This window comes from Mustela nigripes, chromosome 2 (assembly GCF_022355385.1).
Source record: "Mustela nigripes isolate SB6536 chromosome 2, MUSNIG.SB6536, whole genome shotgun sequence".
Classification (NCBI taxonomy): Eukaryota; Metazoa; Chordata; class Mammalia; order Carnivora; family Mustelidae; genus Mustela; species Mustela nigripes.
The window spans coordinates 129,373,145-129,517,323 of record NC_081558.1 but is presented as its reverse complement, the minus strand read 5'-3'; the positions used below and the strand labels follow the sequence as shown (position 1 = coordinate 129,517,323).

General features: G+C 35.0%; 1 protein-coding gene and 1 non-coding gene across 2 annotated transcripts; both read right to left on the bottom strand.

The window, feature by feature from the left end:
* Positions 1–40,059: 40,059 nt before the first annotated feature.
* BCHE (butyrylcholinesterase) lies at positions 40,060–98,929 on the bottom strand. Its single transcript, XM_059388066.1, has 4 exons — positions 98,826–98,929; positions 90,881–92,405; positions 47,708–47,874; positions 40,060–40,959 (listed from the first exon to the last, which is right to left on the bottom strand). Exons 1-4 carry the CDS (start codon positions 98,872–98,874, stop codon positions 40,835–40,837), a joined length of 1,866 nt encoding a protein of 621 aa, XP_059244049.1. The 5' UTR covers positions 98,875–98,929; the 3' UTR covers positions 40,060–40,834.
* Positions 98,930–109,673: 10,744 nt separating this feature from the next.
* Positions 109,674–109,818, bottom strand: LOC132012740 (small nucleolar RNA SNORA67). Its single transcript, XR_009402722.1, has one exon. It is a non-coding gene; the product is annotated as a small nucleolar RNA SNORA67 (small nucleolar RNA).
* Positions 109,819–144,179: the final 34,361 nt, after the last annotated feature.

The following is a 144,179-nucleotide window of genomic DNA, read 5'->3' as shown; positions in this document are numbered from 1 at the left end:
TTATTTTGGGGGGTTGATTTGAGCATTTTTTGATTTACATATTTGATTGACTGATATATTTGAACTTTTTCTTGCATATTTTACCAGTCCTTTTAATTAAAGACTCAAGCAGTATCACTATTTCTTTTTTATTTTTTTAAAAGATGTTATTTATTTATTTGACACAGAGAGGGAGAGTACAAGCAGGGGGATGAGCAAAGGGAGAGGGAGAAGCAGGCTCCCTAGCGGGCAGGGAGCCAGACGTGGGACTTGATCCCAGGATCCTGGGATCGTGACCAGAGCCAAAGGCAGTCGCCCAACCAACTGAGCCACCCAGGGGCCCTCACTATTTCTTTTCTGAAAATTTTAATTAATTAAAAATTATACTGCTATGCTGAAAATAAATAAATTTAATTATAAAAAAATTATATACATTGTAGTCAAGGTTTCTTTACTTCTCCATATCTCACAACCTTATCAAGACCTGTCAAGAGTCAACTGCCACAAGATGCTTGCTAATTGTGGGAATAATTCAGCTTCTCAGTCCCACAATGCCTCATTCTGTTTTACTTCTATCTCCCATGTCTCTGGACAGTTTTATGATGACCTTCCTAACTACTGATCCTATATACCACCCACCAATGTGGGCATAAATGAAGGCTTAGCGTTTAGTCTTTCTTTTCTTCAAACTTTTGTTTTCCTTCAAATCTTTTCTTAGCATACAACTTTCACTCAAATGTTCATCATTCACTGAAATACCCAATTGCCTTTCCTTTATGTTTACTTCATTTTAACACTTTTATTTCTTGAAATATGACCCAATTCAGTAACTACAACAAAATAATGAATTATCCCTTCATATAGCAGCAGTCTTATGCTGGTCAGTGGGATACCCCAATGAACAGAATACAATATCTGAACTTTGGAGATCACAGAAACTTTGATAACAGAGGAGCAAAATAATGTATTGACTATTCAGAAGTTTAAGTACTATAAGTAATGCGAGAGAACAGAGAAGTTCTTAACTCTGTTTCATAATGTCAGAGACCCTCCTGGATGAAGTAATATGTAAATTAAATTTAAAATTGGAATAAGAAATTCCCAGATGGAAAAGGGAGTAGAATTAAGAAAAGCATATACCGTAGTGGCTTTATTAGCCAACCTTCATTTAACTAGCTGGATTAACTGTCTCTCTCTGAGCATCATGTCACAGCCCCGAGTGGTGGAGCCTGTCTGTGTCCTCTCCTCCCATCCGTTGGGTTGTTTGCTTACCACATGCTCCATTTATTCTTAAAATTGGTATGTCAGAGGGGCACCTGGGTGGCTCAGTGGGTTAAGCCGCTGCCTTCGGCTCAGGTCATGATCTCAGGGTCCTGGGATCAAGTCCCGCATTGGGCTCTCTGCTCATCAGGGAGCCTGCTTCCCTCTCTCTCACTCTCTGCCTGCCTCTCTGTCTACTTGTGATCTCTGTCAAATAAATAAATAAAATCTTTAAAAAATTTGGTATGTCAGATAATTTTTATTATAGTTGTATAATTAATGAAATATTACATACACAGATAAAGCAGAACAAAATGAAAGGCATTTATGTACAACCTTCTTTAAATATTTAGGAAAGGATGAAGGTGAGTCTCTGAATACATTGCTATCAATTTAGTATTGATAAAAATGGTAAAAGATATGGTGAAAATTTAAAGTTCTGTCTCTACACAGAATCCATTTCCTCGTCTCTTCCAGCTTCCAGAGACCGCCCACATTTCTTGGTTTGTTTCCCCTTCAATCTTTAAAACCAGCAATGGCCATGGAGCCTCTCTCACAGTGCATTGGTCTCATTCAGCTTTCCCCATATATCCCTTTCACTGACTGTCAGTCTCTTGGCTTCCTCTTTCACTTATGATTTCCCTTGAAATTACATTGTGCCACCCAGATAATCCAGCATAATCTCTCCATCTCTTCACTTAAGCACATCCACAAGACCCTTTTCACCACGTGAGGTAGCATATTCACAAGTGTCAGGGATTGGGATGTGAACTCCATTGCGAGATTACTCTTCTGTGTACCACGAGATATAATAAGCATTTGGTGCTGTGGGGTCTGTTGCAGCAGAACAGTGACCACTAATTCCATATTGACCATCATCAATTTCCACACTAAATGGAATATAGTCTCAGATACCCTCCTTTAGGAGAAGGAAATAAAAAATGTGAAATATCTTCCTCTAGGAGAAGGAAGAAGAAAATGTGAAAAACAGCTATTTGATACACACAACAAATATGTTTCTTTTTCATGGTCTTAAAGTTCTATCAGTGTGTTCATGTGAATTATGGAAGTTTTAGAAAAAGTAGTCCAGGATCCATTCTTGAATCAGAGGCAAAAACTGCATTGAGTATTAAGAGAGGAATTGGAATTTGGTAAAGAATAGGAAATGAGGGCGCTTGGGTGGCTCAGTGGGTTAAAGCCTCTGCTTTCGGCTCAGGTCATGGTCTCAGGGTCCTGGGATCGAGCCCCGCATCGGGCTTTCTGCTCAGCAGGGAGCCTGCTTCCTCCTCTCTCTCTCTCTGCCTGCCTCTCTGCCTACTTGTGATCTGTCAAATAAATAAAATCTTTAAAAAAAAAAGAATAGGAAATGAATGTATATTGGAAAAACAGCAAGTATAATGCAGAGATTCACATACATAAGGAACCTCTGCCAAAACAAAGGTAATGCATATTAGGAAGAGAAGAAATATAAAATTGAGAAAGTAGGCAGAATTCAAGTCATGAAAGAGGTTGTGTTGTATAGTGAGAAGTTTTACTTTGTCACATGAACCAAGTGAAAACTATTGGCACTTTAGAATGATTGCTCCAAATCCTATCTGAAGGAAAACTCTAAAATTTCAACTTGAATACTCGGGAATATTACAGGGTCAAGAAGCAGAATAGAGATGATTATATTGATACTTCAAACTTATTACTGCTAAATATTATATTTTCCTTCAAAAACATACACACACATATATATGATGATAACACCTTTCTATGTCTTCCTTTTAAAAACCTGTAAAACGTTTCCATTTCACTTTCGTCACCGTAATATTAATCCAGATTCTAAAGACCCAAATTATCTCTCTATTTAGATGCTTTCCACTAGAATTCATTCTGATAAAAACCAGGTTCTACTGCCTCCCTGCCCAAAAACATGATTAAATAATTACCTTATAATTTGAAAGTAATACTGAGGTCATAATTTTGAGGTCAAATATATTCATGGATACCCCCCTGTCCACCTTTTTATTTACTTACATGTTTGGATAAATCTTCAGTTTCAGAAGAAACAGACCCCTCCCAATAAACCAAATTCACTATATTCCTACTTTTATGACTTTCCTTATTGTCAAACTTTACTTCATGTATTAATTTATTCATCTAGTCAACAAAATAGCAGTATCTAATGGATAACACTTTACTCTTTGCTACAGACACTGATATATGATAAAACATAATACTATATGTATGATATAGTATCAATATACTATGATATACATAAAAACTTATGTATATCAAACTATATATATATATATATATATATATATATATATATATATTCTCTAGTGACAAGCTCCTCAGCAAAGGAGGTAGAGAGATACCTACATGTCTTTTAATCTCTTATATATATATATATATATATATATATATATATATATATTTCAAATGGTAAAGTGTAAGGCATATTAACTGTTAAATGAAAGTGACTTGTAGAGAGAAAGTATAAAAAAAAGCTTCAACCAAAGGAGCAAGTTACTGAGGTTATAATATACTGTAGATTCTGGAGGATAGATGAAGAAAGAAGAAATTAAATTTTGGATAGAATAAAGGACTTTTCTACCACAGATATCCATCAATCATTAATATGCAAATATTTATTAAGGATTTTCTATTCTCAAGGCTCAAATATATGACACTCTTTCTGTTCTTGTGGAAATTACAGCTCTTTATTAGATGAGGCAGATGTTAATAAAATCATAAACATGTAACATTGCAATTACAAAAGAGTAAGATCTATGAAGATAAAGCACACAGTACCATGAGAGGGTAAAGACCTATTATTGGAGACCAGAGAAGGATTCCCTGAAGAAATTAAACTGTGATATGAAGGAATAATAACAAATAAACACATAGAGGAGGGGAAAGTGCATCTCTGACAGAGAAAGAGACATGTAAAAGGCTCGGAGTGAAGGTTGAAGTTCCGTTAAGACCAGTGTGATAGAACATAGAACTAAAAATAATATAACACTATGAGGGTTTATTCAATCTTTTTATTAAAAAATTGAAGCTTTTTGAGTAAGCATTTTAACTTGAATAGACTTGCTTTGTGAACCAATTGCCTTAGTAGAAATGGGCAAGAGTGGAGGCAGAGTGACAAGTTAATGGAATTGCATTGCAGTAACCCTGATAGGAGATGATAGTACCTTGTTTTGAGGAGGACAATGTGGAGATTAAGCAAAAAGGATGGGTTCTGGAGATCTGTAGGAGAGAAGATCACTGGAATTGCCAATTGATATAGAGAATGAGAGAAAGTCGAAGTATAAATAATGATTTCTAGTTTTCTGTCTTGAGAAAGTGAATATATGCTAATACTATTCTGAGTTGAGTACCACTAAAGAAAATCAGGTTTTCGGGGGAAGGATAAGGAGTTACTATTCATTTAAAGATGAAAATTGATTTCCTCTGAATTAAGAAGATTTTATGATTCCTGGGATGAGATGGTGGGAGTACTCAAGTCTGAGGCAACAGGAGATTCGTAGTGGCTTGGAATAGGGGATGTGAAGTGCCTATTTTTCCACTTCCAAATGGACTTTACACTAAAACATGGTGGAAAGATTTCACTCAAATGTGGATTTACGCAGCGATAAACATGGAGGCATAGGACTTTTTCTATCTTTTGGTTCAACAGTATGGATTTGGAAATGTAAGCAGATTATGAATCGTTGAAACAGCTAAACAAATTTGGAAATTTTGGTCCAAATGTAAAATGCTAGATTTGAACTTCCACATTGCCATTAAGGTAATCTTTTTTTTTATAGTTTATTTTTATTATTATTTTTTTTTTATAATTTTTTATTTTTTATAAACATATATTTTTATCCCCAGGGGTACAGGTCTGTGAATCACCAGGTTTACACACTTCACAGCACTCACCAAAGCACATACCCTCCCCAATGTCCACAATCCTACCCCCTTCTCCCAAACCCCCTCCCCCTAGCAACCCTCAGTTTGTTTTGTGAGATTAAGAGTCACTTATGGTTTGTCTCCCTCCCAATCCCATCTTGTTTCATTTATTCTTCTCCTACCCACATAAGCCCCCATGTTGCATCACCACTTCCTCATATCAGGGAGATCATATGATAGTTGTCTTTCTCTGCTTGACTTATTTCGCTAAGCATGATACACTCTAGTTCCATCCACGTTGTTGTAAATGGCAAGATTTCATTTCTTTTGATGGCTGCATAGTATTCCATTGTGTATATATACCAGATCTTCTTGATCCATTCATCTGTTGAAGGACATCTAGGTTCTTTCCATAGTTTGGCTATTGTGGACATTGCTGCTATAAACATTCGGGTGCACGTGCCCCTTTGGATCACTACGTTTGTATCTTTAGGGTAAATACCCAATAGTGCAATTGCTGGGTCATAGGGCAGTTCTATTTTCAACATTTTGAGGAACCTCCATGCTGTTTTCCAGAGTGGCTGCACCAGCTTGCATTCCCACCAACAGTGTAGGAGGGTTCCCCTTTCTCTGCATCCTCGCCAGCATCTATCCAGATGGCCAACAGACACATGAAAAAGTGCTCCATATCACTCGGCATCAGGGAAATACAAATCAAAACCACAATGAGATATCACCTCACACCAGTCAGAATGGCCATTAAGGTAATCTTAAGGTTTGATTGTTGGCTGTAGATTGAAGTGACCTGTACCTATTTACTGATATTGTCTCTGTCTTTTTCCAGTTGTGCGACATTAGTTAAGTCACTTGAATCCTTGGCAATTGTATTTCCTATTGATCAGATGGGGTTAATAACAACAGCCCTTTCACAGGCTAGCTTGTGTTTTAAATTAATTAATAAGTAAAATGGTTAGCAAATATAAAAAATGTGGTGAATTCCCCACAGATGCTGTTTTTATTATTTATAATACATGGATCTCTTTTTTATCTCTGTATTTACTCTCTGATATATCTTGAATTCAGAAAACTATGATTCCTGGCACTTAGCAGAAGAAAATAATACAACCAACTTTAATACATATTTCTTTTGTAAATCTTTCTCTGAGGGATAAGAGAATAGTAATACTGTACTTGTCAACAAATTAGTAGCAGTTTCTCAGTTGGACTGGAATTCTAATGACTACAAATAACAAAATTATTGTTTACCTGTTAGAAGCACTTCTTTTGTATTTTTCCATATATATCCATTATGGTCTCATGATTCTGCTAGTTTCCTCTTATTATTTTAATTACAATTATTATTACAAATTTGTTGTCACTTGACATTTTCAGTATCAAAAATTTCTTTTAAAAGCAAGTCACAGACTGGAATTAAGTAGCCTCTCCTCACAGAAACATGATCTTCTGTAAATAAAAGAAATACCACAGCTGAACTACTTACGACTTCTAAATTACCTGCTTCATGTATACTTATATAATCATTATAAGATACTTGTAAGCTAGGCAGTAAGCTGAGGAAACCATGGCTGGAGACAAAAGGCATATATTTGGTATTCTGTGGCTACTAAGTCGTGGGCACAGCATTCAAATCCATGTGTCTCTCTGGTTTTACATATGATTTTATCGTTACTAGATTTGTCTTTATCTCAAGAAGAAATTGAGCTATCTGTAATGGAGGCTGGGAAAAATTTAAATAAGAGAAAATTTATTTCATTTTACAAATTATCTTCTAGTAGCATTCAGGTATCATCAAACGTTTTTTAGGAAAATAAAATGCTCTATGTTGGAAATACATGACATATACATCCATAGACTCCCTAATAAATGCAGCAGAAATTAGGGAAGTTGCAAATGATGTTTTTAGAAGTGAACTAGTGACAGATCAGATTCCTGAAGACTAGAAAGTGGCTGTCATAACACACTTATCGGAAAGGCATTACGTGATGACAAGTACAGGAACAGAAAATTGGTTAGTTTAACATAAATTATAGGGGCACCCATGTCAGAAAACCAAGTACAGAGAATAAATGGTCACAAAGACATGCCCCACTCAAAATAAAAAGTAAAATTGCTTCTGTATTGCTTCAATAATTTATTTTGGTTATTCATTTTTAAACACAGCTTTCAGTCATTTTTGAGACAGACACGGACATTTATGTTTATACTAGTTTCCTACCTAAAACCATGCATTTGTTTCCAATTCATAAAATGTGGTAATGATATCAGTGTAATCTTAAAATTAATATATTAGAATGACTTTGTGCTTGTTCTTCTCATAAATATATTTGACCATCCACTTATCTAACAAGGAAATGCTAGAGGTATAAATTAATTATGGCTATCCATCCAACTATCCCAAACTCAATGGCTTAACATAAAAATTACTTATTCTCATGCCTTTGTGGATTCTCAGAGTTAGTAGATATAGATTATGCTTTGCTCTAAACTGTGGACCTGGTTAAGCTAAGCTCAACTGGGCCACAGGGTACCCAAGTATTGGTCAATATTATTCTGGGTGTCTGTAAGGATGTTTTCAGATAAGATTAATGTTTGAATTGACTGGGTAAAGTAGACAGTCTTCTCTAATATGAGTGGTTTTTATCCAATCAGCTGGAAGTCTGAACAAAAAGCTCTCTGTTAGGTCAAAAGAAACTCCTCTCCTTGACTACCTTGAGAATATACTTGGGGACTCTCTTCTCAAGAAAACACACATTTTCTTAACGTCTAAACTCGGAACTGGCTCTCTGCTACTTTCATCTGGATCCTATTAGCCAGGCTAATCACATGTCTAAGCTTGAAATCAGCAGGGGAGAAAAGAATACCGTGTTCATTATGTGGTCATGGCAAGGTGCTAGCGCACTTCTGCAAACTCTAAGCCAAGGGTGGCTGCTGGCCCAGTGAGACAGAAGAAATGACCTGAAGTTAGCAATCAAGACTTAGGTTTATTGGAAGAACTTCCATACAATCAGTCCAGGAGCGGCAGACCAGACAAAGCATCTGCTGCTCTGGTCTATCTGCAGCAAACCTTTATAGTGTAGCATCTAGTCTAGTAACTCTCTGTCGCCTTTTCCCTCCTTGCACGACAGGTGTTCCAAGGAGATCAAGGCCTGCCATCTGGACTTTATTCATTACAAAGGAGATGCTCTGGGTTGGCGACCCCCAAAGTCCCTGACCTTGAACACAGAACAACATGTTTCTCTATATATCCTGCTTGATGGAAATATAGAGGGAAGACAGGATCTGTATATTCTCAATATAGTGATTAACTAGGATGTTCAGGGTGTGTTTGCACAAACCAGCCATCCAGCACATCTTCTGTACAAGGGTGAAGATTGGGGGCCATTTATTCATTATACCTCAGTAGAGGTCATGTGAGGCTCCTCAGGAGCTTCGATTTAAGATCTTTTTGTTGGTTACTTTACTAATGAAGATAATAAAACTGATCACCTGTGGAGTACATTTTCTTTACATAAAATTTAAGGATCAGACATACAATTTAGGAAATTACACTGTAAATGTCATTTCTCTCCAGGATTAGAAGCCACTGTAGAAATTGCCCTGATAAAAACATAACTGTAAAATTAATAGATATTAGCTGCTTTTGAGGATTAGAATTACTTACATTTGGTTTTGGTTTTAGTAGACACGGTAATTAGACCTAGAAAATTAAATTTTGCACTGACTTTTACTCACTTCAAAACTTCAAAATGCTCCAATATGAAAGATAAAGATGAGAGAGAGAGAAAACGAGAGGGTGATTTTTTTTTGAAAACTATAGCTTATATTCTCAAAAGGAACATAAATATTGCATATGAAAACAAAGATCATAATATTACAATAAATCACAATAAAAAAAGAACCTGTAGAGAATAAGAAAGAGATCTTAGGAGTTAAAGTATTATGGAGAAATATAAAATTCAAGGTAACATAGGGAAAATAATTTGAGCAAAGTTTCTGGAAAGTAGAGCAGTGACAAAAAAGAGATGTAAAGTAGAAAGTTAGAAAAATTAAAGCATTGACCCAGAATGTCCAATATCCAATTTACAGAAGGTAGGAACATAGAAAACAGAAAAGAAGTCATTGTTTAATGAATTATAAGACTATTGTCTTTCTTCTCTCCCAAATCCCCAGCCTAAAGAATGGGAATTTTATCAAACTTTTAAAATAGTAACGTCTGATGCTATTTAAAATGATTCACAATGTAGAAAATGAAAGAAATATATTTTGAATATATTTATTTAAAAAAACCCACATATGGGGCGCTTGGGTGGCTCAGTGGTTTAAAACCTCTGCCTTCAGCTCAGGTCATGATACCAGGGTCCTGGGATTGAGCCCCACATCTAGCTCTCCGCTCAGTGGGGACCCTGCTTTTCCCCCACCCGCCTGCTTCTCTGCCTGCTTGTCATCTCTGACAAATAAACAAATAAAATCTTAAAAAAAAAAAAACACATATACCTAACCCTAACTGAAAAGAAAAACAAAAAAAGGAAACCATTGATTTACAATTGGCATAATTATTATGAACTAATTAGGCTGAATGTGTGGAAGAATAGAATGTTAAAAGGCTCCGAGGTGAACAGAAGAATGTACTATCGTGTACTTTAAATAAGAACAGTGTTCATGTAGCAAAGACAATAAAGGTAGATAATCGATATGAAAGAAAAGTAAAAAGGAAAAGTACACAGAGGTTGGAAAAGGTCAAGTCGTCTGGGCTTATTGAGGAGGTAGTTGACATTAAGTACAGAAAGATGGCATTGGAGATTTTGAGCAACAGGAAGAAGTGGACAGCTGTGTCTAATTATGAAATATGTTTGATTATGATGATTTCCTCAATTTGCAATCTTAGAGAACACTTTTGGTGTCCAATCATGGGACACAGAGAAAACATGTACTTGCTCATGAATTTGATAATGAATCATGAGATTTGTGTTATATGTAGATCCAACAGGTGATGATCTAAGTTAGATAATGTACAGACAACTAGAAACTCCTTACCTAAAGTACATTACTTCATTTATTTATCAATATCTATAAGGTATGTAACAGGACACGCATTTAATGATTAGCTTCCTATTCCTCTGGTCCTCTATCCCAGTGTGGCTTAGCAGAGACAATACATTGTTCTCAACTTATACAAAAGAGCAAAAAGACTATTAAAAAAGCCTTTAGACTATTTTTTCATGGTCACTTTTTAAAGTAAGTTTTTCAAACCCTTCTTTTAAAGATCTGATCTTATTTTCCAGGCTTATCCTCTGCCCTTTTATCCCTTATACAACAAGGTCTCTACCTACTGAGATACTGGTTTTTCTTTTTTTTTTTTTTTTTTAAGATTTTACTTATTTATTTGAGAGAGAAAGTGTGTGAGAGAGAATGAGCATGAGAAGTGGGAGAGTCAGAGGGAGAAGCAGACTCCCTGCCCAGAAGGGAGCCTTATATGGGACTCGATCTCGGGACTCCAGGATCTTGACCTGAGCTGAAGGCAGTTGCTTAACCAACCTAGTCACCCAGGTGTCCCCTGGTTTTTCTCTTTTACTAGAATTGCATGCCAATTATTCTTTATATACTGTTAATTGTCTGTAGTCAGAGGTGATAACATTTTTATCCTATGATTATTTTTGAAATGTATACCCAGCATATTTTTTGTCAGATACTATGCAATATACCAGGGACAAAAAGATATTAAAATATAGTTTTGTCTTGATTCTAGTAGTTCTGATCTATAGCACATGCTAAGTATACATTTCTTGACTGTCTGTTACTATGCACCAAATGAATAGTTTTTGAATGAATTTTAATTTGTTTGCTTTTTAATACTTAAAGTTTAATTTTAAGTAGATAAAAGTTTTTCCCAGACAAAAATTTATTAGATATCTTTCTTACCAAAAAATATCACTATCTATAATAATAGAATTTAGTGCCCATTACCTTCACCCCTAGTGTCATACTAACACTAAGTTACAGTACATGGCAAAAGAGACTTTGCAGATGTAATGAAGGTTACTAATCAGTTGACTTTAAGATAAAAAGATGGTCTTGGATTATCTAGGTAGGCACAGTACAATCACATGAGACCTTCAAAGCAGAAAAGGAAGTCAGAGGGATGCAGATAAAGGATAAATCAGGGAAATTTGAAGCATAGAAGGCTTCCATCTGCTGTTGCTGGCTTGAATATGGAGGGGACCATGTGGAAAGCATAAGGAAATGAAGTCTGCCAATAGCTAGTCATCTTGGAAAAGGACCCGAAGCCCTAGATTGAATTGCAGACCTGCTGACACTCTAATTTCAGCCTCGTGATATACTGAGCAGAGAACCCACCTATGCTATGCTTGACTTTTGGCCTACGAACACTGTCAAGTAACAAATGAATGTAGTCATAAGCCGCTATATTTCTAATTTGTTGTGCAGTGATAGAACTCTAACACAATGTTCATTACTATTGTGGTTTTAGTTACTAAAACTACACTTCAACGTTAAGAAATTTACCAACATAGAAAAATGATACATTTAATTAAATAAATTTAACTGTATGCTTAATTTAAAGAATTATAATAATGACACTGTATTTATGATTAGTGGAAACATAATATAATGGCGGTATGCAATTTGAATCAGTTTCTAAAGAGGTTTTGTGGTGCAATAGAGAAAGCATGGGAACAGCAACCAAAGCAGCTGACTTCAAGCCCAATGCTAGCCATGTGACAGCGAGCAAATCTGTTCTGTTGTTTCCTTTGCATGCTATGCTTCTCTTATTTCGAAGGGGTGTCATACTGGCTCTTATCTCCTCTCAAAGGGCTGTGGAATTCTAATGAGATAACAGGTATAAATGCACTTTATAAACTATAAAACATAATGTAAATATGACACAATTATTATTAGATTGCTCCTAAATGAAATATTAATGTTTATATTTTCTCAGTTAATTCTGAATAGTTTCCATAATTCCACAGTAATTAGGTTTCATAAGTGATGTAGCTTCCTCAAAAAGGAAAATAATGGATTGATGGATGTGTAGGTGGTTAGGTAGTTAAAGAGCTATGTATTCAAATTTTTAAAAACATGGTTGTTCTAAGGAAGATTTAAAATGTATTTAGAAAATCCCTTTTTCCAAATAAATGTTTTTTGAGGGTTGATATCATTGCTCAATTCATTAAATACCACTGTGCAATTTATATACTTTTTAAAAGCAAAGTTGCTCGAGCAGCAAATTCAAAGTGACAAGACTCCTTATATCGTATATGTGGCATTATTAATTTTGCTGCATCTCCAGAAGATGCTAAAAATAGTATGTCATTAAATTATCGATGTACACAGAGTTCTCTAAGGTCTAGGTATTCACAAGTAAAAGATGAAGGTATTAAAAAGCTCATTAATATAGATAATAGTGTGAGCAAAACAGATACTGTCTTAGGCAGTACAATTATTGGTCAATAACTCCTTTATCTGTTGTCTGTTATCATCTCTTTATTTTTACTTCACTTCACTTCACTTCTTATCTTTGATCTGGTAATTCTTGTTTTACACCTTGGGCCCTCTTGTTATTTTCTGGCAAGCAAACTGACCTAGTAAAGAGTCAACATATCAATCTACAGATAAGAGTTTTTGCTAAATCTTTATTAATACTGAATATGGAAGGTTCAAGATGATTTGTTTTTTTCTTTTTCAGGGATTGTCAAGATCTGACTGTGATGTGCATTGGTATGCTTTTCTATATTCTGGTTGGACTTATTGAACTTTTATCTGTGGGTTCATAGTTTTCATCAAAGTAGGATATTCCTTGGCCATTATGCCTTCAAACATTTTTTCTTCCCCTTTCAAACCACATGCTCTTTGTGCTTCATTTTGTTACCATGTCTTCAAGCACACTGATCTATTCTTTTGTGGTATCTAACCTGCTGTTAATACCATCCACTCTATGGTTTGTTTGAAATATTGCTTTATACCTCTAAAAGTTCTGTGGTCTTAATTTTTTTTTTACAAGTTTTTGTCCCATTGCTATTTTCTAATCCATTCCTTATTATATTTGTATTATTGTTTAGAGTCTTAGGTATTTGGGGCATATATATTGCAGCTATTTTAAGATACTGGTCTGGTAATTCCGTTATTTCTGTATCCCTTTCATTTGATTCATTTTTCTACTGCTAATAGATCATATTTTTGCATACCCAATAATTTTGTACTGGACCTGGACCCTATACCTTTTACGTTGTTGTGTGATACATTTTGTCTTATTTCACTCAAGAGGTTTGGACTTTCATGTGGCATACAGTTACTCATCGTCACTTTGATCCTTTGAGGGCAGCGATTATGCATGACGAGGGTGGGTTCAAAGAAGTAATCTACAGCTAATATAGCTCAACTTCTAAAGTGATACCCATATGTAAACTATTCCCAGGGCCCCATAAATTGACATGTATTTCTACTTCTGACATTGTTTTGAACTCAAGGATTTGTTTATATTGGTGTTACTCTGCCCTCACGGAATTTCACTCTTTTCACTCACAGATGGATAATAAGATAAATATTTCAGGAGGCCTCTCTGAGCTGTTGACTCCTCTACAGTATTCTTCCCAGCACAGTTGAGCCTTCTTCGCCTCCTTTAACTCTGACTTCTGGCTCTTCATCTTACTGAGTTTGCTTGGCTTTCTTTGGTTTCTCTTTCCCTGGATGACAGCCCGGAAACTGCTTTCAGAAAATAACCTCCTTTAATCATCATGTTGGTTTATTTGTTTCCTTTCTCTCAGGGATGACAGTCCTTTGTTGGCTGTTGTCTAATGTATGAAACCTGTTGTTGTTATATATATATGTATAGATATACCCAGGGTCATTCTCAAGGCAGTGCATTATTGGTAGAAGTGGAAATGTCCTTGAAGCTACAGGAAAAAAAAAAAAATCCTATCTCTTTTCACTGAAAGTGTCCAGAAATAATGATATATCATAGACATAAGGATATCTGGTACCTAGGTCTTTATTTTAAAATACGATTAATCATCAAAATGAACCAGAATTTTGATTTTATTTTAAATATAGGACAAAGTGGGGCGCCTGGGTGGCTCAGTGGGTTAAGCCTCTGCCTTTGGCTCAGGTCATGGTCACAATGTCCTGGGATTGAGCCTGCTTTCCCCTCTTTCTCTGCCTGCCTCTCTGCCTTCTTGTGATCTCTCTTTCTCTGTCAAATGAATAAATAAAATATTTTTTTTTAAAATATGGGACAAAGAAAGTAAAAGTATGACCCTGGAAATTCTTGTTACATGAGAAGTAACAAAATTGCTACAGAACTGGCAAAGGTATGTCAAATTTGTATAGAAGCCTCGACAGCTCATATGGACATTTGGTGAACACTTCAGGAGTTCTAATGAAGCACAGATGGGCCAATGTTTTAGGAGAAAGGGTCTTCCTAAAAATAAAGAGCTAAGTTATAGGAATAATAGAATAAATACAGATACATCCCAACAAAAACCAAAATAATTCTTTCACAGTATAGATGATCCACCAACAATTTAACTGTCATGTAGAAAAATTGAACACTCTTAAGGAAGATAACAAAATCAAGATTCTCTACAACTTTTCATTTATAGTGTTTTATGTATAATTAAAACTTAATAGACATGTGAAGAAGCAGGAAAATGTGATCCATAATCAAAAGAAAAAACAAGTGAAGTAAAAGAATATTCAGATAGTGGATTTGTTGGATTTGGCAGACAAGGACTTCAAAATAACTATAGACATATGTCAAATAATTTACAGCAAATGATTAATAGAATGGTGAAGAGATAGGGGATTTCAGAGAAATCGGAAATCTCTTTAAAGCATACATAAAAGTTCAGAACCAGAAGGGTGTAACACTTTTAATAAAATTATTGGATGGGACTGATGGCAGATAGAGCACTGCAGAGAAAAGAATCATTATATGTGAAGACCAGCAAATAGAAACTAATCTGAAACATAAATTATCTAATATGAAACACAGACAGAAAAAAGGTTGAAAGAAATAAGCAGAGCCACAATGACCTATGGTATAATAACAGGCAGTCTAAAATATATACAATTGGTATCCTAGAAGGAGGAGGGAAAGTGGTGGTGGGGGTTAGTGCCATCCACAAAAGACTGTTTAAAACATCAACTCAAACAGCCAAGAAGAATGAAAACCCCAAGGTGGATAAATACAGTGAAAACCATCCCAGATCACAACATAGCCCAACTACTTAATCTAAGATATAAAGAAATATCTTAAAAGCAACCAGCTTAAAAAAAAAAAAAAGAAAAAAGAAAAAGAAAAGAAAAGAGAGAGCAACATGTACAATGGAGACACAATGAACAGGACAATTAATTTATCAGCAGGAATAATGAAGGACGGAAGGCAATAAAATGACATATTGAAAGTGCTTTAAAAAAAACACACTTTTACCTAAAATTTTACAGATAAGGAAAGTATCCTTTAAAAAGGAAGGTAAAGTAAAGACATGTTCAGATGAACAAAACTCAAGAGAATAGTTTGCTAACTGAGCATCACTGTAACAACCACTGTGGGAAGTAAATCAGCCTGAGGAGGACTGAGTGGAAATAATTCTTGGATTATATGTAAAGAAGTATGATATTAATTCAAGGTGGATGAAATGTTAAGGAAGCAAATTGTACTTCTTAAAATAAGCACCATGAAACTAATTAAAAGAATTAATAATAAAATTCCATATAGGAGATAAAATGGAACACCAAAAACAGTGATTTTAAAGGATAGCAGCAGGGGGTTGGAAACTGGAGATTTGGGGGATCCCAGCTCAGTGCTTTGCTTTTTTAAGGTGAACTGGATTCTTCCAACCTCACAGCAGAAAATAGGTGAATAGGAAGAAATAGGTGGCTTTTTACAATAATTGAGGAAGAAGATGAAAATTGGAATGCTGGGCAGGTAGGACTTAGAAAAAGTGCAAGAGCAACTGTGAAATGATAGGGTTGAAGAATAGGATTATTACTTTTTTTTCATTTTCCAGAAAATGGCTTTGTAGCATATAAAGATAGAAACCTCTGTGTAAACAGAATATTCAAGATCAGCTACGTTAGGCAATTATGTCTTAGCTACATTGCAGAAATTGAACTTCCTAAGAGGGGGTACTTTCATTGCAATTCAGGACTTTTAAAAGCAATTCTAAATGGGATATTAAATGCAACTCTAAATGGGATGTCTCCTTTGGAGACACTAACCTGGGATGCCAAATTTCACTCAAAGGTCCTTTTTTGTATTAGACGTGGTTGAGCTTCCCAAAGGCATTATTCACCTCAGTTTCTCAGGGATCAGGTAAGAGCCTGGAAAATTAATAAGAAACTGAGCTACAATTTATTTCTCTGAAAAACTTTTAATAAAGGTGTCCACCCAGGCCCTCACCCAAACTTTGACTTAAGGGGATGGGAGCAACTGTCGCATGACCTTCCACATTTGGCAAGTTCTTTGTGAAACTGGAAGGAACCTCAAGGCCCTTATCCAGAAGATAGCTAACGAGAGCTTTTCCACTAAAAGCTTGATGGGTCACTTTTCAGGAGATGGAAATATTGGGACCCAGAAACCTTCCACAGATTGGTGCTGGGGCTGGTTCAGTCCACAGGCTGCCTCTCCTGGGGGTTCACCTACCTGAATCCCCAGTCCAGAGGAGCCCCATGTTCTGTATCCGGGACCTCCCATCCCTATCTAGGTGCTTTCATCACAGGTAAACCTGGTTCATTCCAAACCTTTAATCTGCTCAGGCTTCTCTTTCTCAGGATTATGTTGCAGGAAAGCAAGAAATGCTGGCTTGTGAAGTCTGCCCCCTCACACACTCGCATTTAATGTCCACAGGATGGCTATATCTCAGGGATTCCCAGGACATGGCATTTAGTGGTCCTTTTCCTTGACGAATTTTGCAAATGACACTGAGCTGAACTTTCAAAATGAAAAGTAACAAAGTGATTTCCTAAAAAATAAGAAGAAAATTAAAAGAAGTCTGTAGGAATAATGGGACAAAGAACACATGATGAAAAATAGAAGACAAATAGCCAGAAAACAAATATATCAATATTTATGTTAAATATATGTGGACCAAATGTTCCAATGAAGAGTCAGAGATTGTCAAACTAGACAAATAAGCAAGACTCATGTATATGCAGTTTCCAAGAAATTAATTTTAAACACAGGAAAATTGAAAGTAAACATAACAGAAAAGATATGCTATGTGAACACAGAACATAAAACAGCTGGTGTGACTATATTAATATCAGATAAAGGAGACTTATGGACATGGGGTATTATCAGGAATAAGAAATCTTCATAATGGTAAAAGGGTCAATTTAACAAGAGGATTTAAAATATTAAACTCGTATGTACCTGCTAACAGATCTCCACAAAATATGAGGTACTAACTGTCCGGACAAAAGGGAAAGCTAGAAAAATTCATCATTATTGTTTGACATGTTGCATGATCTTATTTACATACAGTTTGAGCACATGAAATACTAAACTAATCAGAGAAAACTATCAATAAAGTTTGCTTTTCGTGGGGGTTTGACTGTAAAGAGCAAGAGGCATTTTCTCAGGATGATAAAAATACTTATTTTCTTGATTGGGATGGTAGTTTTACAGAAGAACACATTTGTTAAACTCCTCTAGCTATATGCTTAAATCTGTGTACTTTATTGTTTTTAAATTCTACCTCAACAAGACCTCAAAACAATGCCTGGTATTCTACCTAATGTCCTTTTGCCACTCACCACATTTAATGTTGGATATTCTATATATTTATATGTATTATTTTCCCTATTAGAATTAGAGTCGTGCCTGAGTTATTTGTTGACTTTTGCAATTTTGCAATACTTTGCCCAATTTAGATAATGAGTCAGTATCGATAGAACAAATAAAAATGAACTATAGATATCAAATCCAACATTTTCCGTAGGATTAACTTGATTGTGTGTTGTCGAGAAGGGGCTGACAAAGAACTCCCCATAGGCTACATTTGGGTCACCACTTGTTTTGTATGGTCCACAAGCTGAGAATGGTATGTACATGGTAAATGATAGGGAAAACATAAAAAGAAGAAAATTTGTGTGATGAGCAAAAAATTACATAAAAATCAAACATTAGAAACCATAAAGTTTTATTATAACACAGCAAAGTAAAAGGATGAGAAAAGATACATCATGCATGGTAAAGCTGATAGGGTTTTCCTAGTATCTGAGAAAGTAGGCTTCACAGTGAGGGTTTTTGCCAGATATGAACAAGTAGAATTCAAAAAGGTAAAAACTAAAAGTATTGCAGGCACTGCTGAGCAAGAGCCGAAGAGTCTGGAGGACAGTGAGCCTGCAGACTCTCCATAGCAAAACCTGTTGTAGAGCAATTGCAATAACAAATATTTCTTAATCATGAGCCATGCAAATAATCAGCTGTTTCACAAGATACAAAGTAACAGATGGGGTCATGCAACAGATTTAGTAAGAGGAGTATAAATGATTATGTCGGCTATAGGAGTAGATACAATTTGGAGGCTGTGAGATAAGGAGATAACTGGTTTCTGCCTACACAGTTTCAGCAGCTTTGCAAAGACGAGATTTATAAATACTTTATAAATTAAAGAAATTAACTACAGCATCACTAAACTGAAAGTACCACCTACACCACTAGCACAGTTTTCTATTAATAGTGAGTGAAGCATTAGCTGCCAAGGCCTTGGAATAAATTATTATGGAATTAGACCTTGCAGAGATGAGTTATTGCCTCTCATATGCACATTACTTGTAGCAAGAAAATACCATATTTGGAGTCAACCTCTTGTAGAGTCCAAAAGCTACACAGAGTTACAATGACATAAGAGCTAAGACTTACAACCTTATTAATGTTTTATAGAATGAGGTGGAGAAGATAAAATGGATAATAATTTAAATGAAGATGAGATGGGGCTTCAAGACTTTTTGGTCCTTTTCTGGTCTCTCAGCTCGCTCTTTCTTTCTTTCTTTCTTTCTTTCTTTCTTTCTTCTTAAATTAACATATAATGTATTATTTGCTTCAGGGCTGCAGGTCTGTGAATCATTAGTGTTACACAATTCAGAGCACTCACCATAGCATGTACCCTCCCCAAAGGCCATAACCCCACCACCCTATCCCTACCTCCCCACCCCTCAGTAACTCTCAGTTTGTTTTGTGAGATTAAAAGTCTCTTAGGGTTTGTCTTCCTCCATGGTCCCATCTTCTTTCATTATTTTCCTCCCAATCCCCCATGACTCCCCGCCCTGCCTCTCAAATTTCTCATAGCAGAGAGATCATATGATAATTGTCTTTCTCTGATTGACTTACTTCTGATTAGCACAATACCCTCTAGTTCCACCCATATCATTACAAATGGCAAGATTTCAGTTTAGGGATGGCTGTATAGTATTCTATTGTGTGTGTGTGTGTGTGTGTGTGTGTGTGTGTGTGTGTGTACCATATCGTCTTTATCCATTCATCTATGATGGGCATCTAGATTCTTTCCATGGTTTGGCTACTGTGGACATTGTTGCTATAAACATTTGGGTGCATGTGCCCCTTCAGATCAGTACATTTGTATCTTTAGGGCAAATACCCAGTAGTGTGATTTCAGCTATTTCTAAGTACAAGGAGGCATTCCTTGTTCTAAGAAAAACTAATTATTCTATGGCACTACTCATTAAGGAGAGAAAAAATTCAGTATTCATAACATGGAATATTACAGTTAGAAAATGCTGAGGCCCACGTTTAATTGTGGTACATCTCTGCAACATGGGTGAAAAGTTTCAGATCAGGATCATCAGCCTGTAATTAACATAATGATTATAACTCTTACTCCAAATAAAAAACCTGATGAGAATTGCTTATCAAAAAGGAGAATGTTTCAGTGGGATGGAATATCAGGGTAATTCACTGTTCATAAGAGCCTCATGTGGCCAAGCCTAATGAAAGAAACTGGAACCACCAAATGATCACTGTTAGGGCTCTCTCTCAGTTTTCATTTTGGGCTGTTTCCTTGTTCACTTGTGCTACTGATCAACCTTCTCTTATAGCTGAAAATGGCTGCCATTAGCTCTTAAGTTTAGAATCTTCTTTTGAAGAGGGGTGCCATAATGTAATGTCTAATTTCTTGCTAAGGAACTTTTTGGCGCCGCTGGTGTTAGTAAGATACCACTCCTAGTCTGAGAACAGCAAGTCCTGTGGCCTTATGACTGCATTCAGAGAAAGTGGCCTTTGTCTAGTCTGACCAGTACTCACTAGTCAAACCAGAAAATATAGTAATAAGGCAGAAATAAACAATGTATCATTTGTCTAAAGAATGGTCTCACCCTTAAAACAAAGATGCTTTCCCTGCCCTGGTTAAGACTTTATAGAATTGTTGAGGAGAAAAATGAAATTATGTATGTTAGTAACATTTGCAATTTGGGAGCCATCAATCCTATGAGCTTCTTTACTATATTTAAAGAATTGCTTTCTTTGTGGCTCTTGTTGGAAACTAAGCTTCTACACACACTATAGAAGTTAAATGTGCTGGATTCTCATATCCCGAGTCTCCTTAACATCTCAGGCATGAACATGGGATCCACGTGAGCTACACAGGGGCATTCACCAGGGGCTGCATATGGTGTGATGTATAGTATTGGTATGAACATATGGTTGCCATGAGGAGGATTTTGTGTTGGCCCATGGCAGAACACGGGCAGGGTTTGATGATCCTACTTGTTACTTTGACTCATGTTTCCTTTAGTTTCAAAGCCTGGCTCTTCCAGCCTGCTAGTACTTTTTTCTCTGCTCTTAATTGAAATATATAAAAGCAATAGATTTTCAATAAATTTCTTTTCTACTTAAACGCAAAAGATCTAGATCTACCTGAGTTGCTTTCTCTTGCTTGCAACTTACAACTCTCATCAATCGGGAAAGTACTCATAAAATACATCTCATTAATGCTGAATGTTTGATTTCCATGTTATTGAGAAAGTAGTTACAAGAAGATGAGCTTACCATGAGTCCATGTCCTTTTAAAATTGACATCTAGAAGTACTTTTCAGATTTCATTGAAAAGGCACTAAGGATTTATGCATTTAATCATAAATCAGTTTTACCTCAAAAACAACAAGAACAAAAAAGCACTAAAACCAAATACTGAACTCTAATTACTGATATACATGTTGAAGTTTTTGTAGGAATATACTGATTCCATAACTTTGAAATGCATCAAGAAATTAGATGAATCAATGGTCATGGGAGTGTGTATATGAATATGGATGAATAGATATGTGATAAAGCAAATATAGTCCAATGCTAATTTCAACACTGACATCATGTATATATATATGAATTTTTACCGTGAAATTCTTTCAACTTTTCTGTATTTTTAAAGTTTTCCTAATAAAATGTTTGAAAAAATAAATAGTGAATTGACACCTCATAATATAAAAAATTCATTCTTAGTTAATATTTCTATGCATTTGAGAATCTAGGAGAATCTCTATTCCTACTATTTCCATGATAGTATTTTACATTTCTTTAAACTCACTTACCTTTGAAGTTTCTAAGTTCAATGTTTAGCAGGCTTACTGTTTATAATGGTTCATCTTAATTATTCCTTTCAAGTTTTTTACCTCCACAATGAATAATTATGTGTTTGAGTAATACATATGAACAAAATCTGAAAACGTAAATTGTCTGTGTACATTCTTCTAGAATTTGCTTTAATAAATGCCCTTTAAAAAGTTGGAGACACTAAAGCAAATATATGGGAAGCATGTATTATCTTTGTCATTTAATAGATCTGGCCAGAAACCCAGCTGCTTAAAATCCAAATTTATCATTTCCCACCTGTACCTTATCATGACAAATATTTGTTCTTATCCTTCAGATTTCTCATTGACCTATTCCATGGGTATTTTATGTTATATTGATTTTTTCAGCTAGTACAATATTGTACATGTATTTCATAATACAATATTATTGGATTGTACTATCTCAATAGCTTAGGGACTGAGAAGTTTATCAAGTACAGCCTAATAGGTACCACCGTGAATGCCACAAAAACAGCATAAAAGAAATAAAACCCATTTTAAGAAATATTAATAAACAGATCATTTTGTCAAATGCTCAGGATAGGTAACTTCTCTGAGCCTTACTTCTTGAACCCTAACAGCTGTAAAAGAAGTCATATAACATGCTTGCACACCTCATCTAGTACACGTCAGGAGCTCAGTAAGCGTAAGCAATCATTTCTATCAGTATATTACTTTTGATTTGTATACTGTCAGCATATTGATAAGAGTAAAATATACAAAATTCATTTATACTCAAAAGAAGTTTCAACATTTTCCCACAAATATTTTTCACATTATAGACATTTTTGTTATGCTATTTTCATGGATAATGCCATCCTATCATTAACTTAGACAAGTTCTGATACTGCAAAGTCTACCTTTTCTGAGTTTTGGTAAGTGAAATTTTTTTATTTAAGAATCTAAGATAATGAACCTCACCTGGTGTTTTATAGTCTTTGGTAAGACATCATTCTTTTACTGCTATTCTGGACTAGTGACTCTGGTATTCCATTTGTGTGTAATGAGTCATTACAGAGAGAAAAGACTTTGTTCCTAAAATTATGTAATTTTTTTTTCCTTTTTGAATTAAGGGTCTTTCCCATTTGTCATGTAATAGCCATTACTAATCTGTTCAAATCATTTATAAAGTTCTCACTTTCCATCAGTGCTTGCTATATTTTTTCATTCACAAAGAACAAACGGTATATTAATTTTGCTGCCTTCCTTATCTAATGGAATTTCTCTTCCAACCCACCTTATGTGAGTCAACTGACATGTGGCAAGTACTAGTCTCACAGATGGACCAGTAATGACAATGACACAATTGCTGCATTTTGTAACACAGGTGCTTGGATTGGCTTTGCCTGCTGGCCAGCAATTCACAAATTTTTGGCAGACCCCCACAGTTGTAAAAAGCAGCAAAGAGAGAGCACATACTCATTCGGCTGGCTCTCATCCTTCTCTGCAGTGGGCCCTATAGTTGAGCCAGACTCACGGCTATCATTGCTTCTTCATCTCTGAATCACTGTCAGATTCTTAACCCCTCCCTGCAACTTGCAAAGAAACCATTTTGATTTAATTGCAAATGTACAAATTAAGTAGTGAAATAATGTTTTCCTTCAGGCAATCTTTGCTACCAAAAAAAAGTAGAAACTATGACCCTTGAAGACAGTATATTTTCTTCCCAATCCAAAATGAAACATTTTTACGACAAACTTAAAAAATACACTTAAAAACAGATTTTCTTTAATAAAAGCCATGTATTTGCTATTAATTTTCAAGTTTAACCTTTGAGTTTCCAATCATACCTTTGACCTTCAAACTTGAAGATGTATCTAGAGAGAGTGACTATTTATGTGTTTGTGGGTGAGTATGAAAATAGTGTTCACTGTGAGCCATTTTTCAGCATGAGTGCATATGAAAATTTGTCTTTAGTGAGAATATATGCACTGGGCTGGTTTCCAGGAATCTTAATATGACTTGGAGATAGACTCACCCTTGAGGAACTCATGGTGGAGTTGATGAGAACATCAGTGTGACACCTTTCGCTAGAAAGTATGAATAAAGTGAAGTAATATTGCTGGGGGAGAGGCAGTTGGGCCTGAATGGGTCAAGGAAAGTAATAGAAAGAGACTGACGTACACTTAGGGCTTATAGGGTATGCAGCACTTCCTTAGGAACGTTTTCAGATGTAGGTAGTTCGAACAAAGGGAAATGGAGGAGCAGATTTGTTTTGGAAAATGGATTTCGGGTATGTTGGAAATAACTAAAGATGTAGTTGGACAGAGAGTCTTAGATCAGGCATGATCTAGTGGTTTATCCTAAGGAGTATGGGGTTTACTTAAACACAGGCCATGCAAATTATAAGCATGTCCAGAATAGAACAGTTGAATTACACATTCTGTAATAAACTTGTTCCATTTCCTGAGCTGCCCCATCTCACTGCACCATGGTACATTGAGTGAATCTAGCCAAAATCTTAGTCATTCTGAAGTCTTTCTATTCCTTCACACCCTATGTATCAGAATATTAAAAAGTTTTGATTTCACTTTCAAAGCATATTCCATCTTCTTATCTGAACCTTCACCCTTATTTTTCACTTTTAAGCCACAGTCATTTCCTTTTGGGACTATTATAATAGCCTCCATATTGATTTTCCTGCTTCTGTATGCTCTACCTTTCCTGGAAATCTATTTGTCACACAACAGAATGATCTTTTAAAATCTGAATCAGATCATATCATTCTTCTTATTACTCCCCTAATAGCTCCCCATGATAGAATTTAAAATAAAATGCAAAGTCCTTGGGGTGCCTGGGTGGCTCAGTGGGTTAAAGCCTCTGCCTTCGGCTCAGGTCATGATCCCAGGGTCCTGGGATCGAGCCCCACATCAGGCTCTCTGCTCAGCAGGGAGCCTGCTTCCTCTTCTCTCTCTCTCTCTGCCTGCCTCTCTGCCTACTTGTGATCTCTGTCTGTCAAATAAATAAATAAAATCTTGAAAAAAAAAATAAAATGCAAAGTCCTAATGCTCTTAGGAAACCCTACATGGTTCAATTTGATCTCCTGTGACTCGTGCTCTCTTTTTAAAACTCACTCTCTTTTCATTAAACACAATAAGCTTATTTTTGCCTTGGGGTTTTAGCACTAGCCTAGAATGTTCTATCTCAGGTATCTCTCAGCTATTTTCATTTCAGATTTAGGTATCACTGACTCAGGGGACCATTTTGACCATGCAACCCAAGTCAAGCTCCAGATGTTCCTTATTAGTGCTCTTCTATGTAAAACCTTCTGAGTGTTTGGAAATGAGAATAAAGAAACTGCAACAGGATGTAAAACAATGTACTTTTTTCTTTATCAAGAAAGTTGTGTAACAAAAAAATGTCAATTAGATTTTTTAGACTAATTCCACATTCACACATAAAAGTTACCCCTCCTTTATATTTTGTGTGTAAGAGTATTACTTGCTTTGGTTTAGCAAATACAGCCAGTATGGTAGAAATTCTAAGAAGAAGTAGTTTTATCTTGATCAGAAAACAGACCCCATGGGGGTATGCCTGGGTGGCTCAGGCCACCCAGGTTGGTTAAGGAATGGACACTTAATTTAATCGCAGGTCATGATTTCAGTCTTGTAAGATCAAATTCTGTGCTGGATGTGAAGCCTGCTTAAGATTCTCTACTTCTGCTCTCTCTCTTTCTTTAAAAAAAAAAAAAAAGGTGATGGGCTGAAAGAGAACCTCTCTGGGCATGTATTCTGACTTTTTCCCTTTGCTACCCTCTTATTTCTTATCAGCAGAAAACAGGAGGAAGGGAGTGCATATGCATAATGCGAGTATCAAAGAAGTTCTGTCTTATGATACCAAAATGTTGGTGCTACTTTTTCTTTTTCTTGTGAGAGAAACAGGAAACTGCATGGGGCTGACAGGTCTTCCCAACCATTTTTATCTATTCTAACAGCAGAGGATATAGATACATTCTGATATTGATTGAAGGAAATTGTAAGTGCCCATTTAAACATTGCATTATGGAAATTAAAAACTATAAATTGTATTTTTATTTAAGAAGTTTATTGGCTTTTTTTTTTTTTTTTTTTTTCCTGTAAAAGAATCAATACCTTGGTTGAGATTCTAGTGTTCTGTGCCACAGATCATGCAAGAGTCATTCTGGCATGGAAATGTTAAAGGTAGTTGTTACTGAGTATTCGTAGATATTGAGAAACTTTAGTAAATCTCTTGCCAAATGTGGATTTTTTTTTTTTAAGACCCTATTTATTTATTTAACAGAGAGAGACACAGCGAGAGAGGAAATACAAGCAGGGGTAGTAGGAGAGGGAGAAGCAGGCTTCCTGCCAAGCAGTGAGCCCAGTGTGGGCCTCAGTCCCAGGACCCTGGGATCATGACTTCAGCGGAAGGCAGACACTTAACAACTGAGCCACCCAGGTGCCTCCAAATGTAGAATTTTGAATAACACTACTTTCAAGGGTCCTCCAGGATTAGTCTGCAGCAAAACAACGCTCTAAGTAGTTGAAGGCATTAACAGATCGGATGGGATTATTTAACATCTTCTGTTATATTGCTGAACAATGCCTGCCAAAAGCAACAGTATGGGTATTTAATTGTGGTTGCATTTTCTTCCATGACAATAATTAAACGACAGGTTAGGCTATCTTTTTAAAAGTACATGTTATTATTTTCTTTGAGTAGATAATATATGCACATGCTGCAAGGTATAAAAGGCATTCAAAGATAGAACATACAAACTAATTCTCAGTCCCACATTTTTATCACAGCCAGCTAGTTCCTTCCTCAGAGGCATTAACTGTAACTTTGCCTAGATGTGTTTCCAGAGACAACCTAATGTACATACAGGCAGACATCCCATGCATATTGGCCTTGATTTCTTTCAATTAAAAAAATCTTGGAGGGGCACGGTGTGGCTCAGTCATTTGGGTGTTTGCCTTTGGTTTGGGTAGTGATTCAGGTATCCTGGGATTGAGCCCTGCTTTGGGCTCCCTTCTCAACGGGGAGTCTGCTTCTCTTTCTCCCTCTGCCCCTCGCCCTACTTGTGCTCTCTCTCTCTCAAAAAAACAAATAAAATCCTAAAAAAAAAAAAATGGATATTTTTCCATATTCACAAATAAAAAGTTACACCTCTGAATGCTTCTTGGTATTCCACCTTATGGATAAACCAAATTAGCTTTGATACTTTCTTGTTATTGGGTATTTAATTTTTGTTCTTATCCACCTAATAAGAAATTTTTTTTTTAAGCCTTGTAGAATTCCTAGCACATGTGTACCATTCTTCTTCTTCTCCTGAGAAATACTGTCCTTTCTTAGTTTACACACAAAGGTTGTATTTAACAAACTACTTCTTGAATTACATTAATTTTCCTTTTTCTTCTACTTCAGCTCTCAAGCTTAGCAAGATGATTGTGTTAAATTTCCTTTATAATTTTTTCCTACCAACCTTTTTTTTTTAATAAAACTCTTATTTACTTTTATTTCACTTACTTTTCAATCCCATCATGTTTTCTTTGTGTCTCAGCTGGGATAATTCTTTTCTGTGTTGCTTCTAATATGGGCTTTATACCTGAGATTTTATTTTTTCCTCTTCTTTCCTGTGTTTTGCTAACTTATATGCTATCTTTCTCTATTATCTACACATCTGTCCTGGATTCTTGTATTGCTGCTTTGAACTATAGATCATGTCATTTTTTGATTCATTATTAAGATTTTTTTTAAATTTAACAGCAATATACTTGATCACAATTTTTATCTGCTCCATGAAATCATTTTATTCCCTAGTGGGTTTTGGTTTTTGTTGTTGTTGTTGTTTTTGTTCGCTTTCCCACTTTCTTCCCTCTTATTCTAACATTTTTCTGTAAATGCTGTGCTGATTTCTTCAGTGAGTTCAGTTCTGGGACCAACAATTTACAGAAATTTTATCTGAGGCAGGAGTTCTTCTTAGGACATTATATTAGAGCAACATTTCCTTAATCATTGAAATAAATTACTATATTCCAAATAAATTTTGATATTTAATGATGACATTTAAAATCTCTTGGCTTAATTGGCCTCCCATGTTCATCTTGGCTTTTATCAACAAATATTTTCATAAAATACTGAAAAGAAGCAGCATAGGATGAATTTAATATGTTTGGCCAACAAGAGTTGATTTATTCTAACTCTAGGTTAGCAGCACCAAACTTCTTGACTCTTAATTGAAAAAGACACCTCAATGAAAAATACTGGGGAGTCTTTAAATGCTACTGAACACATAAGCATATTATGTCTTGTATTCTGAGAGCTATGGAGCCTATCACAAAGAAATAAAATCATTAGTAGAGGTGCTACTCAAACTGAAAATTGCAGCGTTGTGATTCAGTAAAAATAATTTTATATTCTTATCTGATGGTGTTGATATTCATTTTTAATAGAACAATTAATAAATATTTTTATCACCAGCTGATCACTATGTGCACATTATTGAACTTTTCTCAAGCGAAATGTCTCCTTGAGATTGTGATGAAAGGTTTTGACACACTCATCTCCCTGTAGTTTTTGAGGATATATCTTTTCTCTTCTTTTTCCAGCATAGGAAATTCTGCACTGGTGTCACACAGAATTCCAACATAAACCATTACACTTTCAGGATTTTAAAAATCTTTACCACTCTAGGTCAGCACCATTTGGATTCTATCATTTAAACTAATCATGTTTCAAATACTGAAAACTGAACCAGGCAAAGAATTAACAGACCTCTGAAGGAAAATCTTGGCAGATCCCAAGCCATGGAAGGCTAAAATAATGCAAACAAAACAAACAAGTAAAATGAAAAATAAATTGGAATGGGAGATTACTAAAGCAATTTTCTGTCTATCACACCTATTTTGGAGAATAAACTCTCTGGAATCCAGATAAATATCTTTTTTGCAGTAGGGCTCTCCACTGGAATTTCTTGGGCCCTATCAGATGTCAGATTTCCATACTGGTAAGTTAAAGTTATCTTAAATATAATATGACTCTTCTTCCTTTGTCTGTGTCTGAAGGGTTAAACCAGGAATACCTATCTATTTCTGACAAACTTTATCTCAGCATTTATATCACATAATATTGTGTTGGCATAAACTTACGGAAAAATAATTCATCTAAAGATGTCTACATCTAAAAATAACCTGCTTTTGAAATCCTGTTAGTAAGGAAATCAATTTTAGAATATTTATGAATATAAAAAAATCTGTTTTTAAAAGACTAAAGGGATTTTTTTTGCATTTATTAAATTATAACAATAAATCATGAAAAAATAAAAACTATGTGGGATGCAAAACAAAAGTTATAAAATTTAATGAAAATAATGGTGGTAATAAAAATAATGGATTACCTACAGAACTTAAATCTGGGAGAAGGAACAAACACTGGATGAAAATGTCCTGAATCAGAGTTTATTTCTGAGGAGAGGAATCAAGAAAAATGAACATGAGTCCACAGTGGGACAGATCAGATAATCAGATTCATGTATAACATACTATGGAGGAGAGGCCAGAGTGCACAGAGTACAACTCACAAGGACATGTATCGGATAAAGACAGATTTCAACTAGCAGATTGAAATGCCTTTGAAAACCTAGGGGAAATTACGTTAGATAAATAGTATTTAGATATACCGTGGTGAAATTTTATGTGTATGTATTTGTTTCCTATGGCTGCTGTAGCCTCTTAACACTGATCCGATGGTTTAAACAATGGAAATGTATTCCTTTGTAGTTCAAGAAATAGAAAATTTGAGATCAGTTTGACTGTGTTGAAACCAAGGTGACAGCAAGGCCACCTTCCTTCCATAAGCTCCAGTAAAGAACTCATTCTTTGTCTCTTCTAGCTTCTGGTGAGTCTTGGCATTTTTTGGTTTATGGCTAAATCACTCCAGTCTCTCTTCTCTGTGGCCACACTGCCTTCTCCTCTTTTTCTTTCTTTTCTTTTCTTTTCTTTTCTTTTTTTTTTTTAAGATTTTATTTATTTATTAGAGGGAGAGAGAGAGCATGCAGAGAGAGCGTGAGAGGGAAAAGCAGACTCCCTACTGAGTAGAGAGCCTGAGATCATGACCTGAGCTGAAGGCAGAGGATTGACTGAACCACCCAGGTGCCCCCCTTCTCCTTCTTTGTGTCAACTTCCCTCTACCTCTTTCTTACAAGGATACATGTGATTGCATTTAGTGCCCTCCTGGATTGCCCATTCTCTCTCCCCCTCCAGATCTTCAACTTAATTATTTTTGCAAAATTCCTTCATGCAATATAAGGCAACATTTATAAATTCCAGGGGTTAGGAAGGGATGTATTTTGGGGGGATATTACTCAGCCTGTGATTTATATGTATGTATGCATGCATATATAAATTTTGCAAGCATCCAAGCACAAGATACAGATTATATGCATGGAAACAAAATTCTAATTGTCCTTAGAGTATTATTCTGTAAAGAATGCTATGTAACCCTGGGGATAAAAATATATGTTTATAAAAAAAAATTTAAAAAGTATTTAAAAAAAATTAATAAAACCTGGAACAGAAAAAAAAAAAAAAAGAATGCTATGGAGTTGAGAAAAAAAAAATTTTGAATAATCCTATTACAAATTCAACCAAATATTCATTTATTTGCAAAGGCAACCAAAAGATTTTCTCAGTTATAGAAAGTCTCGGTTTAGTTTTCTTGAAGAACATTTTTGTTGAATTACAGATGGATGGGAGATGACTCAAGGTTAGAAAGTTAAAAAGAGCGAAGTTTTTTATAAAAGTCTGGCAGTAAGCACTATAGCTCAACAGAGACATAAACATCAAATTATAGTCTCCATGCTGGAGTGCTGCTCGCTCGGGCTAGATTTACACTCCATCTCTGGGTAGCCTCCTTCAGCACTGTGACTTTGCATACCATCTGCATGGTGGAGACCACCTGATTTGTATTTTGAATCTAGGCACCTTCCCTCAAGTCTCCTCTCACTTAACAATGTTTTCTCTCTTTCTTAGATACCTGATAGGCAGCTGAAAGTTAACATACCCTGAACCAAACTCTTTTTCCTCTGTTTAGATCTGCTGAGCCTATAGCTTTCCTTGTCTCAGAATATGAAATCCATTTAACTATTTAGCCAGAAAATCTTGTATTTGTTGCTTATTCCTCCCTGTCTTCCGGCAAATCCTTTTGGCTATTGCCTAACACTCTAAGAACCATGGCACCTCTCATTCCTCTACAGTTTGGACCTAGCTGGAGCTATTCTCCTCTCGTGCCTTGAGTAGATCAACAGTCCGGTCTGCACCCACTCTTGCCTTCTCATAGTCTAGCCTCCAAGGAACCAGAATGATCTTCTAAATGAAAGTATGATCATGACTATGTTATGTATCTGCTCAGAGCTCTGCAATGGTTTCCAATCCGCCCCTCTCATTACCTGGCTTATCTCCTACCACCCTCTCATTTCCTCCAGCAGCTTAGGCTTCCTGGCTGCTGTCTCAACACAGAATTTAGGAGGAAGTACACCCAGAACCTTGTCATTATCCCCTCTGAATTGTTCTTCACCCCATACTTGCGTGGCTGTGTGTCTCACCTCCTTCAGGGTTGCCTCACACATCCTCTGTTGTCCTGGCCCCACCATCAATTACTATTTCCTTACCCAGCTGTAATTTATTCCTGGTTCTAACATTATGCAGTTGCTATTTATTTATTGCTTCACCATGTATTTCACACCACTTAATGTGGGCTTCATGAAAGCATAGGGTTTTTCTGTTTTGATCATTGCTTTATCCCCCAGGCCTGAAAGTATATCTGACAGGTAATAATAATAGCTGTCAATAGTTTTGAATAAACACACTAAATGAATAAATAGTGAGTAAAAATGTATCCTGATATATCCTGAGGCAACTTTAAAAAATATGTGTGTCATGTAATCATATATATGTTTTTTATATATGTAATATATAAATATTCATGAATATGTGCATATGAAGTTATACCAGAAGAGAAAAAGATTATCTTTGGTCAGTATGATTATAGCTTTTCTTTTTTACTCTTTCATATGTTCTAAGATTTTTTTTCAATAACATATATTTTTAAAATTAGGACTTATACGATTAATATTTTTTTACAGATGAATAAGATAGAAAAAGAGAGGATAATTAATTGAGATATGGATATGCAATCATTAAACTGTTTTTAAGATGAAAATACCTGCCTTTTTATATGGCAAAGTCCTCCTCTGAAGCTACCTTTAAAATTTGTTCAGTAGGAGTACTTTAAAGGGGAAAATATCCCAAAACATTCCTCCATGGAATTTCCTTACTTGAATCCAAGCCAGACTCACTTAAATTGGCGATGATGATGGTAATACGTTGCATGAGGACATTAATATGTAATAATTAAAACTTTGTTCTTTCAAGAGATAGTGTAAAAGGGTTAAAAGATGATTAAAAGACATCAGAGAAAAAGAATATTTTTCAAGTAATGAAAAATGTATATAGAATAGTGGAATTTCATATAGCAGTACCAACCAATGATCAAGAAGCTTAAGTGTTCTGGAATTTGATGCATTCCTTGGTAGCCTTCAATCTACTCTAACATAAATAAATTTTTGTCTCTGCAACTGACTGCAATACCAGGTAAACACAGAGAAGACATGGTAGCCATTCTCTGCCTTTGAAAGCTCCAGAAATCTTGAAGAAGGAATGGTGTCCTATTTAAATTCTAACTTAATATTTTGCACATGACTTCAAAGGGACAACTCCAAGGGAGATTATTAAAATTTTATCTTTCATGGTTATGTGAAAATGTTAATTCACTTAACCAAAGAGAATATTATACACACATTTGGTTTAAAATTGAAATGCCACAGCAGATGTTAGCATTTGAGTTTTTCACTCACTTATTACCTTGCACAAAGATAGTAACTTCAAAATTAGCATATCACAATGTTGTAAAACAAAGATAACACATTTCAGCTAAAGAAAACCAAGGAAATATCTTTAAGAACAGTGGGAGAAGAAGACTCCTTTTGGACTAAAAATGTTGTTCTGTACCTGGGACTAAAGGCTCATTTCTGTTGATGGTGAAAAACAAAAGCTACATCAAATTTTGTTCCTCTCAAAACTCGTATCTTTCTAGCAACATTTAAAAAAAATAATAATATGAGATTACAATACAAAATTACATGTAGTACCTTTAAAGGAGTCCTTGCAAGGGAAGATTCCTGAAGTTTATGTTATATTAGCTTCATGATATGTCTTTCTCTATGAAAATGTTGTTTGTTATCTGTTCCTAAAAGCCTGAGTGTAATGGAAATTTGCATTACAGATGTGAATGTAATCCTTTATATCACAAGTGACTTCTAGACCACAGCACAAAGATCTTTAGTTATTCTTTTACTTTCATGAAGGAAAAAAAAAAAAAAGAGGAAAGGAGAGAAGGAAAAAAAAAGGAAAAGAAAGAAATCCTATATGCAAAATAGGAGAATCCATTTCTTCATGGCCATCCTAAGAGAAAAACAGTATGACCATGAACACTTAAATTTGACATAAAAGGAAAGAAAAATAACAGAAAATTAAGAAATATGCCCAAAACTTGACATTAACACAGGAATGCAAATTATTATCTGTGTAAAGTCTAGAGGAGAAAATCACCGAAAAGTAGGTGTTCAACACCTCATGAAATCAAGTTATGCTACCCTCTTCATTAGGTTGTCAGGGGTATCAGTCTTTCTGAAGGATATCAGCTATAAGAAAATATTTGTGTTTTCCTGATGTGGTCATAAAAAATTGGTAGAAATGGGAGTGTGCCCTAGGCACTTAAAAAAAAAAAAAAGTATTGGATTTTGGTTTAGACTATTAAAGAAAAAAAAAAAAGTACTGGACAATATATAGCAGGCAAGCAAGACCTTATTCAAGACTACTGCAGGGGCGCCTGGGTGGCTCAGAGGGTTAAGCCTCTGCCTTCGGCTTAGGTCATGATCGCAGGGTCCTGGGATCGAGTCCCACATCGGGCTTTCTGCTCGGCAGGGAGCCTGCTTCCTCCTCTCTCTCTCTCTGCCTGCCTCTCTGCCTGCTTGTGATCTCTGTCTGTCAAATAAATAAATAAAATCTTAAAAAAAAAAAAAAAGACTACTGCAATAGTGGAGAAAGACTGAACTCTTGAAACAAAAGGAAAAGGATTGTTAAGTGCTGAGGTGAGCTGGCAGAAAAGTACAGGGGAACCTTTGGGGAGGGTGGACCCATGGAAGGCATTGAGTACACTGAATTATTCTTGAGTTTGCAATTGTTTTTATCTGTTGTTGGGGCATCTGTGTTTGGCACTTGGCTCTCACTGAAGTTGGAGAGACTGGGAAATGGAGGCACTATGTCTTCTACTGCTTAATTTTAAAGTACTAATTTCCCGGTCCTTCAAAAAGGCATTTCCTAAGAAGCAAAACTGGCAAGAGGCAGGGCAATTTGCATTATTTCAAAAGGGCAGAGGATGAACTTACAACTGCAAGATTTTTCATGTAAATGCTCTAAGAAATAGGAGGTCAGAGGCCTGCAGTCAGGAAGAAATCTGTCTAGAGTTTAGTCAAGGCGAGGGGAACATTAAGTACATCTTGCTCCAAACTGTGACTTTGAATTTATATTTCAAGTTAGATGAGATATAGGGGTCATATTCCTCTGGTCACCACTACCCACATTTGCTAAAATTAGGAGTGGTGATTTTAGATGGGGATGATATACCGATGATGATAGATAGATAGATGATAGAGATCATTTTCTTGGCATATTTATTTTTAAGTATTTTAGAATGCTTAACATTATTAAATATATTTTCATAGTTTATTCTCCAGAGATATTGTTAATAAGTTTTTTTCTTCTTCTTCTTCTCCCTAACCCGTTAAAGGAAATCAAAACAATTAGAATGGGAGGTCTCACTTCAGAAAAACAAGGTAATACAGTAATTGCCTCCAGCAAAAAGCTTCTGCTGATTCTTCTGAGATGAAAAACAACTCTTAGTACTCACCTGCTTAGTTTAATAATCATTAAGTAATTAATCCTGACAACATTTCTTTATGAGTCTGGCAAGAATGAAAACTTACTTGCATTTTTGAGAGTTCAGAAGACCATCAAAACATTCTTACATGAAAAGTACACTAGAAAATGAAAATCAAAGTTTTGATTCCTTATCTTGAATCTAAATTACTGTCATTAGTTATTGTTAAATGAGCCATTTTGGGTTTACCTCAGTGCAAACAATTATGTTCTATAATAACCATTATTATACACACCACCATAAAATATTATACGTATTGCATTTACTCATGTTATTTTTCAAACATAGCTCTCCCCACATTCTACATTTTTTTTTGGTAAAAATGATGTCTGGTACAGAGGAAGAAATGCATCCCAAATGTTTTCCATAAATTCAGTAATCTCTGTTACAGTTCCTTGTTTAGAGAAAAACTATTCATTTCTCAGATATCAGTAATAGGTACATTTCTTTGTCACATAAAATTGCAAGTTTTACAGTTATCTGTTTCTCAGTACTAAAAGAATATGAATATCTTCCCTGTTCTTTAGATTAACCGTCTGGAATGGGCCATTGGTTCCTAGCTATTGCTGTATATTGCGACTGGTCAGGAATCATTACTAGGGACACCTGGCTGGTATAGTCCATCGGAAGTCCAACTCCTGGTTTTAGCTCAGATCTTGATCTCAGGGTCATGAGATTGAGCATCGCATGGGGCTCTATACTCCGCTCAGTCTGCTTGGGTTTCTCTCTCCCTCTCCTTCTTACCCTTGCCATGTGTGCTCTCTCTCCCTCTCTAAAATAAATGAGTAAATCTTGAAAGAAGGAAGGAAGGAAGGAAAGAAGGAAAGAAAGAGAGAGAGAAAGAGAGAGAGGGAAAGGGAACGAATCTGTGGGGGGAAAAAAAGAGAAAAGAAAAGAAAAAGAAATACTGGTGCCTAGCTCCCACCCTCATATTGTGATTTGATTGGTATTGGGTGGGACATGGATACCATGGATATTGGGATTTTTTTTTAATAACTTCTGAGGTGAATCTAATACGTAATGGAATTTAGGAATTATTGACCTAGGACCCATGATTTTTCTTTTTCTCTAGAGAAAGCATTGTCTTTAAATCTGTCAAGACAAACAGTGCTACCATAGAAAAATAAATCAGTGTATTTCAACCCAATAAAATCAGGATCACCTGAAAAACTAAAAAATATTGATGTCTAGACTCTACTCTCACATTCTAGTCCACCTGGTCTGGTGTGTGCAGGCCATAGTTATTGCCAGGGTTTCTAATGTGTAGCTGAGGATGAAGGTTGAAAATCACTGAATTAAGTACCCTATATATCAGTATAAACTTATTTAATAAATTCTATCTATCTGTCTATCTATCCATCTATCTATCTGCAATTTTTTTCCTCATGATCTCTTCTGCCTTAAAACTCTCAAGTACTCAGACAGATTATTTGGATAGAGTCAGTTCGAGGTGAAGGCTTTCTCCTTCTCCTGCTGCTCCTTCTCTCGTCATCCATTTTTCTTTTTTCATGCTTCCTCAGGTCTCCCTCGAGATTCTCACTTCCATTTTGCTCCTGTGTAATGGAACTTAACTGTGCTGTATCTTCTCATTTATTCACTCAGTCAACCAGCACCAGATAGAGTATGGCGGCATTGTGCATACAGTTCCTAGCTGGGAATCCACACACAGATGAATCTCATAATTATCAAGACATTGGCAGTTAATTGCCTTGGAAATTCAGATTTTTTTCACCTTTCAGGATAATCATAAAGGATGAAACTAAGCTATGAAAATGAGCTATGCCTAGAGAAAAAACAGACTTTTTGGTGAAATGAATGAATTTTGTGTTGTGTATGTATGGCTACCTGTGTTATAATTCACCTCTAAATTCACTATGCCACTTCTTAATGACTTATTGTCTCATCAACTGGTAACGCTAATAGTGAGATTTTAGACCAATCATAACACAGACAAGGTAAGCTGAACTCATGGAAGCTAGGGCCTGAGGAAGGAATTTGCATCTTTCTTTTCCTTTCTCTCTTTCTCACTCTCTTTCTTTTTTTCCCTCTCTCCTTCTTTCCTTCCTTCCTCCCTTCCTTCCTCCTTTCCTTCCTTCACTTTCTTTTCAGAAAAATTGAACTTTTAGATGTTCTTCACATTTGGATATAGTATTAGACTTCTAGCTTGACTATATAAAGCTTTTAACTTTTCTGTCCCCTATAACCTGTAATGCCTTTTCTGCATTTAGACTGACTACATACCTCACTCAGTAGTTGGTCTATTATGTGTCTTTTCAATCAATTTATAAGTAGAACATTTTCTAGTTACGGCAGCTTTTGTCAATGACATGGCAAGGTGACTGTTGTTTTATCAAAATTGGGCTTAATACAATCTATATTATGTTATATGATTTAATAATAGCTTAATAATTATATATTAATACCTAATAGTCTATATTTATGAAATATAGATTATATTTCACTTCAGCGTCTCATGCATGATTAGATGACCATCATATGGCCATCATGTACTTTCCTTTTCTAATACTGATCTCCCATGACTTGCCATGAGTGGGGTTACACCCCAGTAAACCAGTTCTAAGTTGAAAATACTATAGGTCAAAAATGCATTTAATTAAAGCATTTAATTTACTGAACTTCATAGTCTAGCCTAGCCTATCTGAAATGTGCTCAGAACACTTACATTAGCTTACAGTTGGGTATAATTGTCAAACAGAAAGTCCACTTTATAATAAAGTATTGAATGTCTCATGTAATTTATTGAATACGGTACTGACAGTGAAAGAATGGCTGTAAGGGTACACAATAGCTGAAAATGGGTAGGTTGTTTATCTTCATGATTGCAGAGCAGATTGGGAGCTGTGGGTCACTGTCACTGTCCAACATCATGAGAGCATCATACCACATAGCACTAGCCTGGGAAAAGATCAATATTTAAAACCTGAGGTATAGTTTCTACTAAATTCCTATTGCTTTCACACTATTGTGAAGTCAAAAAAATCCTAAATTGAACCATTGTAAGTCAGGGATTGTCTATACTCCAAGTCCCTGTTATTCCCCTGTCTGGGCCTATTTAATGAATTCTTCAATGTGAACATCTGCTGGACATGAATAGAGTAGTCCTGTATGTATAAGTGTATGTATTTATGCATGTACCTGAGTGTGTATATTTTCAAATCTGGTGTTTACTTTATTCTTCAATAATCTGAAGTTTCCACCAAGATTGAATTGATAAACCATACTGTGGGTTTACTCTGACATTAAGTACATTTAGTTAATATATATATATATATATACATATATATATATATATATATATATCTTATTTTCCTTACCATCCTAATTTTAAAACGAACTCTTTGTAAAGAAAACACCTTTGTTGCCATCAGTAAGGTTACAGACAAAACAGGAAATTTTACTAGCTGTTGAGTTTGTCATCCTTCTTCAGCAATGTCAGAGAGGCTCCATTTATTTGAATATTCTGCTAAACATGACACAGCTGTAATTATGTTAAGATTCATCCATGAAATTTAAATTCTGATTGGCCAGAAATTACTTACCTTGCCTTCATGCTGATAATATTTAGCAGCTAATTTATTTGAAAAATAAAACAAGTTATAATGGTATTTTTTTTGGAGGTATGACTTGTTACCTTAATCCTTCTGCATAGTACATGGATACCAAACCGCAAAGGATAATCGATTTTCAATGAACCCCATAATGCAAAGTTTTATGGAGAGTGCCACAGTGAAAGAAATAATGCTTTCACTTAATAATTGGTCAAGCTAAGTGTTGTGATACTGGTTGGACTAATTCCATTTGTTCTATTGCAACCTTAGACATAATTTTCCCTCATACTTTCAATAGATGTCCCTTAAATTTTTACCAGAATTAGGTGATGGCCTCCGTGGCTTTGTGTATGTATGCTAATATCTCCCTATACTCTGCTTTCTGGGAAGGGTTTTATGCCATTTTAGGTTTTAGTGCTTCTGTACTGCTAGTATCTCAGACAACCAAAAGTTCTTTCATCTATGAGCCTGCTGAAAGGCAAATCTCCAAGTGTTTCAAGATACTTATTTCCATCACTTTATGCACAGATTTTTCCCTTGGCTTGGGGTCTCTGAATTAAAATCCTGCACTGAAACTGCCTTTTAAATGGAAATCATAGTAATAGAATCTGTATAGACTCTGTTATACAGTGTTTCCTTGAAAAGACTTAACCTATCTTCATGCAGTTGTGCTGGACACAGTGGATTCAAAATAATTTACTTACAGAACAAACGCAGAAGGGTTTATGTGCTGGCTGACAGTTCTCATTGCATTTGGATATAAGCTTCAGAGGACGTCAAGTGTTGTCACAGTAAAATTCAAGAACAAACCAACTGGTTGTCCAAGGTGGGACAAAGTGATCCATGGGATCTTTTCCAAAGACTAAAACTTGTCATTTAAAGCAGGTTACAGGTGTTCTATAAACATAATTATGTTTTCTTAATTGTTGGTCTCATCAAATGTCTTTAAAGGGTCTTTAATGCTGTTGAAGAGGCATCATCCTGTTGTTTTATGTTTCAGAGGGTTCTACATCAAACAGAGGCTCAAATGATTCGGGAAAACATAATGGATCCTGGAAGAATGGTACTGAGACAAAGATGGTGGTATAGAATGGAATGTCTGCTCATTTGCCTATCATTTTTTTTGTCTGTTTTTGTTTGTTCTTCCGTTCATCATAGGCTGAGGGAAGAACTCTAAACCAAAGATTTCCATTTACACAGCACTGAAGTGACTTGATTTGTATAATAAATTCTCTCTCTAATCAGCCAAAGCTGATAAAATGGCCTGAAACTTTGAGTGAGCACGACAGACCATCCTGGATCTAACTATGAACATCCTTATGACCAATGAACAATGGGACATGCTTTAACCAATGGTGTACAGACCTATATATTAAATACTTTGTCCTATCTTTAGTGCTGGATTTCAGTACTTAATTAACATAATCAACATTCACTGCCCTTTTCTGAAACTTAAAATCTCTGACTTCTTCCTGTTAATGAACTACCTGTTTAATTTATTCAACGGATATGTTTGATTGCCATGCCTATTAGTAAATACAGCTTTGTAATTTTTTTTAAATTATAAAAATAGTATCATTTGTCTGAAGAAAGTATAAAATTTCTTTCCTGGAATTAAATAATTTTTCTATTAAAATCCTAATATTTATTTGTCCAAGGCAAGAATTCCCCACCCCAGATCATATATGAGTTCTGACTTAGACTTCTGCTCATCTGCATGTTTTATTTTTCAGTTTCAGGAAGAATAATTTACAGATGTACACCTTTGGGAGAGACTTTGGGAGTGGGGAGGTGAGGGAGGGCCAGAGTTGAAAGAATGAAGAATAGAATAGAATTTGAGGACTCAGAGCATACATATTTTAAAGAATAAAAACAGAAATAATTATATTCATTTATGTTTCGTCTCTTGGGAACAACATTTTGTTTTAGTCATTAGGTGTTTCAAAGTGACCAAGTCTTTTACTTTAAGGTTCTCTCTTGCCTTCAAATAAAAAAAAAAAAAGGGGAACCAATTATTTTCTATGCTTGTTTCAATATCCCATGTTGACATAAAGTTCATAAATTCTTAAGGGAAATAGTATTATAAATTATTCTCCAATGTTTCAAGACGTAGCGCCTTTTAAAAAGATATCTTTTTATGAGTGGTAATGAAAATCCACAAAATACACAACTAAAAGTAGAATACAGGTATTTTCAAGGAAAAAAAATCTATAAAGTTACTCAGGAAAGAGAGTTTGAAGCTGTAAATCATTTTAATATGCATATAATTAAGTCAAACTTTATATTGTAAAATTTAATTAAACATGTTCTAGCCATTTGGGTTTTGAAATGCTAGGTACAATACTAAGTGGAAGATGAGAAGAATCGATATTATCCTTCTGGCATTTTTGTTTCAGTTATATAATAGCTTTCTTACTAGGTATGTAAGAGAGCTACTGATATTTTTACCTTGATCTACAGGAAAACGAACATTCTATAAAGGGTAAATCTATTAATTAGAGACCTGCACAGCTTTCTTTCTTGCTAGTATAATCGTTAAATTGATTTTTCCAGTCCATCATGTAATTGTTCCAGCGATAGAATCCTGCTCTCCATTCTCGTTCTGCTTCATCAATGTTTCCTGTAAAACATGGAATAAGTTGTATTAATCTAAATTTTAATCTGTTTACATTAATTGAAAATAATTTTGATTATAGATGCCATTTTCTCCAAGTACATTGCACAATAATTTTTAATATTTCATTATTTATTATCAGCTTCTTTCACTACCTAGAAACTTTAAATAAAATTTTACACATTATATGAAAATGCAAGTTATATGTATGTATAAATTGCATATAGCATAAAAATATGAAAATGAATTGATGTATCACATCTAATTACATTATATAACATATCTTTACTTTCATTTCTAAGAAGATATATAGATATTATTATCTTGAACTCCAGCACATAACAGAAATCTCATTAAATGCATCTCATTTACATATGTAATTATATAGCAGACTTATTTATGATGAAAATATTTATATATATTTATTAATGCCTAAGGGGTAACTCTGTAACTGACACTGCATGTAGATTTTACTCTCACTCTGTATCATATATTTTAATTCCAAACAATGCATAGTCATTAAAAGCAGTTTATGGAAGCTAGTACATGAAAGCAGTTTATTAATTGCTTTGCTAATTAGAAAGATGACTAAGACAATCTCTGCTTTCCAGTAGTTTGCAAAGTGTATGCATGTGTCAGAATAGGGGAGTGTTTATCCCAGAAATATGTGAAGCAGTTAACCAAAAATGGTCTGCGTACTAAATCTATTCGTATTTTACACATTTGTAGTTCTCTTACTTCTTAAACTTTTAGGATGCTGTGCTCTAGTCACTGAATTAAAAAACAAGATCTTATGGAATTTCAGCTATTCTGAAAATGAAGACTTGACAATTTTTAAATATATTCTTTACAGATAGGCATTTTTAAAATTAATTACAACTCTGTAAGATATTAATTTGGAGAAGACAGTTCATGTGATCTCACTACATTATACATGAAAATGTGTCTTTATTTATACTAGTAATGATGGAGCACATTAGTGATTTATTTTTATATATATGAAAATCAAAATATTTAAAACATTTATACAGCTATTAAAATGTCCTCTGTAATTTAGGATATATGTAAGTTTGAAGTGTTCATACTGCTTGGACTTTGGATAACTTTTGGGAATATATACAAAAATGTCCCATTTACAGAATGGCTTTTAGAAGATCAATGATTGTAATTATTTTGTAAATAATAGAGCTTTTCTAAAAAACATTAGATGTGGAAGACATTAAATATCACATCAAATGATCTACTCATTTAGTATTTTTATAATTAAATGCTTTTTTAAATGTTATGCCAAATAAGGCTCTAAAGTTCAGAAAGAACAAACTTTTGGTATAACAAATAAGTGATAATAATCTACCACTTACTCCATGAATTTTAATACTCAGAGTAAAGGTCTTAGATTCGATTTTCTTTTCTTGTGCATAGAATACCAAATTCATTGACTCATGTAAATGTAAATATATTTCCTTGTGTATCATAATCTAACACTATACAGTTTAATGACTTGAAATACTTTGTTTTTTAGTGTACAAATGCTTTGTAGACCTGAGTACTTTATTTAATAATAATGAACATTGTTTGAGACAATAAAACATGAAACATTTGATTATTTTCTAATACAATTCAGACTGAATACACCACAGTGAAAAGATAATAAAAATTTTGAGTCCCATGACATAAATCAAAACCAAACTTAGGTTTTTTCCTTCCCCCTACTTCTCTTCTCCAAATTGGAACACTAAAGTGACTATAGATTTATTATCTGTGAGACGTACATCTATTTGTTTTGTAGTTAACAAGGTACTACACTGTGAAAGAAGGGACATTATATAGTCTATGGAGGCACATGGGTTAAATTCCAAACTGATCACTTACTATATTAGTGACATAGAAAAAAATTCATAACTTTTGAAACTAGGTTTCCAATGGTAAATGAAGTAGGTGATCACTATTTTGCAGTGATACTATGAAGGATAAATTGGCTGGTATGTACATTATGAAATCGAGTTTATACACCTATTGGGAGCTCCACTAATGAATTTATTGCCCTCTTGCAAAAATTTATTCTTAACTTTGCTCCTTATTGAATCCATCTACAGCTAGATCAATACCAGTAGTTCATAAACATACTGGCACAACTTTTTCAGGACTTTTGTGATCCTTGATTTGTCCATATTGTTGGCTTATTTGGAAACAAGAAAAAGTCAAGCTTTCTTCCCAACAGAAAGAATAATACTAATTAGGCTACTTTTTGTCTTGTCAATGAAAAAAGAGTGAGAGCAGTATTTCACCAGAATAGAGTCTATGTAATCAAGTTTGAGACACAGAAAGAATACAGGAGAGGTGAGTCAACTCAAAATTATTCATGGAGGAAAAATTAGAAGAAAAAATTAATTGGATTTTGAATTGTGCTAATCATTATAATAAAAAATAATTCAAGTACTCTGAGATTTCACTGAAAATCTCTTTTGCTCCCATTACTTGCTTATTTCCCCATGTTACCCAATTAATAAAGTTACCGAGGAATACTAATTCTTGATGTTGCTGATCAGAAACGCATTAGTTGTCCTGTTATGATCCTGAGTGTGGGATGAGAGTGAACCATGACTGCTACTGCGGAATGAACTGCTCTAAACTCAGGCGAGGTTTGGTGAACACTTCGCATACAGGCATACCCATTCCATGGCACTTCACTGTATTGTGCTTTGCAAATACTGCATTTTTTTCAAAGATTTTATTTATTTACTTGACAGACAGAGATCACAAGCAGGCAGAGAGGCAGGCAGAGAGAGAGGAAGGGAAGTAGACTCCCCACTGAGCAGAAAGCCCGATGAGGAGTGGGGCTCGATTCCAGGACCCTGGGGTCATGACCTGAGCCGAAGGCAGAGGCTTAACCCACTGAGCCACCCAGGCATCCCAAATACTGCGTTTTTAATAAATTGAAAGTTGGTGGCCACCCTGCATCAAGTAGATCCTATTCACACAATTTTTTGACAGCGTTTGCTTACGTCATGTCTCTGTGTCACATTTTGGTAATTCTTGCAATATTTCAATCTTTTCATTGTTATCATATTTGAATTGCTGCAACCTCATAATAAAACTTTAAAGGATGAGGAGTTGCTTCCATTGGATGAACAAAGAAAGTGGTTTCTTGAGGTGGAATCTACTCCTTGTGAAGATGCTATGAAGACTGTTGATTTGACAACAGAGAATTTATAATATTATATAAATTCTGTTGATAACATGGCAGTGGGCTTTAAAAGGATTGACCCTAGTTTTGAAGAAGTTCTACTGTAGGTCAAATGCTATGAAACAGTGAAACAGTATCACAGGCTACAGCAAAAATCATTCGTGAAAGGAAGGGTCACTCAATGTGCAAACTTCGTTATTGTCTTATTTGAAGAAATTGCCACAGCCACCTTAGCCTTCAGCAACCATTAGCCCTGATCAGTAGGAGCCATGAACATCCAGGCAAGACCCTCCACCAATAAAAATATTATGACTCAACGAAAGCTCAGATGATGGTTAGCATTTTAGCAATAAAATATCTTTAAATTAAGTGTGTTCCTTATTTTTTTTTTTAGGCATAATACAGCTACATACATATTGAACTACAGCATCATGTAAATATAACTTTTTTTTTTTTTTTTTTTTTTTTTTTAGTGAAACATAGTAAATAAACCTTTTGTATAGATTGGGCAAGTAAAAAATTTTTGACTCACTATGTTGCAATATTTGCTTTATTGTGGTGGTCTGTAACCAAGCTGCAATATCTTTGATGTATGCTTGTTTTTAAAATGAAACAAATGAAAAACCACTGGATCTAATATTTTTCTGTACTGGGAGGAGTTGGAGGTCAAAGTGGTTTTTTCCTTTAAGTTAATTTATTCTTTCACTTTTATTGAGAAATACTGATATCTTATTGGTATTGAATGGGTCATTTCTCTATTTCTTTTTCAAACAATTGTGAAATATTGTGCAGTTACATTTTCTAGTGAAAATTTTGAATTTGATAACATTTAAAACAAATATTGCACATTTTATTTCTTGCCGGTGCACACCCTAATATCACAGGCATATGCTGAAGTATAGTCTGAACTTTAAGTGCTAGAATTCCTGTGTTTAAAGAAGTCTTAAGGATCATTTTATTTGAGAACATTTATTGCTTAAATGTAAACTACTTCTCAAGTGGTTCTTATAAATCTCATTGGGTTTCCATCTTGAGTGAGGTAAACATTCCCACCTTTAAGAAACCCAGTCAATAGTTTTCCTCTGAAATTTTCCTTTACACATAGAACTGCTTTTTAAAAAAAATGTAACATTTCCATAGGAACTTCAGCAGAGATCATGTGAATAACCCCAATTCTCAAAATATTCAATACTGAAATGTGTGAGGTTTTACACCTTGAAATACACAGAATATGCTAAGAACACGTGTTCTTTTTTTTTTTTTTTTAAGATTTTATTTATTTATTTGACAGAGAGAGATCACAAGTAGGCAGAGAGGCAGGCAGAGAGAGAGGAGGAAGCAGGTTCCCTGCTGAGCAGAGAGCCCAATGTGGGACTCGATCCCAGGACCCTGAGATCATGACCTGAGCTGAAGGCAGCAGCTTAACCCACTGAGCCACCCAGGTGCCCCAGAACATGTGTTCTTAATCTTTTTAATCACCCTACATTATTCATTTGTAAAATCTAAAAAAAAAAAAAAAAAACTTCAAACTCGTTCTGTTTATTTATTATTATTATTTTTTGTAATAAAGATTTTATTTATTTATTTGTGAGAGACAGAGAGAGAAAGACAGAGGCAGAGGGTGAGGCAGACTCCCCACTGAGCTGGGATCCTGATGCAGGACTTGATCCCAGGACCCTAGGGTCATGGCCTGAGCCTATGATAGGCACTTAAACCATCTGAGCCATTCAAGTGCCCAAACTGTTCTGTTTAAATGTAAAACATTTTTTTTTATTATTAATGAGGATGTGTTGATGTTACAACAATTTTATCATGCATTTACTGTACAGTTTTAAAATATATTTAATATAACCTTTTTGGGGTGAGTTATCTGAAAAAATGCTGAAGGCTAAAATTATGTTTTTAAGGTACTTTGGAACAATCCCAGAGCACAGTACTAATCCAGAGCAAGGCCTACTATTTCCATACAGCTCAGCATTGCTCAAAGTAGAAAGGAGTTCGGCACTGCCTAGAAGGAGTGGCAGCTAGCCAAAAACTTGGGAGCTTGTTTGTTCAACCCGCTTTATGTTGGCTGAGTATTTAGAGATAGGGATTTTGAAGTATATCTTCAAAAATTGCTGATACTTAAATTTTAATCTATCCGCTAATAAATTGCAACAGACCACAGCAGCTTGAACCAGAAAAAGTAGTTTGGCTTGTAATAAATTGGTCATTTAAAATCCTCCCCACCCCTTTTCATTGCCCCTCAGTTATGACCTTCTCATTTAAAAATATTTTAAGTAAAGATTAAAAACATGTATTCTGGGTTATGTTAAATGGTACCTCTTTTGGTCTCTTGGCAGATGAAGCAGGTTACCTCATTGTTATGCACACCCAGAGAACACAAGGACAGCACTGTAGCTTTGCCAAGGGATGCAGAAACCCATCTCTGGATATATATTATGTCACAGAACATTTGGTAATACACAGAGCACTGGTATATCAGAAACATCTCCCAAACAGATGGAGTACATAATTATAATTTTGGTGAGTAATGTCTGATAATTAAAAAGCATATTAAACAATCAAATACAGCTCTGAGATACCCGTGTTTGCCTGAAACTAACCCCCAACCTCTCTAAACAGGAAACTACAGCATTTACTCTATTGTAATATCTAACATGGCCCCCAAATTACAGAGTATTATGATGAACAGAGTGGTAAAGTCTAAGGAAACCGGGCAGCAATATATCTGATGGCTGAAAGTCAATTACTTTTACTTGCAAAGTCAAGGCCTGAGGAGTCACATGGGTTAGAAACAGCTGGGCATTTTAAAACTGGCAAGTGAATGAGATATGTATGTCATTTTCCTCACAGTGGAGGTGATCACTCAAGCTGATCCTTCAAGTTAATTTAAATATTTTCTTACTAATGAATTTTGAAATAACACTATAATCGGAACCAATTTTCCTAGATTTCCTTATATAAGCTTACGGAATCCCTTCCTTAAGATTAGTTAACTAAATTAGTTTATTGTATTGTATAATATATGTGTGTATTCATGATAAATATCTCAAAGCTCAGAATATTTAGAAATATTTGGATTGTGTTTTTAAATATTTAAATTCTGGAGGTTTTTTTTTTCCCTCCCTTAGAAATCAAGAGTTCTATTTCTCAATAAATTTGTTTTTACCTCTCTTGGAGTATAAATTAAATTCATTCTATATTTTTAATTATATTTTTAATTCTATACATTGCTTACTTTTTGTTTATTTATTCATTTTTAATTAATTCATTCCACAAAGATGAGCTGAATAGAAAGTAGTGCCCTATTTTAGTTGCACTACTAGGTTTTATGTTCCTTTAGGGGAAAATCTCTACCTCAGTTTTCTTTATTTTACTACTAAAGTGCTGGTCCTATAGTAAGCCCTTAAAAATATCTAAACTTGCTAGAAGAAAGTTGTGAAAGAATCAAGTAGTTGTAAATTCACAGATTAACACCGTCACTGTGCCTTGGATACTCTACCTTTTCTCCCTTTTACATAATTAACAGCCAATTATTTGACGAAATACTAAAAAAACACACACCTGTCATTTCCAAGACTTTGGGAAAATATAGTGTCCAGAATCGGCATTGTTGAGCACGTAGTTTAGTGTATATCCTTGGTGACTCTATATTTAAGGTTAAATATTTCTGGTCAGTGTTTTTGAAGGCAGGCCATCTTGTGCTATTGTTCTGGGTTCCATCGGGATTTCTAAAAAATTAAAGAGAGATATTATAGTTCTACTGAAATCATTGTTAGAGAGAAAGAATATTGTTCTCAAAAACCAACAACAGCTTTAAAAAAGTCAGAAAGAAATGTGGATTTGTTTTGATGATGTAAAGTAAAAATGAACTGGGTAGAATGTTTTCAGCAACTTGAAGCACTAAATTACAAGTGTAAGACTTAAAATTTAAAAAGAATAACTTTTACATGCATTTCTGCTTAACAAACAGGGAGAAAAAAATATTTTCTATTTCAAGAATGCTAATGTTTTCTTCACACTTAAACATGCTTGAAGGGGCAGTGTTCCTTTTGTCTCCTTTTCTTCCTTTACCTCAGACCCTATCTTTTCTACTAATGTCTTGCTTCCATGTCATTCTATTTGCCCTTGTCATTACTGCCTGAGTTAGTGACTGATTACATGTCCTATTATGCAAGTAACTTCATTACTATAGGAAACTCCCTTCCATCTCACTTTTAAGTTGATCTTATATTCTTATAGATCTGCTCACTGATGAAAATGCTTCAATAATTCCCCAGTGGGTTCAGATAAACTTAACACACATGGTGCCATTCATATTTTCAAGCTTACTCTCAGATAGTCTTTGTGAGAGTCAACCAAAAGGAATTAGGGACAGTTTCTTAGAAATTCCCTCCTCTCTTTCACTCCCTTGACTTTTTGCCCCAGCTATCAAGCTTGGGATTCCTTCATTTCCCAAGGGCATGGGCTAGGTCAATTCAGATTTTCTTTCTCATGTTCTCTTTTTGTGCCGATATTCCCCATATCTTTTATTGTGATTTTTACATCAAAAACACTTGATTCTATTTTTTTTTAGAAATGTGTAGTTTGGGGTTTGTTTATAACTCTGTAACACTCAATAATATGGTGTTACCTAAGTCACACAAACACAAACTCAAAGAGTAAACATTTTGCAAGTGGCTCCAAGTAGTTAGTCATTGCCAATTCTACTGATTTACCTTTAATATATTTTTATGTTGTGATTATGAGCTAAACACTGCTCTAAGATCTAGAAATAGAAATAAACATGGGAAACATAGTTTTTCCCCTGAAAATTTACAAGGAAGAACCGTTCATGAAATCAAAGAACCAATATATGGTAGCCTAAAGCAAACATAAACAAAGGGACACAAATTGTCAGAAGAGGGAATAATCACTAAATTTGAAAAGAAATTACCTGAAGGAAAGAGCTTTAAGCTGAAGTGAGGAGAGTAAATAAGGAACTGAACAAGAAAGAGACGTTGGGAAAGCTAGAGAAAGGGAAGAGAATTACATCGTTCCAATTAATGAGTGTTCATCTTAGGTCAAAAGACAATGAAAAAACAAGTTTTCTTCGAATATAGGATAGAGGAGATCCTGTTAGAGTTACAGCTTTAGGATTTTAGTGTTATCACATTAAGATCTGACAGCCTAGGAAAATGATTTAGACTGTAACTGTAGGCTTTTACTATACTTGAGAGATTTTTGACTAAATGGCTTATTTTGAACATGACATTTTAGAAATACTGACCTGAAGGTGTTCCAGAATAACCAAGAAACTTAAAAAAACTTAAAAACTACTTTTTTACTTCTATCATAAACAGAAGACTGAAGTGATAAGGATAAGTAATTCATTCCTCTCTCTCTTAGATTTATTCTACCTTAAGTAAAAACATGTAAGAAAAACTCCAGTTGAACTTTTCTAAAAGTTCAGCACACAAATTCCTTCTTTATTCAAATATCTTTGTAGATTGGTAACAGAAAGTTGGTAGTAGTGATAGCAGATATAAGATTTCTTTTGGCCACAAGTCTGTAAACCCAGTAGATTTGGAAGGAGAAATAGGCATTCATTGAGCACGGTTATCTAGAACAAATTTTGCCATCAAGAACTTGTATCATATAAGAACCACAAATTCATATTTCATCATAGAAGCACACATGAATTCAGGAGCTTTGGAGATAAATAGCTTCTTGATGGACTAGTTGATTTTATGTAGGAATTAGATGATTAAAAAAGAATTATTAATAACCATGTTATTCAAGCTAAACCAATATCATAAGAGGATTGAAACCTCCTGCTTTAGGGTATTATTTGAGAGAGGTCATGAAGAAAATTTCTCCGGATCACAGATGGTACTCTTGTCTAGGTGAATTATGTAGTCTTTTCCCTTTCCTTTAAAGCTTTAGAAACTAACAAGTACAGCTGCTGGAGGCTGGATATTAAACCAGGAGAACCAATGGTCTGATTTGGTACAGCAATTCTTATGTTCCTAAATTGCCCACTTTCCTTCTAATTCCACTCTAATTAACTTATGGCACCATTTTAACTGCTCATTCTTTCCTGGCTTCTGCAAATGGTGACTTGAACAAAGCTGACTCGTACTCGAGTTCAAGAGCAAACCACTACTGGCACTGCCCCTGTTCATTTGACAAACTTTGTTCTATAAAGTATCTCATGACATTCCAAAATGCAATTCAGAGATAATAAAATTCCTTTGCGTATAGATGCAGATATCGTTTTCAAAAAGTGATTGAAATAGCTATTAAAGTGATGGAACATTTTACTGTAATTTGAAGAAATCTTCAAAGACTTTAAAACTTAACAAGAGATATAATTCTCTTTCTATCTGTATCAATTAAAGACTGTGAAATACAACACATTTTCCAGATACACAATTCTGAAACACTATATAATTTTAATCTCAAAATTATAAGGTATATTTAAACATCTTGGCTCTGTTATTTATCAAAAGTATTTCCTGTTCTTGTCACAAAATAAAGAGTTTGAAGTGGTAATACCTAAAATTTTCCATGAAATAGAAAAATGTCTGCTCTATATTTACTATGAAATTTTTGTTCTACTTTGTGGTATACAAAAGTGGTCTAAAGATCATCCATTATACTTTTTCTCTTATGTAAGTTTGAAAAGTTTTGTTAGCTTATTTAACCAAAAGACAGAATATTTTCCTAACATCTCTATTTCAGGAAATTACCTGCTTGAAATTGATATTTGAGCTTAGATTTGATATCTTATTTTATGAACAGATTAATAAAAAAGACATTAATTGACTCAGGATGCCTTTTATGAAGTAGTATACATTCAGCTCCATGCATCAAGTATTCTTGGGATTATAAACCCCAGGATTCCCATCAATCCTAACATAGGAATAAGATTTTTTTTGTTAGGAATTCAGAGACACTGATATCTAAGAAGGTATATAATGATTATATTTCAGTGTACTTTACAATCTAATAAAATAAAGCCATAATTTGTAGTTGTAAATTGAAAAGCCAGATAAATATTCTACCATCCTGAGAGGGCTAAGGGAATACAGATTATATTGGATAATTTCTTAAATATACAAATATTCATATATTCCTATTCTATGTCAGGTCACACTTAAATAAAATTATATTTTAATTTAAGGAGTAGAGGGGCTGTAAGGGAATCTGAATTTGTCAAAACAAAATTCATCTATTCATTCAACAAATATTGAGTGCATACTATGTCAGGCTTATTTAAGTCACAGAAAACCAACGAAGATAAAAATAGGAATTCTTGCCTGTTGCAGTTTTCTTTCTTTGAAGAAGATAGATTATAAATAAGACAAATAAGGAAAATATATAATATGTTAGTAAGAGTTGCTAGAGATGGGACAGTGGTTAAGGAGTGTGTAATCATGAATTTCATTGGCCTTTGACCATAAATCTTCGGAATTTTGCACTGTACCTAATTGTTTATGCTAACAAGATGACTCATGGTGGGCACCTGGTGGCTTTTACTAAAGGTATGATTCAGGGTGAGCCTGCTCACACTGATAATCTCAGGGAAGGAACGGCCATACCAGAAAGACCAGCCATGCGATTAGAAGGGTGGGACTTTGAGTCAGGTGATATCAACGTGGCCTCCTGAAGCGGGGGAGGCTGAAGATTGAGTTCAATAACAATGGCTAATAAATTAATTGATTATGTAATAACACTAAAATAACACTCTAGACCTCAAGCTCAGGTGAGCTTCCCTAGGCTAGCAATACTCCATGTACACATTGCCACAATTAATGCCCTGAAGGTAACGCATCTCTGAGGTTACAGAAGCTTTACCTTTGGAATACTGTGAGTACCAGATCTTGTTTAAGTATCTCTTCTTTGGATGGGTTCTTTTTTTTTTTTTTTCTTTTTTAAGATTTTATTTATTAATTTTTGTGAGAGGGACTGAGAGAAAGAGAGAGAGAGAGTACAAGTATGGAGAGGGCATTAGGGAGAAGCTGTTTCCCTGATGAGGAAGGAGCCTGATGTGGGACTCAATCCCAGAACCCTGGGATCACAACTTGAGCCAAAGGCAGATGTTTAACCAACTGAGCCACCCAGGTGCCTAGACCGGTTCTTTTTTTTCTTTTTAAATTTTATTTTTTCGGTGTTCCAAGATTCATTGTTTATGCACCTAATTGGGTGCTTCCTCGTTAATACGCACCACCAGGCTCACCCAACCCCCACTCCCTCCCCTCCAAAATCCTCAGTTTGTTTCTCAGAGTCCACAGTCTCTCATGGTTATAAAATATCCTTTCATTATACCAGAATTCCAGTTGTATTTATAGAACCCTCCTGAGTTCTGTGAATCATTCTAGGGCATGATTAAATCTGAGAAAGTCCTTAGAGATCTCCAATTTATAGCCAGCTAGTCTGAAGTGAGGTGGCCCTGGTAACCTTGAATCTGAAACTGGTATCAGAAATCTTGAGCCAACATCAGGGCACCTGGGTGGCTCAGTCAGTTTAGCATCCAACTCTTGGTTTTGGCTCAGGTTATGATCTCAGGGTTCTGAGATCAAGCTCCACATTGGGCTCTACACTTAGTGTGGAGTCTGCTTGTCTCTCTTCCTCTGCTCCTCCTCCTGCTCTCTCTCTCTTTCCCACTTTCTCTCTCTCTCATGAATAAATAAAATCTTAAAAAAAAAAAAAAAAAAAAACGGGAATCTTGAGCCAACTTTGAAGTCTGAAAGCCTGAGCGCTTAACCTTGATTTTGGTTACCTCTGGGTAGGGAAACTCTGCAATATTTGAATGGAAAAAACAAACAAACAAACAAACAAAAAACTTTTAAGTGGAGACTTGAAAAAGGAGAGTAATGAGCTAAACAGTGTTTTGGAGGAAGAGCATTTCAACAGAAGGAATAGACAGCAAAGTCTACAAGACAGAAGTGCATCTGGAGTTTTCCATGAAAAGTGAGTGAAAGAGTGTGGCTAAAGTGGAGCTAGTCAGGAAGGGGATAGTCTCAGGCAAGGTTGGAGCAATGAGAGATGCCACATTATTTAGTGACCTGTAGGTCACTGTATGATTTTTATGTCTACTCTCAGTAAGAGAAGAAATAATTGGAGGGTTTGCACAAAGAAAGGATAAGATCTCACTTAATATTTTTCAAAAGATCATCTGGCTGGAATTCTGGGAATAGTCTACAGATACTATGGGAATAATTTAAGTGAGAGATGATGGTTGTTTCAACCAGGGAGGTAGTGGTAGAAATTGAAAGAAATGGTCAGATCTTGAATGTATTTTGAAGGTAGGCAGTGCCCTAGCAATTATCCAATGGAGTAGAAATAGAGAGAAGGCAAGGATGACACTAAGGATTCTGGCCTGAGAAATTGGAAGGATGAATGGAGTTGCCATTACTGAGATAGAAACTGCTGCAAGAGCATGTTTGAAGCAAAATATGTAGAATTCAGTTCTTCACATATGAAATTTGAGATCCAAATACAGATTGGAAGTAGACACTTGGAATTTAGTAGTTAACCATTATTTTCTTGAGGGAATCTCTGCCTTCCAAATGGATTCATAAGCTTTCTAATGCAATATTCCACAGGAATACCAAAATTGTGACTCAATTTCCAAATTTCAATACAGAAATGATATTTAAAAATACACACATTGCAATAAATTAATTCATAGGATACACAGCACCTGTACCTTCCCAGATTGTAGCTCTTTGTTCGATGCTTATCCTACGATCTTTTCAGACAGGTCTGCCTTGATGACTCCATTAAAATAGCCAGTCTTGATTTCCTTGTATTTATATATATTTTTAAGTTTTCATTTAAATTCCAATTAGTTAATATTAATTTCAAGAATACAATATAGTGATTCAAAACTTGCATTCATCATCTGGTGCTCATCCTAGCAAGTGTACTCCTTAATCCCCATCATCTATTTTACTCATCCCCCCATCCATCTTACCTCTCTCTGGTAGCCAGCAGTTTGTTCTCTAGAGTTAAGAGTCTATTTCTTGGTTTGCCACCCTCTCTCTCTCTTTTCCCCTCTTTGTTTATAAGTTTGTTTCTTAAATCCCACATATGAATGAAATCATGTGGTATTTGCCTTGCTCTGTCTGACTTATTTTACTTAGCATAATAATTTCTAGCTCCATCCATGTTGCTGTCAATGGTGAGATTTAATTATTTTTTATGCCTGAGTAATATTAAAAATTGACTTTAACCATAAATTTTTCTCTTTCCTCATTATTGAAGGCTATGACTTGAAAGATTACGTGCTCCCCAATAAGGTGATGGTATTAGGAGTCGGAAACTTTGGGAGACACTTCAGCCATAAGGGCAGGCCATCATGAATGAGATTGGTGCCTTTATCAAAGAGGCTTTAAAGGGAACCTTTGTCCCATCTAGCATGTGAAGACACAGTGAGAAGGAGCTATCAATTAGGAAGAGGGTCCTCACCAGAAGCTGATCATGCTATAGTTCACAGAATTGTGAGCAATGAATTTCTGTTGTTTATAAAGTACCACATCTGTAGTATTTTTTTTATAGCAGCCAGAACAAACTAAGAGAAAGCATAAGCTCCATGCAAACCATCATCTGGTAGCTTTGTTTACAACCTGAAATTGTGCCCGACTTATAGTATTTAGGCAAGAAATAGGAGTAGAAAAATTAAAAAAAAAAACATTACAAATGATAGTTCAAGTTATCTAATTTTCCTTTAACTATAGTAAATATTCACATTTAAAAACTACCACCGCATGGAGAATTATATTTCAAAGATGACCTTTTCTCCAATTTTGGTAAAATTAGTATTTGGAGCCAAATAAAATGAAATTCTTCTTCAAATAAATTTTTAATAAATCTGTAAGAGACTGTGGGATAGTTTTAACCTGTACCTTACATGTAAATTATTTTTTACCATAATAGTTTAGCATTTAAATAAAATAATAGAAAAGACAGCATAAGCTTATGCTTAGAAGACTGACATTTAAAAAGGGAGATGTGCAGATCTACTATTCTTAGAAGAAAATTAGTAACCAATTGAGCAAAATTGAGCAAAAAATAAAATTAAAAGGAGATACTTATTTAGTATCATGATTAGTAGGAATAACAGCAGTGAAAATTTCACAAGTTGCTTCTATTATTTTGACATATTTATATAAAGAAGAGACAAAGCAGTTTTCAAATAGTAAACAAATTTTCTCTATATTTAAAGATGATGATGAACATGAATTCATAATAGAATCTGTCTCAGAAAAATATGAAGACACTGGTAAAGTAGTGATGCTAGTAAATAGCAAAGAATAAATAAAATACTGTTTCTCTGAAGATCATGGTCGCTGCTTCATTTCGTATACAGGAAACTACTTAGGATAAACATGGACTTCAAATACATTTTGAAGTAGTTTTGGATTCCCTCTAGAAGAATTTTCTGTGACTAATATATTTATAAATTTGACTAAGTACCATCGCTGGTTTCATTTAATCAAGTGCGTAAAATCTGTTCAATCTTTAAAACCTACCCAAAGATAACTTTCTTAAATTAAATTAATTAATTGTACATTTATTCTTAATTATATGACCAATGAAATGGCCACTGAATTCTATTCAAGCAACTTAGTTATTAATTCATGAATGCATTCCTAATAATACAATCATACTGGCTCTATTTTAACCTATAAGACTATATCTTAGGTTGATTGATTGGTTTTATAAAATGGGAAGAAATCAGAGAGGGAGACAAACCATGAAAGACTCTGGATTCCGGGAAACAAACTAAAGGTTACGGGGGGGGGGTGGGAGGGAGGGAGGTAACTGGGTGATGGGTATTATGGAGGGCACATGTTGTGGTGAGCACTGGGTGTTTTATGCAACTAATGAATTGTTGAACAATACATCAAAAACTAATGATGTACAATATGCTGGTTAACTGAACATAAAAAAAATAAACAAAAGGAAAATATCTATAGTAAAATGCCATAAATACTACAGTAGAAAACAAAACTTATACTGAAGTTTATGGATTCCTAGAAACTTCTAAGATGAATCTTTAAAGACAAATGGAATCATTTAAATAATTTTCCTTTGCAGATATATACATATACATATACACACACAATCATGCTTATTTCTGTGTATCTGAATCCCAACATATGTGTGTGTGTGTGTGTGTGTGTGTGTGTGTGTGTGTGTGTGTGTATTCTGCAACTTGAATATTAGGGGTACCAAAACAATTGAACAAATATCACTCACATACAAATTAATTTATATCATCCTATTGAAACTCACTATACAAGTGCCAAATTGTATATGTGATAACTATATTTTGAGCTTTAGAGCAAATCACATTTTACTCACTTTTGCATATTCAGCATCTATCATAAGCCTGCACAGAAAGTATATGCTCAATAAATGCTTGCTAAAACAACTAAATGAACAGCCTTCAGAATTTTGGAAACACTTTGGATTAATTCAGTATCAGTTACAGAATACTAATTTTCACAGTGTTAGAAGAGAGGAATTAACTTTATTCTTCTGTGTTAAGATGACAAAAAGGTCTTATAAATAATACTCTTCTCAGATTGAAAACTTGAAAACTTATTGATTCTTCAAGTGCCTAATGTAATAATACATTTGATGTCAAAGTCCTACATCAGCTGAGGGGGAGTTACAATATGCATGAGTTTCTCCTAAGCCTTGTTCACAGACTGAAATTCAACTCTTTCCCAAGGGCCATTTAGCCCCTCATCTGGCCTCACTGTAGTTTTTTAGAAAGGTGTTTATGATTGTATTGTTTTCCCTCTGTAGACAATAAGGGCAAAAATATTAGTTACTAAAACAATATGCAGCGTATAATAATGTAGTTGTGCATAGAGAGTTTTTTAAAGAGGATTATTTGCAATTTAAATTATATTTAATGCAAATATCTAAATCTGGTTCACTTTTGTTATTTGCTTCCTTCCATCTCCTGACATTTCTATTGTAAACCATGGAGATGAGAGAAGTAATTATTGAAGAACAATTCCCTAGATTCATTGCTTTGTTAAGTTTCTTCCTTACTTCAACAGGTTTGTTTTTCTAGGCAGGAATCTGGGTACCCAGAGGGGTACTGTATTAGTACACCACAGAAGTTGTTAGTAATTCAGAAATGTTCTAACAATGACTTCTTGCATCTCAATCTGTTGTGTGGGTAGAGTCCATGGTCAAGTTGGTTATTAATTTTTTATTATTTCATGATTCCTAAGTAGTGGATTGGGATATATTCTCAACCTCACAGAGAAATAAGAATTCAGAACTTTATGAGAGAAAGAGAGACCAGAAGAAAGGGAAGAGACAGGAAGGGAAGGGAAGAAAAGAGAAGAATCTTAAAGGAAATATGTAAACTGTAGGATCCTGCTACCCAATCTACTCAAAAGGCAAAAACATATCAATGTGCTCAACCTCCAATGGAAGAAGAAAGGGATAAAGATTTATTTTCACTCAGCATTAATAAAAAGGAACAGATTATATTTCGGTTAAATAAATACCATTAGGGAAATGAGGTATGCTTAGTTGCAGGTCATTTTCTAACTTTGAGAATAATTAGCAACTGTTGTAACTGAAGGTATGCAGAAGATGGGCTGAGCTTTCAGCACTGGCAATAAGCAAAGACCAGTTATGACCTAATATAGCTAGATATGTGCTATGAAAGTGGATGCCCAGCCAGTAGGAAAGAAACATCCAGTCTAAAGCATGATCCTAAAAAGTCAAGCTGCTGAATATTGCATGTAAAGGGAGACTTCTTCAGTGCTCCCTGGTATCAGGGACCTTGTCTAAACTTTTTTTTTTTTTTTTTTTTTAATAGCCCCTAATGAAGAACCTGGCACTGGTTATCAGTGCTGTTGAAATCAATCATATTTAAGAAAAAAGAGTAGGAGTACATAAAAAATGCCTCAAACATGTCTCAAACTCAAACATCTTTTTCCTTTTAATCCAAAATCCTCCACATTTTCACCTTTGCTGAAGTATAGTATTCTTTTCCTAAATTTATAAGTAGGAAGAAGATGCCCACTTTCAAACACATCTTCTGTTTTGTAAGAACTTTTACATTTCAATTAGTATTTCAAAGTGGCTATTAGACTTAACCCACTCTCTTAAATACTTCACCAAAATAGTTGGCTAGAGTCATGAATTGGTTCCCAATGCCCAATTGCCATTTATTGGGTTGCACTGCTCATCTTCAGTTTTCATCAGCTGAAAGGGTAAAAGGTTGCTAAACAGAAGATCTCTAAGATCTTCACTATCCGGTCAAAGTATGGTGTGATGGATGAACAAAGATTTCATGGGCTGGAAGGTTATTCTTTCTTCCGTCCTCTGCATCGTTTGGACAGAAGGAATTGCTTAATTACCTGGAGAGTTAAAGAGGAATACCAGGCAATGTTTAGCTTCCTCCAGCTCTCCAGCTGGAGGAACTGGGCTGAATCTTAGACTGAATTGTTTGTTTACTTAGCATTTTTTAAAGTTTTTATTTAAATTCCAGTTCATTAGGGTACAGGTAATATTCATTTCAGATGTACAATACGGTGATTCAACACTTGCCTACATTACCTGATGCTCATTTCAGCAAGTGTCCTCCTTAATCTGCATGATCTGTTTACCCATCCCCCAGCCCACTTCCCTCTAATAGCCATCAGTTTATTCTCTATGATTAGGAGTTTGTTTCTTGGTTTACCTCCCTCTCTCTCTCTCTTTTTCCCCTTTGTTTCTTAAATTCCATATATGAGTGAAATCATATGTTATTTGTCTTTCTCAGTCTGCCTTATTCCTTAGCATAATAATTTCTAGCTTCACTCATGTTGTTGCAAATGACAAGAGATCATTATTTCCTTGTGGCTGAGTAATATTCCATTATGTATACACTGCCTCTTCTTTATCGATTCATTGGTCGGTGGACATTTGGGCCCTTTCCATAATTTGGCTGTTGTTGATCATGCTGCTATAAACATCAGGGAGCACGTGCCCCTTTGAATCACTGTTTTTATAACCTTTGGGTAAATAGTGGAATTGCTGGGTCATAGGGTAGTTCTCTTTAATTTTTTGAGGAACCTCTATACTGTTTTCTCGAGTAGCTGCACCAGTTTGCATTCCCACCAACAGCGTATGATGGTTCCCTTTTCTCCGCATCCTCACCAACACCTGTTGTTTAGTGCGTTGTTGGTTTTAGTATTCCGACAGGAGTGAGGTGATATCTCATGGTAGTTTTGATTTGTATTTCCCTGATAATCAATGATATTGAATATCTTTTCACGTGTCTGTTAGCCATCTGTTCATGTCTTCTGCCCATTTTTATTATTCATGTTTGGGTATTGAGTTTTGTAAGTTCCTTGTATATTTTGGATAGTAACCCTTTATCAGATACGTCATTTGCAAATATCTTCTCCCATTCCGTACATTGCCTTTTAGTTTTGTTGATTGTTTCCTCCACTGTGCAGAAGTTTAGAGAGAAGAAGAAATGTTTTCTTCCTCCCTTCCTCCCCCTTTCCTTCTTTTCATTCTTCTTTTCTCTTTTATTAGCTTGGCAAGTGCACCCAGATATCTTGCCTAATTTCCAGGTGTCAAAATGCACTATATTTGTAACTATTTTTGTTTTCTAGTGACACTAGGGCAACCACTATCATTTGGATAACTCACATGATTTCCCAGAGAGGCTATAGTCCAAGGGTCTGTAGAAAGTTCAAAGGCACTTTCCCATAATGGCACTTATTTTAATAAAGGGTGGACTTAATTATGGATAGAAAATAATCTCAAATTTGAAGCAAATTGGCTTCTCTTTTGAGTGTTCCAAGTTCTACCAGTTTGCTCTTCTTTGTGTTGGTTTGCTCTAGTCTCTGCCATAAAGTTAATGACAGCAATCCCACAGTTTCAGGAATAAGCCTAGGAAATGCCAAGAAAAAGTCCTGAAAACTTTGTTTTGTAGTAGCATATATAAGTCTTAAAATAGCTTAATTTTAAGGGAACACTTAAACATTAGAAGGGACTTGGGAAATCAAATGCTCTAAGAAAATTATACAAAATCATAATTATTGCAATTTTTTTTTCCTTAATGGGTAGTTTGAGCATATCAAATAGTTCTTCTTGAATTCAAAGTTATTTTCTTTATATCACTATTCACTGGAGGTCCCTATATTTGAGTAATCACCTCCATTAGAGTGAAAAGCTCTATGAGCCTAATATAGTCAGTGCTCAGTAAAGTTACTCGGTAAAGATTTTACTTACCAGAACCTGCTTAAGTAAGTAAACCATTACATTGATTGTATTGGAATTTAGTGTAATTTTTGTACAGATGTATAAATATAATTTTTTGATGTGCAAAGAAAGAAATTAGTTAATATGATGAATACATTGCAAAATAAAATTTAAAATTATCTATATATGTGATTTTAGTTACATATTTATGGAGCATTGTTTCTAGGGAAAATTAAAAGAAACAAATGTGCTACATTAAGGTACATAGACAGCAATTAATATTATTTTTGGAGAAAACTGTCAGTACAACAAATAATTTAACTGTGTTTTATTGCAATATGCATATATACAGAGCTTCAAATGATGCTTAATGAATTTTCCAAAGTAAGCACCTAAGCATATTGAATTTCTAATCTTTAAAATTGTTATGTAAATAAAATAATCTTATTTCATTTTAATGAAAGGTGAAAACCTTTGATCTAAATGATAGTAAGTCTATCATATATAACTGATAACTTATCAGAGATAACAGTAAATACCTGTTTGCCACCTACTATATAAATTATGATGTTATTTTTTAATAGTTTTCTATTAACTATTTGACCAATAATTAGTAAATTCAAAATTATGCTACCCATTTTTTGCCATTATTTAAAACTTTCATGATGCCTCATTCAACCTTCAACTATTTCTCATTAACGTATTATATTTTATTATTTATTACTGTAGAGTTGGACAGTTGGAGTGTTATAATCAATGATTCTCTATTTTTAAATTAACTGTTTTGGGGGTATTTTTTCTAACTTTTGTATGGCTTAAATAATTTTTAATTTTTTACTCAAAGATAAATAATGTTAAAGGTTTCTTGAAATACTGTTGTCTAATCTCCTATGCAGTGTTTCATTTTCTCTAAAATGAATAGAGCACTTTTTATAATGGGATGTGCCTCACATTCTGGAGAAGGTCATTTTAACCCCTGACAACTCTATTGCTACTAACTCTTCTTGATAGAATAGACCTGTATTTAGCCTCTACTAGAATTCCAGGCACTAAGGTTGTTTTTTATTCATTCTCAAAAAGAAATATATTTTTTTTCTTATTTTAATACTAAGTTAAAAATAGTCTCTGAATGAATTTTACCCAAAGGTTCTCTGCTTTGTGCCCACATAGAATATATCTAAACTCTCTTTTATGACACATTTTTGTTTTACTTGAAGCCACATACACTGACCCCCTCAACGAACCCTTTTTTATATATCCTCCAGACTAAACATAACCTCTTCACTTGTGAGACAATAAGGTTATTCTTAATTGTAGATGTATCACATGATAGTGTTTTACTGAATTTTTTAAATCCACAATAAAATATCAACTTCATTTTATTTTCAAGAAGCTGATTATTATTTATTTTGAATTTGTTTGCCAGTTTTTGCCAGGAACTCCTTTCTGGATAGTGGATATAGCATTGAGTAGGACTGAGAAGGTCTGTGATCACAAAGATCAGTGACTAGGACTGAGAAGTTCTGTGATCACAGAGATTCATTTTAATCTGTGGAGATAGACAATACATAAACAAAGTAATAGATATTAAAAATTCAGATAGTAATATTGTCTTTGAAGAAAGACAAGGAATGCAACCAAACATCTTTGAAAAAAACATGTACTAATTTAGAAGTGGCTATTTATTGAGTCATAGAAAAGAGTTTGAGGTGAGCTGAAGGATATTGAAAGCAAACCTTACTTTATGTACTGCTTCTTAGCTATAGTTTCCTGGTTTTTCCTTACGAAAGGAAATGTGAGAAGGATGAACAGAGTGGACTGTGCAGTTCTCATAGATGCTAAATACAGCTCAGGCAATTCCTTCCAGACTTTTCCTTAGTGATGATGATGAATGTAATTTCTGAACGACTTGCAAATTGCTGCCAAGTCAGTCACAGGATTTTACTTCTTATATTCAAAGCAGATGTACCATAATAAAAGTTAAAAAGATAATTATTTTCTACTGGCTAGTATGATTTAATAACTTGTGAATATAAAGGAAGTGTTCCTTGGACACTTTTTCATGAATTTTATGCAAAAATATTTGAGGTAATGCTGAAGAATTAAAAATATTTTCTCTATTAAATTGTATGCTGTTTCTTTGCTAAGAGCTACAGAAATAATTATCTTGCTATAATCAAATCTATTTTTAACATTTTATGTCCATATGTAAATATGAAATAAATATGTTGTGAAATTTACAAAATTAATAAATATACATTTGAAATTAGAAATCCTAAAATGTCCTTAATCTGAGAGGTGGGATAAAAGTTTATTTTCTACATAGTAGTAGCTATATAAGGAAAGCTATATATTTCTATAGTAGCTATATAAGGAAGATAAGGAGTATCCCTGCCAACAGTACATTTATCTCACAGTTTAAAGTTTTCTAAAATGCTATTTCAGGTACCATAATTTAGAAACAATTTTGGTATCAAGAAATGAGGCAGAAAAAGTGTTTATGAAAAATGTTATTGACTATGTGACCTTGGGCAATTTGCCTAAACTCTCCAATCATCAATTTATTTGTAAAATAAGGCTATTAATGCATTTTATATAGATTAGTTGTAAAGAATGCATGAAATATCTATGCAGAATGCTTAGAGTCATACCAGGGTCTTGATAAAATATTTAATAAATTCAAGGGTGATGATGAAGTGGATACAAATAATAACAGTGAAGATAACAGCACTGTTCTACAACACCAAAACCATTTTGCCTGCTTCTTTTAGGCTTTCCACAGTAGAATACCTATGACTGTATGACTCACTGGACAGGGTTTTCCAATAAAGATGTGAGGTAGGTTTATTAGGGAAATAGAGACCCAGAGGAATGAATCACTGTGGAAACTATATGGTAAACATGAACTTCAGCATCAACTGCATCTTCTTCTAATGGCCATGTTCATGTTCTTTCTGATTCATTATAGTTAGCTGGAAGTTCAACAACAAAACAAGGTTATTTTTTGTTGGAGGGGAGTGAAAAACAAAGAAATCCATAGTTCAGTGTATGTTTAGATTTTCAACTTTTAATGTGATTTATTTTTAATATTTTTAAAATTAAAAAGTAATGAAAATGAAATAGTGTTTCATCTTTCAAATATATGTGTAATTAAAAAAATCTTCATCCCAACTTTTTATTAAAAAACACATTCCTTCAGATGTGCATTTACCAGTAATTTAATCTTATTTGCACATTGATGAGAATGTTATCCATGACAGCACTTTTTAAAAAAAGATTTATTTATTTATTTGAGAGAGAGACAGTGAGAACAAGCTTGGAGGTGGTGAGCAAAATGGACAAAGACTCTCCAGCAGACTCTACTGAGCATGGAGCCTGGCATGGGCTCAGTCTCAGGACCCTGAGATCATGACCTCACCCCAAATCAGGAGTTGGATGCTTAATTGACTGAGCCAGCTAGGCACCCCCCATGACATTGTTTTTAATTTAAATACATATTTTTTTGCTATCTATCTTTTGTTACTATCATCATTTTCTATTATATTAACCTGCATTTTGTCTGTGTAACTTGAAAAAAATATTTTAGGTGTGTTTGTTTCCTATGCTATAAAGCAGTGATTCTTAATGGGAAGAGAAATAAGAGAGGAGAAAACGGTAGTGATAAGGAGACACATCTATTTAGGGGTTGTTCAGATTTATTTGCAGAGCTTTATAAAATTGCACATGCTCACTTCGAGATTTTGATCAAAGTGTATGTCCTCTTCCCTATCTTTACAGTCACAGTCATTGTGATCCAATATTCCAGAGGCCAGTAAGACCTGGTTATTCAATTGTTTGTAATAAATTAAAAATCAAACTGCTATTTGGTTCTGGGCTTGCAAGGGATAACTTTGACTCAAATTTTCTTTCTGCATCTATCCACTCCCTTGACAAACATATCCATTCTCAGTTTTAACTATGCTGGTACATGATGAACTCACAAGTCTCCACATTCTTTCATCCATAACACCTTGCTGGGCTCTAGCCTGGAAATCCCTGCCACTGCATATACACCTAAATTTATCATTCTGCTTTTCTTTCAGCATTATGAAACCTCACTACATTTAACCTCCCCAATGACACCCTCTGTGTTCTCAGATTCAGTTAATGTCCCCAACGTGCACCTATTATCACATAACACCCCGAGGGGCCACAAAATGTATGGTTTGAAATCACAAACTTCAAAACCAGAGTCTACTTCTAAAAATGGTTTGAATTTGCATGATGTTATTCAACTTCTCAGAGCCTGTTTATCCATACATTTTTAATAAGTGATCTCAAGAGGACCACAAGGTTGGCTGGAGCATACTAAGCAGAAAGAGAATCTTAATAGAGACGGCCATAGAACATGTCGCATATGCCCTTTTAGATAATGATAAGAAATTTAGATTTTATTCTAGATAAAAGAAGAAATCACTAGAGAGCTATTATCTAGGCAGTGATGAGATCCGGTTAACATTTTGAAAAGATAACTGCAACTATAAAGAAGGAGAATAAACTATAAAGAGACAATGAAGGAATCAGAGAGACTGGCTATTGTAGTAAACCAGAATAGGTACGTCGGTGGTACAGGACAGGCTTGTATCTGAAACAATGAGACCTAAATTATATTATATTATATTATATTATATATATATATATATATTAAATTATCTATCTATCTATATATTTAACATATATATTAAATTATCTATTTTGAAGATTGAACCGATAGAATTCACTGATGTAGAATGAAGAAAGTAAAAAATTAAAGATAGGAAAGATTGACGTTTTTGAACAACTTATACATGTCAGAGACATTTATAGACCTGCAAATGGAATTAATAAACATATATATAGTGTTTAAAATCTTCAAAATAGAAGAGCTTACTTAGGGGAGGGTATAGTAAAGGAAAAGGGAAGAGATCTGGAGAGCTTTAGTGCTAGCAAAGTTGAAAAGAATCCATTGAATTACTTCTTTACTTATTGAACAATTGCTCATTGACTATGGCATCTATTATGTGCCAACAATGTTACAGGTACTGGATATACAGTTCTGAACAAAATAACAAAACCTCTATTTTTCTGGATCTTATATATTGGTGGGAGATCGAGATGATGTATAAAATCAATCTGCTAGATAATACACATAAAAAGGACAAAAGTATAGAGAAGGAAAACGTTAAATGCATAGCAAATTGAGACCATGTTAAGACAATCAGAAAAGGCCCCCATAACTTTTGTACAACCTAAGAAAATGAAGGACATATTTGTGCAAATATCTGGAGAAGGAGGCAAAAAGAGATCAGTGGGGAAGAACTCTGTGGATGGTCAGAGGATAAATGTATCGAAGGAGACCCATCCTTTCAGGAAACAGCAAGGAGACAGCAAGGTGTGGAATGGAGAGCGTGCTGAGAGGAGATGAAGGTAGAGTGAACGGAAGAAAACAAACACCAGGCAGAAAGTTAGAGGGAAAAATACATGTGAGAGATGATGGTGGTCTGAGCCAAAGGCATAGCAGTGAAACAGTCAAGAGTCCTAAACTCCTTCCATTTATTTGTTCTATGCTGTAGTACAGACATTACATTCTTCAACTAAGCAGTTGAAGTTGCAGTTGAAGTTCCCTCTCCCTGAAATGGACATATTCTTACCTAGCTAAAACAGCACTGCCATACTTAATAAATTTCACAGTAATTTCTTAGTATCACTGAATGCTCAGGCTCTATTTATGACTATTTTAGATTTAAAGATATGCAATGAGCATTAATCACTGTAAGCAACATATACTCTTCAAGGAAAGTCTGGAGTGGTTATATTCCTAAAGGTCAAGTTGACAGAATTTACCAACAAACAGGATGCAGGGAAGGATAAAAAGGGAGACAGCAACATTGATCCTGATAGTTGGGGCTTAGGCAAAGGAAAGAATGGAGTTGTTCTTAACTGAGATGAGAAAGCCTGTGAGGAGAATATTACAAGAAAATTATGGCTATTTAGTTTATGATTTTACTAAATACCCAAACAGATACAGATATAAGGTCCAGAGGTTCAAGGGAGAGGTCTGGGCTGCAGATACAACTTTGGAAGAAGTCATTGGTATATTGGTGGTAGTTAAAGTGATGAAATTGGATAGGATCACCTATGGGATGAAAATATACAGAAAAGAGAACACATCCAAAGACTAAGTTTGGGAATGCTACAACATGCATTGGTGAGAGGAGAAGAAACAATAAAGGGGGTGAAAGTAGGTTTGGAAAGGTTAGACAAAACCTGGCCTTGGCTGGGTTCATAGAACCCAACTAGAGAAGATACTTCCAGAAGTTGAGAATGTAGGAAGGTCAAACAATAGTGACAGGTTAAGCAAGAAGATTGAGAAATGATTATATAATTTGCTTACTATTATGAGACCATCAATTTGAGGTGACTGGGGTAATGGGATAATGAAATTTATAATGAGAGAAGAAAAGTAGGCAACTGGTAGAGAAAACTCATTTAGAAAGTTTTGTTGTCAAAGAGAATAGGAAAATGAGAAAGTAGCTATTGAACAATGTGAAGTCTTTATTTTTTTTAAGATGAGAGATATATATTAATAAAATAATGGGAATGATATATAGAGAAATAAATGATGAAAGAGAGAAGGACAATAATCTTAAAAGCTAGTTCTTGCATTGTCATGAGTGGATGGGCTCTATAGAATCCCACTCACAGTAGGGATGGGAGACAGAATGTTAACTACAGAAGGAGGAAGGTAAGGTACAGAGGCATGAATTCTGATAGGTTGATCGATTTGGTGAGCTGACCAAGTCTGTGTGTGTGTGTGTGTGTGTGTGTGTGTGTGTGAGGAAAATGCAAGTTTATAACTAAAATTATGATGGGAAGCAGAATTTTTAAACTTTGAAGAGTGAGAAAATATAAAAATTCTCTAGAAAAGCTGAAAAAATAAATTGGCTAGTGACATTTAATACCAGGCAATATTAAAAATCTTGAGTTTAAATTCCTGAATTTATTAGCAATCTGTGTGTGTGTGTGTTGACATTAAACTGTTTAGTTGCAATTGTATATTTATACATAAATAATACTGTGATTCCTGCAGGTGAGAAATATTGAGAAGACTCTAAGCATTGGATGGATTATTGTTATGAATGCTGAAATATTTAAAGATGGTTATGTGATTTATGGTAGAGAGAGGACAAGTGTGCTAGATGCTGGAAATCTCTAGTGAATGAGTAGGATTCACTAGGATTTAAACAGATAATACAGCAAAAATGGGGAGTGGGTAGCAGAGTCTGACAGTGTTTCACAGAATTCACAGAATTCAGAGTTGAATTATTCTCAGGGAAGTGGGAGGAATGATGCTTTGGAAATGGTGATGAACACACTCAGGTAGATATTTCTACAACACTGTGGTACATAAATACTGGAATAAAGACAGAAATCACCTGAATGGACTGAAGGTAAAATGGAATCTTCAGGATCAGTTCGATATCAGTTAATACCAAAGAATGAAGGAAATGTTTAAAAACTGAAACTGCAATGAATTTTGTTGCCAGACTGGGAATCCCGGAAGGGCAGTAGGAGGGCTTTGGAAGCTTAGAAGAAGTAGAAATTTGATTAGCTCATATTTCAGTATAGCTTCTTAAAGACACACAAATACATTTCCAAAGAGATTTTAAACACAAGATTATTTCATAATGGTATAAGATGTTTTATTACATATTTTGAATAATCAACTTAATGGTTGCATATATATATATATATATATATATATATATATATGGGCAGAAGAAGAGACACTTATCTCTTCATGTGATTCTGGAAAATCTAAGATACAGCACAGATTAATGACACCAATGACCTAGATCATTAAATATAAAGGTCATTTCTTTGGTGCTTATTTTGCTAATTTTTTACCTTTCTTTTTAAAAAAATTTACTTCCACTGCCTTTAGAAGCACCACAAATTTCTTATTTTTCTCTTTTTCCTTCTAATTTTCTAGCCACTCCTTCCTACTTTAGGTTCCTTTTCCTTTTCATCCTTCCTAACATCGGTTATTGTTAAGCATTATAGGCCTGTTAGATTCTCATTGTACATAAAATATCTCAGTAATCACACCCAATTTCGTTAATTAAATTACCATTTATAACCAAGTACCTACCAACTTATTCCATTGGGTGTTTCATAGGCACTAACCCAATGTATGAAGGACTGAAAACAATTTAACCCTGTTATCCCCATGTACCTAACTCAGGAAGCGACCCTGGCTAGTCAAGTCAAAAAACTGGGTAACATTCACTGATTTCCCCTTCTTCTATAATGTCCTTTATATGTATCTAAGACTTATATCCACTGAACCTCTCAAATCCAGCATCTGGCTGATCTTTTCATTCTCAAAAGAACCCTTCTATTCTAGGCTTATTATTACTGCCCTGAACAATTAAAACCCATCTCCAAATCATATTCCCCGTCACCTTTCTTGCTCACCTCTAGGCTATCCTTTACCCTGTAGACAGGATGATCTTACTAAAACGCTAGTTTAATAGTATTCTACCCAAACTTAAACAAAGAAGCAACAAAACGAAATGTTTTCACATGGCACCCTTCTGATATAATCCCAAACTAGTAGGATTGACACAATAATGAACTGGTTTCTGCATGTCTCTCCAGAACCATGTCTTCCCATACCTGCTTGCCTTCTTTGTTTTCTCTTGTCCTTTCTATCACCTTTGGGTCTTTGCAAATACTATTTCATCTTCCCAAAGGACTAACTATTTCCTTGAGAAAGGTTTCCATAATACTCTAGGACTCACTCGAGGTTCTTCTAGTTGTATTTCACAGAGGTCTATTTTTCATTCATGGTGTAGTCTTTTTCACTGTGCATGGTAAATTGCTATTTGCTGCTCTCTTTCAGCAATAAGTGGTACCTCCTGGATGGTAGGACTGCATTTTTTTTCTACCATGTATTTCTACTGATTCCACTGCATTTAGCATGGTGCCTGGCTTATAATTAGTGCTCAACAGTTTTTTTTTTTCAATGAATAAAATTATAAAATATTATAGAGATGTGGGGCAAATGCTAATATAAAATATTTGATTTTTTAAAAAATATTTTATATTTATTTATTTATTTGTCAGAGAGAGCGAGAGAAGGCACAAGCAGGCAAAGTGACAGGCAGAGGGAGAAGCAGACTCCCTACTGAGCAAGGAGCCGGATGCAGTTACACTCAATATAAGTTAAGGGTAATATTTTTCTGTTCAAGTTGTGATTTTCTAGCAGCTGATTCCAATTCACAGAGCCAAAGTTTACGGAAGTTTTCCATACTATCCCTCCTGAGAAGACTATGCCCCCACTCAAAAATCTTAATATATGTAGTGCAGATTCCTGGTACTTACACTTCCTTCATTTGTGTGCTAATGTTGTATCTTGAAGGATTCCCCCATACTTTATATAACTTTCTCACTTTATAACATTTGTTTCCATTTTCTCCTTGGGTGTGTTATTTTGTCGGCAAATTTTCTGTCTCCAGGCTAGGCTGTGCAAGTGGGACAAATACCACTAGCCACTGGGAGTAGAGGTGCATGGTGCTATCAGTTCTGCCTGGGTGGCCATTCAAAGAAACAAGTTCCTTTACTTGAAATTAACAGGAGGTTGTTAGGTATTGGGTTTCTTTAACAGTATTTGAAGTGAGCTGTTATTCTTTTTATCTCTTTTAAAAAGTTTTATTCTTTAGTATACCATTAAAAGAACTGGTGTGGAGCTCTTATCTCAAAGGACAGACTGTGGCAAGATCAGAAGATAAAAGTAAGGGGAAACTTTCGGAAGAATAGAAACATCTGACTCAGGGTTAATGCATTAAAACATGCAATGAGTGAGTACCCCCTTTTTTTTTTTGAAAAACATAACATTTTACTTAAGAGTCGTAGGCTAAATTGACATTTTTTTCATAGGATGATAAAATAAAGCTACACAACTGATAACTAAAATAGATACCATAAATCATTATTTTAAAAAACCAATTTTTTTGTTTTTGCAGCAATGTTAAATGTTAATTAATAGAATATAGCAACTCAGGAAGTAGGAAATGAAACAATCTTGCTCAAAAGTGGAAGATCCAAACTGCAAATAATCTAAAGTTGAGAAATTTAGATCTCCATTTAATATGCAGCTACAAGCCCCACAGAAAAGGTGAAATGAGAAATGACTCTTCATATGCAAGTGAAGGTCTAACTCTTTTAATTAAATTTTTATCTGATACCGAAGGACAACAATCTGAAGCAAAAGTGAAGACATATCTACCTATATATTCATGAACAGATGCCCCACCTTGTGCAAACATACCTAACAGAGTGTAAGCGTGTGGGGTCAGAGAGCAAAATGGAGTCTCTCCTGGTAGGCAGGAGGCTGTGTCAAGCAATGACACAAGCAGTTAAAGGTACAGCAGTTAAAAGATATCACCAGGACCAACATTAGCTGATTCCCCAAAACTGATGAGGAACAGAACCAGAGGAGGTCTGCAAGGGCCCACGATTGATTAAATCCCTTTAAAAAAGGGAGGATTTTGGCAACAAACTGTCTGACTCTTCAGATCTACCTCCCTATGTCTGACCACTTAAAAAAGGCAAATCCCACAAAAGGCTCTGCCTCATTGATCCCTGAACAGAGCTGTGGTCCTTCACCGCTTGAGCAAGAAGTAGGCGGTGCCCAGAGCTGACTCTGACATAGACCGATTTCTTATCTCAACTGCATGCCCACAGACTGACTTAGTTTTCCATTCGATCAGTTCCTGCACCTTTCTGTTACCTTGCTGGTTGTGTGATTTGTCTTGCGTCCTGCTCTGTGCGCTGTGTGAAAAGCCAAGTTTTATCACATGGTGAAATGTCGTGGAATTTGCAACCCTGAACCTGCCTTATAATTGTGATTAACATGGCTTTCTGATTGAACAAAGCTGGCACCCCAACACTGATGAGGAGCAGAACCAGAGGAGGTCTGCAGGGGCCCAAGATGGATTAAATTCCTTTAAAAATGAGAGGAAAGACACAACTTGTGTGTGAACCTTAGCGTGCTCGTGATACGAGGCGATCCAAGAATGCGGCATAAGTGAAAAAATAATAAAATAATTTAACTGACATGAGAGAAGTCTTTGCATAAACAGACAGTGGTAATGTTTTAGGAATAACTGAATTCTCTGCACCTACCAAAAACAAAACAAAAACCCTCAACTAGCTAAAGAAATTAATTTGATTTGCTCTTCAAAAATTCCCTTTTTGGGTTTCTGTTTTAAGCATTAAGATTTTAATTTGTAAATTTGAAATAAAGACAATTGAATCTGATAAATTGGACATTATTTCCTCAGCAAGATGGGAGGGTACATGGATGGCCACTGTTTTACCTTACTTTTCCTTTTTTTTTTTTTAAGATTTTATATATTTATGCATTTAAAGATTTTATTCATTTATTTGACAGAGATCACAAGTAGGCAGAGAGGCAGGAAGAGAGAGAGAGAGAGGGAAACAGGCTCCCCGCCAAGCAGAGAGCCTGATGAGGGACCTGATCCCAGGACCCCGAGACCACGACCCGAGCCGAAGGCAGTGGCCCAACCCACTGAGCCACCCAGGTGCCCCTAAAGATTTTATTTATTTATTTGTGAGAGAGTGAGAATGAGCAAGCGAGAATGAGCAAACACACAGAGGGAGAGGGAGAAAGAAGCCTGCTGAGTAGAGCCTGACTTGGGTCTTGATCCCAAGACCTAAAAGGCAGATACTTAACTGACTGAGCCACCCAGGTGCACTTGTTTTACCTTCCTAGTGCATGGAGTTCCAGTTTCAGCCTGGAAGTATGAGTAAGTACTGACCAAAATGGGGATTAGAAAATAATAGTTAACATAGTAAAATCTATAATGACAAGACGCTTAAGTGATCTAGTGGAAAGAAATGGGCTTTGGTGTCAGAATATCTTCTGTAAGTTTCTCATTTCAAATCATGTCCAGCCATTTGACTTTGCCCAACTTAACTCACCCTACCTCTTCATTTAATTAGTAGAGATAATAACATCTTAGCAAATTTGTTATAGAAAGTAAATGTGTTAATATGTGAAAGCACTGTCAGGAGCTAGAAACCTGATAAAATTTCCTCTTTTCATTTATTTCCTTTCTTCTCCTTCTCATTCATTCTCTATTGATGTTTTTTAATGTAGATTGTTCAAGAGTTCAGAGTATTTTCAGGTTGCCTCCTGAAGTCTATGGGAATACTAACTTTCAAGAACAGATAAGTGACCATCTCGATTTATCAGGACCAAACAGAAATTTATATAAATAAATAATTTTGGTCTTTATGCATTTTTACACTTTGGTAACACATCTGAAAGATACAATTTTAGAATAGTTAAACAGTTTGAGAAGAAAAAAAATACTATTATATCTTCATCCAAAGATTTCTTAGATATGGATCCGTAAGTAGATAAAATTTGGATCTCATAAGTCCTTTACTTTTTTGTTGTTCTATTACAAATCTTAAAATACAAACATATTTATCACCATGTACATTTTATGTTTAAGTTTTAGTTATTAATTTGCTCTTGTTGACATGATAATCTAGTTATACTTATTTCATATGCTAGATATAGGAAAACCATAAAACTACTATAGTTCCAAATAAACAGCATGTTCAAATTTTAAACTGTGTTTGGATAGGCATTTCTAATTTTGTGGATTATAATATCTTTATTTCCTTATAATTTTTTCTTTGCATTATGTTCATAACTCAATTTTACATAAGTTTTACATTTTACATTTATTTTTTACATTTTAAATTTATTATTTGTTTACTAATTATTTGCACTGTCTTTAATGTGGTATCTTCCCATGATGAAAGATGTTTAACTGATATTTCATGAAAAGAAGCATAGTACTGTGAATAGGCATGCTCTCTAATAGTGTGAGATGGTATGTCTTCTTTTTTTTTTTTTAAAGATTTTATTTATTTATTTGACAGACAGAGATCACAAGTAGGTGGAGAGGTAGGCAGAAAGAGAGAGGGGGGAAACAGGCTCCCTGCTGAGCAGAGAGCCCAATGCGGGGCTCAATCCCACAACCCTGGGGTGATGACCTGAGTCGAAGGCAGAGGCTTAACCCACTGAGCCACCCAGGTGCCCCTGATGGTATGTCTTCTTAAACAAGGATGTGTACTCTAGTCATGAACAGACTATGCTACAAAGCATTGAACATTGGCATTAGTTCCTCCAGATTTTGTTTAACCCCCCTTTCTCTGTTATCTATCATTTCAAGTTATTGAACATGTACATTATGAAGATGCCCTTCATAATGTCATGAGATTGTCACAATTCTCTAATTGCTAGAAAATCTTTACTTTTATGCTCAGCTTCAGTGAGGGTCCTCTGCATATATTTTTGTAAGCGTTTTGGTTCAAAATTTTTAGTTTTAATCAGGACAAAAAATGATAGAAAGAGAAGCTACTGTGAATTAAACAATACAAACTGAAAAATTATGATCAATCAGTGCTCTATAGCATGTTGATAAATAAGAGAAAGATACTTTGTAGGTAGACTCTTTGATGTTGAAATAATTTTATATTCTTTTATATATTGAATTATCAAATATTTGTGTTGATCGTTTTACTACAATCATCTTTTATCTCTTCTGGTTTTCTTCCTTATTAAGTAAATAATTTTCAGTTCCTGATCACTAAAGATCGAAGATCAATTTTGATTTTTCCATCTTATTTTCCATTTGTAGATATCTGATTATATCAAGAATAGGTTCACAATAAGAGAATTTAAATATGTATACCAATATTTGGTAAAGTCAACACTGCTTTACAGTGTTCATTTTTGTCATTTGACAATAAATATACATTTGTAAGTTTTAAGCTAATTTTCTGTAAATGTCTTAACATAAGGAAGGCCAATTGTAAAGATGATGTTCAATTTAATGTTTAAAAGTAATAATTTTTCTCACTGTTACATTATTTATTCATTATATATAAATGATGTCTATTGTACTAAGAGTAGAAATAGTAGAAAAGAAGCGTAATTCAATAGAGAAGGTATAAAACAATCAACGTGGCTCCATGTAATAATTTCAGTAGAGATCAAAAAGCCAATCTTAATTTACCCAAAGTCTATTATAAGCCTAAGTAATAGAATATCTGAACCCAAATTTGATGGAGATGATAAAATTAGGACTTGTACTTCATTGAATTTTAATCATTTTTAAAAGTGTTAGGTTTCTTTGACTTCTATAATGTTTACTTTGTAATAAAACCCTTTATATAATTACAAGGTCTGAATAATTTATTTCTGATAACTCAAATTTATAAGTAAGCAGAGCATTGTAAATTGTTATTTTTAGTAACAAATAATTTGAAAATGAAATCTGAGATTGCCAAATCCAGTGTTATAAATAGAATAGAATGTTAGAAAATCCTGCAAATAATGTTTTTTTTGGTTTGTTTGTTTGTTTATATTATTTCCCCCTCATTCTTTATTTCAGGTTTCATTAATATGATTCAAAGTCTTCAAAAAAAAGTTTTCATAAATAAAATGAATTATTTTATGAAACATTCATTTCCCAGAGGCTATCTTTTCTTAGGTGAAAAAGGAGAGTAAAAGATTAAAAAATAAACAATAAAACAAACTCAAGTTGAATATTCAGAGCTTTGGAGATTTTGACTGAGGGAAAAGAAAACCTTATTTCTGTTGTAATGTTAATATTTTGATCAACCTTTGCTCTTTTGATGTTACTGTTTGCTCACCTCAGCTCAGGACACTTAAATCCTAAACTTGCAAACTGAGCCCTGTCAAGCCCTAGAGCTAATCTTGAGGAATGCAGCCAGGACTTAAGAAATGGAAGGTGTTCCTTCAGAGCCCCATTCTCCAGGCCCTGCTGGCCTGATACAATTGTGAGGGCCAGTTCTCACTACAATGTTCTGTATTTCCTTCTGTTTTTCCTCTGACTTAATATGTCTTTACGGAACCTTTCTCAGCTTTTGCCAAATCCTGCTCGAACTCAGAACACTCTGTAGGCCCTCTGACTTGCAGTTCGAGTCGCCAGATTTAGCAAGAACCAAACAGACAACAACAACAAACAGAACTACCAGTTAAATATGAATTTGTTGCTTAGCTCAACAACACGTAATTTAATTCTTTTAATATAGTATGCCCTGTGCAAATTTATGGAGGATACCTAACACTAAGAAAAATCATTTGTTGTTTAGCTGAAATTCACATTTAACTAGGTATCTTGTACTTTATCTGGCAGTGCTACCTGTAGTATGTGTCTGGAAATATGTCAGCTACTTTGCATAAAGTTTTTTTGAATTTACATGCTAACCCAGAAGATAGGTATTAGCACCCCCATATTAAAGATGAGGAAACTAAGGACATAAAGGATTCGATTATTTGCTCTTTCCCTTTCCCAATGGCACACACAAATCCTAATAGAGAGGGGGCGAAGTATAGGGAAGAGAGAAGTATCTGTGTTCTCCTATCAGACCACAGGATTCAAACTGGGGATCTTGGGTTTTCATTAATATCTGTAGGAATCGGGGGCAGCTTGAGCTCTGTAAGCTTCAGTGCCCTATCACCCCATCTGTTGATGACCACCATACTTCCTTAGAGAGTTGCGTAATGGAAGTGAAGTCCTAAGCAGACCACCAGCACATGTTAACAGGTAATGTATTTTCATTGATGCTATTAATACAAACAATAGTCTAGGCTTAAAATTGTTAATCCAAAGGCTTCTCAGTACTTTCTTAAGCAGATTCTGACCACACAGTAAGGCCAAATTACTATTACTTATAGGTCCCTTGCAAAGAGTGTTGCTTGAGGCCTCAGTTATTTTAATTATAACCACATTCATCTTATGTTAACAAATTAATTTTCCTGACAAGCATTGCACAATATTTCCTTGAGTGTGAAAGGATACCTAGAAGGCATTCCACAGCATGTTATTTGATCTCAGGGTTAATATTGCGTTATCATTGTCACTAGCTGAATAGGAAAAGGATGGGACTTCAAGTTGGGAAGAAATAGGGACCCCATCTAGGCTCTGAGATTATTTCAGGGGTACAGACACTGAGACAGAACAAAAATAAAGACAAGAAAGCAAAACCAGATGCCCTGTCTCAACTGCAAGGGTTCAAATATTTTTCTAATAATTACATTGTAACTACAGAAAATAGAAAACAACCACAAAAAAAAATGACCAGGCCTTGAAGAAGTTAACTATAAAGATTAACCAGACCTAGCAAAACCTACCTATAGATCATAGATGTCACAGAAAACAGAAAGACTCTCACACAATGATAAGCATCATGTCTAGTTCCAGATCCCTGACCCATCGGTAAGTTCCTGGTAAAATTCTAACAAAAGTTCAGAGATAAAAAGCTTAGGTGGCACCCCGGTCAACCCCTCTCACTCCTGAGAGTATTTCCTTTATCCTTGCTTAATAAAACTCTTTGCTTTGCTCACTCTCCTTTGTCCTTGAGATTCACGCTTGGACTCTGTGAGAAAAGAACCTTGCTTCCCTGCTTCATAGTATCAGAGGTTACGGTCCCCCTAGTTGCTTGTCTTGCTGTTCCTGTGACCTCTCAGACTGTTGCAAAGTTGCTTGCTTTCTGCCTCAGCTCTCAAAAAACTACTGCTTCTGATTTGTTTCCCATTTTAAAAAACAAACGAATAATTCTTTTAGAATTTGGGGCACATTACAAAGCCAAAAGATTCCAAATGATGAAATACCACCTTCTCAGTGGAATAAATATCAAAGAAATATCTCAGGATAGCTTTTTTTTTTTTTTTTTTTTTGATGTTCCGATTATTTCGGTGGTGGTTTTGTTTATTTTCCCTTTGATTCCCTATTCTTGATTCCATTAATTTGTGCTCTGCAACATCCAAGTTACCAGCAGCTTGACTTCTAACTAAGTAGTGTGCATTATATGGAGATGCATTGTTTTCTAAAACAGAAAATAAGTAAATAAGTACAATTAAGTAGATGGTTATGATGCTGATACAAAACCAAAATAGTCACATTAATCACTCACTGTATTAGTCCCATCAGCACATAGACATGTCGCAATATCTCCCATCAAAAAAGCAAAACAAGGGTGTCTGTGTGGCTCAGTCAGTTAAGCATCTGCCCTTGGCTCAGGACATGATCCCAAGGGCCTGGGATCGAGCCCCACATTGGGCTCTCTGCTCCTGGGGGAACCTGCTTCTCTCTCTCCCTCCACTGCTCCCCCTGCTTGTCCATGCACACTTTCTCTCTCTCTCTCTCTGTCAAATAAACAAACAAACAAACAAATAAATAAAATCTTAAGGTGGGAGGGGCAAGAACAACTGTGAAAAAATTGGCATCACTAGAGCCACTGAGCAACCACTGCAGACAAACTGCCTTATGTGCCTTTGTTTGCTCGGGGCCAAACCTTTGTACTTGCTAAAAAAGCAAGTGCTTTAAGCAATTGTTTTAGAAATCGGTGGGAAAACAGACATCCTGGTCATAAGACTGAGACTTGTGGACTTTCTGAAGATAAAATCTGCAGTCCACTCATGTATAACCTGGAGTAATCTGCGACTTAACACCTGCAGAAGCAGTACTAACAACCACAGAAAAACTTTGTCTTTCCTTCAATTGATGGAATTACCCCCTTTTCTTTCCTCACAAAACTGCCTTGTTTTCACCTGCAAGTGAAACACTATTTGGGTCTCTCCCTGATTCTGTGGGTTCTGTGCGCCCCGAATTGCAATTCTTTGATCCCAAATAAACACTCATTTCCCTCTCATCCTGGCTCTTAATTTTAAGTTGACACAATCAAAAAGGCTCCTGCCCTCTTTTCTCTGCCTCCCAGATTTGATCTCCCGACTTGACTTCAGGGTAAGCCTCTTCGAAAACTTGATTCAAACTGAAATTCCTTGTTCCTCTTCTCCTTTTCTCTTTGGAATCTCCATTAAAGTTTTAGTTCCCAACCCCTCCATCAAAAATCCTATGCCTTTGCCGCCCAAAATCTCCACATTTCCAAACCCAAAGACCTTTGTGTACAGTTTCATGTAGTTTTCATTATATCTATTCATTATATTTAATACTTTCATTACCCCTTCCTTGATACGTTTTGAAATGAAATTACCCCATCCTTGAAAGGTTTTCTTCATTTGCTCTTGGGGAGATAACTTGTTCTCCTAGTTGCCTTTCTAACTCATTGATTACTCATTCTCTCTGCTGGTTGCTCTTTTTCCTCCTGACCTCTAGGCTTGGAGTGCACAGGCATCTGCTCCGTCCACAACCTCTATCAATCTCGTGGCTTTAAATACCATCCTCATGCCCTTAGATACCAAATTTATATCTCTAACTGCAACCTTTCCCCTGAGTTCTAGACAACAGTGTCAGAATTGTTATTTTATTACTCCAAGTATCTATAAAATAGACATCTTAAACCTACAACGTTTCAAATAGCACTTTGGGTTACAAAATCCCAACCATCTCCTCCCACAGGCATCCCTATCTCAGAAAATGGCGCTTCTTGTGGCTTAGACTAAAAATTTTGGGACATCTTTGCCATCACTTACTCTTTCACATCCCACACCCAGTCTGTTAGTAAATCCTACGAGATCTTTCTTCAAAGTACAGGTATGTCTTGTTTTATGGTGCTTCTCTTTGTTGCCCTTTACAAATACTGCATTTTTTACAATTGAAGGTTTGCAGCAACCCTGCCTCCAGCGAGGATATTTGCATATTTTTTTTCCAGTAGCATTTACTCATTCTATGTCTTTGTGTCACATTTTGGTAATTCTCACTACATGGCAATTTTTTTTCATTATTTTTATTATATTTGTTATGGCTATCCATGGTCAGTGACCTTTGATGTTACTATTGTAACTGTTTTTGGTCACTACAAAGATTGTCCATTTAAGACAGAGAACTTAATCAACAGATGTATGTATTCTGTCTACCAAACATTGCTTACCCTCTCTTCAGGCCTGTATATTATATGACCCAACCATACAAAAAGTTTTAACTTGTGATTAACAAGTACTCTATAAAAAATGTAGATTTTCATATCAAGGACTTTTACAAAATGTCTGATTTTCATACCTCCAGAAACATTATGAAACCAGTACAAGCATGATTGGAATTGTGGCTTTTAAACAAGCAAGGAATTCTAACACTTGTAATGCCATTGGGTTATTTTGTTGGTTTGTGATGGTTTACCAGATAAAATATATTTTGGTAGCTAATATTTTAACTCTAGTCATAAAAACAAATATTATTTTGGTAGCAATCCTTAGAGACTGATACACCAAAAATAATGTAATTTGTATAAGATAAAGACTCAATTGTTTTTATATAACAAAGGTCTGTAGACAAGTTAATACAGGCATTTCATTTACAATAAATCTACAGATTATCATACCAGGTTAATAGTATCTATCATACTAATAGGAAGGAGTCTAGGTAAAATATTAACATATAAATAAAAATCAGGTGTAGTTATGCTTTTTAGCACTAGGATCTTGAGTGTTATTGATTAGGAGGAAAACTGAAGCAAGAATAATTTCTTAGAACTCATAAATCTGACCAAACACATTTTAGTTATATCTAATTATGAAACAGTCAGAGAAATCGTATTTTATACAGTAAAATATTTAAATTCACATTTTGGCTACTGCATTTTGTTACTTAGTGAAATATGACGTATTACTTCATACCTTACAGGTCTTCTGAAGTATTGCATTTATATGTCACTGAAATAATGACTTCGATTTTTAAAATAATAATTCATTAATTCTACTGTCAGACTGAACTTTAGATTTACAAGTGCACTGAATGCTATATTTTTTCCCAAATACAGAAAACATTTCGAAAACCATATAGAACAAATCACATTGTTATTTCCAAGTAAATAACTCCTGTCAATGTGATTTTTCATGTTTTAATGAGCCCCCTTATATTATAAAAACATTAGTTCTCCCCTACTTCACTGTGATAAAGTATTTCAAAACATTTAGTCAAATGTATTTTAGTTTTATAGCTATCTTCATAGATGCAACCCTTGGCAGGGATCTGGTATTTTCTTCTCAGATGACTGTCACTGATGGTAAAATATTGCAGCCCTCTAAAACGGTTTTGCAAGTGATCCTATGTACACATTAAACTGTCCCATAATGTAATTCCTCCTTTTCAAATAAGTTACACTAATGCATGTATATATATTTAAAAAAAAAAATTATTTATTTATTTGACAGAGAGAAACACAGCAAGAGAAGGAACACAAGCAGGGGGAGTGGGAGAGGGAAAAGCAGGCTTCTTGCCTAGCAGAGAGCCTGATGTGGGGCTTGATCCCAGGACCCTGGGATCATGACCTGAGCAAAAGGCATAGGCTTATCGACTGAGTCACCCAGGCACCCTGCATGCATTTTTTTAACCTACAAAAAATCTGTTAAACTTAAGGTACTTTACACTGCAGCTACTATTCATTTTTTATTCCTTACAGAGTAATTTCACATCTAATTCCTCAGGAGGGGGGCAGAATTTGAAGTGATAGAACACTGATGCTGTCATGATAGCAATAAAATAAATCCAAGGGGATTGGAACTCTGACCCTTTTGCAAAGTCATCAAAATATTTCAGTTAGGTTAATTATGATAATGTACCACAAATAATTATAGAATCAGAGGGTAAGGATTTTTTTTCTTCACTCTGGAAACCACATGAACTATTATCTGTCAGAAAATCTAATTATAAGCCTGATAATAATTGCACTAGATGGCCAGATGACAGCCTTTCACAAACTTAAACTTGTCTCTACATCTCATGATGTCTAATTTTAGTCTGTTCTCTGCCCTTACCCTTGTAACATTAACCAGGCAGGTATCAGCATGCTGACATGTTAAAATTATTAGTTTGCAACCAAATGCATTTCCTAAGACTGTTTAATGACTGCTTTCAATAAATCATGGTGAAGGCAGCCTGGTGAATGGATAATACAAGGAAATGAAAGTTAATAGTCTAGAGTCATAGTTAATCTTTGTTCTGTCACCTATTAGCTCCAATTCACTTTTCTTCTATGGACCACACACTTCTCATCTGAAATGTTAGATAATGTCATCATTCTGGCATTTTTTCATTCTAATAATAGAACCCATACACTTCATACCTTGCCAGTGTAATGATATCATTCACGTTAACACAATCTTTACCTGCTATCCTTTTGCTATATTTAAGGCAACTCTTATTGAGAAATGTGTTGTAATGTAAGTCCCAGAATATTTATTTTGTTAAGTTAAAACATACAACAAAAATAATTTCAAGTATAATTTGAAAATTAATTTCTTGGTGAAGAGATTTGTGCAAACTTTACATAATGAATAGGGACACATACTAATTCCTACAGAAATTTAGAATGAAAAAGCACTAGTTTTCTATTTACACTTTCTTTGACTTTCCTTAGTTTTTCTATTATCTTTTGAAAATATAAAATGATTGCAGGAGGGGGTAAAATAAGAACACATAAAGAAAATACACTCACTTAAAAAATAAGTGAAGTTGGGGTGCCTGGGTGGCTCTTTGGGTTAAAGCCTCTGTCTTCAGCTTGGGTTATGATCTCAGGATCCTGGAATCGAGTCCCGCATCAGGCTCTCTGCTCAGTGGGGAGCCTGCTTCCTCCTCTCTCTCTGCTTGCTTCTCTGCCTACTTGTGATCTCTGTCTGCCAAATAAATAAATAAAATATTAAAATAAATAAATAAGTGGGGTTGAAATAATTGTCCTTTCAATCACTTTATTTTGTGTGTCATATGTAAGTAAACGAGATAGAATCACACATATTAAACACTAATATTATTAAATCTACTTTGTATTATAAATATTACAAAATACATTATTATTGCATGTCTTCCTACTAGTATAGTGAAGTTACAGCAATGTCTTTGAAGCACCCAATCCTTAATGCATGTGTGTATATGAAGATATATATATCCCAAATATTTTAAATCGGAAACAAAGTTTACTGCATTAGAAGTCTGACAAATCTCTAAATTGTAATCATTATAATTACAATTTAGTATATTAAAGCATGCCTATTTTTAAATTGTCTCAATTATTTAAAAAAAAATGTCGTGCACTAAGAAATTATGGCTTAGCATTTATTTTAATCACACCTACTTTCCAGTACAAAAATCAGGAACTGTTCTTATTGTTTTTAATGGATCAGCGAATCATGGGACTGAAAGTTTAGTCGTATATTTTTGTTTCCTTTTATTAAATTGTTCCATCTGTGATAAGGTTTTTTCCAGTCTAAAGGAATAAATTGGAAATAAATAAAATACATAAGAGTAGCAGCAGATATGCTATAATCAAGTTACAAATACTTTGTTAAGGAATTTTTTTGGTGTCATGATATCAAAATAAGACAAAAGTATGCCATAACATTTATGTCTGGCAAAATATATATATATATATATATATATATATATATATATATATATATATAAAAAAATATTATCCACTTCAGAGAGATTCTGAATAAAGGGATTATCACCAAAAAGACAGAAACCAGTTAGCTGCTTCAACTTTTAGTTTATCTTTATTTGTTTGAAAACTTCATTAATTAATTCCCGTGGAGCTGGGAAGTAAACAATTGTACATTTGGGGGGAGAAGGCAAATTCGATCTTAGATAAGAATAGATTGAAGTAGTTTGTGCCTGGTAGGGGGAAAATATGTTTGTTTGTTTGTTTGTTGTTGTTGTTGTTGTTTAATTGTAAGGGCGAATGCAATTTTCTGTAAATGATAAGGTAACATTTACATATGTCAGTAATGGAGGTCTATTTATATCCCCATTTTATAGATAAGGAAAAATAGTAGGGAGTTTGAAGTAAGTTGCCTAAGGTGATATAAACATAAGATCTGTAGAAAGATGAACACTGGATACATAACGGCTGTCACATACAATTGGGATGACTGTGTAACTTAGCGGTGAATGGCTCCCCTTGAAGTTGTACACTGGAGAAGCTCTGAATAGAGCACCTGGAGAGGATACAGTAAACAAAAGATTATCTGACACAGTGGGAAGCAACAGGAGGGGTCCTGGAATAATGATCCTCCACTATCTTACATTATGCTACTAATTATATTTAGCTATTTTACTTTCTTTAGCTGCTCTGGTATCTCTGATAAATCAAGTTTGATTTCACCAATTTCCTGTATAATTGGGATAGTGCTGAATGGATGTTATTAAGTTCTGCTTAATTTAATTTCTTGCCCATCAGGTTATTGCTTAGGGGCGCCTGGGTGGCTCAGTCAGTTAAACATCTTCATCTGCCTTGGCTCAGGTTGTGATCCCGGGGTCCTGGGATCTAGCCCCACATCAGGCTCTCTGCTGAGCAGAGAGTCGACTTCTCCCTCTCCCTCTGACCTTCCTTCCCCCTTGTTAGTTTTCTTTCTCTTTCTCTCAAAAATAAAGTTATTGCTTGGATGAATGATTGATGGATATATATGTGAATTGATATTTCAACATATAATAGTATAGAGTATTGGGTATAATGCACAATGGACCTGTGTATTATTTGGGTAAGGTTTTAAATTCATTTTCAAAGATGGGATTGAGGGAAAAGTAGGAGCAACCAAAGTACATATAGGTGGTAATTACAATTAGCAAAGGTTTACATGATATTGTGGCTTCTGTTTTGTAAGGAATTTAAAGCACTACAATAGAGATATCATATCTGAATACACTTTAGTGCTATCACAGAATAATGTTTTCTCATTTTTGCCAAGAAGTCAAACTAAAAAGACTTTTATTGTCTTGAAAATTGATAAGATATTCTAAAGTAACTGCAAAAAAAGAGTTTCATGTAACCAAATGAGAAATACAAAGGTTAATGTTCCTTTAAAATACAAATGGGGGAAGTTTGGACTTCTGTGTTTATCCACGATGGAGTGATCTAAACTAGCTTAACCTTCTCACCATAAACAATTATAATACTGGACAAAAACAAAAACAAAAACAGGGCAGTGAGTTTGAGGAACCAGATAACTGGCAGCGCAAGTCTGTGTTCTTTGAATGCAGGGAACTCCAATGTAAACCTGTGCTTACTGCAGTTACTTACATGAGAAGAATTTCTTGTCCAAGATGCAGCATGCGTGAGACGAAACAGTTGAGTAGCTTCACTGAGGTCAAGGGACAGAAATAAGAGTTCCTGGATACAGAATCTGCAATCTGTGGAGGCCGACTCCAAGAAGGAAGGAGTGAGGCTAAAATTCTCTGCAGGGATTTCCTGCAGATTTTTGGCTGAGGCCTGGGCTGATTATGTACAGGGTGAGAGTCTAAGAGGCAGAAGAGAGAGAAGCAGCAGCGGGGCTGAGAGCAGAAGAGAGATGTGAAAAGTTGGAGAGCAAAGCAAATAGCTATCAAAATGTTGTCAACACTTCATTTACATCACATTAGTACCTCTTTAATACTTAGCTGGAGGCAAAGCTAAACCTTACAAGTAAGGAGTACAGGGAGACCTAGTCTACCCCATCCTAACAGATCCTGAAACCAAGTACCTCTAACACCCTAAGTAAAGACAGACTTTTAAGCCTGACTTTTGAATTTAATTCCTACCAAGTTGGAGGATCTATAAAATATCTTGGACCTCCCCTGGATCCACTCCAACATAATATAAAACCATGCCTATTACACATTTGAAACAAACTTTAGTGTATACACAACTTTTAATCGAATCACCTGGTAAAAAAGGAAAACATTCTTCAGTGCAAGCATACTTCTTCTGAGAGGGATAAAATAATATAGTTTTTGCTGCATATAATCCATGAAGTCCACTATAAAGTTGAAAATTATTAAGCATGCAAAGAAAGAGAAAAATAGAAACTGAACCCATGAACCAGATATTGGCTGAGCAAACAAAACCTTAAAACTGTTTTAAATAAGTTCAAGAACTTAAAAAACAATATATTTTTAAATAGGAGACAGGGAGGGACTCTTCTCAAAGAAATGAAATTGTTTTTTAAAAAGGAAATTTTTACCTGAAAACTAAAACAAAATAAAAAACTCATGGGATGGGTTCAGCTACAAACTGGAGAAGGTTGAAATGGTCAGTGAGCTTGTGGAGAAATCAATAAAAAATACTTAATTTGAATAACAGAAGCAAAACTGAAGAAAAGGGAATAGAAATTTAGTGACCTGTGAAATATTAAACTACCTAGTACATGTATAGTTGGAGTCTTAAAGGAGATGAGAATGAGAAAGAGGCAGAAAGAATATTTGATGAAATGCTGACACAAAATACTACAAATGTGGCATTAAAATCAACAAGAAGAGTCTTGGTGAACTCCAGACCCCCCCGCCCAAAAAAAAAGTTATACTGGGAAACATCATGGACAAACTATTGACAATCCAAGATAAAGACAAAATTTTAAAATCAACCCAGAGGGGGCGCCTGAGTGGCTCAGTGGGTTAAAGCCTCTGCCTTTGCCTCAGGTCATGATCTCAGGGTCCTCGGATTGAGTCCCACCTGGGGCTCTCTGCTCAGCAGGGAGTTTGCTTCCTTCTCCCTCTCTCTGCCTGCCTCTCTGCCTACTTGTGATCTCTGTCAAATAAATAAATAAAATCTTTAAAAAAATATTTAAAAAAAAAATCGATCCAGAGGCATGGAAAAAAAAAATTGCATAGAGGGGGAAAATCATATGAATAAAATCTCACTTCACTTCAACACTAGAGATACAAGAAGATAATGGAAAAGAAAAAAAATCAGCTCAATACTCTATATTCTTTTTTTTTTTTCTTAAAGATTTTATTTATTTATTTGACAGAGATCACAAGTAGGCAGAGAGGCCAGCAGAGAGATAGGAGGAAGCAGGCTAAAATCAGCTCAATACTCTATATTCTTTTTTTTTTTTCCTTAAAGATTTTATTTATTTATTTGACAGACAGAGATCACAAGTAGGCAGAGAGGCAGGCAGAGAGATAGGAGGAAGCAGGCTCCCTGCTGAGCAGAGTCTGATGTGGGAATGGATCCCAGGACTCTGAGATCAGGGCATGAGCCAACGCAGAGGCTTTAACCCACTGAGCCACCCAGGCATCCCAGTACTCTATATTCTTAAAAAATATCCTTCAGTGGAGGTCAAATAAAGGCATTTTCAGATAAAAGAAAGCTAATGAATTTGTAGCTAGTCAACCTACACAATGAAAAATCCTTAAGAATGTTCCTCAGCGTGAAGGGAATGATACCAGATGAAAACTAGAATCCACAGGTAAGAATAAAGAACATTAGAAATGGCAATTCTGTGGGTAAATATGAAAGACTATTTTTCCTTTTCTTTTATAAATTTGCCTAAATATAACTGGTGGTTTGAAGCAAATAATGATTTAAGAGAGATTTTATATTATGCATTGCCTAAACATAACAGCAAGGTGAGGAACACTGAGAATACATGAAATAATGTTAGTTTCTTACGTTTGTGAAGTAGTTAGGGTGATGTAGAAATGGGAAATGTGAATTGTGAAGAAAGTGGGAAATGTCAGTTACAAAATGCAGAATGTTTCAGTTTAACGCAAGTTGACTTTCACAAATTAAAGAAATAATTGCTAGCCCTAAAGCAAGCATGAGAAAAAATATTAAAGGTAAATTAAAATGTCTATATAAAAATCAAATGGAATAAAAAAGACTTTCAATTAATGCAAAAAAAAAAGCTGCAAAGGAGCAACAGGAAAAATGAACTTAAGAAAAGGAAGATGATATACTTAAAACCATATTGATAAACACATTAAATGTCAAATGAGTTAATCATACTACCTCAACTTAAGGAAGATTTCTTTAGAAATACAAGTGGGATAAAAGGATAGAACAAAATGTGAAACACAAGTATAGAAAACTTGACATGTTTATCTTGATATTAGACAAAGCCAACTTTGGGATGAAAAGAAACACTTTGTGATGACAGAATGGTCAATTAATCAGGACTACGTAATCCTAAATATGCACAGAAATTAATAACATAGATTTAAAATACTAAAAGAAATTAGCAGAGCTAAATGGGGAAATGAGTAACACCACAATGACAGCTGAAGATGTGAATACCTCTTCGTATTTGAAACAAATAGGCAAAAATATTAGGGAGAATATAAGAAGACCTGAGCAACTGTGAACTAACTGATTTATAGAACACACCATACCAAGTAATGGAAGAGCACATAAACTAATCACCCATCCAGATTGTAAGGGTCATAAAGCATTTTTTTTTTAAATATATTTCAAAGGGGAAGATCTTACAGAGTATTGTCTATTATTAGAATGGAATTAACCTAGAAATCAATAACAAAATATCTAGAAATTATCCAAATACTTGGGAGTTAAATAACAAGTCTACTAAATGACCCATTGGCAAAATAAAAAAATCACCAAAATTATTTTGAATTTAATTTTTTTTAAGGTAGGCTCCAGGCCGACCCAGCATGGAGCCCAACAAGGGACTTGAATTAATGACCCTGAGGTCAAGACCTGAGCTAAGACCAAGAGTCAGACACTCAACCAGCTGAGCCACCTAGGCACCCCTTATTTTGAATTTGATTATAACAAAAATATAATTTATACTAGACATTATTTAAGAAGGAGAATTTGTTAAAGCACTTAATGAACCATGAACTTGAAAACTCGTTTTTCTGAATAATTATTACTGCTCCTAGTTCTACTTTTTTACTTTCTTCATGTGTTATTTTTGGGATATGAAGAAATAGGAATGGGCAGTTTCTCCATCTTGGGATAACTAACATTTGCAATGAATAGTTCTTTGTTGTAGAGGCTATTCTGTGCTTTGCAGGAAGTGTAGCAACATGCTTGGGCTCCTTAGTAGCAACTCCCCTTCCCAGATATGGCACTCAAACACAGATCTAGACATTACTGAATGTTTCTAGAAGTGGGAAGGTGAGGAGGTGTCAGGAGATTAATCTCCCTGCATTGAAAACCACAGAACTAGAACTTCTGTGGTCACTTTTGTAGTCAGATAAATGGGGATGGATTTACAAACTGTACATTTACCAACTTTTTTTCTATTGGAGTTTTCTTAACCATTCTAAGTTTCTGTATTTATTCCTAGGTATACTTTAAAGGAAGATAATGTATACCAGGTGATTAACATTGTGTTTGCCAATAAGTGAACCCTCAACACATACGAAGTATTATTATTTCTGTTTCACTGTGCAAATATGGACTGTAAAGAAACTCCTCAATGAAAATGACATTTTGTGATAGCCAAACTACTTCAAAAAGTTTACATTAATCTTTATGATTTATAATCTCATTGAATGAATTTATCATTATAACTAAAATGTGTAAACCTTCACATACTCCCATGATATTATGCTAATCATGGAAGTAGATTAGAATTCAACAATCTATTCCATTGAGCATTGAAGATTCTCTCTTTGAACTGTTGCTGTGTGTCAAGATATTCATGACATCTGATTCTCAGTATTCTCCATTGTGACATAAGAAAGTATAAATTCCTTGATGATTTCAACATGCAAAATAAAGTTCTTTAAAAATTACAGGCATCAATAATTTTAAGAAAAATATCTCCTTAAATACTCTCTAGAATTGTAAGAAAGAATTTAAAACATAATAAAATGATTTAATATGGATATAGTCTTTAGGGCGAGAACAGAATGAGACAGAAATAACTCTAATGCTTCTCTAGAAATGATGATCCCTCTTCAGCAGAAAATGACGTGGAGAAGTCATAAGATATTGCACAACTACAATTAATAGCCCACGTGTCTTGAACATATGTATGTTTTTTACTCATTCTAGCCTTAACCTGTTTTTGTTCAATGGTTTGACAACCAAATATTTGATAAATATGTCACATACCCACCCAGTACTTTAATGAGTTTCCAGTAAAATCAGTTTCTCTTTTCAGAAGCTAGTTCAGCCTAGTTTGGGAAGCTCAGCATACAATGAAAAAGCTCACCAAGACAAGTTACGGTCAGTAACTTCTGTTGAGAGTGAAAAAGAGGTCTGAAGCAATTGCAACTCTAAGAATTAAAGATACATTAGGTGAAACTTCTGGGTGCTCAGGACCTTAAAAAAAGAGTAGGACTCATGTCATTAAAAAGGAGAGGGGTAGCTGTTCTAAACAGGGTGCAGAACAAGAACAAGACTAGAAGGTATATTAAGCTTGAAATCTTTGGCATTCATGAGATAACTGGCCCACCAAGAAACCAGGTATTGTTGGAGATTATGGGTTGCAGTAAGATTATAGATGTCTTTTAATGACAGAATGAAGAATTTTTGCTTTAGACACAATGGATAGCATTAGAAATTTTTGAGAAGAATTATACCATATAAGAACTTTGTAGAAGATATATTTAGTGACATGAAATAATGAATTTCAGATGGAGGTTGGAAGAGAAAACTAGAACGCAATAGCATCACTATCAACATTCTCCCCAATTATAAAAGATAATATGACAGATTGGATTAATGCATCTATTAATTTGTGAGTTTCTGCAAGTACTCACAGTATTTTAAAAATAGATGCTCAAATTTCTATTTCTTTTGTTTTTCTCTTTGATACGAATTATCCCAATGTATAAAATTCTTTTGGGGGTTACAAAAAAACCCTTATTTTCTATACACATATATTTGTATATTTAAGAGACACAAATAAGAAAATATATTTGAACAGATTATTTTTTTCTGACTCTTGGGGACATAATATCAGAATATTTATAACATATAAGGAAAAAATATGTTCTTCTATCATGTTTCTCACTAGCTAATGTCAGCTATATGATTGCTCAAGCCAAAAGCAGTTTAGCTAAACCTGAAGACCCTTGTAGCTGCTCCTGTCTAACACAGGTCACCTGAAAGCTCTGAATAAACCTATTAGGGAAAAAATTGATAAAATGCCAAATTCTGCATTTGTATTTGAAGTAATCTGAGGGCCAACCCCAACACTGTTTTGCCCTTTGATTTTCCTGAATGGCAATGTGTTTTTCCACCTAGCAGTTACCACTACCTTTGCTTATGAGTATGAGGAGAAGATACATTCCTACATTTCCCTAAACCTTGAAACACTATAGACTTTGAGGTTAAAAAGTATGGTCACTATAACTTTAGCTTTCAAAGTTAACATCTATTTGCATATAAACTTTGGCTAATATTACTACAGTCCTTTGCAGTATTTTAGAAATGAAATCAGAAAATATTTTTTATAAAAGTTCTTTGTGATTTCTTTTAACCACCCTGATGTAAGAAATTGAAATTCATTATATAATATAATAATATTATTAATATTATTTAATAGAATAAAATTATAAAAGTATATTATAAAAACCAAAATTATAAAAATTATAAAAACCAAAAGTAGTTTATGGTCCAAAAAGAGTAAATAATTAAAACATTTATGTGCCTTTAATGACACCTATACCAGACAACAAGCAAAGCTAAGCAAAAACCAAATAAAATCAAACAAGAACAATCACAAAAATCAGCACTTACCCATACTTTGCAAAATTTGCCCAGTGTTTCATTATGGATCTACTCAAAATTTCCTCAGCTTTTGTGTAATTAGCTCTTCTTTCCAGAGGTAAACCAAAGACAAATTCAATTTCGTAACCATGCATCACTCCCATCCATTCTGGCCAAGGAAGTTGGGAGGATCGGTGTTCAAAATAGTAGAAAAAGGCATTATTTCCCAATTCTGATAACTTTTTGGTGAACTCCAAGGCAGGGCATATGATATTATAATCCCCAAGAACATCATCCAATGCATCACGGTATTTTTCAGCTCTCTGATCATCTAACAAGTCCACATAATAAAAAAGGATTGATTCCCTTCCAAATTCACTCACTCCTGGAAAATACATCTTTAAACCTTCTTGAAAGTCTTTTCTAGTTATGATACTGTTGTTATCTTTGCTGAAACCTGGAGCACCGTATACTAAAAAAGCTGTCCCTTCATTTTTATTAACACCCACCAAGATCTGTGCTTTTTTGAACTGTCCAAGTTGGAGTAGTGTATCTGGCATGTCAGTGAGAAAATCACCATCCACAATTGGACCAAAGTTTACAGACAAAAGTGGATCAGAGGGGACAACCAAGACTTCATTCAGTAGAACTTCCTGGGGATCTTTGTTTCTAAGGCATTTGATTATCTCTGTCTCATTTTCTTTAGAGCAACCAATATATTTTGCTAAGGTCAACGTTCTGTTCCTGGCTTCATCAGGAGACATCACTGCCCAAGGGGCATTAGAGGATCCACTTTGCAGAATGGCTCTGGTAAACAATGGCTGACTTCTAGGAGAAAGTAAATGAAGGCTAACTGAACCTGCTCCTGCACTTTCTCCAAAGAGAGTTACACTTTTAGGATTTCCACCAAAGGCTGCTATATTTTTTTGGACCCACTGAAGTGCCAACTGTTGATCAAACAAGCCCATGTTCCCTGGTACCTCGGGATTTCCTGGCAAAGCTAAGAATCCTAGGGCACCCACCCTATAGTTCATTGAAACTACAATCACTCTTTCAACCCAAGCTAGAAATTTGCCATCATAAACAGGCAAAGATGATGTTCCGGTTTGAAAACCCCCACCATAGATCCAGATCATTACAGTCGTATTTTTCGGTTTAGGTGTTGGAACCCACACATTCAGATATAAACAGTCTTCACTGAGATCCGTGTTTGGGTTCCACATCTCTGATCCAGGGAAACCTGGGAAACTCTGATCAGTGTTCTGATAGCAAGAATTTGCATACTTTGTGGCATTCCAAGTATCGGACCACTTGGTCAAGAACTGTGGCTTTTTGAATCGAAGTCTACCAAGAGGTGGCTGTGCATAGGGAATTCCAAGAAAGGCTGTTACCGTGCCACCTAACACCGGCAAGTTGATCCCTCTGACTTTTCCATTCTTGGTGGTAATTATGATGTCTTCTTCTGTGTGTGACTTCCCAATAAGCACCCAGAACAGAAGAAACCGCAAGAGAAATCGGATGCTTATGATTGTACGCTTGCTCTGCATTTTGATTTCTGAAAGAGAGGTAATTAGAAAGTTTTAAAAGCTTCATGCATCAAGTATTATATTTTATTTATGATAATTAACTGAAATACAGTAGTTCTTATTAATCCTGCCAATTATGAAAACTAATAAATCTGCTACTACTATAAAGATTTTGTTAAACAAACACACACACATACACACACACACACACACACACACACATATAGAAAATGCTTGGGGATATTTCAGTTTTCAATTTAGAACAGGAATAAGTGGAATGGAAATTACAAATTATTTCACTTTGGGAAGATTCATTATCAAGTTTCTGTAAGGAAGATTTAGTATTTTAAGGAGGAAATTTGTCCCGGGTATATATACTTTTTTAATCATACACAGACCCACCAAAAGTGGCATTAAGTGGTAGTCAACTCATGAAGATATCATTTCTACTTCAGTTAGAGGAGAAAATATAAGCTCCTGTGTTCTCTGAAATATGTACAGTTCTATTCATGGTCAGCTGACTCTTGACAGACTGTGAAGTAGATTGAGAACCTTTAAAGGTCCTTAGACTTCTGTTAGTAGCATTTTCTTTTTCCATAGTCCTTCCTGTGGTTCTTTTTGCCTCCTGGTTTCTTCCTCTACACAATCCAGAAGAGAATTTGGACAATCTATTCATTGAATATTAAGTAACAAAAATACAACTGTTGTCATCGATTTTAAAAATTGTGAATACTAACAAATCTGCTGCCACTGTAAAGAACTATGGGAAAAACTGGGATAGAGAACTGTGGATATATACCAGACAATTTCCCTGAAAGTGAGTAATGAAGAAAGCCTTCTCTAGCTGAACTACAATGTTAATGGGAGAACCAGCAGCTGATAACACAATGTTTGAGCAGATACTTCAAAAGAATTTTACATGCAGGGATTACTCAATGCACATCTGTTATTTGTTAATTGATCAAAGTATATGCAACTGGTGAGGTTACATGTGTTAACATGGTCAGATTACTTGCATTTTTATAGTGGACAAAATAAGTGAGATTAAGAGGACTAATGCTGAGGAATTACTGGAAAGAGAAGAAGAAGAAAAAGGAATCTTTGAGCCTTACGAAATCAAAACTATTTGACATTTTATTAAATAATATTTATTGATGACATGAAAAGATTGCTTATGGAAATCAAAGTTTTGTTAAAAATTCATAATGTGGAGCTTGGTTCCACCCTCTGTGCATTTAACCTCTAGGCTACTCCAGCTCTCCCAAGATGTCCATCAACAGATGAATGGATCAAGAAGATGTGGTATATATACACAATGGAATACTATGCAGCCATCAAAAGAAATGGAATCTTGCCATTTGCGACAATATATCATGCTTAGCGAAATAAGCGAAATAAGTCAAACGGAGAAAGAAAACTATCATATGATCTCCCTGATATGAGGAAGTGGTGATGCAACATGGGGGCTTAAGTGGGTAGAAGAAGAATCAATGAAACAAGATGGAATTGGGAGGGTGACAAACCATAAGCGTCTCTTAATCTCACAAAACAAACTGAGGGTTGCTGGGGGGAGGGAGGTTGGGAGAAGGGGGTGGGATTATGGACACTGGGGAGGGTATGTGCTTTGGTGAGTGCAAAAGTGTGTGAAGTGTGTAAACCTGGTGATTCACAGACCTGTACCCCGGGGGATAAAAATATATGTTTATAAAAAATAAAAAATTAAAAAAAATTCATAATGTGGAGCACCTGGGTGGCTCAGTGAGTTGGTTTCAGCTCAGGTCATGATCTCATGGGTCATGAGATCTAGCTGCATAGGGCTCTAAGCTCAGTAGGGAGTCTGCTTCTCTCCCTCCCCCTTCTTCTACTCCTGCCCCCCACTCGTGCTCTGCATGCTCTCTCTTCCTCAAATAAATAAATCTATCTTTAAAAAAATTCATATTGTACACCAGAATTTCTTTAAAATTAATAAAACCTAAAAATCAGATTATGAAACTTTACATGACAAAGAGGAACACAAAAATGAAATGCCCATATCATTTAAAAGAAATAACATCTTTGTATAACTGAAAGAAAACCTGATTAAAACAGTCAAATACAAATACTGATTTTCATGCACACAATAATAACAAAGGTCCATAAATGTACAAAATTTTTTTCTGTATTATTTTTTGATACTGTAATTTTAAATACAGTCTATGTGTCTAAGGTGCCTAAGAAGCTAGTGCTGTGAGCATTGAGAATTTGTATTAGTGTTTTTTGTTTTTTTTTTTAATTTAGATTGTCTCAGAAGGTAGAGAGAATAAAGTATTATTCTGAAAACTCTTTCAGGGTTAGGATTCTCACATTTTAAATCAACCTCATTCACCGCTGCTAATAGTACAGTTATTGATCAACAAGTATTTTTTGAGTCCCCCCAAAAGATCTGGATAACCTGATCAGTTGTACAGTATTTTGTTTAGTGTATTTATGGGTATTTCTATATCTACATATCTATATATATATACATCTAATTCTATCAATTACCATATATGTATTTATATGTGTATGTGTGTGTGTATACACACACATATATGTCTATATATAATAAGTATAAAAATAATAAGATTTTAGGAAATAAAATCATGACATTATTTTATGTTATCAGTTTTGATACAATTGAATCTGTGTTAAGACTATTAAATATATTATTGAGCTATATAATATTTTAATACTATTCTATACTATCATGTTATTTATGATTTCTATACTATTATGATATGATACAATATAATATTTATAATATAATATTTATTATATTATTCTGATTATGATATAATATAATCATATCATATCATAATTCCATGATAATATAACAATAATGTAAAAGTTCTTATAGACTTAACACTTATTAATGAAATTTTGTATTTCTGACAATTTAGGAGTTTTAGAGGCATAGCTATCATAGTCTTATTTTTTTTTCCTTCTGATAATTTCCAAGCCCTTTCAAATAGATGGAGGTGACATTTGGAGAACAAAGTGCTACAATGGATTTTTTTTGTTTCTTTTTAAAAACCTGTTTTGGAAAGAAAATAGGAATTAAAACACAAAGTGGGTTTTTTCTAAGCTGCATTTCAACAGATTAATTGCAGCATCTCTGGTTGTATTCATTTCTCCCTGTGGCCCAATTCAAGCAATGTTCTTCTGAATCTAAAGTAAAGATCATCTGTTTTTGTGTGTGTGTATTTGGGGTTTTATATAAATATCATTTTACCTTTATAAAACAAACACCTAATGTTAATAACTTCTGGTCTCTGTTAATTTTCAAATGTTTGTTGCACGGTTTAATAATTTTATTGCACAGCAAGTATAATACTACCAAAATATTTTGGTTTTGTATGTATTTAATAAATGTAACAATTTTCCTTGAATATTTTAAAACATATCTACTATAAGATGTAAAAGTCTATAATCTCATTCATATGTCACCTAGCTTGATTTTCTTGTATGTTTTTATTTATATTTGTGCTGAATAGATGATGTTGTATAGTATGATTAATGTGAATAATAATCTTGCTTTCTCAGCTACGATCTATGAGTCCTCACCTCACAAATAATGTAATTAATAACATTTAAAGAGTATCATGGTAATCATATATTCACTGAAAGAATGGTATTATAATTCCAGCTCACCATCATGTTACCTAGTGGAGCATTAATACACCATACTATAAAGTCTAGACTTTAATATGAAAGTATGTATATGCTCACATACACATTATTAGTGTAGGGTAATATTTTTATAATTAGCTGTAGTACTGATTGAAATAAGCATTATGTTGTTCTTTTCATAATCTGGTATTCTCTATTCTAACAGGTTGCTCTGTATTTTTTGTATATGTTACCACAGTATTAAATAATCAAAAGATGAATCACTAAGAAAATGTGATTAGTCTATATATCTAAATCTTTACTAATAATTAAAACTTTAAATAAAACTTCTTTTTTTTCAATAAATTTTGGTGCAAGTTGGTTGATGTCACATTTGATAAACAATTTAAACTCTGAGAATACATAATACATGATAAAGAATGGGAAAATTTTCATACAAACTATCACCGAGTATCTGAAATAGATCACTTAACTTACGCTACAGTTTCTGAAAGAAAGGCAAAGAGTCTTTGTTTGGAAATGCAAGAGAAAGTGAATGATGAGCATGGGAAGAAGGAAATACCTGAAAGATAATGAAGAGTATAGTATTCCAAAGTTATCAAGTGGTCTGGGATATCAAAATCTCCTGGTGATTTTTGGGAAATATTTCAAACTTTTAACAATATAGCATTGAAAATAAAAAAGGCAAAAAATTACTTTTTTCATTGTTGATTTAATTTTGAAAGTAGTATCAATTTTAAGAAATATATGTTGTGCCGTAAGACATGGCTATAATGAAATGATTGGAAGAAAGAGCTATTTAACTTGCCATATATTTGCCATGGTTGATTATCAGCCACATTTTCAAAACGACTGGCCACCCAAGGACTTCTTAAAAGATGGTAACAATTTTCTCTGAGTGTAATTTTCCTGTTTTTTTTAAAAAGTTATAATATGTATTTCTATATAAAAACAAACCTTCATAAAATAGTGGGACAAAAGCCATCTAGATAATGTGATCTAGAATAAGCGCCTCTGAAATGTATTTGGTCAAATTAAACAATTAAGCCTTTATACCAAACCTAAAAAGCTTGCTTTTTTTAAGGCTATCTGAAGTGGGGAATTAAGGAAGTCTGTTTATAAATAGACTATACCACAGGGATCCCTCAGATACCCACTAGTCACTAAAAGAACGCATACAGAGAGAAGACACTATATTAGGTATGAGAAACCTAAGATCCCTATCTGTCCTTAATCAGGAAGAACATTCACAAACTTTTCATCAGGCAAATAATTCAAATATTTAATATTAGAGAGATATCTTGGATCTTCTTTGAAAGTTGAATCTGGTGTTAGGTTGACATCTATTCAATTATAATTCTCTAACATCCTTCAGTTTTTATAAGAATGAGCAGATTTTTGTCATACAGCATTAATATGAATACAACATAAAATTTAAATATGTTATTAATAATTGTTGTCAAAAAATGACTCAAAGTAGAAACTAAATTGATAAGCAAGATGTGACTTGTAAAGATATTATTAACTCATATTTTAAAAACTGGCATAGATGTGGAATAGATCTCAAATATTTTCTTACAGTTAAAGAGGCAGGACATTAAAAGTAAACAACAATAAAACAACAACAAATCAGGAAAACAAAACAACTTAGCAAATCCAATGAGCAATTTTATTTGTCATTCAAAGGTGACGTTATTTCAAATTCACAGAGAAGTCTAAAGATTTTCATTTAAAGTATAAAGCAACTCTTTAAAAACACACGCTCATCCTTAAACACGTAACTATTTACATAAATGAAATATCATACTTATCATAAGTATGAGATAGTTTAGATTATGCAAGCCATTATACAGACTAGTAACTCCTAGTTGAGTCTATTATTATGTAATATGTTCATAAAAATTTGGAAGGTCTACTTTTGAAATAAAAAATAAATTATAAATAGAAATCATAAACAATGAAATAATTCTGCATTTCAGTTTACTTTTAATCATTCATGCATTTTATACTCAATGCTTAATTCTCTGATTAAACAAGAACTGATACCATCAAAGTAAAGGTAGATTTACAAGACTAAAAAATCTGTATTTGCTCATTGTTTCTATAATAGTAGAAATAATAGCAAATTTACAAAATTTTGCTACAATTTAAATGCACTAATAAAAAAAAAGGACAATTAGAAGCAAGGTGGTAAGGTTTGTAAATCAAGTTAGGAAACATAATTTTCCTTTAGATATAAAAAAAAAAAAAAACTTTGACTTTATTCTTTGCCAGTTGATAGTTTCAGATGACAAAATGTTAAGAAAAGTACCCTGTCAAACCAGACAATAAGAGAACTATTCATTTCATTTCACTTAAAAAACAAAAAACAAACAAAGAAAAAAGAAAATAAACTAAGACTAGTCAAAGACCACTTTTGTTACTCTTTTCAGAAGAGAAAGAGATTCACTGAATCGTGCATTTAAGGGTAAAATACAGCATAAAAATGTTTTCCCTTAGGGAGCACACTAGGAACATATACCACAGTGATTCCACAAGTGCTACAGTCCTTTACACAAAGTTGAATAAATTAATTATTTCCTCAGCAGTTAAAATGGGCTCAGTTTGCGTTCCCTGAATAATAGGCAGATCTTATGCATGTGTCTGCTTGCTTGCTTCATCTGTCCCATTTGCAATAACTGTTTTCCACAGAGCACCAAAGGGGCACAGCAAACAAGTGAAGGGATAACAATCCTCCTTACAGAATGAGCTTCACGGTAAGTTGCATCTCTACAGGAACATGTAAATTCAGAGCAGCTTACCTGACTCACTGCAACAAAGATGATAAAGTTTGCAAGGAGTGGAAATCATGTAATACTTCAGGGAAAAGCAGTATGCAGCTGCTGCTCCAGCCTGTAAATTGGACTGCACTGACATTACAATCAACTGTTACTGACAAAGCTCGCGAGAGTTGGCAGCAGCAACTTGATCTAGAGGCAGCCAATCTTTACTTTCTGACATCTGTTCAGAGGCTAATGGTATGAATGCAATAGTGATTCATTTACAAAAGTATTACCAGATTCATGCTTTACGATTGCAGCCGTTTATTTCAGAGTGAAGAAAAAAAAAAAAGATACAGAAGCTTCTTTAACAGAAGCTGAAACTGAACAGAGAATGCATGTGTTTTCCTTTTTAAATGCCACCAGATCTTTTAAGGTCTTTCCCCTTTTTTATAGAATATACATTTGCGGGGGGGGTGGGGGGTGGTGTTCATTTTAAGATTTAAAGACGTACACATGGTTCTAAAGAAATTTAGTACTGAAATTCTTTGTACCTTCAACCTGTGCCTTTCATGTAGTTATAAAGGAGTGCAAAAGAGAAAACTGGAAACAAAATAATTACTCTGTAAATAAAGCTATGCAAATCAAAGGTTAGTTACATTAATTGAATGAATGTCTCTGTTATGTATATCCTTCCAAGCCCTGTATCCCAATACTTATTTAAGTTCTATAAATCTCAGCATTTGTAATTTTCTGTCAGGGGTCCTGCAGGTGGTCAAATGTGATGAGAAGCCACAATTTTCTGGTCAATAAAAAAAAATACAATGAACAATTTTCAAACTCTTAAAAAGATACATCTGTCAGCAGGAAGAATATGAATTCTCAGGGATGTAGTTTTAAATTTCAGGCTTACCTTCCTTGAAATATATATTTGGGAAAATGAAAAAGAAAAACTTTTAATGCTTGATTTCTCAACACAGTTACATTCTTTATCTCTTGCAAATGATAGCTTTCACTTTTAAATCTCTCACTTTTTGGCTCACTATGGACTAATTAGTAGGCATGTAATTGTAGGTAAACCTGTTTTTGTTTTTAATACTGTGCTAAAATTTCAAACATGCAAGTGTAAGAACTGTCATTTGTTATTGATATTATCTTGTGCCAATCATTATCGTTGACAGTTACATAAATTATTTTACTTTATTCCAATAATATATGTTAAATATCATTAACTGTGTTTTTTAGATGAAGGAGCTAAGGCTTATAAAGATAAGATACTTGTTGTATATTTCACCACTAGTAGTTGTTGGAATGAAAATTTTAATTTAAATCTGTCTGATGTCATTTCATTTCAATTGCTTACAAGTTAATAGCCACTTTGGTCTTAAAAAATATCTTTTCTGCAAAAATTACTACTCAGGAGGTATTTATGAGATTAAAAAACCTCCCGATCACAATGATTTGTAAGGCCTTTAGAATATAGTTCATATAGACAACCTAGTCACATGAAAGTTATAAAATATATGGTTTACCTAAAGAAGGAAGGGCTTTTTAAAAGGTGTATAGTGACAATTAAGCAATGCTTTATAAATTGATGGGATTTCTGTTTAAAATGTAGTCATTCTGGCCTACAGCCATTACCACCTGAACACACCCGATCTCGTCTAAAATGTAGTCATTCTGGGGCACCTGGATGGAGCAATTGGTTAAGCATCTGACTTGGTTTTCAGCTCAGGTCTTGGTCTCAGGGTTGTGAGATGGAACCCCACCTGGGGATCCACACTCATTGGTATGGAGTCTGCTTGAGATTCTCTCTCCCTCTGTCTCTGCCCCTCCTGCTTGTGCTCTCTCTCTCTCTAAAATAAGAAAATCTTAAAAAAAAAAAAAAAAAAAAGGTGAAAGAGAGTTAATTGGTTTAGTAAGTGTGATTTTGTATGCAATTGTCAAAATTCTCTCCAACACAGCTCTGCTGCACTGTTTTCGGTGCTGGAGTGGCTTATTCTCACATCTGACAGTTGTCAAGGGATGTTTTTGGTTGTGAATTTCGGCAGAACATTTTTCCATTTTCCTCATATCGACTCCCCGTGTAAAATATATCACGTATATACACATATTTCCTTTTCATCATTAAATAGAAAGCTAAGCAATAAAATAATCTGTTATAAGCATATTTTTTTTAAGTTTTTATTTATTTGACAGAGAAGGAGGGAGAGAGAGAGACACTACACTCATGAGCAGGGGAAGAGGGAGAGGGCAGGCTCTCCGCTGAGCAAGGAGCCCAATGTCCGACTTGATTCCAGGACACTACCCTGGGATCAGGACCTGAGCCAAAGGAAGCCACTTAACCGACTGAGCCACCCAGGAGTCCCAGCAGATATTTATTTTTAACACATGTTTGAATTGGCCAACTAGCAATATCAACTGACTACAAAAACTGGCTATTTTTTCCTCAACTCAGCATTTTTGCTTCAGTGGGCCACCTTTACCTACAACTGCCCCTTTAGTTTGTTTTCTCAGATTTCTCAACTATGCCACATTACCTGATGCATTATTTCATTGCATTTTTTTCCTCCTGTTTTATTTGAGGGTCTCTTTCTTTGTGGCTCAACATACAACAGCTGTTTTACTTCTGTGACATCACCTTTTTTTTTTTTTTTGTACACATATATCCAGCGGATCATGTGGGTCGAATTCCGTGAGAGTCTTTTTTCAGGGTTAGGGAAGTGTTATTCTGCTACTTGTCACCGTGGATGATGAAGATCATGTTGCTGTCAGGTATGCCTCGAAAGTGACATTGCTAAAATACCATAAGACTGTTGACAAGCATTAACATTGCTCAGATTTTGCAAGCATATATGCTGAAGCTCTGGAAAGACAGCCATTATGGTCTTGACTCTGCTCATTTGCAGTTAGCCTATGAGGCTGGCTTTTTGCTTCTAAGCTTTTATTGTAACTTAGTTACTATGGGCTGTTTCTTTCTAGATAGCAGCACTCAAGGAGATTTGAAAGAGTGGGAAATACTAATCCCATATTATACATTAGTCTTCCTTAGGCATATATTGATGTCATAAGATACCTTAATCTTTTATTAATCCTCTGTATGTTGTTGTCATTTTTTTTTGACAAGAATAATACCTTCTCTAAAGAAAATATGGATTATAAAAAGTATATATCTACATTTTACGTATCACAGAGATGAAAAAGATCATTTGCTGTTCATTCTAGCCTTCTAAAAAGGTATGCATATAATTATAGAGTTATATATAGCAATAGTCAAATAGGTATCATAAATTTGTTTCCTGCTTTTTATTTTATTTCATCATATTAATTGTTATTAAGTACTTTGAAGACTGAGTGATGTATTATAGTTAGCATACCATAATTTATTGTACCATTTATTATTTTAATGATAATAGTTTTAAATAAAAACTGTAATTTGCAAACACTGTGCTAAGCAGCTTAAATATATTAACTCATTTAAAGCTCAAAACATTTTTTTTTAAGATTTTATTTATTTATTTGACAGAGAGAGATCACAAGTAGCCAGAGAGGTAGGCAGAGAGAGAGAGAGGAGGAAGCAGACTCCCTGCTGAGCAGAGAGCCCAATGTGGGGCTTGAACCCAGGACCTTGAGATCATGACCTGAGCCGAAGGCAGAGGCTTAACCCACTGAGCCACCCAGGCACCTTTTAAATAAGTATAATTATTATCCTTATCTTACAGTGGAAGAAACTTAGCCACAGAGGGTTTCATACAGGTAATAAAAGTATTTTCTAATATATTTTTTTGTAAACACTATTACAATTGACATTTTTGTGCATGTATACTGAGGAATAACTTTTCTTAATTTATTTTCCTAGATGTGGAATAACTGAATATGACTCATACAAAGTAGCTGTTTTTGTTTGTTTTGTTTGTTTTTTGTTTTTGTTCTTCTTTTTTTGTTGTTGTTTTTCTTTTTTCTTTTTTTCTTTTTTTTTTTTTTTCCCCAATCTTCTGAGATTCTCCATGGACTGTTTCCAACAGTTTGGGCAAAAAGGGGACCTCTGAATCAGAATAAATCTGAGAAAGTCTCTGGAACTAAGAGACTATATATTCATACCTGGATATGATGGGTGTTTAAATGTGGATTTCTGGACAGATTTTAGAAGTAGGCTTAGCCCTGCAAACAATAAAATTATTTAAGAGTTGGTGGCAACCAATGGGGTATGTGGGTGGCTCAGTAATTAAGCGTCTGCCTTCAGCTCAGGTCATGATCCCATGGTCCTGGGATGGAGTCCCACATCTGGCTCCCTGCTTGGCAAGAACCCTGCTTCTCCCTCTCCCTTTACCCTCCCCCCTCCACTTGTGTTTCCACTCTTGCTGTCTCTCTCTCTGTGTCAAATAAATAAATAAATCTTAAAAAAAAAAAAAAAAAGAGTTGATGGCAACTCATATGAAAGTGCCCACAGGTGATTAGAGATGCAACAAAGGTCTTTGGGAGTTAAGGAAGACTGAAAGATGGGGCGTCTGAAGTAGCCCTGTGCTATTTAAGGGACATACAGGGATTTTGTGTAAAAGAGTTTTGGAGAGAGGTTTATATGCAACCAAGAGTCTGGTTAGGATCTTGAAACCTAGACTCGAAGAAGATAATTAAAATCAAGAAAAATTCATGGCTTCTAAGGTTATGTGGTACCAAGCTGATTTTTATGGAAGTTGCAAGGCAGGAGAATCAAAATAAGGAAATACACTTCGAAGTTAAATCACACAGTGCTTGAGCAAGGAAAGAAAAACTCATTGTTTTAAGCACGAAGAAAGAGAGAAAAGGAACAGCAACCTTCTTTGTTTAGAATCTGATTTATTGAAGTGGCTTAAATTTACTCTTGCCCAACATTTGATTAATCCTAGAGTTCTACTTTCAGAAAAACTGTACAGTAACATGCCACAGAATCGACCAAGGGCTCTTTAAACATCCTGATTCCTAAAAAGAATCATGCTGGACTTTGGCTTTAGTAGATCTTCGATGGGATCTTCTAAACTAGCCTCTTACAAACCATAAGAGATGCTGAACTCTAGGACACAAACCGAGGGTTGCTGGAGGGGAGATGGTTGGGATGCGGTGGGTAACTGGGTGATGGGCAGGCATTAAGGAGTGGACTCGATGTGATGAACACTGGGTGTTGTATGCAACTGATGAATCACTAAATTCTACTTCTGAAACTAATAATACAGTATATGTTAACTACATTGAATTTAAATAAAGAATTTTAAAAAATAATTAAATAAACTAGCTTCCTATATGGGGCTGATTGAGCAAGTTCACAGATCCCACTCTAGGAGGCAGAGTCTCAGGCTTGGGCTCCTCAAGAAATTGTTACCCCCCTATCATATGTATCCTTATCTTTTCCCTCCTAGCCACTTATGTGCCATTACCTTTAAATTTAAGCTAATTTGGAAACAATGTTAAATATAGTGTTTTGTAGTAGGCTTTCATATAACTGATGCTATCAAATATTTCTCTTCAACTTAATTTCATTGCCTGTATTTTAATCGTTTCTAAGGTTGTACTATTATTTTATTAATTCATTTTTGTTGTAAAAGTGGATTGCTTTAAATTTATCAGGGGAATAGTAATATAAAAGTGAACATAACAATTGTAAATATTTTTATACATTTCTTATTTTTCATGGGATAATTACTTAAATCAGAATTGTTCAAAAGTAATGTGCACTTTATGACTAAGTTTGTATGACCAGCTACCTCCACAAAATATTATCAATTTATATTTCCACTGCAATTTAAGAACATGTTCCTTTTCTAATGCTCAGAAGAAAACTGATTATTATTTTCCCATTTCACATGATAAATAATATTGGTATGTTTAATTCAGTTGCTTACTGATATGATTGACTATGTATTTTCTTTTCTTAAATATTTATTTATTTTAGATTGAGAGAGAGAGATTGGGGAGAATGGTAGAGGGAGAGGGAGACAGAACTTTGAGCCAAGTTCCTGCTGAGTGTGGAGCCTGACACAGGGCTCAGTCCCAGGACTCTGAGATCGTGACCTGAGCTGAAATCAAGAGTTGGATGCTCAACTGACTGAGCCACTCAGGTGCCACACAACTATGTATTGTCATGTGTTTATTAGTTTTCTGAAATGTAATTTTTACTTAGATATAATTTCAAATATGTGGAAAAGTTTCAAAACTGTGTAAAGAACTCTCAGAGACCTTTACTCAGATTCCCATGTTACTATTTTAACCCATTTTCAAGATCATTCTCTTTCTTCATATGTATGTATAGAATAATATATGTATATAGACACATATGTGTCTATAATTTTTTTCTGAATTATTTCAGTGTTATTTGCAGTCTTCATAATCCTTTATTCCTAAATAATCCTCTAAGATCTATGGAAATCTACCTGCCTCTGGCAGTAGATGTAAGTGAGTCCGATCAGCAGTCTGACAAATAGAACACCAACTAAATAACTCTGCTATTGAGGGACAATTTTAACTTTAAAAAGGGCCACCAGTAAATGGAGAATGAGTAATATGCTAGAAACAAAAAATTTGGCAAAACCTGATGAACATACTGAGTCAGACAAAAATTTACAATTGATGTCAAAATCATCAGATGTATGACTGATGAAGAACTGGGGATATTTGATATTCCTAAGAACCCACACAGAATACATTCAGAAAATTCATAACTTAAGCAGGGGGGTCAAATTTAGCCTCATGGATGGTGGGATCAGTCGAATACTGAGCATAGCACAATACTTAGTCTACCTAAAAAATTTTAAGTTGCGTGTTTTATCATCAAGCTTTAAAATATGATTTAATATGAAACAAAGAAAATAAATTAAAAAATAAAATACATCACAATAAAGTAACCAGCAACTCCCAAAAGTGGGTCGCTTGGGCCTGGCCATTTCTTTTTCTTTTTTCTTTCTTTTCTTTAAATTTAATTTTTTTTTTTTCAGTGTTCCAACACTCATTGTTTATGGACCACACCCAGTGCTCCATGTAGGGCCTGGTCATTTCAACAAAACTGAAGAAAGATTCAGTTACGAAGACTGGGTAGTATGTAAGGGATGTAATCAGATACAGTGCATGGTGAAGACTAGCAATGGGTTCTTGAATATTAGAAAGGATATTTTGGGGGTCAGTTTTGAAAATCTGAATAATTATTGGTGTTACATTAGATGAGCATAATCGTGGTAAAAATTCTTGATTAAAAGAAGTGGGTCACAGAACACTATGAAAATATGATGCCACTGTGGTTTGTGCACATAACACACACACACAAAGATTCTAAAGGATAAACATTAAGATATTAACAGTGGTTGTTGTTGTACAGTGAGTATATATAATACTTCTAAATGTTTGCTGCTCTCTGTTTTCTAGTTTTCTGTAATGCAAAACTATTGCTCCTATAATCCTATAATTATTATTTATATATGACTAGACTGAAAGTCAAATCTAAATAACAGTTAAAAAATTCCACCTTGGGACACCTGGGTGGCTCTGTCGGTTAAGCCATTGCAGCTCAGGTCATGATCCCAGGTCATGCAGCTCAGGTCATGATCCCAGGGTCCTGGGATTGAGTCCTGCATCAAGCTCCTTGTTCAGCAGGGAGCCTGCTTCTCTCTCTGCCTCTACCTGCCACTCTGCCTGCTTGTGCTCTCTCTCTCTCTCTCTGATGAATAAATAAATAAAATCTTTAAAAAAAAAATTCCACCCTGAACTTTTCTAATGATTTAGCTTGTGTTAACGGGTTCAGAGAATTGGAAAGAGGAAAAACTACCCATTTGATAATATTAAAATATACAAACTTCATGGCAAAATAAGTTAAAGACAACAAAAAGAAAAAAAAAAAAAAAGAAGAAGAAGTTGCAGTTTGAAGAAGCGGACCTAGTAGATTTTAGGATGGGTAAGGTAAAAGAACTAACAGGAGCGGGGTGGTTTGGGGAGCCATCTTAAAGAGTACACATGTTGTGGAGTTGTGTGTCTAAGAAAGCCTTTTGGAATGGATGATGTTTGCAGTGAGGTATAAATCTCTCCTGAGAATCCTTGAGTTTTTTAGTACAGACTAATATGGTTTTTCAATGATTCTGTAACAAATGTGTGTGTGAGTGTTGTTACGCAATGATTCTGGAGCAAACGTGTACATGAGTGTGCGTGCGTGTGTGTGTGTGTGTGTGTGTATAAGTAGTAGATAAACACTGGCCGCACAATATGCAGAGTGAGGCCTGAGATGGAAAAGACAGAGATTTATGGTCTATACAATAAAACAGTTATGTTACTATATTTCTGAGGTGGGAAATTATAACCTTTTGCTTTCTTCATTTCCATAACTTGAAAATGTTCCCAATTTGCATGTAACATGTTTAAATCAAAAATAAGCTTCATAGAAAATAATTGTGATCATTATAAGAGCATATTTTGGAATCATTCAGTGACTTCTGAGACAAGAGTTAAAAAAGAGCTACCGCTAACACCTTCCCTGGCAGAATCTTGCCTTCATTCCCAGGATCATCCCTCCTCAGCTCTCCCTTATCCCCAAACTTAGAAGTCTATTGTGTCTTCTTTTCTTTCCCTTCATCCTCTTTGCAGTATTTCCAGATACTTCTGTCTACTTTTTAGAAACAAAAACAAAACCTTATTTTTATCACCTCAGGATGACTTTTCAAATACCAGCACTTAAATCTAATTTTTGGAGAGAGTAGGGAGAAAGAGAGGCAAAAGCCACAATGTAGATGACTGAGATTCACGTTTGTTGTGCAACCGGAGTACGAATGGGATGCCAAGATAGCCTGACATTTAGCAAAGTGCCGGATCGCTGGGACATTATTGCAGTTACTAAATATAATCAGACAAATAATAATTAATCTTACCATGTCCTAGTACCATCTGGATCTTAATATTGTTTTCCAGTCTGTTCGTATCTGGTGATCACATTCACAGAATAATTTGACCATATAAAGAAAACTTATTCAGAGTATATTCTTAAATATTGAGAAGCTTATTTTGGCCATGAAAGACTTAAAATAATTTGCTTCTTCCAAGCAATGGTTCTACCTTTGATTTCTTCCCTAAACCCATCAGGTGGCACTTTAGTTCTTCTCTGTGCAATCATTTCTCTGATGTCAAATGTCTGGTTTTGTTTAAATAATCAACATGACATAAAACATAAATTAGTACTGCTAATCCCAATAAACATAAAATGAAAGGCAACCTCTTTCTAGCCTTACAAAGTATTCTGCCATACATAGATTAGAGATACCTAACTTATTTTTATTCAGTAACTATTAAACTCAAGGACGTAAAAGTTTATGTAAATCTGTATCACCAGGCATAGAAAAGGCTCAAAGAGCCCTCAGTGGAGACTATGTGCTTCTGTTTTATCTATTTTGTTCGATTTTGGGGAAAATCGATTTTGGGGAGAGCATGTAATAAATTATCATATTGTTACATAGCTATATTTTATAGTTTATAAATGTACATAACCAGAAAATATTTTAATTTTTATTGCTAATCATACTGTTCCCCAAAGCACAATAAAATTGTATTGCCAATAATGATTAGAGCCACTCTTCACACTTGGTCTTACAAAAGTAAGAAATGCCCTGCTTCTGTTATAATAACTGTCAGTGAAGGATTTCCAGAAGTAGCAATGTCCACATACAGGAGCAAACGCAACCACCATTAAGGGTAGTTACCACGATCTTGAGGAGGGGTGGCCATATCGCAAGAATATATTACTTTTGGAACAAGGATGTGAAAATTGAAGGATGGGTACTTAGTCTCTTCCTCTTTCTCTTCCTCTTCCCTTTGATATCACTCAAATAAACAGTCATTTTGAAGTGAATGTAGTAGCCATTGATTACTTCAGTTAAAACATCTGAGCAGGCCAGCGTAAGTGGTTAGAGAAAAAAAAGAGAGGGCATGCTTTTAGAGTAAATACCTTACCATACTTTTCTTCCTTTCTTTCTTCCTTCCTTTCTTCCTTTCTTCCTTCCTTCCTTCCTTCCTTCCTTTCTTTCTTTCTTTCTCTCTTTCTTTCTTTCTTTCTCTTTCTTTCTGTTATTTGTTTGTTTGTTTGTTTGTTTTGGAAGTTTGCAAGTCATTTCTTTCAGAATTTTGTGTTTTGTCTCCTGAATCAATAAATGCTATACAAAACAATGTAAAAATGGCTACCATTTTCCCTCCCCTGACCCCCCCACCTGGGGATAATCCCCTGGGCCATTTAACTCAGGAATTCTCCAGATTTGGTCCAGCAAATGAGGTTGAGTGACACTATGGCCCCTTGAATCCTCAGAAGTGTTCATCTGGGGTGGGGGAGAGCTTCAGGAATTCGGAGGTTGACTGAGTTATGAAGATGGATTAATGGTTTTGGGAGAAGAGAAAGTGCCTGGAACAAGAGAATGCTCCAAAGAAAAGGGGGTCTAAAGTGTTCAAGGTTCCTTCTTTTGTCTCAAAAATGACATTTATTCAAAGAAAAAAAAAATGACAAGATGTCCACCCCTTGGCTCCCTTTCCTCCCTACTCCTGCTCCTCTTCAGCCTCCCAGACTGAAACCTGGGTGGGAGTAGGTAGCAGAACATCCCCTCAGATGAAGTCAGTGACACTGAAGGACAGCTCCTCAGTGGAGGTGTTGTAGAAGATCTCAATGTCTTGAAGAGTATTCTTGTCTTCCTCTGTCACCATGTTACTAGCCACACCCTTATGGCCAAATCGTCCACCATGGCCGATTCTGTGGATATGGTTTTCCCTGTTGGTTGGAAGGTCATATTTGATGACGAAAGAAACCTGTTGCTCATCAGTGCCTCCGGCCTAGGTCGGGGGAGAGGACACGTCAGCATGAGAGCAAGGAAGGGACACAATCAAGCCAGAATGTACTGGAGTGAGTGTAGGCAGCCAAAGGAAGGCAAAGGAAACAAACATGCCCTCCCCCCCAGCAACCTCAGGCATGCCTGATTTTCTTCCAAATTGCTACTTTCCTGAACTGAGGGGCTTGATCAGACCACCTGGAGAGGGAATCAGCTTGGATTTACATAGTTTCTTAAGTTAATCTTCTTGTGGCACCCTCTTGTATTTGAGTTAATAAAATGGACATAATTTTATCTTTGTATTCTGAGCACCTTGCAAATTCCTTGGCATACAGTAAATAGTGTATAAAATGTTGGTAGTTGTTTGAATGTACAAATGAATGTATAAAACATATACAACAATCTACTCAAAACTGTTTAAATGTACAGTGTGCCTATTTCTCTAAGAGTTTCATTGTTAGAAAGAGAAACTACATTTTTTTTTTTTTTAATAACAAATGTTTCCTAGCACGGAGGATACCTTTAAAGCCTCCAACTGTTCCTCGTTATCTACTACAGGAATTTGTCAGTATCTTTCCTGAGGTGTTTTATGAACACCTTCTATTCCAGCTGGATACACTCAATGCAGCAATTTATTTAAAGGTCAGTTGGGTGTCTTTTGTCTAAGGAATGCAATAGGAGATTTGGATGATCAAATTCAACACATTCAGGAACTAGTCAGGTATATTCCTGAGGTGGTAGGAATGCCGATTATGGTATTATGAAACATAATTGCAAAGAGAAACTTCGTGGAATGTATAGGTACAATGTAATTATCACTGAAATCCACACCTTACTATTATTGCTTTGTGGAAGATTTGTGTAAAATTTCACCACCCCGAATTTAACAACAGCTGATTATTTATGATGTTCTGAAAACAAGCCATTAGTAGTATTTTGAAAACATTTTGATAAGAACTGACGTTTTTACTTGAATGTTACAATATTTAATGGAACCCCATTTCCACGAATTGCAGACTTGTATTACATTACAGAAGTGTCTGGTACACTTCTGGTATATGACTGTTTTCCCTGCATGCTGCCTTTTACTTTCAGATGTTTAAAAAAAATAATATAGGCCCCTACTGATAGATAAAAACGAGTCAAAGAGAAATATTAAACATAACTAAGTGGTAAGAACTTAGAATTAAGTAATAAGAACTTAGAACTAAGTAATAAGAACTTAAGAGTTTTCAGTACCATCATTTTATGTAGTGATCTAGATGTTAATAAGTTTTAAATATTCAGTCCCAAGTAAAGAACAATATCCTTTCTTAGAGATCACTCTATATACAAAGCAAGATCTTCAAAATCTCATTGGAATGATTACTTTTCATCATATTTTCTACAATGCATTGCCAAGTCATTTCTTCACTTGGTAGGATAAGCCTGGCATACCAAGGATTTATTGACTGCATAGTCTGGACAGTGACATTGTGATGAAAACAAACCTGCTTCTTGCCACTCACACTTCACCTTACAGTGTTGCAGCTGTACTTAGCAACAAAATGCCAGATGGCACGAAGACATCAATTGATTAGTACTCAAGAGCAATGTCACCTACCAGAACGGACTACAGACAAATCAACAAAGACAATGCTATGTTTGCAGGCCTGAATGGAGAAGCCCTTTAAGTAGATTTATGGCTACATTTTTTCAATGTGTGGTGTTTGGAAATTTTTGTTTGTAGGCTAAGGCTACAATCTAAATTATATAACCATGCATGTTTTCCTGGAACCTTTTTTTTTTTTTTTTTTTTTTTTTTTAGTGCTTAATCCTTGTCTACACATTTAGAAGAATAATATAACCTAGTAAAGTCATTGTCACGACTACAAGTCCCAAATTAGTCAAAGTCTTCTTCAAAGGCATTCTTAGTCACCTTTTTGTGATAATCAGTTAACAATGTAAACTGAGAAGAGATAATAGAAGTATTGCCTGAAAAATTCTGGAGTTCACAAGCTTTTCAGCATGAGTTATCTATCCGCAAAGATTGTCTTTTATAAGTAAGCCTTATTTTTATGGAGGCATTTATTATCATATTTGGCATCATTTTATAAAACATATCTTGAATTGTTTCCACTCAAACTTTGGCTATTAGCTATATCTGATGGTCTTAGAATGGGTGCCAATATTTGAAAAACACATGTCAGTTTTCTCACCTTAGCTTTAATAAAAAAAAAAACAAAACATATTGACCTTTCAAAAAATATATTCCTGGGAAACTTCTTGATTATTGCAGCTTCTTAAACTTATTTTAAGAGATATTAGTATGATAGTGAAAATTCTACTACAATAAATACAATTAATTGCTGTTTTTTTTAAATGCATGGATTGCCTGTAACTTTGTTTCTTTGTTTGTTTTTAAGATAAAGAGTGTGCATTTACTTAAGTGCAAATATAATACCATTTTGGACTTAGAATTGATCTATTTATCTGAGATGTTACCAAAATGCCTCACTTGTAGCCAGAGAAAGATTTACTTGGAAGATCTAAGAAGATTATTGGGAAAAAGCCATGAATCCTGACTCTTTCTGTGTTTTAACTCTGAAGATAAGATTTTGTTATCTGTAACTGAACTCTGCTCTCTTAGACATATATTCCTGCTGATGGTATTGACAGAGGAGTGGCCCTTACATTGGCTTTTTAAGTATAATTTGATCTCTTTTGGTTTAAAAGAAGTTGCTTTTCTTTAAATACTCCGTCCATAAGTAGTTTAAGCATACTGTCAGGGCTATTTCCCCCTTCAAAAGGTCTCTTCAGACCCTGACTTTCTGTTTTCACACCTTAGTTCAAAGCGAAGCTTTCTATTCTCCACGGAAAGCATTGTCTATACATACCTCCTTGCCTAACCTGGCCCTGACAGTCACTCTTGAACTGATGGCTGCTCAGGTCCACCTGGTTTAGCCTGGTTTTTGGCCATCAGGCTGATGATACTCACTGACGATGACTGCTCAGCTCTCCACAGCTTCCCATCTCAAAGTTTTGAATGCTGGTCCTCCCTATTCCGACTTTGGGCACCTTGCTGGTCAGGAGTTCTCAGAGAGTAACTCATGAGAGTAACTAAAGAGTTCTATAGCTCTTGCCTGCTTCAAGAAAGCTCCGAGTTGGATCCCTGTGGCACCATCTCCAGCTTTCCTTCTGCCTATGAATTGTGGAGCTGCTGCTTTTATTTTTCTGTGGCTAAAATGTGCCCCAGGTTCCAGGTCTTCGCTTTCAGCTTGCTCTGTCTTATCTTGTGTCAATTTTATCTTTTCCTCACCCCCCTCCTCCAAGTGGGGACTTTGGTCCCTTATCCGAAACCTACTCAATATCTTGGCAAGCCTTCTCTTCTATATACTTGTATTCCTGTTACTGTTACACACATTTATTTTTCTTTCTGATTCACAGTAAAGCTGTCCTGGTATCATTTATATACTATGTTCTCTCTACACTTTGGTTTTGGCAAAAAACTATGCTCAGACCTCTAAATTTTATATTGATATTTGGAAAGGAGGTCTTAAAATGTAGACAAAAATTAACACCAAAGTCGATTATCTTCTGGTAGATTAAAAAAATCTAATTTGAAACTCAAAATTAACCAATAAATACTTTATTTGGGCTGAATTTAAATTTCCTCTGATACAATGCATAATCAGTGGATATGGAAGATTATTTGGAATAGAATTCTATTGCTTTTTCTGCAAAAATATTACCTCAATTGCATCCTATCCCTGTAAAACACTATTTCCTTGAAAAAGACACTTAATCTTATGCCATTTTGTACTAGAAGTTGAAAGCTAAGTATTGCCCAACTTGATTTTTCTATCACTTGCCATTTCTCCATCTGAACACTAGAGGACATTAGTCTTACCCTAGAACAGTGATTTTCAGTGATTTTCAATTTGCATCAGAATCACCTGCAGGGCTTGGTGAAGAAAATTCCTGGGACCTAGTCTCAAAAGTTTCTGATTCAGTAGGTCTGCAGTGGGCCCAAGAATATTCATTTCCTTCACATGTAGCCATGCCAGCAGCATAGGGAAATCTTTCCTTAAGCAGTTATGCATCATTTTACTGCATCTGATTCAAGAGGAATGCAGGTGTCCTCACATCCTAAATAATGACAAAACTCTTCTCTGACTTCCCAAGACATCTCGAGAGTGACTTAGTGTCCACCTTACCACAGCACATTTTCATTTTGGCCTCGTTATAGAGGCAAATCTTTTCCTACAAAATCCAACTTCTTTGGTCCAGAGAATAAATTTTCTGTAGACCAAACACCTAGGGATTGAGCTTGGAAAATTTGTATTCTGTAACTGAAAAGAGGTACTGTATTTTGAAAGTTCAGATTCCAAGAATAACGTTTAAAGGTTGTTTTCTATGTCCTCCCTTTTCCTTCCCCCCCCCCCTTTTTTTCTTTTTAAGATTTTCTTTATTTATTTGACAGAGAAAGAGAGAGAGAGAGAAGACAAGGGAGGGGAGTAGCAGACAGAGGGAGAGAGAAGAGGATTCTAGCTGAGTGGGGAGCCCACACAGGGCTTGATCCCAGGGCCCTGGGAGAATCAGATGCTTAACCAGTTGACCCACTCAGTCTCCCCTTCTCCCTTCCCTTCCCTTTCCTTCCCTTCCTTCCCCTCCCCTTCCCTCCTCTCCTCTTCTCTCCCCTCTCCTACCCTCCCTTCCTTTCTCCTCACATCCCTTTCCTTTCTTTTCCCTTTTTTCCCTTTGTCATTTCTTCCTCTGCTTCCCCACCCCACAGCCCGATTCTTCCTTAGCATGATATCTTATTTCCCCTCAAGAGTCACAACCTTGGGTTCAAATGACTAGGTTTCTATCCCCCCCCCCCCCCCCCCAGGAACTAGTAATGCCTCTGTAGTGCCAGTATAAATCCCCGTAAGTAACAGGTCTGAATGTTTTCATCTCTATGGTCCAGTAGTAGCTAAGGTCTTTCCCTTTATATCATTCTAATTTCATAAACCCACTAGTGTTATTCAAAAGGCTTTCAAGAAGTCTGGAAGTAAATATTGAAACATGGTGTTGGTCGGTTGGACGGAGCTCTGAAAAATAGCACAGCATAAGTGAGAATCACTTCCCTGAGATGATTCATGAGCAACCTGTGGGAAGCTGATGAGAAGTAGAACCTACATGACTCTTCAGTCCAGCATACATGAAGCATGTGCTTGAGTGGGAAATGATACGCTTCAAGCATTGGTGTGAATCCCATGTAGTTCTATCATGGTGGTGTGACCAATGCTGGCCAGGCTTCGGATGCTATATTTGCTTCTCCGTACATGGCCTCCATTAAGTCTCATTTTATAACAGTGTCACCTAAACCCCATTCTGTGCCAGGTAAGTTACATCTTCCTGGGGCCAACTCATGTATCTTCTTCTCTTGGCTCTTCAATTCTTGTTGTGACAGCAGTTATATTCTGCGACGTTAAGGGCCTTCACTTTTGCTTCTCAAGAATATTCTATTCTCTTAACAAAGGCCAGCCTTTATAAATCAAAAGCTTTGACTTTAAAATGAACTCTCAAAAGCCTACAATGGGAGGATATTTCTCTTCTATTCCTGCCATAATAAAGCCTCTTAAGGCAGTGTGCATAGCTCAGGTATGGTCTGGACCTTCTGTAACTAAGGCAACATGACCTTAGGTGTAGGAAGCAGTAACTTTGATTCATTGCTATAATTCAAGATAAGGAATAGCTAAGGCATAAAAATCAACATAAATGCAAAGAGCAGTAGTCAGAAAATAATCCTTCAAAACAGATATGTGCTGCAATTTCACAAGAGGATACCTCTTAGTTGTAAGAACATGATAATCCAGGACACAGTTTCCTTCTGTGTAGATATAGGATCCTATCAATCATTCTAGGCCCAGTGCTTAGCACAGTGATTTTAATATTACAAATTTCAATTTTTAAAAAATTGAATAAATTAATGGAAGAGGTAGATATATATATACTAGGGCATCCTGGGCTCTCTAATTTTTTACATTTGTGCAAAATGACAATAATCTCGGTATTGGGGATTCATTTATGGTAGAGTTTCTCAAAGTTTTGGGATTTTAGATTCTTCTATATATCTAAAAATAATTGAAGAGATCAAGTAGCTTTTTATGTCAGTTATATCTATTAATATTTACAGCATTAGAACTTAGAATAGAGAAATGTTTAAAATATATATTATTCAAAATAGTAATAAACCCATTGCATATTCTTTGAATACATTTTTTTATTTTTTTTAAAGATTTATTTATTTACTTGATAGAGATCACAAGTAGGCAGAGAGGGAGGCAGAGAGAGAGAAGAGGAAGCAGGCTCCCTGCCAAGCAGAGAGCCTGATGTGGGGCTCGATCCCAGGACCAAGCCAAAGGCTGAGGCTTTAACCCACTGAGCCACCCAGGTGCCCCTTGAATACATTTTTTTTTTAAAGATTTTATTTATTTATTTGTCAGAGAGAGAGCGAGCACAGGCAGACAGAGTGGAAGGCAGAGTCAGAGGGAGAAGCAGGCTCCCTGCAGAGCAAGGAGCCCGATGTGGGACTCGATCCCAGGACGCCGGGATCATGACCTGAGCCGAAGGCAGCTGCTTAACCAACTGAGCCACCCAGGCGTCCCCCCTTGAATACATTTTTTAAACAAAATAACTCTACCTTGTAGATTGCAAAACAATTTGGTCAGAAGAGTAGTAATAACTTTCTTAAAAAATCTTTCTAATGTCTGTTTTAATAGAAGACGGTAGGATTCTCACATCTGCTTCCACATTCAACCTGTTAGGACATCACATGCTATGTAGCTCTGGAAAACTCCACTGTACGTTCATGAGACAAAGAGTGTGAAAAAGGCAAATGAAGTCTCAGTGTTATGAAAATAGTTCGGTATTATGGAATACCTGAAAAACTCTCCCAGAAACCTGGGGATCCCCAGACCATATTTTGAAAATGTTGACCAGGTTATTATTTGATAGCTTTCTTGTTCCATTGTAACCCCTAAACACAATACCTTGACAAAAGAAAAATAAGTGAAAGTAATGAGTGAAAGAGAGGAAAATGTAGAAAAATACAATAAACTCAAGGAATTAAAAAGTAGCTCCTACATTTTTCTATTGACTCAGTAAAAGATGATTATAGTCTTCTTATTTGGAAAATGACAATTTATCATCTACATAAAAGAGATCAAAATATTGTGGAATTTGTAAGTTCCAATTTAAAACTGATTATAGCCATTTGTCTCAAGGAAAGTCCCTGATAAGATTTAAATATTTTTTTTAAAAGGACGTAGATGCTTTTGTACATCAATCAAATTTGTACATTGTTCAAGCAACTCTCAAGTGTACCTAGTTTAAAATTGTCATGAATTCAGTCTAGAAATATACAACTGAAAGGCAGGTGGTACCTAATTTAGCTTGTGATTCATCACCATTGATTTCCATACGTAAAACTCAATAATGACTCCCAATGTGATAAATATGTGAACATATGAGGATTTCTCATGTATAATTTAGAAATATCACGTTGAAAATGAAGTTAAGATAATTAGTAATATTTGTTCATGTTCCTTGTGGTTCCATATCTGCTCTACTGAATTTTTAGAAAGCGTTTTGTATGTACATGTGGTATGTATACGAGAGACACACACAGAAAGAAAGGTACCGAGACAGTAAATATAAGTAAATTAGGGCCTAGAATATGCTAGGATCCTTGTGTTTTTCTTGGTGTATAAATCAGAGGATGTCAGAATTTGTGTTTGGAGTTGAGACTCAGGTACTAGAATATTAGAGACTTAAATATTTCAGTAGTAAAGGGCCAAGAAATAGATTGTTATGATCCGTGTTTCTACCAGTTATTTGTATTCATATTATGTCAAGTGATTTATTTGCCTTCCTTAGGAATCATCACTCAACCTTCCAAGTCACTAGTTCCCTATTAATATCATCTTAAAGTCCTTTACAACTCAAGTTGAGTGCCTCTGTGCCTTTGGAATACAAGATTTTTTCCAGAGTGGTCCAGTTAAGCTGCTATTCTGTGACCTGTATTTCAAGGAGAATTAACATAGAATCATAATTCATATATCTTCATGTCAATGTTTTATTCTTCACTCAAAACAATATTTTTGCCCTATAACAAATTGAAGTTTTTCTCATCACAGCCTGGAGAGCACTATAGTTTAAAATTAAAACCATGTCAAGATCTGGAAAGCTAACTTTGCAAACGCCTTTAAACCGGAGTATTTTCAACTCTTTTTATTAGAATGGATAAATTCGAAATTGATCTTTGTTATCAAAAATTTCTGCTGGAAATGTTGTGCCTGAAAGGTTGGGAGCACTAAACATATTTACTTTCTAGGGAGCACAGCATCCTTAAAGCAAAGCAGCATCACTAAACGTTACTAAAAGAAACCTCACCATATAAATGTCTTTCACAACAGAAGGCTCTGTCATTTTCTGAATGTGCAAGTGGTATGTGATCATGAACATCTCATTAAAAGCATCTGTGCTAAGTTTCCAGATTCATGCCATGATTTCTACATATTGGATAATTTATCATAGTGCCATCTGCTTAAAAAACATAGTTGCCAACATGGATGGATTATCAAGAAAATAAATTATTTTGTGTCTTTATGTAAATGCTCTTGATAATATATGCATGTGAAGTGTGTATAGATCATTAGCTTTTAAAGGCCAAATAACATTGCAAAGATGGAATAACCATTAAAGATAAACATAATTTCAATCAAAGCAATAACTCTTAACTAAAATGATAACCAAGTGTTATTTGTTCTGGTCAGTTCATGAAAAAAAAAAAAAACAGTATAAAAAGTTTAAAAAATTGGTAATATTTTGGGAAAAATTTCTGTGTATCTAGAAGTTGTTTCTCTCTCTTGCCATTTGTACTGGTAATATTCGGGCAAAACTTATTTCCTTAGAAACAGGGTATACACACATGATTATTTAATTTGTATGTAATTATAACTTTTACTCCTAAGCACACTGTGAAAATAGAATGTGGCTCATCTGAGATTTCATTTCTCACAATTCTTTGAGACTATGACCTTAAACTGTAGGTCATAGGAAGTCTGGCCATAAGAAATTTTGAAGTCACGTAGACTGGTTTTTTTATTTTATGGATGGGGAATTTATTATTCAGAGTGATTAAATATTCATTATGACAGAGACAGTTGTATTAGTCTGGGTTTTCCAGAGAAACAGAAACACAGAGAAAATTTATATTAAGATTTTAAGAAATTGGCTCACATAGTTGTAAAGGTGCAAATCTAAAACCTCCAGGGTAGGCCAGCATGTTGGAGATAGGGCAGAACTGCAACCTGAATCCCAAGTCAATGCACTGACAGAATTTCTTCTTGCTTAGGAATGCTCAGTCTTTGTTCCTTTAAGTCCTTCAACTGGCTGGATGTGGCTCACCCATATTATAGTCTGCTGTACTCAAAATTTAATTATTTAAATGTAATCTATTCAAAAATAGTCCTTTACAAAATCTTCAGAATAATGTTTGACCAAATATCTAGGCATCATCACCGAACCAACTTGACACATAAAAATTGAAGTTTTATGGTTAATGTATACACTAATGTGTTAATGTGTACATTAACCATGACATTAATGTACATGTTCCACCTTTCATACTTTATTAATAATGATTGGAGAACTCTTTGGGTTTTTATATATTTTCTTCCACAAGTATTTGTTACACAATATCCTCCCTTTAAGGAGCTCAGTATGAAATTGCCATTACAAAGTATATTTTTGAAAAATGTCTTAAGTACATGACTTCTCCATTAACTGGACTAAGATGCCTTCTTAAGTTAAATAACCAGTTTTAGGGTGTTATTTAAGTACTAAATAACAATTTTGTCTAGAAGTTTTTACACTGCTTATAAAATCTGTATGTGATCTTTTCTCTAGATCTATTGTGAAGGGAAAGAGACATTAGTTTGTTAGAGTAAGAATAATAGTAAAACATTTGCACCATAATTCAAAAATGTTAAGAGGAACCTTCTCAAATAGACTAGGTGACAACATATTTTAATTAAAGGTACATTTAAGCCCTTAATAGACATTCTTTTATATTTCTGTGTCTATTTCTGGCATTCTTTCTCTGTTTTTCAACTGGGGACTATCCTTCAAACCAAAATTTAACCATTTCCTGCTCTTCTTTTCTGTTGGTTCCCTTTCTCTATGTTCCCAGGTTGCAATCATTTACTAGTTTAAGCAGATCATTATTTCCTCAACAAATTTATTTTTTAAAGATCCTATTTATTTATTTGACAGAGAGAGAGGGGGGGGGGCTGAGACCACGCAGGGGGAATGGCAGACCAGAAGGAGAAGCAGTCTCCCCGGTTAGTAGGAAGCCAGATAAGGGACTTGATTCCAGGACCCTGAGATCATGACCTGAGGCAAGGCAGACACTTAAATGACTGAGCCACCCAGGCGTCCCTCCTCAACAGATATTTTAACACACTTAGGTCTCTACGAAAAGTATTTATATTGTCAAAGTACTAAGTAAAAAAATGTATGGAACTATGAAAGGCAACTTTTCAATCATTTAGGACTGGCCTTGGGGAATTTATTAACTTAAATAGATAGAATTCAACTTCCTAATGAGAGTAAGTGTAGATTTCACTGTGACAGCTATATTTGTTAATGTCTCTTCCTTCTTTATTAAAAAAGTAATGTTTATCCAATGTTATGTTTTAAAACACAATATCAAAGTATCCTTCAAATATCTCTCAGAATACTTGAGCATGTGGTGTTTGATTACAACAATTGTATTAAGAGCTGAATGAAATATATCTGGGATATATAATGTCTACTATTCTAGGTATAAAATACTTGATGCAAAGTATTGTGTCTCATTCACCTTTTTCTAAGTGACACCTGTCATCTACTATAATTGACAGTACTGAACAATTGTTATTTTAAAAACACTAAATAAAACAGATATACTATATGACTGCTATTAAGAAGACTGGATTTTGAATTTCTACCAAGGCTAACCATAATAGAATTACAAATTTATTTTTCTATATCCTCAGTGCTTCTTTTTTTTTTTTTAAGATTTTATTTATTTATTTGACAGACAGGGAATCACAAGGAGGCAGAGACACAGGCAGAGAGGAGGAAGCAGGCCCCCCGCTGAGCAGAGAGCCCGATGTGGGGCTTGAACCCAGGACCCTGAGATCATGACCCAAGCCAAAGGCAGAGGATTAACCCACTGAGCCACCCAGGCGCCCCTCCTCAGTGCTTCTTAAACTCTCATTTTGCCACTAACAAATATTTATATGTCACCAAATTTAGGGGCCCCATGCTATCTTTGTTTCTTCCCTTTAAAAGAATTCTGATTTAAATATCACTCATTAGCAAGTGTTTAATAATATAAGTGTATTCATCACCAAAGATTTTTAAAGACTGTATCTAACATAGAAATAACAACTCAAGCAACACAAAGTAAATTTGTATAAATTGTGAAGGCTATATTTGATATGTAGGTACCTCTTATTTTGAAAATTGTGACAATAGAGTATTAATACCTTATATGTGGTCAGAATTGCATATTGCAGTAAACATATTCACTTATGCTCTCAAATGTCATCCCCCTCCAAAAATCTGTGAGAAATTTACGGCTCTTAGTGTTAACTGTATAACGAAAATCTAATTGCCAAAGTTTTCAAGAAGGATTACCAAAGTCGTATCTTCTAGTTTAGGAATGAGCAGCTGTCCGATCCTAGTATGGCAAAATGTGGCTGGGAAAGTAGGGAAAATGACTTACTTTGGTAAAAACCACAGAGGACTGTTGACATGACGACATCCAGGGTTTGAAAATTCAGTGTATTCAGTATTGCTATGTAGCAAATTACCACAAACATAGAGGCTTAGAACAAAACAAATTTCTCATCTTAAAATTTCTGTGGGTCAGGAGTCTGGGTCCAGCTTAGCTAACTTATTTGCTTAAAAGTTATAAACTATTTGCTTATAATGGTATAATAACTAAATATCACGGTCTCACAAGGCAGCAGTGAAGGTCAGCTGGAGACACACTCTTATCTGGAGGCTTGACTGGGGAAGAATCTGTTTTCAAACACACTTAGGTTTTTGGCTAAATGTTGGAGGTCGTCCTGCTAGAGGCTTTTGTAGTTCCTAGAGGTTGCCACAATGCCTAGTCATGCTGACTTTTTCAACATGCTGTTTAACTATCTCAAGCCAACAAGGATAGTCTAGAGCAAGTGTCCTCACAAGATGGAGTTTTATTTAATGTAACATAACCATAGGAGTGACATCCATCATCTATCTTTGCCAGCTTCTATTGTTTAGAAGCAAGTCACTGGTCCTATGCACACTCAGAAGGAGAGTTTTCTGCAAAAGCATGGGCAACAGTTGGCTGGGATCATAGAGGAGTGAGGGACCTCAGAGGATGTCAGCTGGATTCAGTTGTGGTAGGTTTTATCAGTCCCAGATGAAAACAGCTGAAGTAAAACCTTCTCTCAAGTCTCATACCACTAGCAAATGATGACGCTAAGACTTAAAAATAAATCTTTCTTATTCCCGGAATGAAAACCTTAGTATGGTGGAAAGTTTATACCTGGCTCTTTTTCTTGGCTCTGGGACTTCTATTCCACATTTCATCGTCATAAGCCAGTTTCGCCCTGGCTTCAACCCCACCCCAGTTTCATCCTTGGCCTCCACTCAGTATTCACTGCACCTTGCTGGTGGGTGATGTGTTTCAGATGCCTGCATTCCACACCTGCTTCTGAGATTTAACATACAGAGAGGCAAGCCATGGGAAATAGGCCCTTAGGATACTGTCTGGGAAGAGAGGCCCCAAGACAAGCAGAAAATAAAATAACTCAATAGAGAGCAGAGGAAAATTGAAGAACAGAAAAAATATGATTAAAATGAAAAAAAGCACCTCCTCCTTATGTTCTGCATGTTATATCTGGGATTTTTAAAATTGCAGACATGGCTATAAGTACAAAATTGTAGGTGGCAAATGAGTACCCTGAGGGCTGCATATTTTAAAAATGTAAAAATGAAACAGGCTGCTCTTTATTTCTCCCCCTTTGTGCACGAGAAGAGGTGACCCTGGATGTGATGTAAGGATCCGGATGAAGAGCAAGAAGTCCGACTAACGTCCAAACCAGCCGTTGACATGAAGGGGCAAGAAGGTGAGGTACAGGCCTGAAGTAATGGGAAGCCTTATCACGCAGGATCCTGTAGGCTGTGTCTGGGTTTTTACCTCAAGGGAAATGAGAAGCCATTGGAAGATTTCGACAAGCCGCAAGAAGCCTAGAGGCTTCGTCAGCCCTGTTGTACCTACAAGCAGGCTTCCCTGTCCTCCTGCATCGCAGATACCCATATCCACTCCTTTCTAACTCCAAGTAATAATAATCCTATCAGATATACAGAAGTCTTCTGACCTTGTCTTTCCCCAGCAGCAGATAGTCATGTGTGTCCTTGAAAATGGTTTGGAAAATAATATACGGGGATTGACAAAGACCTTTTTAACCAAACATTATTGGATGAATTGCTTTATAATTTCATTAATTTTTCATGTTGGTATTTGGCATTATAGTAACATTTTAAAAGTCTAAATCTGCAAAGAACACTTCTGATGGATTTGCACATCACCAAAATCTAATATAGAGATCTGTGTTGCATAAGGTCTAAGACTGAAGCCAGCGATGCCTACAGTTCATATCCTGTTTCACATGTTTCCTGCTTATGTATTTTATCTCCTGAAACTGGGAAGGACCCTCTTCTGCACTCCTGATTTCAATGTTTCCTGAACATTTATTTCTTCTTCTTCTACCACTTACTTTTACTCACACACATAGAGACAATTGTCTGGTTTCTGGGTAAAAGGTAGGATTATGAAGATTTGGGGATTATGAAGTTTGGCCTCTCTATTAAAAGATAGGGGCACTGAGAATTTTATCTCCTCTGCCATCTCCATTTCAAACCAGTGTAAGACAGACAGACAGACAACCTAATCAGGGTGTTTGCTCTACAGACTTTACCCTTTCCCAGCCTGAACTGAGGTCGGTCCTTTTGACTCTCATTTAAACTGTATACACCAAGGTAGCCTTGAAAAGCTAATATATATATTTTTTTTGGTCTTTTTCTCAGTGTTAGGAATGTTGGAGGTGGTTAGGGGTGTTTATTAGGTCTCTTCAAACCCCAGATACTCTTTATAGATTAAAATCTGACATTGGTCTCAAGATATAAAATATTTGGAACCAGGATAACTAAAAGAGGATATCCTTGAGAAGCCATGATTTTCCACGTTTGCAGCTATGCACTGCAATTTTCCTTGTAAATCTCATTTTGCAACAGTAAAATGCTGCTAATAGGTGAGAATATTGCCACAGAGTTTAGGCTTCAATTGTTCATCTCTTTTGATTGAGCTAGAAGAAGTAGGCATATAATTTATGTCACACATTAAAAATGAGCAGTGTAAAACTCTATCTTAAAATGCAAACAGAAGACATGAACTCTCTTTTTAACCGATGAAAATTTATATATGGGGAATACATGCAAAGATCCTACTTGTGTAGTTTAGTGAATTTTTACCATTGCACAAACCCATAAAGCCAGCACCTCAAATGAGATACATAACATTTCCATTACTTCAGGAACTTTGAGGTAACTTTTACACTATACAATTTTTTTTACATTATCTTTTTTTTTTTTTTAAGGGGGATAAGATATACACAAAAATGGGAAGAGCTTATTTAGAAAATACGAGACTATTCAGGGTTAAGTGCAGTTCAAAAAACATTCCTCCTCACAAATCACATGGGGGGACACTATATGTCCTACCTCTGCCTGTAGAATGTCACTTATGAGACTGTGTTGTGCAAATGGATGCTTTAAATGGAAAAAAAATGGGTGAAAAATGTAGAACATTTATTGAAATAATAAGCCCCAAAACAATATGGCACTTACTTCGGTATTTCTAAAGTGGTATCTCTTGTTGAAACATTACTCTTGGACACAAATTAACTGTCTGTTGTTCTGAAGGCACAAGTTTTCCTGTGGGATCTTTAGCCTTGTTGGTAGACCAAACTGCAAGATAGCTAAGTGACAGAGTGTTTCTCCATCTTACCAGCTGTGTGTGGCACAACAAGTGAGTACAGAGCTATCTGTGTGGGTGGTTCCTCCCTGTAGAACTTCTATTACTCTTGGGATATTTCTCCCCTTTCCCTGCTTTACTGAGAAATAATTGACATTAAGATTGTATAAGTAAGAGGTATACAAGGTGATGATTTGATACCAGTATATATTGTAAAATGTTTACCACAGAATTAGTTAAGACATTCCTATCATCTCACATAACTACCATTTGTGAGTGTATGTGTGTATATGTGTATGGTCAGGACATTTAAGATGTATTCTCTTAGCGACTTTCATGTATATGATGTAGTATTGTTAACTACAACCAGCATACTATATTTGAGATCCCTAGAACTTACTCATCTTATAACTGGAAGTTTATACCCTCTCCTCATTCTCATAACCTCCAGTCTCTGGCAACCATTCTATTTTCTGTTTCTGTGAGTTTGTCTTTTTAGATTCCACATATAAATAATATTATACAGTATTTGACTTTCTCTGTCTGAGTTATTTCACTCAGCATAATGTGTGTTTTCATCAAAAGGAAGGAAATATAAATTCACTCTTGAAGATTAACAAATTACTCTTTCTAGACATTTCAGCTGAATTTTTCCAGCTAGACATATTTTGATATTTTTTGCTCCCTAAAATGGCTTAGCAAGCTGCAATGTTTACAAAAATGCAAATTGCTTTCATAAAATAGCTCTAAAGATTTTATATGTTAAGAAAATGATCAACCAAGAAACAAAACAAAACTCAACTAAAACAAAATTTAAATGAAAAATTACTATCAAAAGAAATAGTAAGCAATAAGGGAAGCTGCTTCTAAGTATCTTTAATATAAAGTGCTATTCTATGCCTGTTAGGTGATGATGATGATGATGACAATCGCAGAACTTAGTGGCTCCTCCCCAGTGCCAGACTCTGAGCTAAATGTTTTGGATGAATCACCTCATTGCATCCTCACGTAGAAATAGGCACCATTCTTATTACTGGTTTGTGGTTAAACAAACTGAGACTTAGCTGTATTAAATTAAGTAATGCCCTGAGGTGGCTTAACTGAAAAATGGCAGATCCAGTAATCAGAACTAAACAAGTTCCAAAGACCTTGAACTCAACTCTCATAACAATGTTTCTCCAGATATAAGCCATGAACCATTTGCATCAGTGTTAATGAAAAATGCAAGGTCTTCGACCTCACACAAACTCTTTTATGTATATGTTCAAAGCGAATAATTGAAATTGGCCAAGTTCACAGTAATTCTTGAAACATAATTTCTGTGTATATGCCTTCATAGTAGCCAACATATCTGCAAAGACAAAGAATGAATAATAAGAACCATTTTATCTATTACATCAGTTTTTGGAATGGGATAGAAATAATCTGTGTCTACTTTCATTATCTATGAAAATTGCCTAAACATGATGGCATTAGGAGATGTAACTTGTTTTTACTAAATATGGAATTCTTCTTAATGTATTATAATCCAAGGGTTCTCAAATATTTGCCTGACCTTCCACACACCTAAGTAATAAAATGTGCTGTTAGCAAGAGTGGCTGACTTAAGCAGGGAGATGAAATAGCGTGTCTATAAAAAAAAGAACACTGTTGGTGGGGGGCCTAGTTAATTAAAATGATCTCCCTAGATCACTCTGATACAACCCCTAGTTTAGCTGAGATTCCTTAATGTCATTTTTGTCAACCACTACTATTGCTCATTTCAATAATGTGCTCTTTTGAATCTTCGTTAAAAAAATGATGGAATGATTCACAGACCTATACCCCTGGGGATAAAAATATATGTTTATAAAAAATAAAAAATTAAAAAAAATGATGGAATGTATGACTGGCAATATTAATAAAAGTATTTATTTGTAAATCAAAAGTCATATATGTTATAACTGAACCATGAGATATTCAGAAATGAGCCAAGAAGAGAGTCATTTTATCTTCTTTCATTAAGGGAGGATCAAAACTTCTTTGCTATTCAGTGACGGGGAAAGTGTATTGTTTCAACACAAACTTATAGTTAATAAATTTTACTGTGTGAATTAAAATATTTACACAAAAGAGACTTATCAAATATTGCCCATGCTGACGTAGCATATTCTATTTGATATGAACATATAATTTACAGAAAAGTTCAATTATTCCATAAATCATATTGCACTCCATCACTACAAGTTCTAAATATTTTCATGTTGAAAAATTAAACCAGTTCTGGTTTGGTCTGACAGATATTGTCAAATCACATTGTCAGATATTTGAGTTATTTATTCTGAATAAAACCATAATGCCAAATGTTGCTACAAAGTATAGAGGAAAGTGTCATATCCATTCAGTCAGTAATGATCCATATGTTAAAGAGCTGTAATTGTCAAGACTGAATCATTACTTACAAACTTGAGTTTTATATGTTCATGAATATATCAGTGACATTAATTCTTCACCTCCTTTTGGATCTATAGAGAAGAGCGATATAAAAGAAAAAAATACTACTACCTTTTTGTCACCAAATTTCAAGCATTTTTTTGAATTGAGAAAAAAACCCTTATTACAAATGGATGTCCCTTATACATGTCTCTGTAATCATAGTTCTGCATTTCCACAGAGGTATAGGTTTTATCACAAGAGAGTGTTGGAAATCATCATTTTCTTTATATCTTTTTCACAGAGCATTATCTCTTGAAATCTTGTCTGTATCGCAGCTGGCTGTGAGCATCTTTTATCAGCCTTACTGAACTATAAGCTCTTTGAAGGTAGAGTCATAGTGTTATCTTTGTTTCCACGTTTGTTGCATAGAGACTTGGCAATGGTAGATTCTGAGTAAAAAATGTGCTTTTCTGTATTTGTTCTTCACAGGAATGACCTGAGCAGAGAGGTTATGAAAACAAGTATTCCATTTCTGTGCGGTAAACCATGGGAGAGCCAGGACCTGTGGTTTCTACAAGCTGTTATCACAGAATGTGTCTATTTATAGTTGTCCTAAACACTCGTCTCAACAACACAAACACTTAGAAAAAATTTTCTCATGTGGATATGACTGCATTAAGGTTTTTCACGTTTTTCTCTCTGATACATTGTGAGAATTACTTAATAACTTCTTCCCCACCTGCTCTATGCCTGGCACAGAAGGGAGAAGAAAATGTAAGCCTGTTCCCTGCAGCTCTCACAGAACTTCCTGAGTGTCTCAGAACTGTAGCAATCAGAATTCAGCCTTAGGTTACCCAGTGAGGAGCACTGCAGTGGAGGGTGGGGTGAGAGAGAGGTAGAGTCTAGACTGGTCATCTGAGACGCATCATCTGAGTGCCCCCGTTACAGCAGTGCTTAGATACTGCTGAAACATAGTACGTTGTTTCAAAATATGTTTCCAGCAGAAGACTGTGGGTCATGCATTTACTGTGAAGTCAGCTCTCTTCTTCTTCAACATTTCAAACAGAGTCTGAATGGGTTTTTATTTTTATGAAGGATCTTACAGTAGAGATTTTATGACGGAGCATTAGGGTTGATGTTCTAGGTTTTGCGGCATGGGAAGGGAGAAGAAGCTGAAATGGTAAATCTTCCAGTGTCTCACCTGACCATGTTTCTATGTGTCTGGAACATGTTGCTGAACCAAAGTCAGAAGATCTGAGCAGGATTCATATCTCTAAACTGAGGTCAGAGACAAAGGTTATGGAAGTACAAAGATGGATTCAGTAAAATCCTAAGTTAAAAACTTGTTCTCAAATAGAATTAATTTATCTCTATTACTGCACTTGTCAAACCCAAATTATACTAACATTTTATATATTAGTGATCTCAAATTATATTTCCATTCTATGGAAATAATGGATAACACATAAATAATATCTTCCCATATTCATTGAAAATTGTGAATCAAAGTATACATTATATTTCTGTTAGCATTAATATGTTGACTATTAAACCCCAACACCTAGACCTTTCAGCAAAATAAAATTTCCTTTCTTTTACTAAAAGAGAGCTGTGAAGGAAAATATAATAAAACAAACTGATTTTTAATTCCAAACTATAGATTCTTTTTGCATTTAGCTAATCTACTTAACAATACAGTGTGATCTTAAATAGCCGTCCAAGAATGTGAACCTAAGAGCCTTATATAATATGTTACAAATAAATTTTATTAACTTTTATCTGCAGAGATGGGAATGGGGTTTGATATAATTGAACCAATGTGTTCAGTGAGTGTTGGGACAATAAAGAAGGAGTCTGTCTTAACATACGATGTTTCTAGTGGAAAAAAAGAACAGGAATTATTTTCTTTCATTAAGAGAAAATGAAGTGAGATAATTTTCTAGTACTGGTCCTTAAGCAGGAGCTCACCTCATTTGTACCAGTAATTTTTCTGTATTAGTTATCACATATATTCACCCTGAATAGAGGAAAAGATGAACATACTATGGAAACTTGAAATAAAATTATCAGTGCTAAAAAAGTTTTCCATATACCTTAATTATAATTCCTCCTTTCTGCTCCCATGTCCTATTTAATTTATTCAACACTTTATTCTTTTTTATTCAACACTTTAATACTTTTTGTTTTTTATTGAAATAAATCATCTTAATATTAGTATCTAAATATAATAATTGATATAGTTTTAAAAGTCAGACTAAGAATCTATCTTATCTTCCCTTATCTTTCCTTCATAACCTATTTTGGGCTCACAAAAGACCTTATAATTATTAACAGTAATTCAGTGATTTCCCAATAGTTGGCTAGTATAGGAAGAAGTGCAGGAGGTAGAGAAAATAATGCTCTCGTGCATTGAATATTGTCATTATCTGAAATGATCCTCAATTTTCAAAGAATTAAGAATTAAATAGTTACTAATAAAAAGAAATTGAATGTAATCTTCTCCTTATTCAGAGGCAGAACCTGAGAATCAACTAAATAGAACTTCCTGATTCTGTTAATCTTTCATTAATCAGCAAGATTGCCTTAGAGAGAAATTACTATGACTCTAGTGGTGAGTCAGACAATTTTACCAATAAAGATTCAGTCGCTCTTTGAACTTTTAAAGTATTTGCATTGTGGATGTACTTATGCATTCCAGTGTTTCACCAATATATACCCAGTTTGCTAGAGTGAAGAAAATGTATTCAAGCTTTTAGTCACATCAAAAAAGGGAGATTTAAAATTTAGGTGATAGAATTAACTAATAACTGGCATGGGCATTTCACTAAATCTAAATTATGAAAAAAAAATTATCTCCTTGGTGTGCCTGGTTCGCTCAGTGGGTTAAAGCCTCTGCCTTCACAGGTGATGATCCCAGAGTTCTGGAATCAAGCCCCGCATTGGGCTCTCTGCTCATTGGGGAGCCCGCTTCCCTTCGTCTCTCTCTGCCTGCCTCTCTGCCTATTTGTGGTCTCTCTCTCTGTCAAAAAATAAATAAATTCTTTTAAAAAATTATCTCCTGTAGTGAAATGATAGACTATAAATATACTAAATCAAAGCAGAGTTCTGTTGAGTCATCTTAAAAAGGATGGTGGCACTATGGTATGGCTGACCAGATTAAATTTTAATAAAGAATCTTTAATAGAGAATGAAGTGGAAGGTGGTTACTGAAGGAAAAACAAGATATCATCAAAACTGAATTAATTAATTAATACACATACTCTATGGTCAAAGGGTTGTGCTAAATTTTAAGAATAGAGAAGTAAATCCTATCCTCATGGTCATAAAATTGAATGAATACACCAAAATCAAATAAATAAACATATCATAAACAAATGTGTTTATAAAATAATCACATACTTATAATACATGTATATAATATATATTTGCATATTCAAATACTTTCCCATATGTATGTATGTACATATGTCTATATATACAGGGCTATCTTGGGGATATTGCAGTTCAGTTCCAGACCACTGTTATAAAGCAAATATTGTAATAAAATGAATCCAATGAAATTTTCTGGCTTCCCAATGCATATAAAAGTGATGTTTACAGTATACTGTAGCCCGCTAATGGTGCAATAACATGATGCTAAAAGAACAATGTACATATCTTAATTTAAAAACATTTTATTGCTTAAAAATATTAGCTATCCTCTGAATTTTTAGTGAGTTGAGTCATAATCTTTTTGCTGATAGAGGATCTTGCCTTGATGCTGATGGCTACTGGCTGACCAGGTGGTTACTAAAGGCTGGGGTGGCTGTGAGAATTTCTTAAAATAACAATAAAGTTTGCCACATCCCTTAACTCTTCCTTTCATGAATGATCTTTCTGTAGCACGGAAAGCTATTTGATAGCATTTTACCCACAGTAGAACTGCTTGCTTTCAAAACTGGAGTCAATCCTGTCAAGCCCTGTCCTTGCTCCAGCAACTAAATTTATTTAATATTCTCAATAGTTATCATTTTCACAATTTTCATAGCATCTTTATCAACACTAAATCCATCTCAGAAAACCACATTCTATATTCATTCATAAGAAGTAACTTTTCATCCATTAAAATTTTTCATGCGATTGTGGTATTCAGTCACATCTTCAGGCATCACTTCTAATTCTAGCTCTCTTGCTATCATCACCAGAACTACAGTCACTTCCTCCAATGAAGTCTTGAACCCCTCAGGTTTCCCATGAAGGTTGGAATCAACTTCTCTCAAACTCTTGTTCATGTTGATGTTTTGACGTCTTCTCATGAACCATGAATGTTCTCAATCACATCTAGAATGGCAAGTACTTTCTAGAAGGTTTGTAATTGACTTTGTACAGATTATCAGATTCCATCAGAGGAATTTTTATCTATGGTAGGGCTATGGCTGCCATAGACCTACAAAATGTATTTTTTAAAATATTTTATTTATATTATTTGAGAGAAAGAGAGAGAATGAGAGAGAGAGAGAGAGAGCATGAGAGGAGAAAGGTCAGCAGGAGAAGCAGACTCCCTGTCAAACAGGGAGCCTGATGTGGGACTTGATCCCAGGACCCCAGGATCATTCCTTGGTCCACAGGATATTGTGTTAGCAGGTGTGAAAACTACATTAATCTTATTATACATCTCCAACAGAGCTCTTGGGAGACCAGGTCCATTGTCAACAAGCAGTCATATTTTGAAAGAAATCTTTATTTTGAACAGTAGTTTTTCCATTTCTAAAGCACAGGCAGAGTAGTTAGCATAATTCTTAAGGACCATAGGATTTTCAAAATGGTCAGTGATATTAGCTTCAACTTATAACCAACTCCACTAGCTTCTAATAAGAGGGTCAGTCTGTCCTTTGAAGCCTTGAAGTCAGGCATTGACTTCCTAGATGAAAGTCCTAGATGGCATTGTCTTCCAATATAAGGCTGTTTGGTCTACACTGAAAATCTGTGGTTTAGTATAGCCACTCTCATTAATCATCTGATCTTCTTGATAAGTTGTTACAGCTTCTACATCAACACCCGGGGGGCTTCACTTTGAATTCTTTTGATATGGAGATGACTTCTTTCCTTCTACCTCATCAGCCAGCCTCTGCCAGTTTCCACCTTCTCTTCTGCAGCTTCCTCACCTGCTTCAGCCTTCACAGGTTGAAAAAAGTTAAGGCCTTGCTCTGGGTCAGTCTTTGGCTTAAGGGAATGTCCTGGCTGGTTGGATCCTCTACCAGACCGCTTAGACTTTCTCCATCCTAGCAATAAGCTGTTTCACTTTCTTATCATTTGTATGTTCACTGGAATAACATTTAATTTCCTTTAAGAACTTTTCCTTTGCACTCACAGCTTGACTAACTGCTTGGTGCAAGGTCCTAGCTTTCAGCCTATTTCAGCTTTCAACATGATTTCTTCGCTAAGCTTAGCCATTCCTAGCTTTTGGTTTAAAGTGGGAGACACTGAGACCCTTTTATTTGAATACTTAGTGGCCATTGTAGGGTTCTTAATTGCCCTAATTTCACTCATGCTATGTGTCAGGGAATAGGGAGGTTTGAGCAGAGGGAGAGAGATAGGGAAATAGAACACAAACAACATCCCTTGATTAAGTTCGCTGTCTTATATCAGCCTGTTTTGTGGAGCCCCTAAGCAATTCCAATAGTAACCTCTAAGATCACTGATGACAGATCTCCACAACAAATATAATAATAAGAAGAAATTTTGATATATTGTGAGAACTACCAAAATGGGACATAGAGACATGAAGTGGACAAATTCTTTCAGAAAAATGGTGCTAAATGCAGGGTCGCCACAAACCTTCACACTGTAAAAAACACAGTATCTGTGAAGTTCAATATAGCAAAACACAATGAAGTGTTGTATGCCTGTACTATAAGGTAAAGTAGTCAAGTTAACAGATAACGGAATGTTCTACTTTAGATCGGGCGGTCAGGGAACATAGCTCTTGGGAGTTAATATTCATGTTAACACCTGAGGGGCATGCAAAAACTAGCTAAAGGAAAAGGGGGAGTGCTTCAGGCAAAGGAACAGCAGGTTCAAAAGCCTCAAAGTGAGATAGAGATTTATCTGTTGGATAAAAGGAAAGCAGGTCAGTGTGACTGGAACCTAACAAGGGAGCAACCACTGAAAGATAATTTTGTGCTTTTTGTGAAAGCAATTTTATCCTTCCAATTATTTGGGAGCACAAATAGTGTTGGCTCTTTTTTCACATTCCATATAAGCTACAAGTAATTCTTGGTAGGAGACGCCTCTAAATATTTCCCATTTCTGCCTGCCTTTACCCCACATGTTCCAGCTCTCATTATCTTTCATGTGGATTCTTGCAAGAGCTTCTCAGTTATCCCCTCATTTCACACTTGTTCTGCTTCCATCTATTTTCAATGCGGCAGCCATTTCTCTGACTGTATCTCTACCTCTGCTGTCCCTTGTCTTTGCTCTCACAGCTAGCTCCAGTCACGCTGAAAAGCCATAAATGTACACAAAGTTTTCCCAGCTTTAGTTTCTCAGGTCTCTTTTAATGAAATTACTTCAAGTTTTTGTCAACATACATGTAAATGTTTACTATCATGGTTCCTAAGTTCTAATTAAATATTAGCAGCTATAAACATTATTATTGCTGACTGAAAATTGGCTAGTCAAGAGAAACAAAGCATGCCATTCACAAAGACTTACTTTTCTTGTTCTATTTCCAGTAGTTGCCATAAGTTAACACAATACCCTTTAAATTTCAACAGCGCATTTTCTTTTGTAAGGCACCTAGTCCAAGAAGTTATTACTTTTGTATTAATTTTTGTAGTAAATCTGGAATGAGTAGACAAACAATACTTGTTTTAAAAAGTTTTTTTTTTTAAATTTTTTTTTGTTTGTTTGTTTATTTGAGGCAGGGTAAGCACAGAGAGACAGTGACAGGGAGAAGCTGACTCCCCACTGAGTAGAGAGCCCAGTGTAGGGCTAGATTCCAGGACCCTGAGATCATGACCTGAGCCAAAGGCAGACGCTTAACTAACTGAGCCACCCAGGCACCTCAAGCAATACTTTCTTTCTTTTTTTTTTTTTTTTAATTTAATTGAAATATAGCTGAGACACAATGTCTCATTAGTTTCCGGTATACAACACTGTGATTCAGTAACTCCAAAGGTTATTTTATTCTATGCTGACCACAAGTGTGGCTACCATCTGTCACCAAACACCATTCCAATACCATTTACTATATTCTCCAGGCTCTACCTTTTACCCCATGACTTATTCATTCCATAACTGGAAGTTTACTCCTCTTCTCCCAGTTCGTCCATCTCCTCAGCCCCTAGCCTCTGGTAACCATCAGGTAGATGAATATCACTGAGACTCACTTTTGAGATGTTAGTGATTGAAAAGTTACAAAAATAACATCCCTTAAGGAGAGCTTCACGGTAACTCATGGGCACACGGACTTCACATGGTGTGTGGCTCCTGTATATTATAGAATGAGTGAAAATAACATGAGTTAGCCTCCACAAACACTGAAGCTGAAGGGTGTAATCAAGAGGGTATTGTAACAAATGTATGGTCTTCCTGTATTACTCATTTGCAGTTTTTCACTTTCTATTTCTCAGCCTTGCGTCAAGTATGTGAAAGGAAGTAAAAAGGGGACTTGAAGAAAACAGCTAACTCCAGAGTGACTCTCCAGACGTTATTTTCAGACTAGTTGTTACTCTTTAGGTTTTTTTAATAGTATTTTTATTTTTACTACTAAAGAATGGATAGAAGATACATCATGATAAGGACCAATCATGCTTAAAAAAAATAATGCTCTGTGTGCAGTAGTGAGAAGGCTATCGATTTCATTCTCTGCAGTACCTACTACTTACTTGAAAGAAGCATTATGGGGCTTTATTGCCCCATCTGGTTCATTTTAAAGCTGGAGAACTATTTCCAGCCTCTACGCATTTAAAAAAATGGGGCATCTTATATGCTCTATATTCTAATTAATCAATTATTTATGAAATGATAGCACAAAGGGAAATATGCATAACAAGGTTCTTAAACCCCTTTCAGGAAAAATTTCCTGCCAACAAAGAATTTAACTGTGTGCATAATATTATGAAATATGCTTTTCTGTACTGGTATTTGAGCTCTACAAGAGGAAGGGTGCATTCCTGATAAATAATAATAGAAACACATTATCATTTAAAACTCTTCATAATAAGAAATTCTTAATGGGTGCTTCATGTGAATTCATGCTCCTGTTCTGGCAAAAAAATGTAATTTGCTAGACAAAATCTAAGCTTCATTATATATGAATGTAAAATATGTCTATTGTAAAGCAGGTTATTTCTCTCCAATGTGTTTCACAAAATTTACCACGGCAAAAGTACAATTCTTAGTTTATCCTAGAGTCTGTTTCTCCTTTTTAAATAAGACATATTTAAGCATTAAATTAAACTAGCTATTTTCACTTATCAGGAAACTATGATCATTTATTTTCTAGTGACATGGAAGGCAACATAGAGTGGGACCTTATAGAACACAAGTAGAATATAAAAATATAGAGCAAAAATAATCAATGGCCATATTATATCATCATGTTACATGACTTTCTTTGAATTACACATATTGTCACTAATTTAAAAGAAATATGACCATCAAACAATGTGTAATTAGGGATAGATTTTTTGTATACTATAGGAAAATGCATACAATTTATATCTTCTAATAACATAAATAATTTTAGGTTAAATTCCTTTTAAAATTTTTTTAAAATATTTTATTTATTTGAAAGAGAAAGAAAGAGAGCATGAGTGGGGGTGGGGAACAGAGGGAGAGGGAGAAGCAGGCTCCTAGTTGAGCAGGGAGCCTGACACAGGGCTTGATCCCAGGACCCCAAAATCATGATCTGAGCTGAAGGCAGATGCTTAACTGACTGAGCCACCCAAGCTCCCTTTAAGTTAAAATTTTTAATGAAGCACTAACTGATTAGATATTTTAGCTGGGAAGTCAATGAGAATATACATATTTGTTCAATTTGAAGCATTATAAATAAACCATAGAATCTGTTTTCATTTACATACACATTTAAATGCATATTTCAATGAATTACCTATAAACATGTATATATTTAACATGTACATACATGCATGTGTTTATTATATATGTTTTATATATATTTGAAAAATGGTGACAAATTATTCAAGAATGAAGTTTGTGATACTTATCACCTACATTATGCTGAAGAAAAAGCAGAATTGGCAGAAATGAATTTTGTCATTTTCTCACTCATTAGTGGGATTAACAGCAATACTTTCAATCTTACTTGATTGACAAAATAATTAAAACCTCGGTATCTGTGCCCCAAGCTATATTGTAGTGAGTTGAATACAGTCAAATGTCTGGTCCTAGACATCAAAGCTCTGGTAACCAGGTTCTAGAAACAAAGCATAAATGTACATAGAGTGAACTGAAAGTCACATACATGCCAGCCAAGCCAGTAACTGTTGACCAGCCATGACTCAAAAAGAGACTTGCTATGAAAGCAGAATTCAAATAGAAGCTCCAAGTGCAATCTGGGCCACTGCTATCCTCTTCTTCCATATAGACCTGGAGATGTGGAGACGAGGACAGGCTTGGAGAAGCAGAACTGAAAGATAAACAGAAATGCCAGGAGATACACATGTAGGTCAAAAGCACAAGGAGGTGAGGCAAGTGATTTGCAAACAGCAGATAAGATCAAGCAAAAGCCATGAAGTGCAGTATAGGTTTGCAGACTAAAAGGTGAAGAGTTAATAGTAGCTCCAGGAAGGGCATAAGCTGAGACAAAAAGAACTGACTCAATTTTAATGATAAAGCATAACACTTTCCCACTATTGTGGAGAGGCTTGAAATACATTCAGGAATCCTTGAGACAGTTTAAGTTCAAGCTGCGGGGCCTGGTCATGTTCCTGGATCCCAAGGCATGAGCTGAAGTTGGGTGGCTGACATACCTGTTCTTTTTATTCCATGTGCGTCTTTATAGTGATTGTGGTTACCTGAGGTATTATTTTCCTATTGCTATTGCAACAAATTACCACAAATAGAGCAACTTAAAACAATACAAATTTATGTCTTATAATCTAGAGGACAAAAGTCCTAAGTGGATCTTGCTGTTTGAAAATCCAGGTGTGAAGGGCACCTGGGTGGCTTAGTTAGTTGGTTGTCTGCCTTTGAGTTGGACCATGCCAGGGTCCTGGGATCAAACCCCAAGTTGGGCTCCCTGCTTTGCAGGAAGCCTGCCTCTGCCTTTCCCACTCCCTCTGCTTGTGTTCCCTCTCTTGCTGTGTCTCTCTCTGTCAAATAAATAAATAAATAAATCTTAAAAAAAAAAAAAATAAAAGAAAGAAAGAAAGAAAGAAAGAAAGAAAAAAGAAAACCCAGATTAGAAAAGCAGCATTCCTTCAGAAAGAAACACTCTAGGGGAGTCTACATTCCCTTGCCTTTTCTAGCTTCTTGTCTTTTCATCTCTTTCTTCTTTCTCTTCTTTTTTTTTAATTGAAGGATAAGTGACAAATAACATCTTCTTAGTTTTAGATGTGCATTGCAGTGTTTTAATATTTTTACATATTACAAGATGATCCCTATGATGTCTAGTTATCATCTAGCCCTTTACAAAGTTATTACAATATTATTATCTATATTTCCTATGCTGTACATTACATCCCCATGACTTATTTATTCTATAATTGAAAATTTGACCTCTTCATACACTTCCCCTATTTTGCCTGCCCCCTAGCCTCTCCTTCCTCTAGTCACCAACAGTTTCCCATACTTATGAGTCTGTCTCTGTTTTGTTTTGTTTGTTCGTTTGTTCTGTTTCTTTAGATTCCACATATAAATGAAATCAAACAGTATTTGTATTTCTTTGTAAGCCTTAGAGTAACACTTTCTGGATCCATCCATACTTTCACAAAAAGCAAGATTTCATTCCTTTTTATGGTTAAATGATGTTCCAGTACATGTGTGTGTGTATGTATCTATACATACACACACATAAAATGATGACCAACCATGTGAAATAGATAGATAGATAGATAGATATCTCACATCTTTTTTTAGCCATTTGTCTATCAAAGGACACTTAGGTTGCTTCCATATCTCGGATATTGTAAATAATGCTGCAATAAAATAGGTGTACATATATCTCTTCAAATTGATGTTTTTCTTCTCTTCATAAAAATACCAGAAGCGGAATTGCTGGATCCTATACATCTCTTTTATAATTTATATCTGTCATTCTTACATATGAAAATGAGTAATATTGCTAATACTCAAGGTAAAAACTAAAGTTCCAAAAAAGAAGAGAACTGTGTCACTTCTATTCAGAAGGCTTTATGTTTTTGGTTTTTTTTTTTTTTTGGCTTGGTACTGACAGTTTCATCTTTACATATAGCCTAAATCGGAGTTTGCTCTATTGCTACTAGATATGTGTACCATATTCTGACAGAAAAGAGAGAGAGAGATAGAGGAAGGAAGGAAGAGACGGAGGGAGAGAGAGAGAGAGAGAGAGAGAAAGGGAGGTAGGGAGGTATTAAAAGGAGGAAGGGAGAGTTCAGTTTCATTTATCAAGCCTTGTTTTGGAAACGTTCTTGTTCTACTAATGCATTAGTGATCTATGTTCACGCCAACCATAGCCACCTAACCTCTAATATAAGAAAATAATAAGTGGGGCACCTGGGTGGCTCAGTCAGTTAAGTGTCCTCCTTCAGCTCAGGTCATGATCCCGGGGTCCTGGATCGAGCCCCACATGGGGCTCTGTGGCCAGCGAGGACCCTGCTTCCTCCCTCTCTCTCTGCTGCTCTCCCTGTTTGTACACTCTTGCTCTCTCTCTCTCTCTCTCTCGCTCTGTGTCAAATAAATAAAACCTTTTAAAAAGAGAAAATAACTATCTGAAAACAAGATCTATCTTAAATACTATTGTCTTTGAAACCAGACAGTAGATGATAAGGCACTTGCTGTAAAAAATGGTGGGGAGCAATTCAAAGAATGATTTTCCATGTGCCAGATACTTGACATAATTTAATTTTATAACAATACTACATTCCCATGTGAGGATATTGAGATTCAGAGAGGTTAAATGTTTGTGGTCACATAGATAGAAATTGGTGGTTGGTGTGTGGAGGACAAGCCATGGTATTTTCATTCTTGCTATCCCATCTCTGAAACTCTATATTAAATAGCATCGCTGCTCTGAAACTTAGAAGTTGAAATCTCATGTTCGTCAATATCCAACCACCCCAGTGCCAATATTTTATAAATTTTAGTGCAGCTGGGATAGGAAACTGACTCTTGTTTTTCTTGCGATCATATAAAGATTCTTTTATAACACTGTTTTTTTTTTTTTTAATTTGACTTAATTTGATTTAGTCTGATCTGATTCAGGAATAGGCAAGCACATCTATGAGGTAAAGCACACTTCTTGGTAGCTAAATACTTTTAAGTTGATGCACGTCACTCAGTGGTTTTGATTGAACTGGTTATGATGTATATTTTAAATGTAAACACCCAATAAGGCCTCATGGTATCAAAAAAAGGTAAGAGTCTAAAAGGCAACAATAGTTCTCTGCACCCCAATCAGCAACAACAACAAAGAAAACAACAACAAACAAAAATGAAACCATATCAGTCAGATTGTTGGTATGTGTAAATGGTTCTCAAACCTGTCTGCACATTTGAATGATCTAGGGTATTTTTTTTTAAACTGATATCTGGACCCTTCTATCATGAAATTCTGATTTTAATTGATCTGTTGTGAAGTTGGAAGATTTACATGTTTTAAATGTCACTTTGTATTTTTATCTATTATGGATGCTGCTTTAAGAACCTTGTTATAAACAGTAATGTTTCTCTCTGCTTGGCAGCACTACCATACTTATTGCTGTTAGAGTAAGTTATTAAGTTAAGAAAAGATTCTTCAAAGGACAATAGACATGCTAGACATTTCAGAACATGAGAGGTTCTTACTGTATGCCAAAATAAAACTCTGGGACCACATGATAAAAACACAAACTTGGTTATTTTCTATGACGTCTATAGAAACCAATGCCATTTAAATCATGTTATCTTTTCATTCCATGAATATCTATTTTTAAATTTTGCTTTGTTTTTCCGTGGTGGCAGTGGATGAAAATACTTTCAGATTACCAATTTCCAAATGGGCATCAGTGGAAACATTATTTCTATTTGGCCATTTGATAAAAGGTGAGATGCCGGAGGGAAGAAACAGAACAAGGAACTTTTGCCTTTGTTATGAGGATTTACAATTATAGCAGGGTCATGTCTGGGTTGTGTTTTCTAAGATGGCTTTATATTTTTATGTGCTCCTTCCAGGCTTTCAGAACATTGTTACTTATCCTGTTAAACAGACAAAGGGAAAGTCAGAAAGTATATAATTGTTCTTGGACTGGTGTTCTTCTAAAGGGTGTGCAGAGAACTATTGTTGCCTTTTAGACTCTTACCTTTTTTTGCTTTATAATTTAAATGTTTGCATTACTATTGTAACAATATTTGTATAAGCCTTTAGAGAAATACTTAAAATATTGCAGCATGTGTAGGTTCCCCCCACAAGCCAGTGTTTCCAAATCTGTGGTTTTATTTGGGAATTGACTCGCTCTTGTGGTTAATACCCTTAGATGAGTGATGTATGTCTGAACAAATTGTTGTTCCAAGTTCAAAACTACCACCCACCGCCTCAGAAAATAAAGTAAGAAAATAGTTTCTTTAAATTGAAGCTGTAAAGCAAATGTTTTTTACTGGTTATGCTGAGTAAATAAGGGTGGAGAGTTTTGAGCCCTCTCTAGATTAACTAAATCAGGAAAAAATCAAAGGAGTAAATCTTTTGAGTCATACATGAAGTTAATAGAGATCCATCTGTACTTGTTTGGTTTTGACCTTTTTCACATAAAATAGGAACTAAAAAGCTACTATTTTTTAAAAAAAGAATTTGCTGTTCTGCAGAATGGAAACAGTATTTTAAAGCATACTTGAATTGAAACATCTCAAGCCTGTCCTCTTCTGAGGACTGGGCTCTTAGGAGTAAAAATGGTCAAATCAGTAGGTGAGTTCCCTGGCCCCCTTGTCCTTTCATCGTATCATTATAGGAAAACATCAGTCTTCAGATGGAATTCAACCAAATATACTATGTTCTGGCTTTGAAACACTCTCACGGGGGGGGCAGACTGGCACTCACTGTTCTCAATGTTTTTGGCAATTTTACGTTGATATTTCACTATAAGCTCACATGCTCATCCTTAATAATTATTTCAAACTTCCCCCATCATTCTTAAATTGAGATTAACTTCATCTCATTCAACCATTTCCAAAACTGGTTGGAAATGGTTGGATCCACCCTCATTTCCCCCACCTATTATAATAGAAACGTATGGTTTATGCTCTGAGCCACCCTTATACCTGTGTTCTAACTTCCATCTTCACTGCTATCACATAAAAGACCTGGTATAATAAATGCTAATGTGTGCGTTGACTGGCCCAACGTCCTCTTTGACAGGAAATGCTGGTTCTTTATAGTTAATACAAAGAATCAAATTATAGGGTATCGATAAGAAGTGATGATTTTATCAGCAATATTTTTTAATCAACAATTTTTATGGGAATTTAAGGAGAGCTTTATGTCAAACACTGAGTAGAACTTCACTCAAAGGCCTAATTTAAAACACTTATTATCTATTCCTCGGCCTCTTTAGATTTTTGCCAGCATCATGTCCCTATTCTCTCCTTTGTACAAAAAGAGCCCAGCCGTTCTGGTCCTACTTTTCCCATTCCCAGGTGTTCCCTATTATATCTCAATCTTTCTCTTTTATTTCATGCAAGTAAAATGAGCTAAGTCAGATTTCTTTTAAATACATACGTGCTTCATCCCTTCACAGCTATGCAGAAAACAACCATATTGACCATAACGATCTGTAGTCAATAGATTAAGAATTCTCTACTATGAAATTCTGTGTACCAGAAACCACTGTCCTTAGGATGAATGGGATATTACAAATAACCCCAAGGTTGTTCAGCTACGAAATTATTCATTTTCAATTCTACACTGAAGTATTTTTTTTTTCATTTGTTCTATCCCAACCACACTTAAACATGCTTTGACAGCTTCTACACGAAGGGCTAAAACGAACAGTCACACATTTGAACCCATACCCACATGCATGTATCCGGTCCACAGGCTCAATGACTGCCCATCAACAGATGGTTCCCTAATTCCATTCTCTATGTGCTTAAAGGACATCTCATATAACCTTGAACTCAGAATATCTAAAATCAGGTTTATCAATTTTTCTCACAAATGTGCCCCTTCTCCAGGTTTCTCTATCTCAATGAATAACTTGTAATTACTCAATCTTGGAAATAGTTTTGATTCTTTTTTCTGTGCCCCATTGCGTTTAACAATCTCCAAATCCACGGAGTTACCACATCTTTGCTCCTACCCCTGCAATAATCTTCTATCGGTTTCCCCGAACCCACTCTCCCTGATCCAAAACATTATTTTTGAATTAAAATTCAGTTGTGTTAGTTCTGATTTAAAATTTCCAATGAATTCTCACTGCTCTTCTTAAAGAATCTGAAACACTTAATGGAGCTTACACCTAAGGGTCTCCACACGAAGCCTTAACTTCCTTCTCAGAGCCATGTCACCAGACTCTACACTGAGATATTCTAGACTCATTTACAGTGCCTCAAAGAAGACACATTTTCAGTTGAGTCCAGTGCTTTGTCGATGCCATATTCTCTGTTTAGATTAAGCCAATCCACCCAATTCTGTAGTTTCCCTTTAATACTGCCTATTTTTACTTATGATCGCAGCATAATGCCATTTTACCAGAAAGTTTTCCCTAACCTCACAGACTAGGTTAAAAACCCCTGATATATCACAGTGCTTCTGTTGGCACATTACCCATGCAGTTATTGGGTCTAGATTATCTACTCCATTAGGATAGCTACTCTCTCTGTCTTATTCTTGACTGTATTCCAGTGCCTAAGATAATATGTGATTTACAGAATTAATTTTATAGCTTGCTATAGGGTCTAAACACATAGATTATTAATTATATATATAGACATATGTCTATATATGTATACTTTTTACAGATTGGATCCCTTCAGTGGTATATTAAGGCATGCACCTATTTAGGGAAAATCAGAGACACAAATCATCTGAGGCAATGCAGGAGTTGACAGGAATAGAGTGTTGATGCACTGAGTTTACTGCAACTTTGCGCCGTGCATTATATTATGCATTGAAAATAGAAAACAACACATCAAACATATCATATAATGTCATTGGCCACATTATGTATTATAATGTGGTGGTGTTCGGTATTTTGCTGTCTTCACTTATGTTTTCAGACTATGGCCATACTATAGAATGAACATTTTGAACTGAAAATGGTAGACTTGCTTATAGTCCTCACCTGAAAAAACACTGGTTCACTGCTTTTTTTCACCCTAATAAACTTTCAGGACTGAGTGCTGGGAAGACTGATCTCCTTGGACAAATAGATCAGTGAGTAATAAAGACAGAAAGGTAAGGATTTGATAAGTTGCTTTTGGAATAAAAGAGGAGTATAAGAGGCATTTTGGCTTCCAGATATGATCTTATAAAGAAGTATTAAAAAGTATATGGAGAGGAATGCTTTTTTAGAGATCACATTTATGGTTCCTTTTTTTTTTTTTTTCTCCCTGAGACATACTGAGAAGAGATTTTATTTCAGCCAGGGATTCATTTGCAGTATTCATTAGATGCAAAATATATGTGTGTGTATATATATATATATACACACATATATATAATATATATATATTATATATATATTTGTAACTTGCTCCTCATCCTGAATTTTGTAACAAAGGAAGAAGAGGAAAGAATATACAGTTACTTCAGAGACTGAAGAAGCCATAATAATTGCTCTTCCCAAGATAGTGATAGTGACTATCACTATCCCTACAGGGGAAAAAAAATACATACATACATATATATATATATGTGTGTGTGTGTGTGTGTGTATACATATATATGTATAC

Coding starts and splice junctions, on each gene's coding strand:
- BCHE (XM_059388066.1), bottom strand. CDS start 98,874: ATGATTTCCACTCCTTGCAAACTTTATCATCTTTGTTGCAGTGAGTCA. Junction 47,875..90,880: donor GCAAATTTTGCAAAGTATGG/GTAAGTGCTGAT, acceptor TTAATTTTTTAG/AAATCCCGATGGAACCCAGA. Junction 40,960..47,707: donor CAAAGTCTTGGAAATGACAG/GTGTGTGTTTTT, acceptor CATGTTTTACAG/GAAACATTGATGAAGCAGAA.